Source organism: Echiichthys vipera, assembly GCF_963691815.1.
Source record: "Echiichthys vipera genome assembly, chromosome: 8".
Taxonomy (NCBI): Eukaryota; Metazoa; Chordata; class Actinopteri; order Perciformes; family Trachinidae; genus Echiichthys; species Echiichthys vipera.
This window is the reverse complement of record NC_139833.1, coordinates 1,886,601-2,028,100: the sequence shown is the minus strand read 5'-3', so window position 1 is coordinate 2,028,100 and position 141,500 is coordinate 1,886,601. Positions and strand designations below refer to the sequence as shown.

General features: G+C 43.9%; 10 protein-coding genes across 11 annotated transcripts in view; 6 read left to right on the top strand and 4 right to left on the bottom strand.

Annotated features, from left to right (window-relative positions):
- bcan (brevican) overlaps positions 1–23,505 on the bottom strand; it is a 26,200-nt gene extending 2,695 nt beyond the window's left edge. The window contains exons 1-14 of the mRNA XM_083917697.1: positions 23,354–23,505; positions 15,230–15,321; positions 13,264–13,656; positions 12,347–12,521; positions 11,959–12,086; positions 10,860–11,153; positions 9,466–10,386; positions 8,581–9,372; positions 8,249–8,467; positions 5,901–6,005; positions 5,645–5,803; positions 990–1,072; positions 688–832; positions 415–597 (exon numbers count right to left, since the gene is read on the bottom strand). Coding sequence (XP_083773823.1) covers positions 415–597; positions 688–832; positions 990–1,072; positions 5,645–5,803; positions 5,901–6,005; positions 8,249–8,467; positions 8,581–9,372; positions 9,466–10,386; positions 10,860–11,153; positions 11,959–12,086; positions 12,347–12,521; positions 13,264–13,656; positions 15,230–15,321; positions 23,354–23,358 — 3,694 coding nt within the window. The 5' untranslated portion in view covers positions 23,359–23,505. The remainder of the gene's footprint in view (positions 1–414; positions 598–687; positions 833–989; positions 1,073–5,644; positions 5,804–5,900; positions 6,006–8,248; positions 8,468–8,580; positions 9,373–9,465; positions 10,387–10,859; positions 11,154–11,958; positions 12,087–12,346; positions 12,522–13,263; positions 13,657–15,229; positions 15,322–23,353) is intronic.
- Positions 23,506–29,111: 5,606 nt separating this feature from the next.
- isg20l2 (interferon stimulated exonuclease gene 20-like 2) lies at positions 29,112–37,793 on the bottom strand. Its single transcript, XM_083917918.1, has 4 exons — positions 37,761–37,793; positions 34,631–35,430; positions 33,444–33,644; positions 29,112–32,550 (listed from the first exon to the last, which is right to left on the bottom strand). The coding sequence occupies exons 2-4, from the start codon at positions 35,294–35,296 to the stop codon at positions 32,437–32,439; spliced, it is 981 nt and encodes a 326-aa protein (XP_083774044.1). The 5' UTR covers positions 35,297–35,430; positions 37,761–37,793; the 3' UTR covers positions 29,112–32,436.
- Positions 37,794–38,277: 484 nt separating this feature from the next.
- Positions 38,278–45,907, top strand: mettl25b (methyltransferase like 25B). Its single transcript, XM_083918786.1, has 8 exons — positions 38,278–38,566; positions 40,458–40,576; positions 40,991–41,216; positions 41,303–41,365; positions 41,837–41,974; positions 43,183–43,982; positions 44,320–44,504; positions 45,358–45,907. The coding sequence occupies exons 1-8, from the start codon at positions 38,441–38,443 to the stop codon at positions 45,441–45,443; spliced, it is 1,743 nt and encodes a 580-aa protein (XP_083774912.1). The 5' UTR covers positions 38,278–38,440; the 3' UTR covers positions 45,444–45,907.
- Positions 45,908–47,227: 1,320 nt separating this feature from the next.
- On the top strand, positions 47,228–56,623 carry LOC310950958 (uncharacterized protein). Its single transcript, XM_083919001.1, has 11 exons — positions 47,228–47,648; positions 48,137–48,502; positions 48,910–49,272; positions 50,527–50,880; positions 50,990–51,007; positions 52,145–52,208; positions 53,139–53,182; positions 54,392–54,542; positions 54,734–54,847; positions 55,396–55,463; positions 56,518–56,623. The coding sequence occupies exons 1-11, from the start codon at positions 47,259–47,261 to the stop codon at positions 56,539–56,541; spliced, it is 1,956 nt and encodes a 651-aa protein (XP_083775127.1). The 5' UTR covers positions 47,228–47,258; the 3' UTR covers positions 56,542–56,623.
- Positions 56,624–58,605: 1,982 nt separating this feature from the next.
- Positions 58,606–67,079, bottom strand: LOC310951034 (sorcin-like). Its single transcript, XM_083919105.1, has 8 exons — positions 66,804–67,079; positions 64,360–64,401; positions 64,196–64,265; positions 64,011–64,054; positions 61,142–61,289; positions 60,914–61,027; positions 59,897–59,955; positions 58,606–58,930 (listed from the first exon to the last, which is right to left on the bottom strand). Exons 1-8 carry the CDS (start codon positions 66,843–66,845, stop codon positions 58,904–58,906), a joined length of 546 nt encoding a protein of 181 aa, XP_083775231.1. The 5' UTR covers positions 66,846–67,079; the 3' UTR covers positions 58,606–58,903.
- Positions 67,080–74,034: 6,955 nt separating this feature from the next.
- snrnp48 (small nuclear ribonucleoprotein 48 (U11/U12)) lies at positions 74,035–82,612 on the top strand. The gene is made up of 9 exons (XM_083918828.1): positions 74,035–74,254; positions 75,662–75,775; positions 76,338–76,398; positions 77,416–77,496; positions 79,218–79,397; positions 79,519–79,640; positions 80,596–80,702; positions 80,809–80,931; positions 82,401–82,612. The coding sequence occupies exons 1-9, from the start codon at positions 74,108–74,110 to the stop codon at positions 82,483–82,485; spliced, it is 1,020 nt and encodes a 339-aa protein (XP_083774954.1). The 5' UTR covers positions 74,035–74,107; the 3' UTR covers positions 82,486–82,612.
- Positions 82,613–84,842: 2,230 nt separating this feature from the next.
- Positions 84,843–110,727, top strand: LOC310950823 (uncharacterized protein). 2 transcript variants are annotated; one of them, XM_083918824.1, is made up of 26 exons: positions 84,843–85,003; positions 88,321–88,405; positions 89,610–89,663; positions 89,756–89,937; positions 90,182–90,310; positions 90,758–90,811; positions 90,908–90,961; positions 92,306–92,359; positions 93,244–93,297; positions 93,969–94,022; positions 94,505–94,558; positions 95,247–95,300; positions 95,498–95,551; positions 96,893–96,937; positions 100,672–100,725; positions 100,812–100,865; positions 101,578–101,631; positions 103,211–103,282; positions 103,414–103,449; positions 105,080–105,124; positions 105,254–105,286; positions 106,320–106,466; positions 107,019–107,195; positions 108,044–108,134; positions 109,153–109,230; positions 110,179–110,727. In XM_083918824.1, exons 1-26 carry the CDS (start codon positions 84,983–84,985, stop codon positions 110,382–110,384), a joined length of 1,995 nt encoding a protein of 664 aa, XP_083774950.1. In that variant the 5' UTR covers positions 84,843–84,982; the 3' UTR covers positions 110,385–110,727. The 2 variants fall into 2 exon arrangements, with proteins under 2 accessions (XP_083774950.1, XP_083774951.1); XM_083918825.1 differs by having other exon boundaries at positions 103,211–103,286; positions 103,418–103,449.
- A 3,877-nt stretch (positions 110,728–114,604) lies between these two features.
- LOC310950075 (uncharacterized protein) lies at positions 114,605–121,017 on the bottom strand (the record flags this gene model as incomplete). The annotated part of the gene is made up of 5 exons (XM_083917738.1): positions 120,974–121,017; positions 118,278–118,405; positions 116,526–116,639; positions 116,120–116,213; positions 114,605–114,663 (listed from the first exon to the last, which is right to left on the bottom strand). The coding sequence occupies exons 1-5, from the start codon at positions 121,008–121,010 to the stop codon at positions 114,605–114,607; spliced, it is 432 nt and encodes a 143-aa protein (XP_083773864.1). The 5' UTR covers positions 121,011–121,017.
- Positions 121,018–121,224: 207 nt separating this feature from the next.
- cd83 (CD83 molecule) lies at positions 121,225–127,751 on the top strand. The gene is made up of 5 exons (XM_083917737.1): positions 121,225–121,349; positions 123,370–123,494; positions 124,829–125,078; positions 126,096–126,199; positions 127,390–127,751. Exons 1-5 carry the CDS (start codon positions 121,307–121,309, stop codon positions 127,543–127,545), a joined length of 678 nt encoding a protein of 225 aa, XP_083773863.1. The 5' UTR covers positions 121,225–121,306; the 3' UTR covers positions 127,546–127,751.
- A 6,017-nt stretch (positions 127,752–133,768) lies between these two features.
- cfap418 (cilia and flagella associated protein 418) lies at positions 133,769–140,671 on the top strand (the record flags this gene model as incomplete). Its single annotated transcript, XM_083918831.1, has 6 exons — positions 133,769–133,920; positions 135,344–135,446; positions 136,556–136,608; positions 136,894–136,959; positions 137,162–137,257; positions 139,833–140,671. 6 exons carry the CDS (start codon positions 133,769–133,771, stop codon positions 139,990–139,992), a joined length of 630 nt encoding a protein of 209 aa, XP_083774957.1. The 3' UTR covers positions 139,993–140,671.
- Positions 140,672–141,500: the final 829 nt, after the last annotated feature.

Genomic DNA, 141,500 nt, shown 5'->3' with positions numbered 1-141,500 from the left:
ATTTTGTGTTATTTGTAACATCTGGAATGAAAGTAACGTCCGTTATCAAGGACAGCAGCATGAATTTGACCTCATATAATATTTGAATTGTAAAATAAACAATAATAATAATAATGATTAAATCATCCAGATGATCAAACTGACCCAAAGGAACACCGATGCCACAAGTACATGTACGATAAGAACAATAAAGAATATATATAATCATGATAATTTTAGGTTTCTTATGAGTCGTCCCCATAAAATGAGGAAAAGTCATAAATTTAAAGCAAACAAACAAAAAAAAAACGTCATTATTTAGAGATGTTAAACATTAAATGGGGTCAAATTGACCCTTAGGAGCACAGGAGGGTTAAAAGTACAATATAATATATAATACATAATAAGTAGAGGTCCACCTGTTGGCGCACTTACTCAGGATGCAGGTGATCAGAGGCTCCTCCCATCGGCCGCCGGGCTGACACTTGATGACAGGATTCAGTTTCTGCACGTAACCCTCCTCACAGTAGTACCGCACCTTGGTGTTGGTCTCGTAACGCAAACGCTTCTTCCCAAACACCTTAGCGTTGGGAACCTTTGGGGGCTCGCCGCAGGACGCTGTTAGATTAGAAGACAAACGGAGAGATCGTCACCACCGGATTATACAAAAACAGGTCTTTACCAGAGCCGCGGTCCAGGTGGACTCACAGACGCCCTTCTTGCAGGTGTAGGATAGGTGGTAGTTGCACGGCACGTCGCTCCAGCGGCCGCCGTCGTGCCACACCATCACCGCACAGTCCTCCCCGGACAGGAAGTAGCTGTCCGGCTGACCTTTGTACCAGTTCTCGTAGAGCTGACGGAGAGAAGAGAAGGTGTTTGGTGTTTCCACAACCTGACTCAGACATCAGTCAATCACAGAAAGCAATTCAAAAGCTCTTATTCTCTTCTGTGACTGATGACTGAACTCTGATACGCTCCGAACGTCAAAACGCACAATGGCGTAAACTCACCAAAGGGTTCCCGTCCGACCAGCGGAAGTCTCCCTCGATGGTTCGGTCGTTCAGTCCGATCCACTGGTATTCTCTGTATTTGTCTGGAGATACAAAGGTGTGAGAAAAGAAAGGAGCACACATAGTAGCTGCAGATACAGATAAGTACATTTATATTTATTATATTTAAGTTATATTGGGAAAGCTGGGTCAGGACCCAAAGAACCAGGTCCAGGTCCAAGCGTCTGAAATGTGTTTCCTCTCTGGCTTCACTCTCTACGCCGATGATGCTTTGTTGTGTGTGTAGGGACTCTTCTCATGCTGCTGCAGAGGTTTGCTGTTATTTTCAGCAGCATTAGTGGTTAAAAAAGACCTTTGAATGCCTTCACCGTGCTGCCCCGAGCTAATCACTGTTAGCGTCCGGCTGAATGAAGTCTGAAACTAGAGATGAGATGGTTTTAATATCAGGATTATTGTCATTACTACATCTTACTGAAGGAAAGTACAGATTATTAGTGCTATTACATAAGTGTTATATTTATCATATAATTTGATTTTATGCAAATGTCCTTATTATTACTGATGCATTCTGCAGCATGTTACTGGTGTTGATCTAACTGTAAATATGGAGCTGAATTTTCACAACTTAACCAATATTTAATAGTTTAATCACTAACAATACACTATATTAAATAAACTAACAGTTGTAATTAATTGTACACGACTTGAGTATTTAATTAAACTGAATACAAAGAATCATTGACTTTAATTAGTGTGTAGTTGTTTTATTTCACAGTCAGAACTGTGGGTCAGTGTGGGACTGACTTTAAGCTTTTAATGGTCAGGCGGCCATTTTATCCATATGTGTGTGTGTGTGTGTGTGTGTGTGTGTGTGTGTGTGTGTGTGTGTGTGTGTGTAGGGGGCGGGGCTTCCACTGCAGACTGTGATGCGTCAGAGCCAATTAGAATCTTCCGTCTTCAGACTCTGAATGTTCCGGAGAATCTGAGCCACAAACCCTCGAACCTTTGAGAGCAACACTGTTAAAAAGAGACTTCTGGAAACAACACGTCAACAATCCGATCGATAATGGAGGAAGTTAGAGATCAGCGTGAAAGTCCACAGCTGTGGGAACTGGAGGCGGACGAGATCATGGTGGGTTTCAGAAAGAGACATGAGGAGCTGTTCAGCATGGAGTGCCCCAATCCGGTCAGCCTCGAGCTTCCCAAGCACCAAACGGTGGAGGCAGAGACTCCACAGCAGCCAGAGACGGAGGTGGACCAAGAACTCCCCACCAAGCCGGCGACTGAGCTGAGAGAACTCGTGGAGTGGGAAGGAGCTTGTGAAGAGTTCTCCTTTCTGCTCGAGCCTGAGACTCAAGGACACGAGGAGGTCCAGGAGGAGGTCTACGAGGAGGAGGTCCAGAGCCTCCAGCCTGTGCCAGACGAGGATCAGCGCCTGAAGGAGGCAAACAAACTTCTTTGGGACGAAATACACGAGAGGTACAGCGTAGAGCACGAAGCCGCGATCCAGAGGCACAAGCTCCAAGAAATGCAGAAGGTTCTTGAGAAGGAGAAACGACTGAGACTAAAGCGTCAGGAGGAGGTGCAGAGGCTCAGACAACACATCAGCAGTTTGAGACCGCCCTCCGCAGCCCCTCGAGATGAGGTTCCCACCATCAGGGACTTCAACCACCAGCTCCAGGCAGAGCTCAAGGAAGAACAGCAGGAAGTCAAAGTCAAGACTTTGGAGACCACCTCCAAGAACAAGGAGCTGGTTCAAAGGCTGCAGGAGGAAAATGCGTCCCTGGAGCAGCAGAAGGAGCTCCTTCTGAGACGAGTCTGCAAAAAAAGGGAGATGGCCCGTGTGCTGGAGGACCTGCAGAGGCAGTTGGACGTGATGTCCTTCGTCAACCTGGAGCTGGCCTCCAGACTCAGAGCCCAGGAGGAGGCCCGGCAGAGTCTGGCGAAGCAGATGATGCTCCAGAAGTCCAAGCAGCTGATCCCGAAGGACGTTCCCCCGACGGAGACAGCTGAGGGCGGCCCGAAGACGGTTCCCCAAAGACCCGAGGAGCCGTCCTGCTGGAGGAGATTTAAGAAGCTGGTCACTCCCAAACCCCGGCGCCAACACAAGAGCAGGCAGGAGGAGTGAGACGGGCCGCGTCGGGCCGCAGCGCAGTCAAATAAATCCTTAAGAAGGAAACTTCCTTTCTGTGCAGTCGACTCTCTGTAGAGCCGTTTTCTCAAATGTGGGAGGTCTTTGTATCAGTCACGCATGATTCCTGAAATAAGTACAGGGTGATAACTTTGATAAACAACAGTTTATATTCAATATTTATATTTCTAATGGATCGGTTTGTTCGCTGTGAGGAGGAAGTCACTTTGATACTGAATGGATTTGCGGTTGAAGGTAGAAAGATCCTCAGTGAGGCTCAAACATGTTTCTCACTGTGGGAAACTGAACTGTGTTTCATTCAGACGCAGCTGCTGTTATTGAGACGTCTCACATAAGTCCGGTTTTGACCGTAGGGTTGAAGAGTCTGCCCCAGTGACCTCTGGTCGAGAATCAAACCGTAGTTTTCAGCTTCATAAAACGTCCTTGAAGTCACAAATGTTCGATATGTTTCCACAGATGTTCCAGTTCTTTCTGTGTAACGTCTGCTGTTGCTATTGACGACACGAGAGCGGCTAAAACACATGTCATAAACATCTTTACAGTAAAAGTCATCAGTTATTTTGTGGTTTGAAAACTTAAAAGACGGGCGGCCGGGGGGAACAGCGGTTAGATCAGTCGTCCCGTCTAAAGAGGCTCAAGGTCCTCGAGGCAGCGGCTGTAGGTTTGACTCGGACCTGCACCCCTTTGCTGCATGTCTCCCCCTCTCTCTCTCACCCCATTTCCTGTCTGTCCTAAATAATAAAAGGGTTTTTCTAAGTTACTTTTTTTCCGTAGCTGCAAAAGTCTCCTTTAGTCTTGACGCTGCAGCAGCTTCCCGTCCTGGATTTGACAGGAAGTCAGTGAATAAAGAGTTCAGGATTGGAGTTAAAAGCATGAATAATCATCTCTATCACAGCTTGAGACCAAATAATGTCCCTCACCTTTATTATACTGTGTAAAACAACCTCACTTACACTAAAAATTCTTCTAGTTTGGGTTTGAGGCCAGAACGTATCGACTCTTACTCTGGGAAAAGACGATAAAGTCTCCAGATGTACGACACTTACTCCCCCTAACAATCTGAGTATCAGTCTGTGGTCTCCATGGCAACCGCCCGCAGCGCAAACAGCAAACCCCAGAGGAATGTCTGATCTCAACGCCTCGCCGCCAGACGAAACGCCAACTTCAAAAAAAACGGGACAGCAGATTGAATAAAAGGGAGGAGATGAAAAGGTCAGTGTTGTGTCTCGTCTGCACTCTTCTGAGAGGCCTCGCTGTTAAAACAACACCACGGTCTGCGTTGTTGGAATGTTAGAACGAAAGATTACAGTTTAATATCTGCTGCAAGAAATGTTTCCAGCCAACGCATCGATTGCTGAACGGGCGTCCTGGACTCAGGTCCACGGCGCCGACTCATTAAACGTTGCTGAAAAAGAACAAACCACTTAACGATCTCTGAGAGACGTTAGGTGACTGAACAAAGACACAACAACCACCAAAAACATACACATAACGACTGCAAACAAAGCAAAATTACTACAAAAGAGACAAATGATTAATAAGAGATGCAAAACAACTACAAAGAGGCCACAAGAAAGTGCAAAATGTCTAAAAATAGACAGAAAAATAGACACAACATGACTACAAAGAGACACAGCATGACTACAAAGAGACACAACATGACTACAAAGAGACACAACATGACTACAAAGAGACACAACATGACTACAAAGAGACACAGCATGACTACAAAGAGACACAACATGACTACAATGAGACACAGCATGACTACAAAGAGACACAACATGACTACAATGAGACACAACATGACTACAAAGAGACACAACATGACTACAATGAGACACAACATGACTACAAAGAGACACAACATGACTACAAAGAGATGCAAAACAAGCACAGAGATGCAAAACAACTACGAAGACGAAAAAATAGACACAAAATGACAACAAAGAGATGCAAAACAAGCACAAAGAGACCACAAGAAAGTGCCAAATGTCTAAAAATAGACCAAAAAAAGACACAACATGACTACAAAGAGACACAACATGACTACAAAGAGACACAACATGACTACAAAGAGATGCAAAATTACTACAAAAGAGAAATTATCAATAAGAGATGCAAAACAACTACGAGATCACAATAAAGTGCAATGTCTAAAAATAGACAAGTAAAGGACTTCAAAGAGACACAACATGACTACAAAGAGACACAAAATGACTACAAAGAGACACAACATGACTACAAAGAGACACAACATGACTACAAAGAGATGCAAAATTACCAAATACAGATACAAAATGACTAAAAATGTTTCTTTGTGTCTGTGCTGTGTCAGTTTTGCTGTGTGGAGCACATTGGGCTGCATGTTTGTAGTAAAGCTTCATGCAAAACCTGTTTCTGCTAAGTGAGCAATGGCCGATGTGTGTGTGTCATGTTGTTTACAGACCCAAATCTGCTTGTCACAGGACTCAGATTACTTTGATGGGGGGGGGGGGGTTACCGTTGATGTAGTCCTGCTCCTCAGGGGTCATGACAGAGAGAAGGTGTCCCCCACACATGCGGCAGTGCTGCTCCGCCGCCTCCCAGCTCTGCCTCTTGGCGAAGTGACGGTAACAAAAGCTCTGGAACTTCTCCCAGCCGGGCTCGCACAGCTCCAGGTCTGCAGCACGGGGACAGACAGAGGCATCACTGAGGCGTGCGTCAGCGTATGTGGAACATAACGTGTGCGTATGTTTGTTAGGGAGCTGAAACCCGACCTGTCTGGCACGAGTCTCCTCCGTAACCGGGCAAACAGAAGCACCTCGTGGGTTCACCGTCGACACACGTGCCTCCGTTCAGACAAGGGTTCTCCAGGCAGGACTCTGCACAGGGGAAGGGGGTGTGAACAGGGACGCTCCAGATGTTTACCAGCTCATTCTGTCCGTCACTATCAAGTGCTGCACGTGGTTTGATCCACTGGGGGAAGTCACTGTCATGCATTACCTTTTCTATGTTTGCCACCATAATTATTCATATTCTGTCACCTTAGCTGTGCTTGTTCCTACTATTCTGCTATTTAACTGCCATAACATGTGAGTCATATTCACATTACTATAGATATTATTATAGTTACTGGAAGCGTGTCTGTCTCTGTCTTTGTGTCTGTCTTTGTCTCTCTATGTCCATCTGTCCATCTGTCCGTCTTTCCTCTCTCTCTCTCTCCTTCTCTCCCTCTCTCCGGTGCAGACAGATGTCCGTCCTCCACAGAGCTGGGTCTGTCTGACGTTCCTGTCTGTTATAGTGAAGGTGTTCGTCTCCACCGTACTCTACGGGGGAATTGTTGGGTCTCTGTAAATCATAAATAAGTCATAGAGTGTGGTCTTTACCTACTCTGTAAAGTGTCCTGAGATAACTGTTGTTATGTAATAATCTGATTTTTAACCATTTGTAACTCAGTCCATAGGTGACTTGAATCCCTTTGTGGACCATGAATGGAGCGTGGACTGGTGGCTGGAGGTGTGTGTGTGTGTGTGTGTGTGTGTGTTAAAAGTAATAATTGTTCCCATGAAACCCTATGAAGCACCAGCAGAGGGGGCTGTTACACCAGACATGAGACGCACTGTTCAGCTCTGACACGTCGCAGCATCAATGTCTGGATTCAATCAATATTAATATAATAATAAAAAAAGGACTTCTGCAACCAGAGGGTAAATGGTGACGTTTAAAAAGCCTGAGACAGTTTAAACCTCACAGACGAGTGTTACAGCATTATTCATTTAATACTTATACAGAAAACATTTTACATTAATCAACTTTCAGCACTTTTTGGATACAAGTGAGCGCGTTAACTTTACTGTTATTGACAAAACTATGACTGTTATTTTTCCCTCCTGCTGCTTGTAAACAACAGTTTGTCTGTATTTAGTATTTTGTCACGTTTTTGTGGTGTTTTGTGTCTGTTTTTAGTCGTTTTGTCATGTTTTTGTGGTGTTTTGTGTCTGTTTTTAGTCATTTTGTCATGTTTTTGTGGTGTTTTGTGTCTGTTTTTAGTCGTTTTGTCATGTTTTTGTGGTGTTTTGTGTCTGTTTTTAGTCGTTTTGTCATGTTTTTGTGGTGTTTTCATCTGTTTTTAGTAATTTTTCCACGTTTTTGTGGTGTTTTGCATCAGTTTTTAGTCATTTAGTCATGTTTTTGTGGTGTTTTCATCTGTTTTTAGTAATTTTTCCACGTTTTTGTGGTGTTTTGCATCAGTTTTTAGTCATTTTGTCATGTTTTTGTGGTGTTTTCATCTGTTTTTAGTAATTTTTCCACGTTTTTGTGGTGTTTTGCATCAGTTTTTAGTCATTTTGTCATGTTTTTGTGGTGTTTTGTGTCTGTTTTTAGTCGTTTTGTCATGTTTTTGTGGTGTTTTGTGTCTGTTTTTAGTCGTTTTGTCATGTTTTTGTGGTGTTTTGTGTCTGTTTTTAGTCATTTAGTCATGTTTTTGTGGTGTTTTCATCTGTTTTTAGTAATTTTTCCACGTTTTTGTGGTGTTTTGCATCAGTTTTTAGTCATTTTGTCATGTTTTTGTGGTGTTTTCATCTGTTTTTAGTAATTTTTCCACGTTTTTGTGGTGTTTTGCATCAGTTTTTAGTCATTTTGTCATGTTTTTGTGGTGTTTTGCGTCTGTTTTTAGTCATTTTGTCATGTTTTTGTGGTTTTCTTTACTAAAAAAGATAAAAAAGAAAGATCATCTGCCTCCCACCGCTGCTGAAAGCTCCTGTTCGTTTTTGGGGAGGGCTGGATTCAGTGTGTCTGCAGAGACTGGTAGCATGGATGCTCATGTGTGTGAACAGAAAAGTAGACGTGTATGAGCTTTATACTCGTGGGCCAGCTCTCAGAGAACCTGGATATGATCTTGCGGGCCAAATATAATAACACCGCGGGCCAGATTTGGCCCACGGGCCTGAGTTTGACACCCCTGTTCTACGAGAATGAATCAATTCAGAATGTGAAGCTAATCTCTCTGTTGTGCCGAGTCAGCTGGAGGGGTACATCTCTCTCCTGATTGGGCGTTTTCACAGACAGATGAGCACACAGACACCAGCTGTGGTTTCTCTCCTGTGTTGTTATGGCGCACGTGTACCTGAGGGGCCTGCTCGTCTCGCAGCAGACACTCCGGCAGCAGGCAGGGACGCAGCCATGGCAGAGTAGTGCTGTGGGAACACAGTGGGAGCTGTGACGTCGCTGATGTCGGTTGTGAGAGTCGGGCCGCGGGTTTCCTCCTCATCCGGGCGCCATGTGCACGCTTTAACCGCAGCCTCGTCTGTGCTGGTCTCCCCCTCAGCGCCCTCTGATCCGTGCTCTGTAGACACAGTTTTTATCATATTTCTAATAGTTCATACACGAAAAAAACTGTCTCGATGGCTTATTTGACGTATGTAAGTGCCACAGGGTGATTTTGCGGCAGAATCTCACCGTGGAGGCTGCTGCTGCTGATCTCAGTCACAGCCTCTTGCTCCTTGGAGGCGTCGTCAGATTCGACGGGCGTCTCGGCGCTGTATTCCAGATCGGAGCGAGACTCCTGCGGTGTGGAAGCCGAAGAGGACTGCTCTGGTTCCCAGCCGGGCGTGAGGGTCAGATGAGGGATGAGCGTGATTTTCACCTCCGACAGAGGAGGCGCGTCAGTGTCGTCCTCACCGTCGGCTCCCTCAGAAGCGTGGTCCGTTGAGAGAGTTGGACTTGCCGACAGAAGTTCCACCTCCGGGTTTTCTCCTGACGAGTCGCCTGATGCCTCCGCCGCCTCCGCCGCCTCCGCCGCCTCGTGTCCCCTGTCCTTCGGATCGCTGGCTGGGATACTTTGGGTTGTGCTGAGGAATAGTGCAGTGCTTTCTCCTAATACCTCCCGCTCCTGTTTGTCCTGGATGTTCTCCGGAGGTTCGGCCCCAGATGAAGCATTGCTTTCGGGTGCGAGGGTTAGGATCTCCAGGGAGCTGGCTTCGACCTCCGCATATGTAGGAGACAGTGTTACAGGTGCAGGGGATGTCAACAGAGTGACCGGGTCGCTGTTTAGGACCGAAGCGTTCACACTGGAGCCATCTGTGACCGCGATGACCTGTGCTGTGGGTGTTTGTGTGGGGTTGGTGTGCGTGTGGTCGGTTGGATCAGCTGCTGTCTCCTCTGAGGAGCTACCGGAGTCCTCATCAGCCTGATCGACCGGGCCGGACGCCTCCACAGTAACACCCGAGCTCTCTGGGGTGTGATCGTAACCTGCCGAGAAGAGAGATCATCTGAAATGACGTGTTAAAGATGTCTATCTGAGTGTGGCTGACTTTGCAATAGCATCCTAACTTCTATACTTACCTGGAGCAGACGTGGGGACCAGTTCAGAGGCGACAGCGGTGTCCAGTCCAACCAAACTTTGAGTCACTGAGTTTGGAGTTTCCTCATCTAGAAGAGGGTTTGCGCTCTCCGCTCCTGTCTGCTCTTCTGTCAGACCGTCCTCAGGCGTGCTGTTATCAAAAGACGGCGGCGTGGTGGTGGAGTGAACGTCAGTATTCATCTCCTCGACAGAACTAGCGCTGGTCTCTTCTGGCTGCGCTGAAACGTCACTGGAGGTGCTCGTGTGGACGAGCTCAGCCTCAGAGGGGAGCTCCGGGTGGACATGTGGGGTGCTGTCCTCTGGTAAAACCTCCGGAGAGCTGCCGAGGAGCTCGCCCGCATCACCTCCAGATGTCGCGTTAACAGCTGGTGTTTCCGGACTTTGGGTCTCCGGACGCTCTGAGGGCTCTCTGCACTCTGACGTTGTGGCTGCAGCTGTTGGTGAAGCGGAGTCTTCTTCATGAGCGGTTACCACTCCATCGGCCTTCGGAGGAGGAGTGGTTGGAAGTGCGTGGGACTCTTGGTGATCTGTGACCGGGTTTTCTTCAGGTGCAGGCTGATAGGACTCCGGGTAGGTGGCCCTCTCTATGACCTCCCAGGTGTCCTCCTGTGTGGACAAATGATGCTCAGACGGAGGAGTGACGGAGCGATGAGGGTCTACAGTCGTCGGTGGTTCCTTGCTGTAACTCAGTGTTACGGGCCGAGCCTCCACAGGGACCTGCTTTACAGGATTGGCCGTCTGGGCGTGTTTGACCTCTTCACCCCCCTTTGCCGTCCCCTCGCTCAGGCTAGACTCCTCCCCCTCCTCTGCAGGATTAGTTAGGAAAACAATGTCCTGGCCAATGTCCTCTGGCTCCGTGGCAAGAAAGTCCTGAGGAGATTCTGTGTAAGGGCCGTTATCGCCTGGAAGAAAGAGCAGAGGGACAAACGGTCGTTCAAAAGGATTTGTCGTAAATCGGTTCTTAAATGGGACCCGTTCGACACGTTCTTAGGTCCATGCATGTGATTTGTGCTTTTACTAGAACATGTTATTTAGATAAAACACACTTTAAAAGTCTGGACAACAGGAATCAAAAATGCTCAGGGGACCGGTGTGGATCTCAATGTTCCCCCCCTCCCTGTGGGACAGTGGGTTTAGAAGACGGGCCGACGAAGGTCTTTGTACAATTAATCAAGTTTTCAAAGGAACAGAATTTAAATCATTTTCTCAACTTCAAGAACAATTTGACCTCCCATCAAAGGATCTAAACAGGAACCCCCAGATAAGACATTAAGTTACCAATCATAAGGAGAAAGAAATCAAGTTAGTGAAAACCCAACTGAAGTCGAAGAATACTTCAAAACTCTACTTTCAAAACACAGAGCGCGTCTCTTACTTCTGAAGCAGTAGACGTCGTGTCGAGTGTGGACCTCGGGGAAGCCCGTCTGGTTGCTGTAGCGATACACGGTTCTGACCCCTGGTTCACCTCCTCCGCAGCGTTCCCTGGGGGTGACGATGGGGTAGCGTACGCTCCCGTCCGCCAGCCAGCCCGGACTGCAGAGGTTCAGGCCGTCGTTCCAGGCTGTGTACAGCTGAGCCGTGGTGACCAGCTCGGCGCCGTGACTCAGGCAGTAGGCCTTGGCCTCCCAGAAGGTGAAACGCTGGGGGGCGGAGCCGTGGAACACTTCACCTTTAAACGAGGACACAGGCGTCAAGTTCTGAGGATGTTTTGACTTTTTTAGCTTTTGAGCTGAGCTGAAACACGCGAGCAATCGAAACCATGAAGATGATAATATCGACTAGGGCTTTTTAATCTCTATGTTCTTATTGGAACTCCTTTATTGTTCCTTTTGACTTTAGGCCGTCAAAGTTTGTTCTTTAGAGAGAGGGGGAGAAGTTCAGCATCCGTGAGGAACTCGGAGTAGAGCCGCTGCTCCTTTGCGTTGAAAGGAGCCAGTTGAGGTGGTTCAGGATCATCTGGTAAGGATGAACCCTGGGCGCCTCCCTAGGGAGGTGTTCCAGGCACGTCCAGCTGGGAGGAGGCCTCGGGGAAGACCCAGGACCAGGTGGAGAGATTAGATCTCCACACTGGCCTGGGAACGCCTCAGGATCCCCCAGTTAGAGCTGGTTAATGTGGCCCGGGAAAATACATTTTGAAAGCAATTCTTATTGTCACCTCAAGTTCTCATCCTTGTACTAGAATATAGAACGGTTCATATTTTAACAGTATCTCATGTCGTAATGTTTCATCCTGTTTTAAATCTGCATTGATTGCATGAATTCATGATGCATTTCTGTAGGTTTGGGTCCGAGGGAGACACCAAATTTCTCTTCTGGGTCTCGAGCTGATATTGATACAAAGGGGTCCAAACCATTAACAGGGGGGGGTCCTCGTACTTCTGACCATGCGGTGTACGTTTATAATCTGGGCGCCTCAACACCTGGTGACAAAAATGTCTTCCCAACAAATGAAATACCTTTTTTGCGTGTCTTACCGTCGATGTCCTCCACGTAGCAGTAGGCGTCATACAGCTCGTCGGGCTCTAACAGTCCGTAGTTCCTCACTCCGGGCAAACCGTCCATGTCCCCGAAACAGCCCTCTCTTGGCATCTGGATGGGATATCTGTGGGAGGATAGTGTCGCATTGAAACACCTCTCGTGTGGTGATGGATGGGCAGCACACCAAACATCACAGCTACGGGATGATCTGTGTGTTCTGATGTGCAGATCATGCGTTAGCTGAGTGCTCCACCATCAACGGATCTGTCCGGCAAATTAGTGTTGTTGTTGTTTTGTGGAGCTGCGTGTTGCCAAACGCACACTGCACATCTGGACTCTACCTAACAGGCCACTTGATCGGTGAGTGGTGTGTCCTGTGCTCACCTCACTGAGCGGTCTGAGAGCCAGCCCGCGTCACACTGCTCGTATCCGCTGCGGTAGGCGGCCAGGAGCTGCTCCGGAGTGGCAATTTCAGCCCCGATCTCCTCGCAGGCCTCTCTGGCGCGCTCGAAGGTGAAGGCGTACCGGCTGGATGCATCACGATAATGAAACACCACCCCTGTAAAAAAACAAAAAACACAACAGCTTTATGACTCGTGTCGTGTTTCATGTGGAAAATGGAAGCATTAATGGTGACATGGTGCAAAGTGACATACAGGAGCAGTCAGTCGTGGTTTCCGTTTAAAAGTTTAAAGTGAGTTTCTGACATTTTGGTAAAATAAAACGTTTACATCGGTCTCCTTTCTGTCGACATGATCAAGAGAAAAAAAGATGGCATAACTGTTTTTGTAAATTTTATTTTAACGTGGCACGGAAGAGTCTGCGGATCTTTACAGCAAACCTTCACGTTAACTCAAGAGGGCAGCCTGACAGTAAAAAAACATCATGAGCTCCACAGAAATCGAAGCTGCTAGCTTTAATTTGATTATCAAACTTCCTTCAGGCCCTTCTGTGTGGAGTTTGCATGTTGTCCCCGTGTCTGCGTGGGTTTTCTCCGGGTTCTCCGGTTTCCTCCCACAGTCCAAAGACGTGCAGGTGTTGGGTTCATTGATGACTCTAAATCACCCGTAGGTGTGAATGGTTGTCTGTCTCTGTTCGTCTCTATGTGTCCTGTGATAGACTGGCGTCCTGTCCAGGGTGGACCCCGCCTCACGCCCGATGCCAGCTGGGATCGGCTCCCCCCACCACCACCACCACCCCCACGACCCCGATAGGGACAAGCGGTTGAAGATGGATGAATGACAACTTCTTTCAGTTTTAAAATTTTTAGGAATTCTTGATGTATCTGACATCCGTCTCACCTTTGACCTTGACCTGAGCGACGTCGTCAGCGTCCTCCAGGCCCTGCTGCACCTCGCAGCGGTAGAAGCCGGTGTCGTTCTGCCTCAGGCTCTCCAGCCGCAGCGTGAGGTCGGCGGGGGAGTAGGCGTAATTGAGCAACGACGCTCGGTCTTTGTAGTGCTCGCTGACTCTCACCCGGTCGCCGCGGGCCACCAGGATCTCCGTCTCTCGACCGTGAGTCAGCACGCTCCATTTGACCCGGGGCAGAGACAGCACGGCGTGGCGGCCGTTGGTGGACGGGGATGGCGGCGGGTGGGCCAGAGACACCAGGCAGGGTAACGTGAGAGAGCCGCCAAGCACGGCGACCACAGGCGGGGAGTTGGGGATGGTCACCTGGAGAAGCTTTGAATCATCTGAGGAGAGGCAAGATTTCATAATAAGTGACATTTTGTTTGATATAATATGATATAATATGAAGAATGAGCAGAACACCAGCATCTAGTGTCTCAAGATCGTAGTCGCAACAACAAAAAATAACTCCAGCAGTCGGGTTGCCAGGTTTGTTGGAGTGTGTCAGGGGAGGAGACAGGAGACCAGAGTCTGTTTGAGTCTGTTTGAACCCGTCCCCTCCAGAAAATCACAGCATCAAATCAAGGATTAGAGGAGTTTGACTGACAGTTAGCGTTAGCCGTTAGCGTTAGCCGTTCCAGCTAAGTGCAGATGAAAGTGATGTTAGCATCCAGGAGCAGCGTAGCCATGTGGGCGTGCGTTTGAATGGCGTTCCTCTCCTTTCTCTCAGTCCATGGAGTGAATGCTCGGCCTATAGTGACTCTGGTTGTTGCCCGTCTCCGCTCACTCAGCTGCTGGGACAAAGAAGCAGCTGCAGGATTGGCTAACTCCATTTCACCCAGTGCCAGCCTACAGTAGCTGCACCCAACAACAGACAACCCTGGCATATATAAAATATAGCTTTTAATAAAGATTCTACATATTCGACATTGAACCTGTCCTTGTTTGCTGAATCCATATTTCTGCCTGGTTACATGTGATGGCTCTGCAGGAAGTCCCTGTTGTGTGCAAATAAAAGGATTTCCCAAAATTTTTTTTCAGCCCCTTTTCCAGTGTCTCCCTGTAGCTTTGGCAAAAAAATATATAAACAATGTGTAAAAAACATGTTTTTTTTGCACAGTGGACAGGGGAAAACATTTTATCTTGGAGATCAAGGTGATATTGAAAAAATATTAGGTGTAACTGAAATATGCGTCACATCCTTGGTGTACGGCCCAGAGCCTTTACCTGCATGTGGCTGATCTGGAGTTGGTGACCCACACTGCTGCTGGATAAACCCCCAAAAAACATTAGCAAAGAAAAATCGTGTTTCGTGGACGTATTAATTTGATTTCACATGATGGTGTCTCACCTGTGTGCCTGATATGTGGTGAGAAATTAGCGAACAACCACAGTTTTAGGACAGGAAACCGTTGTGACATCAAATATGTTTTGCGGCTCCAGACAAATTGTATCTGGGGAAAGAGGCAAAATGGCTCTTTTGATAGTAAAGGTCGCAGACCCCTGGTGTAGCGTACGGCCATACAGACGTGTTGTTTGCTGCCTCAAAGCACACAATGACAATAAGGACTTGTTGGCTTGTTTTCAGAGACTTGCAGCACAAGAACACATCTGTTGTCGTGTTGTTGCACTTCCTGTTTCAGGTTACAGCCCATTCACTTCTGAAAACTTTCCATTTCCCCTCCAAACAGTTTTGCTTTCCCTCCGTCAGTATCCTCAACGCGGCACATTCAGCTGCATCAGTCTGATATTTCAGTGGCAGGACGCTCTGACACCCTTGACAACGGCCTCCAGAGAGCGCGTGTCAGCGAAAACACATTGAACGACAGGAAATGATTAAACGGCACCCCGCTGCCCTTAAAAGTCAGAGGTCATGTATGATTTAATGGAGTGGTGGAGGTCAGCGGGGGGGTATACCTGACTCCTGGTGGTGGGTAGAGGACGACGGCAGCAGGACGAGGAGACAGATGGCACACAGCAGCACAGGCAGAGGTGCATCCAGTCTGTGTCTGAGAGACAAGGAGGGAGGAAGGGGACAAGGTTTGAACTTGAACGTGACGAGGGACCGCAACGCAAACACAACACAACTCATGTAGACATGTCGGTGCAGAGCTGACATTTTATTTGGTTAGAGGCAAAATGAAATAAAACAAGGCGATAAAAAAGATGTATAAAGGAATCCTGGGAGGCCTCTGGGGTCAGACGGAGGTAAAACAACACTGGAAACAGACGACGTTTAAGAATCAAATGTGAAGCGAGACTTCAGGATGTGCATCTGGCTTTCAGAATAAAAGTGGGGAATTAAAATTAAACGATGATAAAAAAAAATAATGATATCTTAAAATGTCTCAGGAGAAAAACGAATGCACAGATAATGGATCCCAGTGAAAGTTGAAATACTACATGAGTGAGAAACTCGCAGCATAAGCATTAAAGTGTTAAAGTACTCAAATATGAATTGATAATTAGCATAGCAACGGGCCCATGGGCCCGTAAAGTCAGGGGCCCTCACCCACAAAATGAAATTGAAAAAAAGTGCACAATGAGCACAGAGAGACCCAAAATGAGAACAAAACACTCCGAGGTCTACGGAAAGATCTGGAAACAAAGCCACGCATCGCCATGACGTCATCAATGCGTGTGACGTGTTACGGCGTGATGACGTATAGGCAGCAAGAAGCATTCTCCGAGGCCCAGGTAGTGTGAGTACAAACGGGCCTGGAGGGGGGGACAAGGACCCTAAAGCACGGGGCACGGGACGGAGGCACAGTGGGAGGGCGCCTTTACAGACGTTTTTCAGACTATTCATTTGTTGATTCATCCTCAGAAAGTGAAGAAACCTTTTGGTCATTTCGGATCATTTCTATATGGGCGCACACACACACACACACACACACACACACACACACACACACACACACACACACACACACACACACACACACACACACACACACACACACACACACACACACACACACACACACACACACACACACACACACACACACACACACACACACACACACACACACACACACACACACACACACACACTAAAGATAATAATGATTCAGTGTGTTCCAAACAACAAACTAATTAGGCTTCTTTTGAAAAGACTGCTTCAGGAGCAGAATCACCCACCCCTGTCCTTAACAAACAGTTATGACGTGTTAACTCTCATTTAAAGCATAAAAACAGGATGATTACTCAGACTCAGCGAGAGTGAATCAATGAACAACGTATTTCTTTAATTATATTGCTTCAAACTCATCAACTGGCTTCTGTGTTTAGTCTTTTGAGTGCAACAACAACAGGTCTATCACAGACATACGGATATCAGCGTTTATACTGTCACATATACACAGAGAACACATCATAGAGAACACAATGATCGGGGTGTGTGTGCGGGTGTGTGTGTGTGTGTGTGAGAGAGAGAGACAGAGGGACTGTCTGTGTGTCCTTGGAGCGCTCTGCTGTGAGTCAGACTTCAGGAGCTGCGGAGCGTGAGCTGAATCCAGATTCCCTCAGAACCTCCCGGAGGGTCGGACTGAAGCCCAACCTCCAACTGAACCAGATTTACCGTCAGCCCCGCTCCTTTCATCAGCCTCTATATTCACCCGGACTCTTTTCTTCTTCTCTCCCGTGTTTTCTTTGTTCTTGTTCTGGAGTTAACACCCTTTCAGAACCGCTTCAGAGAAACTTTGATCCGACAAGAAGAAGACTTCATATTACAGAAAAACTGCACGAGGCGCCTGCAAACATCCAAGGGTCCGAGTTTTTTACAACCCTGAGGGTCACTGAAGTGGCCAAAAGATGAAGCCAGCAAGAAAACTCTGAGTCCATACGAGCCCGAACTCTCAACAATTATTTAACTTTGTCTCCTGTACATTTATGTTATATAAGGGTTTAAAAGAAGAAAACTACTAAAAATAGATGCAAAATCATCAAAAAAAGATGCAAAATTACTCAAAATTATCACAAAAAGATGCAAAATGACTAAAAATTAGATGCAAAACCGCCACAAAAAGATGCAAAATGACTAAAAATAGATGCAAAACCCCCACAAAAAGATGCAAAATGACTAAAAATAGATGCAAAACCACCACAAAAAGATGCAAAATGACTAAAAATAGATGCAAAACCACCACAAAAAGATGCAAAATGACTAAAAATAGATGCAAAACCAGCACAAAAAGATGCAAAATGACTAAAATAGATGCAAAACCAGCACAAAAAGATACAAAATGACTAAAAATAGATGCAAAACCACCACAAAAAGATGCAAAATGACTAAAAATAGATGCAAACCACCACAAAAAGATGCAAAATGACTAAAAATAGATGCAAAACCACCACAAAAAGATGCAAAATGACTAAAAATAGATGCAAAACCACCACAAAAAGATACAAAATGACTAAAATAGATGCAAAACCAGCACAAAAAGACGCAAAATGACTAAAAATAGATGCAAAACCAGCACAAAAAGATGCAAAATGACTAAAAACAGATGCAAAACCAGCACAAAAAGATGCAAAATGACTCAAGAATTGATCCCAACTCGATCCTTGTGTGTCGTGTTAGCAGACCTCCTGGAGGCTTCAGTGGCACAGATGGAGGTTTTATGAACTCCCATAAATAAATTCAAAGATCTCCTCCACTCAAAATGTGTGTGTCTTGTGTTTATGTCCCAGAAATGTCTGACCTTCACTTGTGTCTCTGGGGAGTTGTTTTCACGTCAGCAGTCCTGAGTGAAACTGCTGTTTGCAGCCTGCGACTGAGTTTTCCTCAGATTATTTCAGAGCAGGCGGTGAAACGTGGCGCTCTGCTCGGATTCTGGAGAATTTAAGACTTTTAAAGTAAAAAACTGGATTTTTGGTTGTTTTGAATCTATTTTTAGTCATTTTGTGTCTTTTTGTGGTGGTTTTGAATCTATTTCTGTCGGGGTCTCGGGGGGCTGGAGCCGATCCCAGCTGACATCGGGCGTGAGGCGGGGTCCACCCTGGACAGGACGCCAGTCTATCACAGGACACATAGAGACGAACAGAGACAGACAACCATTCACACCTACGGGTGATTTAGAGTCATCAATGAACCGAACACCTGCACGTCTTTGGGCTGTGGGAGGAAACCGGAGAACCCGGAGAAAACCCACGCAGACACGGGGACAACATGCAAACTCCACACAGAAGGGCCCCAGCCGGGATTCAAACCAGGAACCCTCTCGCTGTGAGGCGACAGTGCTAACCACCATAGCACCGTGTCGCCCGTTATGTTTTTAAAAAAGGTTTTGTTTTTGTGTCTTCAGGTAAAGCACGTTGCGTTGCCTTGGTATGAAATGTGCTGTATAAATAAAGATGGCCGACAAGGAGCCGGAGGAGAGCAGAGAGGAAGAGTCTCAGCTGAGGCAGACATTACCACCACTGCACGTCCCAGAGCGGTTCCCTTTGGAAGGAGCGCTGCACTCTGTCACAGTTAGTTATTTGTTTGATTTATGTTTTTATGCTTATTGTCACTCTGATCCTTTCATCTTTGCATTGAAACTGCGGCACCATAATTTCCCTCGGGGTAGAACAAAGCTTCTTGAATCTTGGATCTATACTCGAGGTGACGAAGGGAAGGAAACGTTTGTTTGGTGGAACTCGCTGTGACACATTTCTAATCAAAACAGGATTAATGAATAATCACCAGCAGCACTTTTAATGCCTGAGTTTGGCTCCGTCGCTCCAAACTCAACGCTTTGAAGACAGAAATGCCATTTGGGTTAAAGCCGCTCGGTCCGAGTGTTTCACTGAACAGAGCTGCAGACAACAGGGAACATGACCGTTCAAGGTCAACGGCACATATGACAGATACAAAATGGCTGCCACCATGTCTTTAAGAACGAATAGCTTACTACATTAAGGTTATGAGTGACTATTTCTTCATTTTAGGAGAAGGTTAAGTTTAGACGACAAAAGATTCCGTTAAGATTCCGACCCTCCTACTTTAGGTGACCTTGCTCAGACCACCCCCATCTTTGAACTCTGTCTTCATTTTGATTTTACCTACTCACCTGTAGCATGCTGTGACTCTACCTTGCACGCTGTGGACCGTATCGAGGTGACAAAGTCCGTCTCAAAACCAACAGACGGGTATAAACCTCAGAACCTCCTCTATGGTAGTTCCCACTACAGTAGGTGGTCACTCCACATTTTGCCCTGATGACACACACACACACACACAGACTCACAAGATGAAAACAAAACTAGCAACGCTGTCACGGCTGGTAAGAATAAAAAATGACAGGACCAATGCACCTTCATTTTAGCACGTTTCACGGCTAAAGTCTGGTTCCTTTGACCAGTGTGAGTGCAACCGTACCACGTCTAGGAGCGGCACGCTTGCCGTCCACGGCCCGTTTGGGAGAGGTGGGCTTTAGTAAAGCACATTTGCACATGTACGAGCACGAGCGTGCGCACGTGTACGAGCACGAGGCCTACGGCGGTTCTGAGGTCATTTCCTGTGCGCCTGTTGGGACGTAGAAAAAAGAAGGAGGGACCATGCGCGGACATTTCAAACAATGGCGGTGAAAGGTTCACGTTGGTGTGATGCGGAGGTGGAGTGTTTACTGCAGATTTGGTCGATGAAAAGATTCAAAAACAGTCGACAAGACGCACAAAAACTCCGAGGTCTACGGAAAGATCTGGAAACAAAGCCACGCATCGCCATGACGTCATCAATGCGTGTGACGTGTTACGGCGTGATGACGTATAGGCAGCAAGAAGCATTCTCCGAGGCCCAGGTAGTGTGAGTACAAATGCACCTTCATTTTAAAGTGGTTAAAAGACGTAACTTTGGCAAATATCCACCTCCATAAAAGCCTGATAAGTCGTCAGCTTCCTGTCACACTGGTCTCTCTTTCTCTCCACACACTTCTTCACCAATGTCTGACAACTCAAATCTAACAATCCCCTCATTTCAAACGTATCAGCTGTCTGTGTGACACTGTAAGCTGGCTGTACGGCCTCAGCGAGCAGGAACGAGTGACACACAGAGAGGAGGTTTCCCTGTAGGGAGACACGTCCCAGGCAACATCACGAGTGCAAAGACGGGCATCACGAGGGGCTGAATGGTCGATGACTTCACCTTGAGGGAAAAAGACGGCGGGGACCGAGAGAGAGAGAGAGAGAGAGAGAGAGGATGTTTGACCGCTCCGTTTTCCAGGAAAGGTCATTTGAGGCTGAGAGGGGTGAGGGAGGGAGGGAGGGAGGGAGTGAGGAGGAGGGGGGAGGGAGTGAGTGAACTGCATTCTTAAAGGACGGCACCGGCTCCGTGAGAGTCCGGCCCGTCTGTCACTGTGTGTGCGATGAGAATGCTGCTGCTCCGGGAGATAGTTCAGATATATCGAAGCATACAGAGCGACAGAATAGACCATTTCAAAAAAGATTGAATATTCAAAATCAATCAAAGCGAGGGAGCGCGGACTCTTTCAGTCTTTCACGCGCAGCACAAAGCCCAACACGGCCCCTCTCTGCTTCCCTCTTTCAGGTTGGAGAATGGGATGATGAGCCGCCCTTGGATCAACCCGGCGACTCTGTTCCCCTGCGCTGGACCCCTCTGCTTTCTCACAGCAAGGACCACCGCCGTCCTCCATCACGCCGCCCCACATCACGCCACCTCGAATGACTCGGCCTCCCCATCTCCAGGGGCAACCTGAACCCCCACCCCCTTGACAGACACAATGTGACAGGAAGCAAGGAGCAGCCGGGGAGGGCTGGAAGCAGAGAAAAGAGTGTCGAGAGAGGGAGAAAGAGCCTCCGTGCAGCACGACTGAGAGCTGAGAGAGACGTTAAGTTCAGGGGGGTGATTTGGAAACGATTCACCAGCCGGGCCGCGAGCAGCAGCAGCAGCAGCAGCAGCAGCAGCAGCAGCAGCAGCAGCAGCAGCAGCAGCAGACATGTCTTATTAGACTGTGCACGCTGCAGGGTAAAACTTTTACAGAGGTGACAAGAGCCGTGAGCTACAAGACGCTGGTTTGTGTGCGAGCAACAAGCGGATTAAGCTGAATTGCTGCAAGCTTTGAGAGCTTAAACCTCAGACGTGGTGACAGAAAACACAACAGCAGACCCAGCAACCGCTCTGCACTCAATATTTAGTTAGGGCGCACTCCCACTGTCCTTCTGCACCGTGCCCCGTGCTTTAGGGTCCTTGTCCCCCCCTCCAGGCCCGTTTGTACTCACACTACCTGGGCCTCGGAGAATGCTTCTTGCTGCCTATACGTCATCACGCCGTAACACGTCACACGCATTGATGACGTCATGGCGATGCGTGGCTTTGTTTCCAGATCTTTCCGTAGACCTCTGAGTTTTTGTCTCCCTTAGAGAGAGGGGGAGAAGTTCAGCATCCGTGAGGAACTCGGAGTAGAGCCGCTGCTCCTTTGCGTTGAAAGGAGCCAGTTGAGGTGGTTCAGGATCATCTGGTAAGGATGAACCCTGGGCGTCTCCCTAGGGAGGTGTTCCAGGCACGTCCAGCTGGGAGGAGGCCTCGGGGAAGACCCAGGACCAGGTGGAGAGATTAGATCTCCACACTGGCCTGGGAACGCCTCAGGATCCCCCAGTTAGAGCTGGTTAATGTGGCCCGGGAAAGGGAAGTTTGGGGTCCCCTGCTGGAGCTGCTGCCCCCGAGACCCGGCCCCGGATAAGAGGCTGAAGATGAGATGAGATGCGGGTCAATTCTGTCTTCGTCATGGGAAATGACGTCATTTTCGGGGGAATGGTAATGTTACTTTCTAAATGTGTTTGCGATGAGAACTAAAGCTGCGGGGCTGATTGACTGAACACGGACAGGTGTGCTAACTGCTGGCTGGAGACACTGAGTCCAGAGACAGAGCGCGCCTGCAGGACCACTCCCCTTCTGTGTGAGCGCTACGTGACATCATAGATGAGTACAGCGGATCTCCTTCTTTGCTGATGATGCACAATAATACATATGTGGATTACATTCACATTACAGTGCATTGCTTTTGGTTTATGAACGCACGGAAATAGAAAACAGGAGAGAAAATGTGAAGGTGAAGATTTAATAATTCACGGCTCCCCAGCAGATCCAGTTTCTAAAGTCGTTGCATTAATAATAATAAATAAAATAAAACAATAATATAATAAACGTTATTCTGAAATGGGCCTTTGGTTGCATGAAGAGTGCAGCTCAGTCCATAGGTGACTTGGCTGGGTCCCTGTGTGGACTGGTGGCTGGAGAGGTGACAGTTCATCTCCTGGGCACTGCTGAGGTGCTGTTGAGCAAGGCACCATTGAGCCATTGGCAGCCCCCTCGCTCTGACATCTCTCCATTAACTGCACGTATATAGGTCCTGTCTGTGTATTTAAGGCCTGTGTGTGTGCGTGTAACATGTATAGTGAAAAAATTAAAGTAATTCTTCTTCTTCTTCTTTTACTTTTTGTACTTTAACTTTATTTTGATGCTTTTACTTGAGAAAACATTTGAATGCATATTGTAACAGAGTATTTCTGCAGCTACTTTCACAGATGTGAGTCCTTCTTCCCCCACTGCACTAAACCAGCCACAGCATTAAAATGCTCTCATATTCATGCATTCATAATGATAATAATACTCTGTTTACATCATTGTATCCCACTAACATGACACAGCATAAGGGATGTTGCACAGTGAGCACTTTTAATACTTTAAGCACAATTTCCAGATGTTCTTTAACTTTAAATTCCAGATTTTTATGTTAGTTTTGGATTATTTTTACATTCTTCCATCACTTCTCTGACCTGGATTATTATTGGATGCCCGTGGCTGTGAAAACGCTCAGTGATGCTGCAGCAGGGGACGCTGCCGGCGTGACTTTACATCGGGATGCGCAGCCCATCACGCACATATCACGCACGTATCACGCATTTCTTTAAAGTTAAACGATCCAAAAACGCGCAGGAAGGGTCGATCGATGCGGTGCATGAACGCAAATCAAAGCACGTGCTCAATAAAGGCTATAACTGTCAGGTTTTTTAGTTATAATTATTAAAAGCACTTACTTCATTTTCAGAAATGGTCGAGTCTCGGTGCAGAGCAGCGGAAGTTGTCGGTGTCCTCGCGGAGCCTCCGCACAGGTGCACCGGAGCAGCGACACGCACACACACACACACACGGACCGACACACACACGGACCGACGGAGCTGGAGGCTTCGACTTGGGTCCGTGCGTCCTGACCACCGAGAGGAGAGGAGGTGAAGAGAGGAGGGAGAGGGTGAGGGCAGTGTTAAAGACCAACACCCCCCCTCCTCCCCCTCCTCCTCCTCCGTAAACCATAATCCTGCTGAGGTAGAAGAAAGAATGAAGGATGCTTGCTCTTTTCTTTTTGTTCACATTTTGTGGTTGGACTAAATGTGTAAAATCATGCAGAAGTCTGCAGACTATAGAAGGTGATATAAGGAGCTGTGCATGGACCCTGAACATTAGGGAGGTGACATGCACATAAACATGGACTCACAAAAGTACATGAATAAGAAGACATGGTCAAATCAAACATGTATCTCACGCAGTGGCTGCACTGACGTTTTGAAGGGCAGGGGCGAAAAGGTAAAAAAAAAAGGGGACATAGCGCGTCCTTGCCGCTGAAGAGGACACTTTAATACACGTTTTGGCTCCTAGAGGGCACTTTAGCACGCGTTTGGCTCCTTGAGGACACTTTAGCACACTTTTTTCTCCTAGAGGACACTTTAACACACGTTTGGCTCCTAGAGGACACTTTAGCACAAGTTTGGCTCCTAGAGGACACTTTAGCACAAGTTTGGCTCCTATAGGACACTATAGCACATGTTTGTCTCCTAGAGGGCACATCAGCACATGTTTGTCTCCTAGAGGGCACATCAGCACATGTTTGTCTCCTAGAGGACACTTTAGCACAAGTTTGGCTCCTATAGGACACTATAGCACAAGTTTGGCTCCTAGAGGGCAGTTTAGCACAAGTTTGGCTCCTAGAGGACACTTTAGCACAAGTTTGGCTCCTATAGGACACTATAGCACATGTTTGTCTCCTAGAGGGCACATCAGCACATGTTTGTCTCCTAGAGGGCACATAAGCACATGTTTGTCTCCTAGAGGACACTTTAGCACAAGTTTGGCTCCTATAGGACACTATAGCACAAGTTTGGCTCCTAGAGGGCAGTTTAGCACACATTTAGCACATGTTTGGCTCCTAGAGGACACTTGATGCTACATCAAAGAGAACAAGGCCAAGACTGTTGCCATGGTGACTCATAAAAAAATGAACGTTGTCTTAAAAAATGTCTGGTAAAAATGTGATTTTCTGCATTTCAGCGTGTTACAAACAGGAGCTGTGAACTCATACAGCTTTTTATCGGAATAAGTCAACTTCTAAAGACACAACATGAAGTTTGTCAAATTAATGGTCATAAATATGGATTTAAGAGTCCTTTTACTCTGAGAGGGGCTGAAATTGACAAATGTTTTTGTTCACGTCCTTTTGGGGGCTTGAGTGCCGACTGGACATGACAAAGAAACATATTTTACATCAGTGAACCTATCCTGGATGATAACTGGTGAGACTTCTATTCCCCCTCTGCAGCTTTCACACATGCAAGACCTCGATCCTGCTTCCAACCGGCTGTGCACGCGACGATCTAACGTCAACATGATACTAAAATGTCTATCCTACATATTTTCCTATATCATTTCTATCGCAATGTCAAAAAAACAGCAGCCAAACTGCGTTACGGCAACATTTACGGTGCTTTACGCTCTGATGTTGTGTTGATTTTGCAATAAAGTTCTTAATAAAATGAGAAAGTAGTCAGTACTTTGTCACCCATGACTATTCAGTTATTTTATAAAGACTAATTATTTATTTAAATGACATAAAACATGCTGATATATACACTGAGACTGTCCACTGTGTGTGTACTGTGTGTGTGTGTGTGTGTGTGTGTGTGTATGTGTGTGTGTGTGGTTAACTACCAATGTGCAAAACGGACAAATTCCTGACGGCTCTGCAGTGGGTAATAAAAGCCGAATTATGCACATGTTGCTGCTGCTGGGCCACCAATATTATGATGTGTGTATGGAAAGGGTAATCTGCAGAGTCAAGCTCCCAATAACTTGACCCGTGGGGGGGGGGGGGGGGGGGGGGGTACAATCCATAATTTATTGACTAATGAGACCAACGGCGCTCTTTCATGTAGTCTTAACACAGCAGGTGAACACTTAATCCTCTTTTATTTCAAATGTCCAGAACAGTATTTAAGTCAACTTCATATGTGGACGTGCATTTAACTTAATCACAGAAAGGGTCAGCCAGACCGGGGGTTGGGGGGGTGGGGGTCGTTATAAGGCCTCAATCCAAAAGAGCAAATCTTGTTTTGAACATATTAACACATCCACATGAAAAAAAAAAAACTCTTGTGGTTATAAAGCTCTGGCTTTGACTTATGGAGCTAATAACGGGGCATAAAATGGAATGACTCACATTATTGCCCATGCAACAAGGAGATTTAGGAGGGATAAGCAGCGCGGGATAATCTAGACTTAAATCACATGAGGCGCTGCAATATTTTCTTGCTCAGCCTCGTCTGTGACCCCACAGTCGAAGAGGTCCAAGGTCACATCGTGAGTGAAGGACGGACACTTCACAATCAAGCCTCCGAAGATTCATCTTCACAAAACTGCACTGACAATTATCTCTCAAGGGAAATGTTTTTAGTCCCAGATTACGTTTGTTCTGTACGACACGGTGTAGGGAAGTCAGGTCAGATGGATGTGCTTTCACCCAGGAGACCGGTTTGAATCCTGAGCGTAACCAAATGTCATCATTGACTTGTTTACGTAACGTATCCTCATCCCATCAGGTTTTTTCGTGTATGAACTATTAACAGAGAAATCCAGGAGAGTCGCTAACAGCCGGACGTGGCTAACAGTGATTAGCTCGGGGCAGCACGGTGAAGGCATTCGAAGGTCTTTTTTAACCACTAATGTTGCTGAAAATAACAGCAAACCTCTGCAGCAGCATGAGAAGAGTCCCTACACACAAAACAAAGCAGCAACAGCGTCGTTAGTGAAGCCAGAGTTTATTAAAGAGTGTTTTAAAGACTTACCTACTGGCCCCTGTACCAGCTCCTCTCATAGTAAAGTCCATTACAGTGGAAGGAGCCCATTGGTGCTTTGTTGTGTGTGTAGGGACTCTTCTCATGCTGCTGCAGAGGTTTGCTGTTATTTTCAGCAGCATTAGTGGTTAAAAAAGACCTTTGAATGCCTTCACCGTGCTGCCCCGAGCTAATCAGTGTTAGCCACGTCCAGCTGTTAGCATCTCTCCTGTATTTCTCCGTTAATAGTTCAGACACAGAAAAAATGTGTGTATGTGCCGAAAAAGACCATGGGATGATTTTGCGGCAGAATTACACTTGAACGTCCGTACGGAACTTAAACAAAAATACATTTTTCAACACAAACCTTCATCTTTTACTTTGCCTATCCAGGTAGTTTCCTGTCAATTCACGTTTGCGCAAAAAGAAGACAGTTTTTTCTGTGTATGAACTATTAACGGAGAAATCCTGGAGAGTCGCTAACAGGCGTGCGTGGCTAACACTGATGCGCTCGGGGCAGGACCCAAGAGCTGGATACCGGAGTCAAAGATGGCGCCCAGTCAGTTCAATTAAAAAGTGCTCATGGGCAAAATAAGCATAGGTTTTCTTACACCTGGGGTTTGTTACTGTGTTGATCAGCCCACTGTTTAAGCTCCCATAGACTTTACACTGGGAGACGGACACAGGGAAAGTTTTACTCACATAAAAAATGCTTGTTTTGAACATTCATTACACAGTACAAAGATTAATAATGGACCGTGTTGGCAGTTAAAGGTGACGTCAGCTTCTTTTATAATGGTGATCTCTGGGGGAAATGAGAAAATGGAGTTAAAAGTTACTTTAAACACTGTGAAGAAACTGCAAACCCTTATAAACGTGGTCTTTCGATGTTCACAAAAGACCCTTAATGATCTTAAGCCGACTCTTGTCTTGGACCGTGGCTCCAGATTTCTGCTGTGTGGCTCATCCCTGTCCTCTCTTGACTACCCCAAGACCCTGTCGAGTTCACAGCTGAAGCATTTCTAGTGCAGGAGATGCCACTGCCTCCTTCTGCCAGCTATTTAGGACTGTGACCATCGGAGGCTTTGGCTTCCTCTGTGGTGACACTGAGGGGGTTCAGCTGCTGCTTTGTTTGGACAGCGGACAAAGAGCTTGTCTTCACCTCAGGACACCTCTCACTCGCTCCGTGCTTCAAACTCTGGCAGGATTTTGTCGAATTCATATATTTCTTTAACAAAAACCTGCGCAGGTGTTCACACAAACTAACACTTTCTGTAAAGTCCTTGAGACCTCCAGTCCGTCCTGATTTAAAGTGCCAGTGTAGGAGCAGAGTGCTGGTTGTGAGGTTTTGTGCGTTCCTGCCTCTTTAATGAGCTCCAGTCGAGTCTGGTGTGTTGTTTTCAGGAAGGGTGGCATGCTGTATAATTAATGAGCAGGTGTTGAATTCACAGCAGGGAAACAGTGCTGATCGCTCACCTTTAAGGACAAATGCTTCGCCAGAGGTTAAAGAAAGTGGAGCAGCAGAGCGGCGGGTTTACACCAGCGTGCACGGCGGCCCACAGCTGCCAGGTCTGAGGAGAGCAGACTCGATGATGGAGCTGTGGATGAGCCCCGAGGAGAGAGAGGGGGGACCTGGACACAACAGGGAACTAACACATGGATGGATTACTGAACGGACCTGCCAAGCACTGGCCCAGAGGCCCAGAGGGTCAGAGGGTCAGGGGTCGACTCTCAAGTGTTACTGAAAAAAAACACAAATCACAGAGACAGAAATGACCACAAACGACACAAAATGAGATCAAAAACGACCGCAAAGAGACGCTCAAATACTGAAAATAGACACAAAATCACCAAAAATATAGACATAACATCTACAGGTGATGTAAAACTATGACAAAGAAACACACAACTACCACAGGAGAAATGCAAAAGATACAAAACAACTAAAAAATAGATGCAAAACAATAAAAATAACCACAAAATGACCACTAGGAGGTGCAAAACCACTAAAGATAAACATGAAAAAACATCACTAAATGAATACAGTGACACTAAATAGGCACATAGAAAAGTAAAATGACTAAAAACAGATGCATAACAATCAGAGATGCAAAGTTTAATAAACGCCTCAGAACGATAAAGCTGCACCTCAGTGTGTCGTCCGCTGACAGGAAGACGGCGTGCAGCAGAAACAGAAGTGAATAAAAGTGAAATACTCACCGTTTCCTGCGCTTTAGCCTCGGAGCAGATCATCGTTCAGTTCAGACGTTCAGGCTGAACTTATTACAATAACGACCATGACACCTCAGAATGACTGTGGTAATGATTTATTGAAGTTAAGCACCGAGCTGAATCTACAGCAGACTGAACGCGTCTTGAGGTTGCATAGGAAACTGTACTGAACTCTGTAGATTCCAAAAACAGCACAACTGCATTAACTGACGGGGACGAGGGGTCGACGAGAGGACAACTGGATGCTGGTCGTGTGTCGTCTTATAAAGATGTGAAGGACATCCAGCGAGGACACACACAGAGGTCATGATGAAACAATAACATGAATTATTGTGGAAATCAGGTGTTAAAATGGAGAATTATGAGGGAATTCATCAACATTTATTTTAAAATGCAGTCTTCTTGCTCCAAAGTACTTTAATGTAATATATATATATATATATATATATATATATATATATATATATACACAGTACAGACCGAAAGTTTGGACACACCTTCTCATTCAATGAGACTCTTGACGTTGTCGATTCACACTGAAGGCATCAAAACTGAATTAACACATGTAGAAATATGAACTTAAATTATATTCTTATTCCTTATATTCTAGTTTCTTCACCTTTGGCTCTGATCACTGCTTTGCACACTGCATTCTCTTGATGAGCTTCAAAAGGTGGTCACCTGAAATGGTTTCCACTCCACAGCTGTGCCCTGTCAGCTTCAATAAGGGGGGTTTCCTGCCTTATAAATGGGGGTGGGAGCATCAGAAGTCAGGTGGATCCACAGCTGATGGTCCCACTGAACACACTGTTAGAATTTGTGTTATGGCAGAAGAAAGCAGCTAAGTAAAGAAAAACGAGTGGTCGTCATCACTTTAAGAAATGAAGGTCAGTCAGTCGGAAACACTGGGAAAACTTTGAAAGTGTCCCCGAGTGCATCTACGATTTTCACAGTCCTGAAAATAAAGAAAACTCTTTGAATGAGCAGGTGTGTCCAAACTTTGCTCTGTACTGTATCTGTTCTGTTCTCATTCACTGTCCGTACGTGTACAGACAAAAGGTAATGTATGAAATCCACATATATTTATTACCGTAGGAATTACGTCGGGAGCAAAGAAGTAAATCTGGTGACGTCGTGTAAAGGAGGGTTCAGACCGGATGCGATGTACGCGGCAAGATTACGTACAAAGACAACGTACAGAAGCGATCCCACGCGTTTCAGGCCGGGCGACGCCAGTTGCATCTTTCACTTTCACACAGATTCGCGATTCCAACGCCTCAACGCGCAAATGGAAAGTAGGGCTGAAACATTGGAATAATCAGTAGAATACTCGATTACAAAAGATTGAATAGCTGCAGTAAATAAGCGTTACGCTGTGTCGCAAAAGCCACTGCACATATACTTTGTAAGGTTGATTCTCCAGATGGCAAACTGTCATGAGGATGAGCGGAGGATGCACGGAGGATGCACGGAGGATGCACGGAGGGTGCACGGTGGATGCACGGAGGATGCACGGAGGATGCACGGTGGATGAGCGGACGATGAACGTGGATGCACGGTGGATGCACGGTGGATGCACGTGGGAGCACGAAGGATCATCGCGGCGGTCTGCGAGCACCCGAGCTCCAGAGGATGATCAACCCAGACACAACGGCGTATTTCGGATTTCACCAACAGCAGATGATGAGAGAAAGAAATTAGCGGGACAAAATGTTACAAAGACGGGTTCACATCTTCGCCTGATCCAAATATAATCCGGCAATGCGACCCTGGTGTTTCTTGCGTTAACATCGCGGCCATCGCATCCGGTCTGAACGCACCTTAAAGTGTAGTACCGGTGCAAAATCATACCATGGTCTTTCTCTTCTGACGATCTTCTCATGCTGCTGCAGAGGTTTGCTGCTATTTTCAGCAGCATTAGTGGTTAAAAAAGACCTTTGAATGCCTTCACCGTGCTGCCCCGAGCTAATCACTGTTAGCCACGTCCGGCTGTTAGCGACTCTACCAGATTTCTCCTTTAACAGTTGTTACAGAAAAAAACTGTCTCGATGGCTTATGTGATGTACGTAAGTGCAGAAACAGACCATGGGATGATTCTGCAGCGGCTTTACACTTTAAGAGCGATAACATTTCACAGCGTTAAAGAGAATTTGTAATATTTTGTACGGTTCGAGACCTGTTGGTGAGAATAATCATGTTTGTTTTGGGTTTTTTTGACCGACTACTTTTGTTCAACAGTGCTTTCTTTCTACACAGCTTTTCTAACACATATCTTTTTTTCCCAAACATTTAAATTTAAAAAAGACAAACATTAAGTCACATTTAAAAACGTGTCTGGAGACGGTGTAACAAGTGGAACCACAGGGATGGGAATCGAGAACCGGCTTCAGCTGAGAACCGTAACTAACTGGACTCAGAACTGGAACAGTTTCAGAGCGTCGGTAACGTTAACGCCATGAGGTGTCTCAGACTGATCCAGTAAAGCTCCGCTGTGGCTGCAGGTTCTCATCCCAACCAAGCAAAAACACACCTGATCCAACAAATCCACCTGTGTGAAGGCGACTCAGCTGGTTGAATAAGTCGAGTTAGGTGTGTTCCTGCACCTACATCTTCCTTAAGACGTTTGTAAAGGAGCACGCAGACGTCAGGTCAGTCAGTCTAGTCAGGTGTGTTTTTGCTTGGTTGGAATGAAAACCTGCAGCACGTCCATCTGGGAGGAGGCCTCGGGGAAGACCCAGGACCAGGTGGAGAGATTAGATCTCCACACTGGCCTGGGAACGCCTCAGGATCCCCCAGTTAGAGCTGGTTAATGTGGCCCGGGAAAGGGAAGTTTGGGGTCCCCTGCTGGAGCTGCTGCCCCCGAGACCTGACCCCGGATCAGAGGCTGAAGATGAGATGATTAGGTGAGCCACGGTGGCTCTTTACTGGATCAGTCTGAGACCCCTGACCTGAATGAAAACAAATGCTGCACAAACGTTCTTGTTTGCTCTTCGCTGTGTTCAGACTCTGAGATAATAAAATAGTTAAAGACGCTGAAAACATGTTTAAAATTGGGAATAATCGAGAATCAGACCGATGAAGGCACTGGTATCAAATCTTAAAATCAATTCCCATCCCTAACAAAGGCCGAAGCATTTCCTATCTACTGAGCTCAGTATCTCTAAAACCTCCCTGAAGAACATCATTGGTTCATCGAAGCAGCATTTTGTCTCAACTCTTCACTAAAGGATCATTCAAACTGTAAAAATCTAAACATACACGTGAGCTCTTTTAGTGGCAGTTTGGTGAAACCTGAACTCGTCTCCGCCGTCTGCTCTCAGAGGAAGAACAAACAGTGATGAAGCACGACTCTGGGTTCACAGTTAAGCTGCAGATCAGATAAAAAACACCGACCTGTGGAAACTTAAAACCTCTTTTTGTCTGTTTTTGGTGCGTGGGACCACTGAGAGTGTTTCAGTGAAGTTACATCTGTGGTTGGAATGAATACGCCACTGCCCTCTGGTGGCAGGAGAAGCACCTGAACACGATGCAAACCCTGAGAAAGAACTGCTGAAACTGAAGGTCAGAGCAAAGTGTCTCCTCCGATCATGATCCATTAATGACAGTTTGTTTAAAATCAGCTGGTAAAAAGTCCCTCCGCTTCACTGAATGAGCCGTTTCCCAGGCATCCAGTAGGAGGAGCGGATCCTGTAACCGAGCAGTCCACACCACAAACCCCGCCACACACACAGAAAAAGGTACATTTAAAAACTCTGGTTTATTTCCACGTCGTCTCTTCAAACCTGGCACTAGCTGGCCTGGGACTTGGAGAGCAGCTTCCTCTCCCACTCCTCCTCCACCACTTTGTAAAGGTCCATGGTGGCTTTGGCGTCCTCCACGGAAGAGTGGCCCTTCTTCCCGGTCTGCGGACACGAGAGACGGTGAGCGTGAGACATTTAGAAACACAACACAACACAAGCTGACTGCTGACTCCTGCATGACTAAAGCAGATTTCAGACGCTTGTTTGAGTGCTTTTTTCTTACCATTAGTTGTAGTTAATAAGCACGTTTTGCAGATTTTCACACCAACTAAGGTCGCAACCGTACCGCGTCTAGGAGCGGCACGCTTGCCGTCCACGGCCCGTTTGGGAGAGGTGGGCTTTAGTAAAGCACGTTTGCACGTGTACGAGCACGAGCGTGTGCACGTGTACGAGCACGAGGCCTACGGCGGTTCTGAGGTCATTTCCTGTGCGCCTGTTGGGACGTAGAAAAAAGAAGGAGGGACCATGCGCGGACATTTCAAACAATGGCGGCGAAAGGTTCACGTCGGTGTGATGCGGAGGTGGAGTGTTTACTGCAGATTTGGTCGATGAAAAGATTCAAAAACAGTCGACAAGACGCACAAAAACTTTGAGGTCTACGGAAAGATCTGGAAACAAAGCCACGCATCGCCATGACGTCATCAATGCGTGTGACGTGTTACGGCGTGATGACGTATAGGCAGCAAGAAGCATTCTCCGAGGCCCAGGTAGTGTGAGTACAAACCAAGGACCCTTAAGCACGGGGCACGGGACAGACACACGGGACGGACGCACAGTGGGAGGGCGCCCTAAAACTCATGTTCTTTGTGCATAAGAGATAATAATTGAGGAACTGTTATAATGATTGAAACAGAAAGTGGATTTAATCTTTCCCTCCATCTTTAACCTTGCGCTGCTGCTCTGGCGTTTACGTAAAAGCGTTCATTCAAACATGAGAGCAACATGATAAACGGATAAAGCTGCGTGTGTGAGAGGTGCCGAAGACTCAAGAGTACCTGGATGTCTCGGTTGAAGATGGCCTTGGTGAGCCTCTTCAGAGAGGCGCACTCGTGCGCTCCGAAGCCGGCCTTCAGGTTGAGCAGAGGGATGCGAGACGTGTCTCTGGTCAAGACGCCGGGGTGAGCGTAACCGAGGACCTTGAAGTCGTTGTGGACGGCGTGGCCGATCACCACCTTCCCCATGAGCAGCTTCAGGATCTGCACACAGAGAACACGCTCACTCACTGAACCCAGCAGATTTATGCAGGAGATCAACTTACACATACTATCGGCTCTGACAGCTTTAACTTTAACTTCTCACACTGGATTTGGGCAAATGAACAAACATCTTTGATCTTTTTTTTCATAATTAATATCGTGTTGCTGCAGAGACGTCCCGCCCAGTGAATCTACAGACGACAGGAAACACCTTTGTTTCGATCCGTACAAGAGGAAACATCTTATTTTGTCCCTGGGTTTTTGCAAAGTCAATGTTGAACCATGTTCTTTTTCGCATTGTCATCATTTTCACACCAGGACATTTTGGATATCTGCCATTAAAACGACAAAGGCAGTGGGACACATTCAACTGTAAGAAGCAGCATTCATTTGTTATTGATTTTCAAAAATATTCTTTTTTTTAAATATATTCCAGCACAGTTTCTCTCTGTTTTATCCCCTTTTCTTCCAAACACTGAGCTGTATTCTGGTCCAGCTTCAGGTTTGTCTGAACCTCCTCCTCTCCCCTGATCCTGGTGACTTTCTAAAGTTTGTCCTCGTTGATTCAGATCGAGCAGTAAAATCGATGCTGCCGTTCGCTGTAGTCGCCCTTGTTGTGATGTGACAGCAAATGTCAATTACCTGCTATTTTTTAAAAACTGGTTCAGCGTTTAAGCAGTTTGTAAAACAAAAACTGTGAAATATTTGTTCCAGGATAAAAAAAATCTGTATTTTTTTGTATTGAAATGGACAAAAACAATCTGAGGACATCACCGTGGGCTTTCGGGGAAATGTGATTCACTATTTTCTGCAGCTAATTAAATAATTCATCTGAAAAATAACTGAAGAAATCAAAAGCTGAGGACACACACACACACACACACACACACACACAGGTACATGTAACATTACACTATAATATGTTTCTGCGGCTCAGAGGCGACAAGAAACAACAACAACGAGCCGGTGCAAGTGCTTCCCCTCACCTCCTTCCTGGCCTCCGGGTAAGGCGTGGCGTTGATGAGGTCGAAGCGCCGGATGCCGCTCCATCGCGTGCGGTAGTCAGTGACGGGCGCGGGGGGGTTGATGAACTTATCGTAGACCACGTCTCCTTCGTAGGACACTATGCTGCAGCGCGCGAGCTGGCTGATGCTCCCCTTCGGCCCCGTGCCCACCATCTCGCAGTCGATGGCGAGGTACTTTGTGGGGATTCCTGCTGATGTCTGAGAGGCAGCGGGTCTGTTGCTGCATGACGGGGACGAGCGGGGGGCGGCGCCCGCTGGTGGTTTTGAGTTCAAGGGTTCCTTTGGCTTTTCGTGGCTGCCAGGGCGGTTCGCAGAGACAGTCGAGGAAGGCGGGCAGCACGTGGCTGTCGAAGGCTGGGTGCTGTAGTGTGAAGCGTTGGCTGTGCCGCTGGGCCGAGGTAAACCTTTGTTGTGTGGGGGGGTGGGAGACGCCGGGAACGCTCCGTTCTGGCGTGGAGGCGGCTCGTATCTGTTCTGTCCCGTTCTGTGGTTGAAGCCACTCTGCTCTGAATTCTGGACCTTTTTCTTATGACGCCAACTGTTTCTCCTCCTCTGGTTGTTTGTCGGCGGTTCCCTCGGTGCAGCAGGGTCCTCGGGATGGTACACGTTGATCAGAATGTCCGACATTATGGTCGCAGACTCACGGTCCAGCAGAGGTCGAAAGTAACGTTTTCTCAGAGCACTTGTGTAGATTTGCTCAACAGGTCTTCACCCCTCGTGGTCTAGTTTGAGTCCGCTGAGACCGGTTTAGATGTATCATCCTGCAACACACACACAACGTTATCAAACCCTGACTGGATTGGCACGACTTTGTGTAACTTCTTTCCTGCGTGCACCGACCGACCTGAACGCTAACACAAGAACATAGACCGAGGGCTCGTGGCCGAGCGCCCGGTGGCCGGGTTTGCCATGGAGCGCGGCCGCGCACTGCCCCCCTCTCCATCCTACACTATCATAGATGTCACAATAGATGACATGTCAACTCATATTTACATATTAACGGACACATTTCTACATGAATCCAGGTTTGCATGTGATAACATCTATTATTTTTTATGTGAAATTAAAACACACTCCGGCTTAGCTCTCTTTTCGTCACAACGGTGCGGTAGCGATCTACTGGCCAATCTCTGTTCCTACCCTCATCTATGATCATGAAAGCTGGGTCATGACCGAAAGAACCAGGTCGCGGGTACAAGCGTCTGAAATGTGTTTCCTCAGGAGGGGGTCTGGAGTCTCCCTTAGAGAGAGGGGGAGAAGTTCAGCATCCGTGAGGAACTCGGAGTAGAGCCGCTGCTCCTTTGTGTTGAAAGCAGCCAGTTGAGGCGGTTCAGGATCATCTGGTAAGGATGAACCCTGGGCGCCTCCCTAGGGAGGTGTTCCAGGCACGTCCAGCTGGGAGGAGGCCTCGGGGAAGACCCAGGACCAGGTGGAGAGATTAGATCTCCACACTGGCCTGGGAACGCCACAGGATCCCCCAGTTAGAGCTGGTTAATGTGGCCCGGGAAAGGGAAGTTTGGGGTCCCCTGCTAAAGCTGCTGCCCCCGAGACCAGACCCCAGATAAGAGGCTGAAGATGAGATGAGATAAAACACACTCTTGCGTTCTACATATTTGCAAGTCATTACTTATTTTTGTGGATAAAACTTTACAAAACAAAAATACACACGTGCAGATGGTTGCACCTCACATTTATGAGGTTAATTCAGATATGCGTTGATTAAAGTTTGGACAAAATGATGCAAATAAATAAAAAAGAAGCAGAAGAAGAAGGGAAAAGGATCCGTAAAAGCGTAAATATTACCTTATTATCAAAGTTAGTTATATTTGGGAGTGAACAAAAACATATGTGCAGAGAGTCAAATGTGAGTGAATCGTTACTCTGTGGATTTACAACGTTGCTTTGCTTTTACAGAAAACAATAAAAGCTTCCACACACGGTTAGAGAAGTTTGGGTTTTTCACAGAAGGGATCGAGTCATTGTTATTACTTGTAATTGTTATTATTAGTTATTGTTATTAGTAAATGTTATTCCTGATGATGCTGAGGATGCTTCCTAATGCTTGGAGGGAGAGAACCCCCCTCCCTTTATTTACTTTTAAGTTTTATACTCTATTTTGTCTCATGTAGCTTAATTATGTACTTGTTTTAGATGCTGTTTAATTCCCTAATTATTTACTGTGAGTGCGTCTGACATGGGTTAGAATAGAACAGACGTACTTTATTGTTCCCAAGCTGAGGACTTGCAGTGTAACAGCAGCTTTACACACAGACACATAATGTAGAAATAAGCGGTTTGATTGTGGTGCAAATGTTGGGAGGGACAGTGGGACTCATGTTTAGTTTAGATTTAGTTTATTTAGTGAAAAAAACTAAATTATCATACATTAACAGGCAATTATAGAGAAAACAGAGAGAAAAATAAATGTACAATAACTGTTTACATATCCGAAAAGGAGTGGGAAGAAGTATAAACTTATTTTATTCCACTACTGTTGGGTTTTTATATATTTATTTTACATTTTTAAGCCTATTGTTGGGTTTTTTATTTTACACTTTTAAGCCTCTTGTTGGGTTTTTATATTTATTTTACACTTTTAAGCCTCTTGTTGGGGATTTTATTTTTATTTTCCACTTTGAAGCAGATACAGCAGCAACTGTTGTACTTTTATTTGCCTGTCTGCAAAAATCAAATAAAGAAATTTGTTTTTTTTATTATTATTGTTTCTAATTTACACCACCAAGGCACAAAGGGAAATATGATAATTTAGGGGGTAACGGGCAGTTTTCTAAAGTGGGCTGTATTTACTTAAATGTGTAAAAACACATTAACCACACATTTAATGTCATTTTTAGCTCGTTATTTAAAAAACAATGCAAACCAGACGCTCGCTGTTGACATTTAGCCAACACGGATATTGTCGTTAGCTCGCTCATGCTAACCGTTGCTATAGTAACCCCGCGGTGGCTAAATATGGTTGTCTCTTTACGTCACATTTCGGCTAACCGTGTTTTAGTTTGATACCGATGGATTTTTTATTATGAAAAACCCCTGAAAATAACTTTTATTTAACAAAAAAGGCAAGCCAGACCTGCTGCACTCTCTGGACCAACCGCTACTTCCGGCTCATAAACTGTCAATATCCGGGTTATGCTGCCTTCAGGGACAGCCGGAAAGATTAGTATTCAGTCAGTTTGATATTCAACATTCATTTGATATTCAGAATAAAAAACTGCTATGCAATCAAACCATTTCATTCAATTATGTCAAACTACTTCTCCAACATAAAGACCAATATTCCTCATGTACCACAGGGCTTTTTCTTTAATAATATATATATATTTTTTTATGATTTTACTTTGCAAAATCAAATAAATGTTGAATATCAAACTGACTTAACACTGGTCCACAGAGTGTGGTAAACCAGTATTAGACCATCTCTAATAGATCTTTATTTGGTAAAATTGATTGAGTAATACCAACTGTAACTAATAGTTACCTGACGTCAACATAGAAACGAGCGCAACCCTGATTTACGGGAGGCACCTGAACGCATCCCACATGTGAACGGAAGCAGTTATCGCGATGCTAACGGCTAATCACAACAACTAGCGTTTCCGTGTCACGAAAAGCAGGAGAAATGCGTTTTAAACACAGATTTTAAGTACTTAAAGTTAGCGAGTGTGTTTTAGATACTCTTGGTCTTAACTGGAAACATAAGGTGGCATTAAGAAGCTAGTTCCGGTTAGCATTAGCTCGCCTCGTAGCCCCATGCTAGCAGCTGGAGATGTGGAGATGTTTACATGCAGCCTCTCAGCACAGCAGCAGAGAGACCTGGCAGAGAGACTCACCGCCTTCCTGTCCCAGTACAGCGAAGTGTCCGACTCCTTTATAATTGTGCGTAAAGGTGACAGCCCGTGTTACAGCCCGTGTTACAGCCCGTGTTACAGCCCGCAGCCTTTCCCGGTTCAGCCTGGCTTTGTTGGAACTGTGAAGTCTTGTTTTGGTTTATAAATTAAGTGGTTTTTAAAAAAGAAAAGAGAAGCTGCCTTGGCAACTTGGTTTCCATGACAACAGGTCGTTATTATGCACATTTAAAGTCAGATCATGTGTCCACCACTCATGTGCATCTGTGAGATGAGTGTTTCCATGTTATGCAGCTTTAAACTTCTACTTTAAGGATCTTTATTTTAATTAATGTCTGTTAATTCACTTATACACGATACTGATGAGCCTCTGGTCCACTGGTGAAAGTGTAATACTTATATATTTGCAGTATTACACAGAATATTTAATTTCTAACATTTAATCTGCATTTGTGACATTTCCTGGATGCTGTGTTTCAGTTTTTCTCCAGTGTAAACACACAAAAATGTAAATTATGCACAATTCTGAAAAACTGAATTAACAAGACTCTGAACTGCTAAACTCTGTAACTCTGATGTTTTCACCCAAATAGAAACTTTTAATCAACCAAAATGAAATTAAAGAAGCTTCTTGGGTCGGCTAACTGGTCTCAAACAGCGTTCGTACCGGGGCTTGAAATCCTTAAAAAAGGCTTGAATTTTGAATAAAGTGCTTGAAATTGTATCTGCATTTCTTATAAATAGCTAAAGAATAGAAATATACTGTATTTTTCATTTGTTATCCTTCTGGTATTACGAAACATTTGTGGTGTTTATAGTGTAATAACATCTCTTTTAACGGGATTTGAATGGAACAAATGAAAGGTGCAATATTCATTTTCAATATCTATTTGTAATTGTAGCAATCTGAAATTTACCATAAGTGTATAGTGCTGGAAAAGCTTGAAAATGGCCCTTGAAAGTGCTTGAATTTGACCTTGAAAAGCTGTTTTTTTCATGTTTTTAAGGCTGAAAACCTAAAAAAAAAATAAAATATGATGCACTGCTGCAGATTAAACTGCCTGACATTATATAAAATGCAGCAGGAATATCCACCCATACACATGTTTAATAATAAAACACTGACAGGGAAAGTTTTACTGCACTACACATGCTGTTACTTTAATAACTTTGAGTAAACGTTGCTGATAACACTCGTACACTTGGTTTGTTTCACTTGCAGCGGAGTATTTCCACAGTGTGGTTTTAACACCTGAAGGATCCAAACACTTCTTCCACCTCTGCCCTTTCTCTTTAATCTCCAGTAAATCACATCAATCAGCTGCAGCACTGATGCACAGCAGTCAAACATGCACTCACCTGCTGCATGCAGGAGGAAAAGAGCATAAAAATACTTTTTGACTGAAGAAATCATCCAATTTTGTATTTACTGGATTATTAATTTGGCCTTTTTCACACTGAACGACTTATTTCCAGGACACTTATGAGCTCATCTCTGGTAAACACATTTGAAGACCTACCTGTATGGAAAGGCGGTGTGTGGTGGTCAGCACTGTCGCCTCACAACAAGAGGATTCCAGGTTTGAATCCCGGCTGGGGCCCTTCTGTGCGGCGTTTGCATGTTGTCCCCGTGTCTGCGTGGGTTTTCTCCGGGTTCTCCGGTTTCCTCCCACAGTCCAAAGACGTGCAGGTGTTCGGTTCATTGATGACTCTAAATCACCCGTAGGTGTGAATGGTTGTCTGTCTCTGTTCGTCTCTGTGTGTCCTGTGATAGACTGGCGTCCTGTCCAGGGTGGACCCCGCCTCACGCCCGATGTCAGCTGGGATCAGCTCCAGCCCCCCGAGACCCCGACAGGGACAAGAGGCTGAAGATCCTTTTTGAGGTTTCTCTAAGATCTGTCTCTTTGCTGTTTCCCCTTCAGGAGTTCTTCACTGAGGATCTCTGGAACACGTTACCCAGCAGCTGGCAGCCCGCGCTGCAGGACCTGTCGTATCCACAGATCGCAGACCTGTTACTGGATGATGCACACAGAGACAGGAGGTACGGCTAGACTGCAAGTTAAAAAAATTAGGAACAAGACACACAAAATCCAGAGTCCACACACATTTTACATCCATTTTAGTCTTTATGTGGTGGTTTTGCATCTGTGTTTAGACATTTTGCATCTTTTTGTGGTGGTTTTGCATCTTTTTGTGGTGGTTTTGCATCTATTTTCAGTCATTTTGCATCTCTTTGTGGTTGTTTTGTGTTTTTTTCAACAACATTTTAAGAGTTAGGCCCGTGCAGTATCTCCTTGGATGAGGGAACTACAGGAATAGTTAGTCTCAAATAAGGAATATGTTTTTAGTGCAGACTTATCACAGGCAGCAGATCAGTTCATAGTCCAAAACAGCTGATGAAATGACTAATGTGGATCTTCTCTGACAGTCTGATTCTTTGACTTTGTCGTCACAGATATCCTTCAGCGTGGCCTCTGTCGCTCCTGGCGTTTCGTGCTACAGCTCACGCTCTGGCGTTTCCCAGAGAGAGCGGGCGGGAGCGGCAGCGGGCCGGGTCAGCAGCCGACGCGGTGAAGCCAGAGGAGTTTCTGGAGAACCAAAGTCAGAGCTCGCTGCTGGGACACATATTCAGGAAACACGTCAAACCCAAGAAACAGCACGAGATCCGCAAGCTGGGCGCGGTACGGGCTTGTTTACTTCACTGCTGTTTAGTTAGTGACTTGTTTCTCTGTTTACTCTGTTTAATCTGTTTGTTTTTTTATCCCAGCTGGTGAAACAGCTCTGTGCCCAGACCGACTGCAACAGTGTGGTGGATGTGGGTTCTGGACAGGTATTATTCTATTCCCTTATTACCCATATCTTTTCCTTAAATGTGCAAAAAAACAGCTATGTGAGATTGTGTTTGTGCAAATAAACTATGATTAAGGTTAATTTAAGCAACTAAAACTTGATTAAGTAAGGCTGATACTATGATACTGTATATCTTTTTAATTATCAACACATTACAAGACAGAAAACTTTTAAAAAAATATCATTTTTTAAAGTCATTTCGTTGTAGTTTGTATTGAACAAACAGCAGGAAACAGTGAATTTGTTAGGGACTATTTTTAGCGGCGGATGAATCCACTTTTGGTGCTCTAGTGAGTATTTGTAGCAGCAAGACTGTGTGTGTGTGTGTGTGTGTGTGTGTGTGTGTGTGTGTGTGTGTGTGTGTGTGTGTGTGTGTGTGTGTGTGTGTGTGTGTGTGTGTGTGTGTGTGTGTGTGTTCACGGTGAGTTTTACCCCACTCTGTTCTCAACAGGGTCACCTGACTCGTTTCCTGTCCTTCGGGCTCGGACTGTCCGTTACCGCCATTGAGGCCGATCGCACCCTGGTTGCTATGGCGTCCAAGTTTGACGCAGAGTTGTTGTGGGCCCTGGAGAAGGAGAAGCAGAGAAAGGTTGGTGCTTTTCAAAGAGCGTTCAAACTGTCAAAGTTACTTTCAACGCATCGAAAAAAGCCAAACATCAGAGCTTTTTTTTGGTATTTGTTGGTTTGTCACTTTGAGGGACACCTTTCACATCCATTAGTCATTTCATAAAGGTTATATATGTAATTTAGTACTCGCATTATTCCAGATGTTTGCGACAATGTTCAAACCAGAGAAATTTGTCATTTTACTCAGGGTAACACGTTACATTTGAACACCTGTCAGCAGTGTCACATGTTCCAAGCGTCGAAAATTGTCTTTTTATCCAGTTTTTAAGACACATTTTCACCAAACACTCGTTAGATACTGTTGCTTTTTAACTCTATGTTTGAAGCGGATGGAGGGTTTTAGTCATTAGACGTCTGGATCTGAAGTTATCAGAGAAACAACAACGTTAGTGGCGGCTCAGCCCGACGAGCCTAACAGCGCTAAAGAAATGTTTTTTTAACACAAAGCTGTTTTATTCAGTGTTTAACTGTAAAAACTCCTGAACGATGAACACTGAAGGAAGTAAGTTGACAGAATCTATCCGTCTTTTGTCACCGTTTTGAGTTAGGGCGCACTCACACTGTCCCTCCTTACCGTGCCCAAACTGGTTTTACGGCTATAGTCTAGTTCCTTTGACCAGTGTCAGTGCAACCGTACCGTAAGCACATTTGCACGTGTACGAGCACGAGCGTGAGCACGTGCAGGTGTACGAGTACGAGGCCTACGGCGGTTCTGAGGTCATTTCCTGTGCGCCTGTTGGGACGTAGAAAAAAGAAGGAGGGACCATGCGCGGACATTTCAAACAATGGCGGTGAAAGGTTCACGTTGGTGTGATGCGGAGGTGGAGTGTTTACTGCAGATTTGGTTGACGAAAAGATTCAAAAACAGTCGACAAGACGCACAAAAACTCCGAGGTCTACGGAAAGATTTGTAAACAAAGCCACGCATCGCCATGACGTCATCAATGCGTGTGACGTGTTACGGCGTGATGACGTATAGGCAGCAAGAAGCATTCTCCGAGGCCCAGGTAGTGTGAGTACAAACGGGCCTGGAGGGGGGGACAAGGACCCTAAAGCACGGGGCGCCCTTAGAGACTCCTCGCTGCAGATGTATTTTACCTTTAAAGTGCTTTATCTTATGCGTTATCAAACCATCAACACATAAGCTAATAAACATTCGCTTCCTCCTAGAACGGCTCCTCTCTGGTCCCGGTATCGCAGTCGTCTCCCCGCCATGTGGCAGGCTGGGTAAACCCCAAGGAATCATGGGAGGCCTTCATCAAGCAGCTGAGTGTCGCAGATTGTGTCACCAAAGGTCCCCGGACTCCATCTGGACCCAGCAAAAAGAGGCCGCGGGGCTGTGAGCGTCAGGGTCCTCCTCACTCGGTCCAGACTCCATCACGTCGTGGCTCCACAGACTCACAGGACTCTGCGTCGACGTCACAACGCCACTTAAACGAGTCAGACGACGAGCAACGTGCTGGGAGCTGCTGCCCCCCGTGTGCGTGCCAGGAGGGCGCACGTCCTGAGGAACACAGACAGAGACATCCAGACTTTGTCCTCACAGGGCTCCACGCCTGCGGCGACCTCAGCGCCACCCTGCTCCGCCACTTCGTCAACTGTCCACATGTACGCGGCATCACCTCCGTGGCGTGCTGCTACATGAAAATCACGACCAAAGAAAACCCCACCCCCCCAGGGCTGGTCGAAGCGCCACACACACCGGGTCTGGACGCACAGCCCTCAGAGTTTGGCTACCCGATGAGCTCCTGGGTGCGGGCGCTGCCGGGACACCAGCTGTCCTATAAGGCGCGGGAGGGGGCGTGTCATGCTATCGAGGACTACGTACGGAGGCTTCGGGAGGAAAGCGAGCTGCTGAGGACGCACTGTTACCGGGCAACGCTGGAGACCTTCGTCAGGGAGGCGAGGCCGGATCTGCGCAGGGCAGGAATCCAGACCATAAAGAAAGCTCACTTACTACCATTTACAGAGTGAGTCGCCAGTTTTACCGTCTGACACGTCTGAGGTTTAAATATTATTGGTTTGTCGAGGAAGTTTCGTAAAGTTGTCCAAAAAAAATCACAGTTATTGTGTTTGTTTTTTTCACAGTTTGAACTTAAAGTCTGAAGTTGTTGATCGTCAACTTATATAACGGCTAATTTAAATCATTCATCAAGCAAAAATGTATGGGGAAAAGTGATTTTATTCTCCTTATAAATCAGAATAAATAAGTAATAAACTCTTATTTAAGTCTGTTTCCAAGCTGAGGTAAATACAGACCACCATCTGATTATCAATGATAACGTCCCCTCTCTGTCTACATTTCAGGTACGCCCGTCTGGGTCTGGCTCGGGTCGGCCTGCCTCCTGGTTTGCCTCTGGACCCGGAGCGGGTGGAGGCCATGCTGAAGCAGCAGGGCAGGGTGGTGGTCTACTTCAGCCTGGCCCTGCTGCTGGCTCCTGTGGTGGAGACGCTGGTGCTCCTGGACAGGATGATCTACCTGCAGGAGAACGGTGAGTGAGCCGCCGTATAACCGTGGCAGCACTAAAAACCGCTGGTTAAAGCTGGTTATCATGCTACTGCAGAGGTTTGGTGTCAGTTTGAGCAGCGCCCCGCCCCGAGCTGATCAGTGTGAGCCCTTTGGGGCTGTGAGCGTCTTTCCGGGCATTCTCTATTCATGATTGATCAACGGAAAAAACTGTCTCCTTGGTTTATTAGATGGATTTTCATGCCGAAAAAAGATCATAGGGTCCATTTTTGCCGGACTTATACCTTAAGCCCAGTTCAGACCAAAAATTTGCGACGAGACAAACCGTTTTAGAACGTTGTGGGCAAAAAGTTGCAGCGGTGTGAACTGATGTTGTCTCCTGCGACTCAGCTCCTCAAGTTTCTGGCTGGTTGTGAAACGTAAAACACGTCACCCGTTTCTGCTGCTCAAGTCAGTCATGAACTGTCAGCTGGTCAAAATGTAAGTTTTGGACGGAGGCTTAACGAGAGAGAGAAAGACAAAGAGACGGAGAGAGAGATAGAATAAGAGCTAGAGAGTAAACGAAGAGAGGGAGTGCTGTTTTTCAAGAACAAAGTGGTTAATCAGGGAAATGAAACGATATTTTCTTTATATTTTGATTATATTTCCGTCCTCATTTATACTTTATAATGCTATAAAATAGTAACAAAAGTCAGAACGGAAGTACACAAAGGCACTGCTGTGGAGATGATACACCGTCTCACCGGTGTGAACTGGCAGGTTTCAGAACGCTGCAGACCTCAACACTGCGAGCAGCTGCAAGTTTAAACTCGTCTCATCGTGAATCTTTGGTCTGAAGTCGCCTTAAACTCTTTAACTGAAGCCTTTTCTCTCTGCAGGTGCCGACAGTCAGCTGGTTCCTCTCTTTGACGCAAACTTTTCTCCGAGAAACTTTGTGCTGGTGGCTCTGAAGGCGCGTGGATGAGGAGGAGGAAGTCCAAACTGTCACACTTCCTTTTTGAGAAAGAACTCAATATTACGAAAGTCTAGTTCTCTTTTAAACAACACAAGGAACCCTGTCTTGAGATCAGCCTTTGTTTTTAGAGATATTGAATTATGAACATTAAGGGAACATTTGTTTTTATTGATTTTTTTTTTTGCTGGACAACCTCGGATATATTTTTCTTTGCCTGAAGGAGTTCATGTTTTCCTGCACTGGAACGCTTCATGATGGGAAACATGTCTCAGATCTGCTTCCATAAACTTTGAGGATTATCAGGACTCACCTAAAGATCATGTTTGTCATGAAATGCTGTATGTACCAAATTAATTGAACCTTATTTTATGTAGCTGTGTATTTGCAAGATCATAATACATTGGTTACCATTAATACATTGCGGTCTATTGCGATGCTGTTAAACAAGGTGATAAATTGTCTTTTAAATAAATACAAATTTTGGGGAAAGTGTCATAGTACAAATAACACACCATCATATGCATACATTGATACATTTTGATGTGAAAGAGTCAATGGCTGGAGTTACATTACAACACATTTAAACAGTCAAAAATTAACCCTAACCCTCTGGAAATTGCCACGTCACTTCTTCCCCCGCTCAACCTAGAGCAGGGGTGGACAATTCTGCTCCTGGAGAGCCACTGTCCTGCATGTTTTAAGTTTCTCCCTACCCTAACACATCTGAGTCTAACAATAATCAAACTGTGACAAGCTTCAGCTGCTTGATAACGAGCAACTCATGAGTGAGAATCATGAGTGTTGGAGCAGAGAGAAACCTAAAACATGCAGGACCAGTGGTGCTCCGGGGACAGGAATTGCCCAGCCCTAATAGAGCGTTATTTTCGCGAACTTCCCAACAAGATAGCACATGATTGGATTCCTTATGTGGTCTTGTTAGATTTGATACCGATATCTTCTCTCTAGCTTTAAAAAAGGAGCCCACTACAGCCTCTGAAAGACAGTAATGTCCGCCAAGATCGCCAGCGCCCCTCGGGTCTCAATCGGGTTAATTAAAACAGTGTTTTTGATCGACCAAAAGAACCCGATACCAAACTTCTCCAGTCAAAAGATATCTACGTTTGATCCTTTTCGTACCCAGAACTTTAAAAACAAGATTTGTATTGTTTTACTCGCAGCCAATCTCCGCAACAATCGATTTGATGTAACCCGACGTGTGATCGACCGAGATGGCAGTTGAGCGTGCCGAGATGCCACCAAAACATTTGGAGTGAAATGAAGTACTCTCTCTTCTCTCTCACTGCTGTCTTTATAGAGAGAATCCACTAATCCTGTTTACCGTGTAAACAACCATCATGCCACATGGTGATTCAGGACATCAAGTCTTTATTTCAAATCTCCAGAGACCCGGGGGGGGGCGGGTTTTAAAATCGCATGTTGACACTTGTTTTCTGGATATTGGTGTTGAAATACTTTCCATCCAGAGATCAGCTCTATGGAGCCAGCCTTTGTGCAACTAATTCTTGCCCCCAGGTTCTTCAGAAAGCTCTCAATCACAACCAGATGTGGCGCTTCTCACAAAGCTCTGGAGTCTCAGAATAGGGCTGCTGCTCTGGGACCAGTTTGGCTCTCGTGTTGTGGTGAGCATCCTGTTGATGCGAGACCTTACCAGTGGTCCTAAATCAGTGCCTTGTTTGTAGAGACTCCATTCGTGGACTCCTACTCCACCTCCTGCGCAGAGCAGCAGAGACACACTGGTATCAAACCCTCCACAAGCTTTTTCAAACAGCACAGGACAGTGTGAGAGATTTACTGAGAGCCACGATGAAGCCTTTGGTCTTGGTTGTTTTGGGTTTGCTGCTGTCTCATCAGCGCTCGGCTGAGGCACAAAGCAAGCCGAGCTGCAAGACTGTAACATCCAGCTTTTGTCAAGGTGTGGGATACACAACCAGCTCCTATCCGACTGGAGCGGCCGGCTATAGCCTGCGGGATGCCGGTCAGATTGTGGAGACTGCTTGTTCACAGAACGTCGGCATACTCATGTGTCGCGTCGTTGTGCCCGAGTGCGGTTCGGAGGATGACACCCGGAAGAAGCCATGCAGAGCGCTCTGTGAGAAGGTCAAGACAGACTGCGAGTCTACCCTCAAGACGAAGAGGTTGGTCTGGCCGACGAGGCTCCGGTGTGACACTTTACCACAGTCCAACTGTGTGCAGGTAGGTATCATGAACTTCTCACTTTGTTGACCGTGCTTAACGCAAAGAGCATGTTTTAGAAGTATCAGCTACTGTAGGTGGAGTTTGGTTTCACCCTCTTTCCACTCTTTATGCTAAGCTAATCACCTTCTGGCGGTAGCTACATATTTAACCCATAACAGAGTGGTGCTGTATCAATCTACTCATCCAACTCGAGGAGGAGTATTTTTCTATAACGTCACCTCGAGAGGACGATCAAGCTTGACCATCTACGTAGAGTAAGGTAGAGTTTACGAGGTGAACCTGCGGAAGGATCATTTCCGTAGAGGTGCAAATTAAAATATGTGCACCACCAGCAAAGTATGGAAAACCAGAAGGCCAGTGTCCCATTAGGGGGCAGACAAATCCTGGTTGAAGTTTTTTGGCACCGTGCAAACGAAAAAAAAATGTGTGCAGGTGTGTTTGGTGAAAACTACAGAAGTAACAGTGGTATGTTTCTGTTCTTCCAGGGTCCAGTCGCCAGTGTAATCCCAACCCCCCCTGCAACATGTCAGACGATCACTGTCCCCACCTGCACAGATATGCCTTACTCCGAGACTGTCCTGCCCAACAATCTGGGCCACACAACTCAGGAGGACGCAGGCTTGGCAATACAGACGTTTGCACCACTTATAAAAGTGGGATGCTCCCCTGATCTGAAGCCTTTCTTGTGCTCCATCTACACTCCTAAGTGTGTGTCAGGAAAACCTCAACCTCCCTGCAGAACGCTCTGCGAGAAGGCGAGAGCCGGCTGTGGATCATTGATGTCAAGGTTTGGCGTCCCGTGGCCAGAATCCCTAAAGTGTGAAGCTTTTACCACAGAGTCCTGTGAACTCGTAAGTCTGCTGACATGAGATGTTCACAAGGTTGTTTATGTCTTAGAAGCCACTCTTAATGATAAACTACATACATTTGTAGAGCTCATTTCATAGAATTAGATACAAGGTATCTCACGCTAAACAGTTCCAATGCTAAGCTAAAAGTAAATGATAAACAGTTGCAGTTTGTCCTCAAAGCAATTTCAGTCAAACGCAACTGGACTTGGTTATTTGTCTAGGAGTTGTAGTTTGCTGTAGTGGACATTATGCAAAGCAGAATAACTTGTCTCCCGCAGACAGTTCTAGGACAGACAGACTAATTGTTGCATAACGTCAAGTTTTTACTACCAAAAGCAAAAGGGGCAGGGACTGTACATGTGTCTGAATGAGTCAAATTGCACTGACTTATGTTTCTGTTCTTCCAGAGTCACGACAGTTTTACTCAGACATCCTCTGGAACATGTGAAGCAATCACTGTTCCTCTCTGCGTAGACCTGCCCTACACCGAGACCGTCCTGCCCAACTCCCTGGGCCACAAAGCTCAGGAGGACATAGGCGTGGAAATAAATCAGTTTTATCCCCTTGTAAAAGTGCAGTGCTCCCCTTATCTGAAGACTTTTTTGTGCTCCGTCTACACTCCTGAGTGCGTGTCAGGAACGCCTCGACCTCCCTGCAGAACGCTCTGCGAGCATGCGCGGTCTGGCTGTGAACCACTGATGAATAAGTTTGGTTTAGATTGGCCAGAATCCCTAAAGTGTGAAGCTTTTACCACAGAGTCCTGCGAACATGTAAGTATGCTTCTTTTTGAAAATGCATGTTTGACTAATGTTGTGGTGGCCACTTTGTGCGTTTCGCCATAAAACAGAAAATAAGTGTTACTCTAATGTACATTGTGCACATACATGTTTACATCATGCTTGATAAGAGTCCCAGCCTGAAGACATGTATTCCAATATAGTCTCAAAGCCACAGCGCCGCCTACTGGCAACAGGAAATCAGCCTTTTATGCAGCATTACTTTTTACAACGATGTCTAGAAGGTCGGGAAGAACCTGTGCAATCCTCTGCTGCTCCAACAGCAGTGGGAAACTTCAACTCACTGATTAACTCAGATACTTGACGTTTTCATTGTGGTCATTAGGTCGCCTTAGTTAGAGAAACTTACGATATATGTAACACCACATTGAGTCCATTTACTCTGTGTCAGTTTACTGTGTGTGGCCACGGGGGCTTTGATAGAGGCGTCTAAGCAGTGTTAGCTTAGCTGCAGCCTCATGCTCCTCACTGTGAGTTTGACCAGTGTGAACCAGAACTGAGCGTCTGTTGCTGCTGGGAACAAAGACTCCTCTGTTAATGTTCTTGATCCACTTCTGGAGAAAATCTGCACGCCCAGGGAATCCATGTAGACCATACAGCCTCAGACAGGGGCACTCTTCATGAGGAAAAGGTTTGAATCCCTGTAGACCGTACGGCCTCAGACGGGGGCGCTCTTCATGAGGAAAAGGTTTGAATCCCTGTAGACCGTACGGCCTCAGACGGGGCGCTCTTCATGAGGTAAAGATTTGCGTGGTTCACATTCAGTTTGTTTCCAAAGTTGAAGTTTCCCACTGCTGTTGCAGCAGCAGAGATTTGCGCAGGTTCTTCCCGACTCCCTCGACATCGTTGTCAAATGTGATGCAGCATAAAAAGTACAGGTAAAAGTAGAAAAGGTAAACTTATGACAGCATGACCCATTCAATCGCGCGCATACTGGAGGAAGACGCCACCGCAGTAATGGCAGTTATATAGCGAACACACGAACTGCACGCCAGATTTGTCTATAAAAGTTCCAATACATCATCTGTAGCCCCACACGCTTCGCCACAGTCTCCGGTGGTCACAGGAACGCATCTACCGGTGTCCCGCGAGCATGCCAGGTTTTTTATTGTTCATCGCCAGCTGCTATGAAAGTCCAGAGTCCAGATGTTTTTAAAAAAGGCAGCACAGGCCTGTCCAAAGGAAATTAGCCTCGGCGTGACCCTGTGCACTTGGTTCTTGTTCCAGTACGGAGTGGGCAGCAGCGGGGGCGTCTGTGAGCCCATCACCATCCCGATGTGCCAGGGCCTCTCCTACAACCAGACCATCACTCCAAACCTTCTGGGACACACAAGTCAAAGAGAAGCGGTCGCAAAGATGTCCTTTTTCAACTCCATGGTGGAAACTATGTGCTCACTGGACATCCGCATGTTCGTGTGTATGGTGTACGCCCCCCAGTGTGTGGCAGGGGAAGTGCAGCGGCCCTGCCGGTCTTTCTGTGAGAGGGCCAGACGGGGCTGTGAGGGGTTGATGAACAGTATTGGTGTTTCCTGGCCAAGGGAGCTGGAGTGTTACTCATTCCCTGAGGAAAAGTGTGTATCAGTAAGTGATGGACACCTTCTTGATGGGAAAAAGTTTTATTTTGATAGTGGAAATGATTTTTCTCTGCGTATCTGTCTTTACATATCATCTTTTTTCTTTTCTTTCACAGGAAGACAGCAGGCCTGATGTAAGTGTTCTAAGTGTTCTGTAAGTGTAAACAAATCTTTACTTTAATTGTATTGCTACAATACTTGTAGTAAGTAAAGGGCTCGTCGTCGGGGTGAACATGCGGGCTAAAAGTGGGAAGCCGGTGAGGGATCATGTCCTCTAACTGCACCAGTGACTCCCTGGGTGGTGAGGGCCTCTGTGAAGCTTCTGATGGACATTTAACCGGTTCAAAAACACAGTAAGAGGAACCGGATGGTCCAAATTGGAGAATAAGGTCGCACTCCCACTGTGCGTCCATCCCGTGCCCCGTGCTTTAGGGTCCTTGTCCCCCCCTCCAGGCCCGTTTGTACTCACACTACCTGGGCCTCGGAGAATGCTTCTTGCTGCCTATACGTCATCACGCCGTAACACGTCACACGCATTGATGACGTCATGGCGATGCGTGGCTTTGTTTCCAGATCTTTCCGTAGACCTCTGAGTTTTTGTGCGTCTTGTCGACTGTTTTTGAATCTTTTCATCGACCAAATCTGCAGTAAACACTCCACCTCCGCATCACACCAACGTGAACCTGTTTGAAATGTCGGCGCATTGTCCCTCCTTTTTTCTACGTCCCAACAGGCGCACAGGAAATGACCTCAGAGCCGACGTAGGCCTCGTGCTTGTACACGTGCGCACGCTCGTGCATGTGCAAATGTGCTTTACTAAAGCCCACCTCTCCCAAACGGGCCGTGGACGGCAAGCATGCCGCTCCTAGGCACGGTACGGTTGCACTCACACTGGTAAAACGAACTAGACTTTAGACTTTGAAAGGTGCTGGGGCACGGTACGGATGGACAGTGCGAGTGCGCCCTAAGTGGAAGAAATACGTTTAATACATAAAAAAAAATTAAAAAAACCCAGAGGGTTTTATTTTTGGGTCATTTGGTCGAGTTGAGCGTCAGGAAACCTGCTGTAGATTAGTGTACGGCCTCGTTTACCTGAAAGATGCAATCTGCAATTGACACTGAAAACTCTACCAGCAGCTTGATTATTAGTTTTGGAGCCCAGAAAGAAAGGACAGAAGTCCCTGCCAGTATGTTTAGAGTTATCATGTCACTACGTGTTGTGTGAAGCAGATCACCATTCCTGTAACTGTACCTGTCCTTGTTTCCAACAGATGCTGAACGCTGAAAGTCTTCTTGTGAAGCTGAACGCCGGCGGATACTCATTTCGTGGCAAATGTCAGTTTATTTTCCACTAACGTTAAAGATGACATGGTTTTCTGTCCTCAGCCCGTCCTTTCATACAGTCAGCTGTACGAGTGCTAGTCGTTTATTTCAACCGTCCACATCATCATGTGATTCAAGGCTCTAAGTAGCTACAGACACTTAACATGAGGCTAACATGCTTCCTTGGAACAGCGATTGTCATTTAGTGTGAAGTGAAAGTAAGTCGACACTTACATTCATCAAATAATCCATCGAGACAACAACTATTAACTGAGAAATCCAGGAGAGTCACTAACAGCTGGACGTGGCTAACAGTGATTAGCTCGGGGCAGCACGGTGAAGGCATTCAAAGGTCTTCTTTAAGCACTAATGCTGCTGAAAATAACAGCAAACCTCTGCAGCAGCATGAGAAGAGTCCCTACACACACAACAAAGCAGCAACAGCGTAGTTAGTGAAGCCAGAGTTTATTAAAGAGTGTTTTAAAGACTTACCTACTGGCCCCTGTACCAGCTCCTCTCATAGTAAAGTCCATTACAGTGGATTAGCAAAGTCAATCCCAAAGGAAGGAGCCCATTGGTGCTTTGTTTTGTGTGTAGGGACTCTTCTCATGCTGCTGCAGAGGTTTGCTGTTATTTTCAGCAGCATTAGTGGTTAAAAAAGACCTTTGAATGCCTTCACCGTGCTGCCCCGAGCTAATCACTGTTAGCCACGTCCGGCTGTTAGCATCTCTCCTGGATTTCTCTGTTAACAGTTCATGTCTCCATGGCTTATTTGATGTATGCAAGTGTCGAAAAAGACCACAGGATGATTTAACGACGTAATTTCACTTTAAATGAAATTGTGCTGAATGGAGAAAAACTTCATAGCCCAGCTTTCACAACAGCAACGTCTGAGAGAGACATATTTACACTCATGATTGTATTTTTTTTCCCTACGTTTAGCCCTGAGTCTCAGGACAGCCCGCCTCCTGCTGACTCTCATGGATGTATCCTTTGCAAACCCCTCAGGCTGAATCCAAATGTCCCGACTTCATCGCAGAATCACGAAATTTGCAAGTGCTCACAGTTCATCAAGACTTCCAGAGCAAGCGTCCCCTCCTGGTTTAAACTTCACTGATTTAATAACACACAATTCATCACGATATGGACGTCATGATGTTTTTCCAACTGCACAATTGAAAAAAATAAAAGCCTATCTTGTATTTAAACATTACTTGAATCGTGAAGGTCAGACATGATATTAAGCCACACCATGGTACAGAAATACGTAAAAGAATGAGCTAGACAGACAGACAGATATCCCAAGTGTGAAACGTCCGGGATGAGGATCAGCACCTCTAAATCTGAGGCCGTGGCTCTTAGCAGGAAACCGGTGGGTTGTTATTCCAGGTAGGGAATGAGTCCTGACCCCAAGTGAAGGAGTTCAAGTACCTCGGGATCTTGTTCACGAGTGAGGGGACGATGGAGCGTGAGTTTGGCCGGAGAATCGGAGCAGCGGGGGCGGAGCTGCAGTCGCTCTACCGCACCGTTGTGATGAAAAGAGAGCTGAGGAAGACAAAGCTCTGGATCTACCGCTCAGTCCTGGTTCCTACCCTCACCTGTGGTCATGAAAGCTGGGTCAGGACCCAAAGAACCAGGTCCAGGTCAGGACCCAAAGAACCAGGTCCAGGTCCAAGCGTCTGAAATGTGCTTCCTCAGGAGGGGGTCTGGAGTCTCCCTTAGAGAGAGGGGGAGAAGTTCAGCATCCGTGAGGAACTCGGAGTAGAGCCGCTGCTGCTTTGCGTTGAAAGGAGCCAGTTGAGGTGGTTCAGGATCATCTGGTAAGGATGAACCCTGGGCGCCTCCCTAGGGAGGTGTTCCAGGCACGTCCAGCTGGGAGGAGGCCTCGGGGAAGACCCAGGACCAGGTGGAGAGATTAGATCTCCACACTGGCCTGGGAACGCCTCAGGATCCCCCAGTTAGAGCTGGTTAATGTGGCCCGGGAAAGGGAAGTTTGGGGTCCCCTGCTAAAGCTGCTGCCCCGAGACCCGACCCCGGATAAGAGGCTGAAGGAGAGATAGATAGAAAAAAGAGCTTTAAACAACAAGAAAGTTCTGCAGCGATCACGATGTGTCCATTTGGCTTTAACAGGAGCCGTTATGCGTTCAGGTGTCGTGAAGAGCTCGAGGTTTTCATTCTTTAACCAGCACTTTCAGGCGGACAAGACCGGAGACCTGGATGCGGTGGAGGTCTTCAAACTGGAGCACTACGTGGCTGCCACCAGGAGGGAGTACTTGGAGAGCTACGAGAGGAGGAACCCCCCCTCCGTCACTCAAACCCAGATGAGAAAGGCTCTGTCTGGCCGTGGTAAGACATCACATCTTTGAATCAACTCTGTGTCACGTCAGAGTGTGCAGGTGAGCAGCGTTTGGCATCCAGCGGACACAGAGGGAAGCCAAAGCCCAGTCATCTGCACACGTAGTCATGAGAGAACGCTGGATTTAGAAATAAGCTAGAAAAAGGTCATTCATTTGCTTTTCATGGGTGTTTGTCTTCAGAGTTCCACTTAGACGACGAATCCTTCAGAGTCCTGTGGCAGGAGCATCACTCCAAAGATGGGATCGACTACGACGAGTTCGTGACCGTCCTGACGAAACTTCAGATCCTCAGAGGTACGGAGACCGACGTTCACACGACGTTCACACGACGTTCACACGACGTTCACACGACGTTCACACGACGTTCACACGACGTTCACACGACATACAGGGGTGGGGGGTAACAAAGTCCATTTACCCCAGTACTGCACTTAAAGGAACACTTCACCCTAAAATCAGAGGGGGTTTGTTACACTCACTTTCACTTTCTGTGGGCGAGGTTCTCCGTTTGGTACAATTTGAGGTAAGAACCTTTCTTTAATAACGTTACGTATTATAAACACAGAGCTGCGAGAGCACCCCCCTACTCTTTCTACGTAGGAACAACACACCCAGTCCACTCTTTGGTGTTTTGTGGACATTTTATTTCTATTTGTGGTCATTTTTAGGCCCATTTTGAGTTGTTTTGTTTGTCTTTGTTATTGTTTTGCATCTATTTTTAGTCAATTTGCATCTTTTTGTGACCGTTTACTGTATACTTCATATACAGTAATATAATGAGACTCATTCTGGGTTAAGTCGACTGAGTTCAGGGTGTGAATGTTTGCTTCCTGTGTCATCAGAGCGTTTTCAGGCTCATCTGCTGAGTTTGCCGTGTGACTGCCATGTGGCCAGCTTCTCTCTCCAGCAGGTGAGTTGAGTTGTTCTCGTTAATCCTGCACTTCACGCAGCAACACGTTCTTAAATGTCTCTTGTATTTTCACTTAATTTTATGTTTCACGTAAAGAGAAAACAGAAGAGAAATCAGCCGAAACATTTTTATGTGCATTTTTCATCGGAACAATAAAGAGAGGAAACGTGTTTGTGTATCGCTTCCTTCATGAGCTCTTTCCCACACATTTTCCAGCCTTCCACTAACAGTTGCTAAAACATTTACGGAGAGAAAGGTTCGGCATTTACATTTAGCTGCACGCGACAGCAACACGCAGCTCCTTAAAACTCCAAATCAACTCTTCAACTGCAGAAACAGAGCAGATAAAGTTCAGCTCACCTACTCGTTTACTCTACAGCAGGGGCGTCCAATCCTGCTCCTGGAGGGCCACTGTCCTGCATTCATTCATTCATTCATTCATTCATTCATCTTCAACTGCTTGTCCCTGTTGGGGTCGTGGAGCCGATCCCAGCTGACATCAGGCGTGAGGCGGGGTCCACCCTGGACAGGACGCCAGTCTATCACAGGACACATAGAGACGAACAGAGACAGACAACCATTCACACCTACGGGTGATTTAGACTCATCAATGAACCGAACACCTGCACGTCTTTGGACTGTGGGAGGAAACCGGAGAACCCGGAGAAAACCCACGCAGACACGGGGAGAGCCACTAACCACTACGCCACCGTGTAGCCACTGTCCTGCATGTTTTAGGTCTCTCCCTGCTCTAACACACCTGAGTCTAACGATTTTCAAACCTGTGACGAGCTTCAGCTGCTTGATAACGAGCACATGATTAGAACCAGGTGTGTTGGAGGACAGTGGCCCTCCAGGAGCAGGATTGGACGCCCCTGCTCTGCAGCCTGATTGGTTCACTGATCAACACTGACCAAGGCCAGGGCACGTTGTTATCCAGGAGCCTTTATCCACACTACAACTAAACCCTTTAATTGACCTATTTATTTCCAGTTGTGTGTAACAGTTCACTTTGTTATTGCACTCTTAATAATGCATTTGTCTCTCTTTTCAGTTTATGAAGTCAGCCATACTCTGAGGAATCGAACCGGAGCAGAGGAGGAATGTATCTCTGAGCCTCCAGTCATAAAGTACAGAAAACATTAAACACTGAAAATAAACTGTTGTGCGTCTGAGCTTTTTCTTTTTTAAGTTTACATTTGTGTCAGTTTGTTTCAGTTCACATATACGAATTCTCTCAAAGGGTGACATGATGGTGTGGTGGTTAGCACTGTCACCTCACAGCAAGAGGGTTCCTTGTCCCCCCCTCCAGGCCCGTTTGTACTCACACTACCTGGGCCTCGGAGAATGCTTCTTGCTGCCTATACGTCATCACGCCGTAACACGTCACACGCATTGATGACGTCATGGCGATGCGTGGCTTTGTTTCCAGATCTTTCCGTAGACCTCTGAGTTTTTGTGCGTCTTGTCGACTGTTTTTGAATCTTTTCATCGACCAAATCTGCAGTAAACACTCCACCTCCGCATCACACCAACGTGAACCTTTCACCGCCATTGTTTGAAATGTCCGCGCATGGTCCCTCCTTCTTTTTTCTACGTCCCAACAGGCGCACAGGAAATGACCTCAGAACCGCCGTAGGCCTCGTGCTCGTACACGTGCGCACGCTCGTGCTCGTACACGTGCAAACGTGCTTTACAAAAGCCCACCTCTCCCAAACGGGCCGTGGTCGGCAAGCGCGCCACAACTAGGCACGGTACCGTTGCACTCACACTGGTCAAAGGAACCAGACTTTAGCTGTGAAACGTGCTGGGGCATGGTACGGGTGAGGAGTCAAAGTCTACAAGATGGAGACTCCCGTAGGCAAGGACGATTGGATCAAGTCGAGAGAGCGGACTTGACGAAGACGCTACGTCCATTTTTTTTTACAGTCTATGGTTGAATACCAACGTGTCTGAACTGCTACAATCCGCCCTTTTCGGCGCTCCACAGGCGCAGTTTTAAACATGTTGTGAACTCAAACAAAGATTACTAACGTTTCTTAGGTTTAGGCATCAAAACAACTTTGTTCTGGACGGCGGGCGGCACAGCGGTTAGAGCAGTCGCCCCATGTAAAGAGGCTGAAGGTCCTCGAGGCAGCGGCTGTGCGTTCGACTCCGACCTGGGCCCTTTGCTGCATGTCTCCCCCTCTCTCTCTCTCACCCCATTTCCTGTCTGTCCTTCATAATAAAAGGCTCAACTTTGTTAGGATGAGGAAAAGATTGTGGTCTGGGTTAAAATAAGTCTGTCGGGTCGAGACACAACACATCTACTCAACGATCAGCCCGACGCAGGACAGAAAACATTAAAGCTGTGGAAACGTACGTCTGTGTGGAGTTTGCATGTTGTCCCCGTGTCTGCGTGGGTTTTCTCCGGGTTCTCCGGTTTCCTCCCACAGTCCAAAGACGTGCAGGTGTTGGGTTCATTGATGACTCTAAATCACCCGTAGGTGTGAATGGTTGTCTGTCTCTGTTCGTCTCTATGTGTCCTGTGATAGACTGGCGTCCTGTCCAGGGTGGACCCCGCCTCACGCCCGATGTCAGCTGGGATCGGCTCCAACTCCCCCACGACCCCGACAGGGACAAGAGGTTGAAGATGGATGAATGTAACATCACGCTTACATTAAAAAAAGTTAAAAATACTCGGCTGAAACAGTCATTAACGTTATTTTTTGGGGTGAAACCTCTGATTGTTCCATGCAAACATAATGATTTTTTATTGTTTGAGTCTTTATTAAGTTGCATTAATGAAGTTAAATGCAATACAGAGTAAAGAATGGTTTCAATTAAGATTCAATTAAACATTCAGTGTGATTTCAGTTACATAGTGTATCCTCCGTTTACTGGTTAGATCTTTTTATATGTCGACACTGGACTTTCCACCTGCTCGTGTCGTGACATCAGAAACCAAACTAGTCACTGAGAGGGGGACACGGGGTTCTGTCCGACGAGCTTTATCCTAACAGGACACGTGAAGCCGTCACTGCAGATGGTACGTGTTTATTTACCTTGTCGATGAAAAGTAGTTTTGTACGTACAGGACGCGTCTTCACGCTCTTTTATGAGCTGACAGAGGAACAAAGGGGTTTGTTACACAGCCTGAGGTTATTACGGTTTATTACTTTGTTACAATACACGTTATGTTGTTCATGGAATGTAAAAGTGACACTTTAAACTGTTTGTATAACAATGATTAAAAACATAAAAATACACAGTGAGAGAACATGCTGTTAATGTGAGATATAAGGGTCAAAGGTCGGCGTGTCCCCTCTTCTGTCTCTTCAGAGGCTCATGGTGACCTGGATGAACCTCTTCTGTCTCTTCAGAGGCTCATGGTGACCTGGATGAACCTCTTCTGTCTCTTCAGAGGCTCATGGTGACCTGGATGAACCTCTTCTGTCTCTTCAGAGGCTCATGGTGACCTGGATGAACTGGAGACAGGCAGAGAAATAGATCCAGGGTTACTGAACAATGTTTGCACTGTTAGTTTCCGTTTAGATTTAACCGTCAAGATACACTTTAGTGAAACTCAGGGCGCCCTCCCACTGTGCCTCCGTCCCGTGCCCCGTGCTTTAGGGTCCTTGTCCCCCCCTCCAGGCCCGTTTGTACTCACACTACCTGGGCCTCGGAGAATGCTTCTTGCTGCCTATACGTCATCACACCGTAACACGTCACACGCATTGATGACGTCATGGCGATGCGTGGCTTTGTTTCCAGATCTTTCCGTAGACCTCGGAGTTTTTGTGCGTCTTGTCGACTGTTTTTGAATCTTTTCATCGACCAAATCTGCAGTAAACACTCCACCTCCGCATCACACCAACGTGAACCTTTCACCGCCATTGTTTGAAATGTCCGCGCATGGTCCCTCCTTCTTTTTTCTACGTCCCAACAGGCGCACAGGAAATGACCTCAGAACCGCCGTAGGCCTCGTGCTCGTACACGTGCGCACGCTCGTGCTCGTACACGTGCAAACGTGCTTTACAAAAGCCCACCTCTCCCAAACGGGCCGTGGTCGGCAAGCGTGCCACAACTGGGCGCGGTACGGTTGCACTCACACTGGTCAAAGGAACTAGACTTTAGCTGTGAAACGTGCTGGAGCACGGTACGGATGAGGAGTCAAAGTCTAACAAGATGGAGACTCATGTGAAGAGGCTGAAGGTCCTCGAGGCAGCGGCTGTGCGTTCGACTCCGACCTGTGGCCCTTTGCTGCATGTCTCCCCCTCTCTCTCTCTCACCCCATTTCCTGTCTGTCCTTCATAATAAAAGGCTCAACTTTGTTAGGATGAGGAAAAGATTGTGGTTTGGGTTAAAATAAGTCTGTCGGGTCGGGACACAACACATCTATTCAACGATCAGCCCGACGCAGGACAGAAAACATTAAAGCTGTGGAAACGTACGTCGTCATATTGAAACGCGGCTGTTCCAGTTCTGGTTGTGTCTCTTCTTTGGAACTGATCTGAAAACACAAGAACAACAGACAACGCCATTCACTTTTTAAACACTTGTAACAGATTTAATGGTGAAGTTTTGTGTTGTATTTAAACAGGAACAGATTCAGGGTTCCCACGCCTTCTTAAATATCACATTCAAGCACTTTTCAAGCCTTTCCAGGTCCAATCCCCCTGAAGTTAAAGATTTATAAATGCATCCACTGTCACTGACCCATGTCTCTTTATGTACATTTTCAGAAAGTTCAAGGGCCTTGAATTTTCTGTTGGATGCATGGGTCCAATTCAAAAACTCTTCAAGGACTCTACAGGTCCAATTGCTTCAACTCACAAGGATTTCAAGGACACGTGGGTTTAGGATTCCTGCACCTTTTAAGTCAAATTCAAGAGCTTTTCCAGGGCTTTCCAGGTCCAATTCCCTCAAATCACATTTCTATTTTCACAAACTTCCACGGACTTGAACCTTGAAAGCCTTTTTAAGCCACGACAAAGTTCCCAAAACATTTTAAACATCAAATTGAAAACCTTTTCAAGGACATTACAGTTTTCAAGGGATTTAAGGACATGCAGGAACAGGATTCCTGCACCTTTTATTCAAATTCAAGAACTTTTCAAGGACTTTTCAAGGCTTTCCAGGTCCAATGTAGTCAATTTCAATGATATATAAATTCAGCCACTTTCAAAGACCTATGTCTCTTTATCTCAAGCTTTTCCAGCACCTCACAGCTGTGCTGAATGATGTGTTTGTGTACAGTACATAAAGTTTATACAGTACACTTATTATTGCACCTCTTCTTCACATCAGATCAGATGTTATTCATGAGGAAATGAAAGGAAAACAGTAAAGTTTCATGTTTCAAAATGTCACTTTGCCGTCCCGTATAACCGAGATGTGAAGCAGTTTCCAGCACTTCATTAAAAAGTGTTGAAGGATTTCCAGCACCCGTAAGAACCCTGCACACTCACCGGTCAGCGCGCGGAGCTTTACGCAGCAGCTCACGAAGTCATCGAAGCCGATTCTGGCGTGCGTGCTGTAGCGCTTCATGATGACGTTCAAGGCGTTTGGGCTCAGATTATAACCTGCAGAGGAACCCAGAACAAATGGCATCAACGTGTTAGATTTCACAGATTATTAGGACAAATGAAAAATGAAGATATAAAACCACAGGTAAGGTTTTGTTAGTTTGCTCGTACCCATGGAGGTGAGGGCCTGCTGCAGCTCGTGGCCCTCCACTGTCCCGCTGCGGTCACGGTCGTAGGACTGGAAGGACGCCTTCCAGCCGTTCAGCGCCTGCGTCAGTTCCTTGAACTCATTAAAGCCCATGCTGTTGGAATGGTCCCTCTGAGGCGCCGCAGTCAAGGACCATAGCATACTTTTACAGGTGTAGTATCAATAAAGAATTGCAAAACGACCACAAAGAGATACAGAATGAAACTACCAGTGACCTCAAATAATGACAAAGAAACACAAAAACCATCTCAGGCTGGATGCACAATAACTAAAAACAGATGCATAACAATCAGAGATGGAAAATAACCACAAAGAGACACAAAAAATAGATGCAAGGTGCAACGTTACAAAACAAATGAAAGATGACCACAAACAGATGCTACATCCCAAACTGTCACAGTTTGCCCGGCTCCTCGATAAACGACGTGCTCAGAGACATGCTCAATCGATATGTCTTTGTTTCTCGATGACATCCTCATCTTCTCCCGGTCCAAGGAGCAACGCATTCATCATGTCCAGTCCTTCCTTCAGCGCCTCCTGAAGAATTCCCTGTATGTGAAAGCAGAGTTCCATGTTTCTTCAGTGTCTTTCCTGGGGAATGATGTGGCACAAGGCAATATCCAGATGGACCAGCGAAAGTCTCTGCGGTCACTTCCTGGCCTGTTCCTGGGGTTTGCAAACTATTACAGTTGCTTCATCCGCAACTACAGCTCCGTGGCAGCCCCTCTAATCCTCCAAAGTGCCCTTTCAGTGGTCACCTCCAGCTCCAGCAGCCTTCAAGATCCTAACCCATCCCCCATCCTCCTGAGGCCTGACTCTGAACGGCAGTTTGTGGTCGAAGTGGACGCCTCAGATGTTGGCGTGGGGGCCGTCCTGTCTCAGCACTCTAGCACTGACCATAAGCTCCATCCCTGTGCCTTCTTCTCTCGCCGTCTTTCCCCTGCTGAGAGAAATGATGACATTGGCAACAGGAAACCGTTGGCAGTGAAGATGGCCCTAGAAGAGTGGCGCCATTGGTTGGAGGGCGCCATGGATCCTGTTCTTTTATGGACAGATCACAAGAATTTGGAGTATATACGCTCCGCTAAAAAACTAAAGTCTTGCCAGGCCAGCTGGTCCCTGTTTATTGCCCATTTCATCTTCACCATCTTTTACCGTCCAGGGTCCCGCAATGTTAAGCCTGGTGCCCTTTCCCGCCAGTTCCAGAGGACAGAGGATAATGTTGAGAAACCTGAGGCCATCCTATCTACGTCTTGCCTTGTTGCCACATTGACCTGGGACATAGAGGAGAGAGTGAGAGCAGTCACAGAAGGACAGCCGGGTCCCAGCTCCTGCCCATCTAACTGCCTTTTTGTTCCTCCAGCCTTGAGGTGAGATGTGCTACTATTGGCCCACTCCTCCAAACTCTTCCGACACCCACGGGTACAACGGACATGACAGGCCCTTCTCCAACGTTTCTGGTGGCCCACCTTGTAGGAGAACATCCAGGAATTTGTCAAAGCCTGTCTCACTTGCATTCAAAACAGATCCTTCCGCCGGACACCTGCTGGGCTGCTTCAACCTCTTCCTGTTCCTCATCGCCCATGGTCCCACATATCTTTGGATTGTGTTTCTGGTCTTCCTACCTCCGATGGGCACATTGTCATCCTGACCATCGTGGACCGCTTCAGCAAGATGGTCCCCTTTGTACCTCTCTCCAAGCTTCCCATTGCTAAAGAGACGGCTCAGTTGGTCCTGCTCTATGTATTCCACCTGCACGGCCTTCCCGTGGATGTGGTGTCGGATCGTGGTCCCGTTTTCGTCTGTTTTGGAGGGAGTTCTGCAGTCTGCTGGGGGCCACTGCCAGTCTGTCCTCTGGATTTCACCCCCAGAGCAATGGACAGACTGAGCGCATGAACCAAGAACTGGAAACTGCCCTACGGTGCACAGCCTCCCAGAACCCCTGGTCCTGGTCATCACAACTACTGTCGGTTGAATATGCCCACAACTCCCTTCTCTACTCTGCCACCGGCCTTTCTCCATTTCAGTGTGTATACGGCTATCAACCACCACTGTTCCCAGCCCAAGACCAGGAGATTTCCTGCCCTTCTGTCCAAGCTTTCATTCGCCACTGCTGCAGAACATGGCTCCAAGCTCGCTCCACCCTCCTTCCTTCCGTGGGTGCTACACTGCCACTGCCAACCGACGCCGTACACCTGCACCTACCTACCAAGCAGGACAGCAAGTGTGGCTCTCCACCCAAGACTTACCTCTTCGAATGGATTCCAGAAAGGTGGCACCCAAGTTCATTGGGCCTTTCACGATACAGAGAGTCCTCAGTCAGTTGAAGCTCCCGTGTTCCATGAGAGTTCACCCAACCTTCCATGTATCCAGGGTTAAGCCAGTTCACAACAGTCCCTTGGTCCCTCAGGCACCACCACCTCCCCCTCCACGTATCGTCGATGGTGGTCCGGTGTACGCAGTGCGGCACCTAATTCGCTTTCCTTAGCGGGGTAGACGTCTCCAGTACCTTGTGGACTGGGAGGGTTACAGTCCAGAGGAAAGGTCCTGGGTTCCTGCTCGCCATATTGTAGACCCCACCCTCATGACCAGTTTTCATCTGCAACACCCCGACCAGCCAGCCAATGAGTCTAATTCTATGTCAAAGACACATGCAACTATCACGTCACGCAACAGCTAAATTAGCATTGTGGCTATTTTTTTTTTGGTCCAGTCTACGCACACGCTGGTATTCTTCGTTGAATGCATGACACAGGGAAGTCATCTGTAGTTTCATTATTTAAACTTGTGCTTTTCCTGACGAGAGGCTTGTGTCTGACGGGTGAAGGATACATCCAACATGCTGATCATCAGTCTGCAGGTTTCCAGGCTGAAGGCTGTAGAAGGGAAAACACACGACTGTGAGCACACAAAGATCGGGCAGCTGAACTAATATATCGGCTATCACGATCTTTTGGAGCGATGGTTATCATTGTCCCTGCTTTAATGTCGGGCTTCTAAAGAAATGGCATTCTCACGTTTGTATGACCCAGCGATGCCGGACTGTGTGAGGCAGCGCTGCAGCTCGTCTGCTGAGATCTGTCCATCCTGTGGAAGGGACGGGCACAAAGATCAGAGAAACATCAGCTTCATTATTACTATGATTACAGGAATATTGACGGGGATTGTGCGGGTGCGTTACCTGTCCAGCTACAGCTGAAAAGTATCCGTACAGAGGATCCTGCTGCAGAGGGAGAAGAGCAGAGAAACAAGAAAGTCTGCGAGACAGTTGGGTAGAGTGTTAGTGATCTGTTAATGGATCATCTGGGGTTTCTTATCGGCTCTAAAGATGAGACACATAAACCCGGATTTGCTCTCTCATTTGTTTGTTCTGAACGAGATATGAAATCCACCGTGACTCCAGAGGGAGTTTAATTATCTCATCTCATCTTCAGCCTCGGGTCTCAGGGGCACCAGCTTTAGCAGGGGACCCCAAACTTCCCTTTCCCGGGCCACATTAACCAGCTCTAACTGGGGGATCCTGAGGCGTTCCCAGGCCAATGTGGAGATCTAATCTCTCCACCTGGTCCTGGGTCTTCCCCAAGGCCTCCTCCCAGCTGGACGTGCCTGGAACACCTCCCTAGGGAGGCGCCCAGGGTTCATCCTTACCAGATGATCCTGAACCACCTCAACTGGCTCCTTTCAACATAAAGGAGCAGCGGCTCTACTCCGAGTTCCTCACGGATGCTGAACTTCTCCCCCCCTCACATTTCGGCCGTTTGTACCCGCGACCTGGTTCTTTGGGTCCTGACAAGAGTTTAATGATGCTGCAAAATACTTATGTGCATTAAACCCCTCGGGCTGTTTGCGAGACATCGCAAACACGACCAGCAACGGATCACGTGAGGAGTTAAATATACAAAGGTGGAATTTAACTGAGCACATTTACTCAAATACACATTTGACGTACTTGTTCTTGAGCGTTTAAAGCCACTTCATACTTCTCAGAGGTAAATATGAGCGTTCTTTGAACTGCACCGCACTGATCCGACAGCTTTAGGGCGCGCTCACACTATCCTCCCGGACCGAGACCCGGACTTTAGGGTACTTGTCCCCCCTCCCTCTCCCCCCCGCGCCCCAGCCCCGTTTGTACTCACACTACCTGGGCCTCGGCCAATACTTCTTGCTGTCCATACGCCTTCAAGCCGTAACACGTCACACGCATTGATCGCGTGTGTGTGGCTTTGTTTACAAATCTTTCCATAGACCTCGGAGTTTTTGTGCGTCTTGTCGACTGTTTTTGAATATTTTCATCCGACCAAATCTGCAGTAAACACTCCACCTCCGCATCACACCAACGTGAACCTTTCACCGCCATTGTTGTTGTTGTTAAATGTCCGCGCATGGTCCGTCCTTCTATTTACATGTCCGAACAGGCGGACATAACGCTACTGCCGTAGGGCTCGTGCTCGTGCGCGTACACGTGCGCACGCTCGTGCTCGTACATGTGCAAGCGGCTCCGCTAAAGCCCACCTATTTCAAGCGGGCCGTGGCGGCCCAGCTGGCCGCAGTTGAGCGCGGAGCGGGTGCGCTCACACTACTTAAAGGTACTAGACTTTAGCTGAAAAACCGGTTTTGGCCGCGGCCAAAAGGATAGTGTGATCACGCCCTTAGGTGCTTTACAGGTTGAACTCGATGAAACCTGTTTCTCAAAACAGGGCAAACTCGTTTCAGAGATGAGATCCAAAGTATAAGGGAGCACAGGGAAAACTTAACCGTCTGACTAACGTTTCCACCCCAAAGTGCGTCTTCATCAGAGTAAAACAGGACATACACAATTCACATTTTCTCTAATAACTCTGGATAAAAGTCTTTTTGATCTCTTGCCGGTGCTTTCATATTGACCTATAGTGCGCGCGCAGTGCAAACATCCACTTAATAGTTTATTATAGTTTACTAATCAAGCATTCACTGGGACTTCTTCTAACTCCAGTTCTTTTTAATCACACTAATAGCGTGAAAATCTCTGTCTTGATCAAAAGAGGCTGAAGGTCCTCGAGGCAGCAGCCGCGGTTTAGATTCCGACCTGCGGCCCTTTGCTGCGTGTCTCCCCCCCTCTCTCTCACCCCATTTCCTGTCTGTCCTTTATAATAAAAGGCTTGAAAAAAATAGTAAATGATGAAAACAGTTGTTAGTTGCAGCCCTAATGTATCCCTCTAGTCTTGATATTGTATTATTATTATTATGTATTAGTAGTAATAGTTCCGGGCTGTGTCAGACCTCAGGTGTAACGTGCATGACCTTTGAAAAGTGGCTCAGTTCCCCTTTAACGGGTCCGAACACTTGCTCCACCCCGGTGAAATCTTACAAACATGAACAAAGTGTGCACGGAAGCAGTTAGAGAACCCTTCTGCTTCTGTGTTTGCATGTTCACCTCATTCATCACACATTTAACTTGGAGATCACACGTGATACAGATGAAACACCTGCAGCTTTGCGCGTGTTTACGAACAAAAACACCTTTTTTTTTTTTTTCTCAGCTAACTCAACGACTTCCGCACAGTCCGGACAGGATGTGTGTCCCGGGACGGGGCGCTGTAAAGAGCTTTAACCCGACATTTCATCACATTTTTACCGCTTTCTTACCGCGACTCCAGCGGGGCCGGCGCCGTATCCTGGATAAGCCATTATTATTATTCTTAATATTATCACGACTCAATAAAGCCAGAGTAGATTTACACCACAGTTACTCTTCTTTAACTCCAGAGGGCGTGTCCGCAGACGAACACAAACACCAAATATATATTAAAATAAGATTATAAAGTGCTGAAATGAGCCTGGAGCACCGAGGCGGCTCTGAATGTTGGTTTATCCCGGATTAAGCGGACAGACCCGGGGGGAAATGTCAAAAACCTCCTGGTGTTTGTTAAATATCCTGTTTCCTCGCTGCTGCGCTCTGATTGGCCGAGAGTGACCACATGACCTCTAATCGACCAATCAGAGCGAAGCTTTTGGCTACAATGAAAAACAATGTAATAAAACCTGAGCAGACACGCGCTACTTAAAGATAATAAAGATACTTTAGAGGGGACATACAACACTCTGTCACAACTGGTTAAAGTTTAAAATGTTACTACTGTAAAACTACGTTAGGAGTTTAACATATTTAGTGTTTTAATAAAGTCTTTCACGTGTAATTGTGCAGGGGAGACCGGGGCTGGTTGGCACAGGTTCCTCTCTCTGCTGTTTCTCAGACATTACAAAAATGTTTCACTGCACTGACAAAAACAGGTGGTTTCATTTACAACTAACATTTATAGTTTCAATATGTAGAATCTTTATTAAAAGTTATATATATATATATATATATATTAAATAATCCACCCACGGGGCGTTTTGAGGGGTACAGGATAAAAGTTTTGCTTTTCCATGAAAGAATATATTTAGTCTGAATAAATAATTTAAATGTTTTTGACGGGTTTGACGATGACTTTCTGTCCCCTTGTGTTTCCATGGTAGCAGCCAATAGCGTTGGCCGTTGCTGGTTGCCAGGGTTGTCTGTTGTTGGGTGCAGCTACTGTAAGCTGGCACTGGGGGAAATGGAGTTAGCCAATCGTGCAGCTGCTTGGGAGCCTCAGTGAAGGGGGCGTTCTTTGTCCCAGCAGCTGAGTGAGCGGAGACGGGCAACAACCAGAGTCACTATAGGCCGAGCATTCACTCCATGGACTGAGAGAAAGGAGAGGAACGCCATTCAAACGCACACCCACATGGCTACGCTGCTCCTTGATGCTAACATCACTTTCATCTGCACTTAGCTGGAACAGCTAACGCTAACGGCTAACGCTAACTGTCAGTCAAACTCCTCCAATCCTTGTTTTTATGCTGTGATTTGCCGGAGGGGACGGGTTCAAACAGGCTCAAACAGACTCTGGTCTCCTGGAGCTCCTGGGCCTCAAATAAAGGGCCGCAGGTCAGAGTCTAAACCGCGTCGGCTGCCTCGAGGACCTTCAGCCTCTTTTGATCAAGACGGAGATTTTTACGCTATTAGTGTGATTAAAAAGAACTGGAGTTAGAAGAAGTCCCAGTGAATGCTCGATAAGTAAACTATAATAAACTATTAAGTGGATGTTTGCACTGCGCACGCACTATAGGTCAATATGAAAGTACCGGCAAGGGATCAAAAGGACTTTTATCCCGAGTTATTAGAGAAAAGGTGAATTGTGTGTGTCCTGTTTTACTCTGATGAAGACGCACTTTGGGGTGGAAACGTTAGTCAGACGGTTAAGTTTTCCCTGTGCTCCCTTATACTTTGGATCTCATCTCTGAAACCAGTTTGCCCTGTTTTGAGAAACAGGTTTCATCTAATTCAACCTGTAAAGCACCTAAAGCTGTCAGATCAGTGCGGTGCAGTTCAAAGAACGCTCATATTTACCTCTGAGAAGTATGAAGTGGCTTTAAACGCTCAAGAACAAGTACGTCAAATGTGTTCTTGAGTAAATGTACTCAGTTAAATTCCACCTTTGTATATTTAACTCCTGACGTGATCTGTTGCTGGTCGTGTTTGCGATGTTTCGCCCCTCCCCGTCCCTCTGGCTGACGTTTACCTCCGAGGAGAAGTGAGGGCCAGAGGCTAGCTGTCACTCAAGAGGCCACGCCCCTAATTATTCATAAACTTTAACCTCCAATAAAATAAAAGCTAGCCCCTCCCCCTCAGTGTTGTCATGGAGATATGAGCTAAACACACAGACTAGAATGTTCTTTTGTCCTTAAACAGGTTTAATGATGCTGTGTAAACGGCCTGTTTAACATGGGGCTCAATGAGAAACTGCTCTGTTATGAAACCTGCCCCTAGTGGACACTCAGAGAACTGCAGTTTTAAGAGGAAATGAGGCGGAGTCAAAGTCTGACAAGATGGCGGCGTCTGTGGTAAAAACACACAAACTTTTACTTAACGATAATCTCATGTAAACATCGACACGTCTTTCTAAAGTCATAAAGTCAAAACAGGAAGTGAATGGCAATGCATTGTGGGTAATGCAGTTACTGTTAACTCATGAACTCACTTTCTGTATTATAATGTAATTATGCACATCAGCTACATCTAATGCAAATTCCCTTTAGGTAAACTGAATTAATATGCAAATAATGCAAGGTGCCACATGTTAAACTTCCAGTACAACAACGTGGTTAACTTTAAACTAAAACTATCAACGTTACTCAGGTTTAGGCATCAAAACTACACGGTAAGGGTCAGGAAAAGATCGCGGTTTTCTGGTCTGTTATGTCATTCAGGGCGCTCTCCCACTGTGCCTCCGTCCCGTGCCCCAGCACGTTTCACAGCTAAAGTCTGGTCCCCTTGACCAGTGTTAGTGCAACCGTACCACGTCCAGGAGCGGCACGCTTGCAGACCACGGCCCATTTGGGAGAGGTGGGCTTTAGTAAAGCACGTTTGCACATGTACGAGCACGAGTGTGCGCACGAGCACGAGGCCTACGGCGGTTCTGAGGTCATCAAGTAAAAACCTTAGTTTGTATAGAAATAGAAAATGATTTTGGCTTAACCTTTGTATGACGGCGTATTAGCGCCAAATATGAACAAAAGAAATACGGACCGGGGGAGGGGGGGTAAGATTTAGAGAATAAAGTCGCAGGTTTACGAGATTAAAAGTAGCAAATCTACGAGAAAATAAATTTGCAGATTTATGAGATTAAAAGTAGAAAATCTACGAGAAATTAAAGTTGCAGATTTATTAGATTAAAAGTAGCACATGTACGAGAAAATAAAGTCGTAGAGGTACGAGATTAAAAGTAGCAAATCTACGAGAAATTAAAGTCGCATATTATTGAGATCAAAAGTAGCAAATGTACGAGAAAAAAAAGTCAAATGCAAATGTATATTATACATTATTCATATTTTTCTTGTTTATTGTTTCTTATTTGTGCTTATGATCCACTTTATGAGATGAAGCAGTTGGGGTTCGGTGCCTTGCTCAACAGCACCTCGGAAGTGCTGGCACCTCTCCAGCCACCAGTCCACGTCCACACAGGAACTCGAACCAGCAACTCTCCGGTTCCCAGCCAAGCCCCCCAAGGACTGAGTTACTGTCGCCCCAATTTAAATCAATGTCATCTTAGTGGTTTTTACATGGATGTAAAACTCAGGCACTTCAGTGGAAGTCATTACATCATTAAGCGAGACGGTCCGCCCAATCAGCTCGTTCTCTACAGTGACTCACAGCCTCTCCTGCGGCGCCCGGAGAAACCCGTCCGTGCCGAGCTGAGAGGAAGAGGAGGGGAGGAAGACTTCGGTGACTTCACCTCAAACACTCGTGGAGGAAGCTGAAGATCGAGCTCCAGGGTGAGATGAAGAGACTGGATCCTGACTCTGGACGGTTGTGGTCGCCCAGACCTCCTCTGTGTCTCCTGCAGCATCCAGGGAACGCCACTTCAGTCATGCTGAGCCACCGAGAGGAGGAGGAGGAGGAGGAGCAGGAGGAGGAGGAGGAGGAGGAGGGAGGAGAGCATCCTGCCGCCTGCTGCTACATAACAGGTAGATGAGATAAGAACATTTTTCTTTAATTACGTGTGGAAATTAAGCTGTTGTAGCAGAAAAAAACTGAATAATAAGCATTATTATAAGAAACAATGAGGCAATAACTAATATTTTAAAAACAATAAAGAGAAATAAGTCAAATATAACATAATTTCAGGCCATTGTTGGTGTGTTTTAAAGCGTAAAATGACATAAAATCAAACTTTATTCATCCTGAAGGAATATTTTGTGCTGAAGATGCGTGATTATAGACATAATGATAATGAGAGATGGATAAATTAAGTGGAAATATGCAAATGAGGCATTATTTTATGATCGTTTTGGTGAATTTATGAGAAATCTACAAACACAAACAGACAAAGTGAAGTGAAATAAAGGTTTTCTTTCCACGCTCAAAGAAAACGTTTCCAAAAATCTCTTGTGCAATGTGTTTGTGTGTGTGTGCGTGTGTGTGTGCGAGCATGTGTGTAACGTGTGTGTGTGTGTGTATGTAAGTGTGTGCGTGTATGTGTGAGTGTGCGTGTGTGTGTGCGAGCATGTGTGTATGTGTGTGTGTGTATGTGTGTGTGCGTGTGTATATGTAAGTGTGTGCGTATGTGTGTGTGTGCGTGTGTGTGTGCGTGTGTGCGTATGTGTGTGTGTGTGTGTGAGACTTCCTTCCCTGTCCAAACCCAGCAGGTCTCATCAGCAGGGACAGGAAACAGGAGGATCAACATATGATTCAAACAGTCACTGGAGCAGTTTCAGCAGCTGCTCCTGTCCGTGTGCCACAGTGTCCTCGGACAGACGCACACATTACACACACACATTACACACACATTACACACTGAGCCCCACGTTACATTTCTCCTTCTGTAGCACGTCATTCGTTACATTATCGGTAACTGAACAGATAAATCTTTTTCCTCCCCCCGTTAATCCGATAACTTCGTTGACCTTCGTCTGTGTCTGCAGGTCGTGCTGACGTCATCGGTCCGGCTGCTGATGCCCACTGGTCGGCCTCGGAGCCCCTCGTCCTCTCAGGGATCCTCGGCTGCAGCTCGGGCCTGACCGGGCGACCTCCTGGTGCTCCTCCGCCCTCACAGCAGCCAACACGTGTGAGGGGAGGTGATGGGGCGGACGCCTTGCTGCGTTGCCCTGGTGATTGTTGCAGGGAGAGGCGTCCTGCGATGGAGACCCAGGGGTGTGTCTGTGTTTATGGGCAGAGAGAACCAGGAGGTTTGGGTTCCTGCTGGCCCGGATCTCCTTATGTCTACGGAGGTGAGGCACCTGACGTTTAAACTGAACTTTGTATTATTATTATTATTATTATTATTATTACAAATCGCAGGGTTGTATTGGCATGACACAATTTAGCATCTTTGGCCTCATCATGGATGGATTTCCGAACAGGCCTCCCGGGCACAGGCCCAGGGGCCCAAAGTGTCAAACTAACATAAAACAATGACAGCGATGCTAAATGACCACAAACATACACAAAATGACTACAAAGAGACACAAAATTACTGAAGGCTGCAAAACGACTAAAAATAATCCAAAACCACCACAAATAGATGCAAAATGACTAAAAGAAGATGCTAAATGACTGAAATCAGACGCAAACCACCACAAAAAGATGCAGAACCACTAAAAATAGATACAAAACGACTAAAATCCGACACAAAACCACCACAAAAAGATGCAAAATGACTAAAAATAGATGCAAAACCACCACAAAAAGATGCAAAATGACTAAAAATAGATGCAAAACCAGCACAAAAAGATGCAAAATGACTAAAAATAGATGCAAAACCACCACAAAAAGATGCAAAATGACTAAAAATAGATGCAAAACCAGCACAAAAAGATGCAAAATGACTAAAAATAGATGCAAAACCACCACAAAAAGATGCAAAATGACTAAAAAAAGATGCAAAACCACCACAAAAAGATGCAAAATGACTAAAAATAGATGCAAAACCACCACAAAAAGATGCAAAATGACTATAAACTGACAGACTGCCAAAAGTATACTGTGCCTCATCAGCTCTAAACCTCCACAGTCTTCCTGCGGTTCTAATCTACTAAACTGAATCTTAACTCCCGTGTGTGTCATCTGTGACGGTGTGGGCCTAGATTGTCGTTATTACAGAGAAAGATGTTGTGTTGATGCTCCGTGCAGTGAGGAGGGGCCTGGTGGTCGGAGTGGAGGTGGTGGAGGAGGTCGCTGTTGAAGACACTCTGGAAGTCATGTAAGTGTTGTTGTTTACGTGGTATAAACTTCAGCGTGGGTCACAGCGACACAGTCACACACGCATGTTTGGTTGGACACGATGGCAGTCGTCTGTTCTCTTCTCAGGACAGAGGACGTTTACACGGAGGAGGGGATGGATCCTGAGCTGCTGCAGCACGCCACGCTGTACCCCACGCTGTACCCCACGCTGTACCCCACATGAGCCCCGAGGGTCCGGCTTTACAATAAACACTGTAAACAAAGCTTCCATTCATACATGTTTGTTTTATATATTAGACATCACTGCTGTTGTGTATTGTTATTATTGTTATCTTTTATTTTATTTAAGGCAACTGTGATTAATAGGATTTATAACAGAAAACAAAGCAATAATAAAAAATGTTGACTGATTGACTGACTTTTATTTTGATCATGAACTTTATTATTGGAGTCATGTTTTTGTCGCTTAGGATTCTGAGGATCCCGTCTTCTTTTACGGCTCATTCGCTTTATTTAGTTTGTATTATTATTCTTTTTTAACATGCTCAATAAAGACTAAAAAAAGATGATTTCATATAATGATAGTGGACAAGCATATTGTTTTTTTAAATATATAATATCAAACAACATAAAATAATACAATATTAGTGGACTTTAACTACCAGCATTTTATTTAAAAATAATGTATTTAAACGACCGTCATATTATTTTTGTAATATATAATACATTAAAATAATATAATAATAATGTATTTTAACTACCAGAATATTATTTTTTTTTAAAGACAATATAAAATAATATAAAATATTATAATAATATTGACCTTCAAATACCAGCACATTATTTTTGTTTAAATATACAATATAAAACAATATAAAATAATACAATTATAGTGGATTTCACCTACCAGCATATTCTTATTCTAATATATAATGTAAAATAATATAAAAATATAATAATAATAGTGGACTTCAAATACAAGAACATTATTTATTTAAATATATAATATAAAATATTATAATAATAGTGGACTTCATCTCCCAGCATGCCTCACTTCGGTTCTCCCGCCAACGCCCCGCCAAACGTCATAAGCTCGCGCGGAACATGGCTGCCTTACGTGCAGCGACAACAGAACACTGATGATTTGAAGACAGTTTATCGTGTGTTTTTGAGTAAAAAACTGAAAATGTCGGAGTTATCAGAGACACGGACCCTTCAGGACCGACTGGACCGTCTGCGGGAGCTGACGGAGTTCACACAAGACTGTGAAAAACAGTTAAACCACTTATTTGAGACGCTCGGATGGTCTCCGGACAGCAAGGACGCCGACCAGGTAAAAGAACCGTTGGACGGCTAACGTCGGTTAAGCTAGCATTAGGCTTTGGTCTTTACTCATAAACTTATAGAACTGTGTCTTGGTTTTATCGGAGCCAAACAACATTATCGTGTTTGTTAGTACGTAAATGGAAACCTCTGCTTATCGTTAGCAGTTGTTGCTAGGACACCGAGCTGTAACGTCAACAGTTAGCATTAATACCTAGCTAACGTTAACCCTAGCGTAACCGTTGACGTTAACCTTAGCGTAACCGTTGACGTTAACCCTAGTGTAACCGTCGACGTTAACCCTAGCGTAACCGTCGACGTTAACCCTAGCGTAACCGTTGACGTTAACTCTAGCGTAACCGTTGACGTTAACCTTAGCGTAACCGTTGACGTTAACCCTAGCGTAACCGTTGACGTTAACTCTAGCGTAACCGTTGACGTTAACCCTAGCGTAACCGTTGACGTTAACTCTAGCGTAACCGTTGACGTTAACCCTAGCGTAACCGTTGACGTTAACCTTAGCGTAACCGTTGACGTTAACCCTAGCGTAACCGTTGACGTTAACCCTAGCGTAACCGTTGACGTTCACCCTAGTGTAACCGTCGACTTTAACCCTAGCGTAACCGTCGACAGGATTTTTAAAGGAAATGTAACAATATAGCCTTTCTATGTATTTATTTTTGCTTAGTTTATTGTTTTATTGTTTTGCTTTTACTCATACTTATGTTATGTCATTATAATTTAAGATTGTAATGTTCACTGAAGGGAGAATTTACTTTTCTTTGTCAAGTATACGCCAAATTGTTCTACAATGCCTGTATTATATTTGTGAAAATATGCAAATAATGTTTTAAAAAAAAATGTGTTACCGACTAAAGATTATCCCAAATAAATCTATTAAATCATGAGTGGAAGAAGGAGCGTTATTTAGAACATGTATGTGTGTTTAACTGCAGTATAGATTACTAATGCCACCCTAAAAATAACTCCACTGACTTTAAAAGAAATGGTGCTGCCGTCAAAACCTTAAGTGAAAGATGTAACATTTGCTAACTACTATACTTATAGTCTGATATTGTCCCTGTCAGTGTTTGACTTTTAAAGTGAAATATGATGTTTTTTGATGACTATTCGTGCTGCATTAATGAGTATGTTAGCATCTTAAATACTGTTGTGTAGTTTAGCTGTGTTGTGGCTGTCCTGTGGGAACCATGTAATGTACACATACAGTATATATATTGGTATTTGCATCGGCCCTAAAAAATCTGTATCGGTTGATAGATTTTGGTGTGAAATCAGGACATTAATCTTATATTTGTGTGTGCTGCAGACTGACACAAAGCGTGTGTACGTGTGTGTCATCTAAATGTAAATGTTTAAATAATTTGGCTTTATTTTTTTTAAATGTTTTTCTTAGGAAGCAATGGAGCAGTGTCCCTTTGACCCCAACCACAGAGTCCCAGTCAGGAGCATGGAGAAACACAAAGCCTCCTGCAGCCTCCGAAAGATGGGCTACTCAGCTGAGGAGGAGGTAACAAAGACACGGTCGACTCTAATGGAAACTAAAGTAGCGATGTTATGAGTAAAGCACGTCAGACGTTAACGGTATAATTCACTGTCCTGGTGGCAGGTTTAAAACCTCCATACATGTCAGTAAAACCATTGAGGAAACACGACAACAGACGTCCTACGCAGCCTTTACAGACTTCATTTTCAGAATAGAAAAGTATGCAGTTTGATTTTAGTCATTTCATAGTCTGGATAAATATGGAGAAAAGAAAATAGAGTATGATACATGTTTGTGTTTCCAGACTATTGCTCTGACTCTGTTTTCTAAAATATAGAATTCAGAATTTCTACCAATCAGTCGATCGATGATACTGCCGCAGTGTTTTTCATGGCGTTGGAGCAGGCATCCAAAATGTTTACCGCTGTGTGAGCGTGAGTGCAGGTTAGAGCGTCTTGAGTCTGGAAAATAATGGAAAAAGTTTAGGATCCTTTCTTAAAACACAATAAACTCCAGTGTTAACATGCTGCCGCTGTAACGACCTGATCATTAAGAGAGAGATAAACGTTTTCTCATTCTTCTGCAGGCGGAGATGTTCGACCCTTCTGTGTGTTACGAGAACAGCAGTGTCAGAAGCTTCACAATGGGTGAGTCATTAATATAACTTTATTTATATAGCACATTTAAAAACATACATTTGCAAAGAGCTTTGACGGTCAGAGCAAAGTCTGAAGCACATAGAGTCCAAACATACATATATACTTTATATATATATATATACACACACACACACACACACACACACACACACACACACACACACACACACACACACACACACACACACACACACACACACACACACACACACACACACACACACACACACACACACACACACACACACACACACACACACACACACACACACACACACACACACACACACACACACACAACAGGGCGAGATAAACGATGGGACGCTTTTACGAACCGAAAACACGACAAAGGAACAACAAGAAAAATTAAATAAATAAATGACAAGGTAAGAAGACAGCAAAAAGACCATGAAATAAATGAAAAGATAGTTCAGCTTATCAAGGTAAAACGTCAATAAAAATGTCTGATGATGCTTTGTGTTCCTCGGGATGTTGACATAGAAGATGTTACCATGGTAATGAAATATTGAGACTCAATATTAGGAGCTTTCAGAGGTCAGCTAATCAAAGTTAATATGTTCTTTAAAAATCCCCCTTTTTATATTTTAATTATAATTACTGATGATCGTGTTTTTAAAGAGGAACATAAGAAAACCGTAAAACTATTTTTCCTTTCCTTGTTGAATGTTTTTGAGATTACGTTTTCCTAAAAATACTTTAAAAGAACAGCGAAGAAAAGTCTTAAAGAACGGCAAGACGGTATCAAATAGTTTTGTAATTTGAAAAATATATATATTTCTTTTGATTTTATTTAAAAAAAAACAGCCACTACCTCAACTGTGCACCTGCGTCCTGTCAGCCGGCGCTCTTTAGTAAAGTTTTAGGTTTTTATTAAAAGAAAAGGAAAAGGAAGTGATGTGAAGTGATGTGTATTTAAAAAGAGAAAATCCAATATGTTTATTACGTGATCCATTCTTCAGTTGTCATGTCATTTCCTTCATGCAGACAAATCCACACAGCACCAGGTGATCCTGCAGGCGAGATCTGCTGCACCACTGATGAGGATGGAAGGAGTCTTCTGGCAAGGTGGGTGTAGTCTCCTCTGACGTGCTGTGTCCCATCCTGACCAGAGACCAGACAGATTTATAGTTAGATTTCACCACCCGATAATATTTAGCCTTACTCTCCAGGTGCAACAACAAACCACTAGATGTCACTAGAGCACTAACTAATGGCTCAGCTGTGTGGTCCCTGTCGACCTACATCCGCCAGGGGTGTCCAATCCTGCTCCTGGAGGGCCACTGTCCTGCATGTTTTAGGTTTCTCTCTGCTCCAACACACGCAGGTCTAACGATTTTCAAACCTGTGATAAGCTTCAGCTGCTTGATAACGAGCACATGATTAGAATCAGGTGTGTTAGTGCAGAGAGAAACCTAAAACATGCAGGACAGTGGCCCTCTAGGAGCAGGATTGGACACCCCCGGCTTAACCCCAGTAAATAAGATTAATTTTCTTTATTTAGGATTTTTGACTTTTTATTCAATGTGACGTTTCAGCTGATGTGTCTAATCTGTGTGTTGTGTGTTCTGTTTGCAGTGACAGGGGTGAGTATTAGAGAGGAGCTGGGCTCTATAAAGTTCTGCTGCACTGGTTTCAGGCTTACCTGATTACGTGTAGTATCCTTTAACATCATATCCTTTCAAACCACAGGGCTGGGCGGGGACACACTCTCACACACACGCACACACGGTAGACATGCTAAAACACTCTTTTCCCTTTACGTGCTGGGGAAAGTCTTCATATACGAGACTTCATGTACAAATTATTAGTCTCCTTTTTCTAATAATTCTAGTGAAAAGCCATGATCACTTCCTGATTTCACTCATTAGATCCATATTGGTGACAAAGGAGGACAAATACCTTAGAGAGTTAGAAATGGAGGTTGGAAAATGTCTTGTACATTTAACAGCAGCTGTAAGAAACTGAGCGGGAACATGTTGAATTACAAACACATCACTGAAGTGACAGAACTGTTCGGAGACGAGGAACTTGTTGAGCAGAGACTCAAGAAATAGCATTGAAAATAGGATTTATTAGGAAATTATAAGAACTAGACTCTTTGTTCACTCCCTTAAAGTGTCAGATATATATTTTTAGCTCATCCTTTGCACACAACAAAACATGATTAAATGATGCATAATTGTGCCGGTCAAGTTGTGTTTTTTTTTACTTTCCTCTTCTGTGCTAACTGTGCTATTTTTGTTTTCCTTTGTGTGCTGAGTCAGTCACATCTCCGCTCCAGGTTAGATTGTGTCAAACTCGGATGTTAATAGGCCTGAGAATGTTCTCATGTGTCCAGGTCGTCGTTCTCCTCAAAGCAATTTCAGTCAAAAGCAACTGGACTCGGTTCTTTGTCAGGAAGACGTTTCACCTCTCATCCAAGAGGCTTCATCAGTTCATGTACGCATCTGACCAGGCTGGGACTGGACCAGGACCAGGCTGGGACTGGACCAGGACCAGGACCAGGCTGGTACTGGACCAACCACCACAAATAACCAAGTCCACTTGCTTTTGACTGAAATTGCTTTGAGGATCAGATGGTAAAACCACTGTAGTAGAGGCATTTCACTTTCCCCAGATCAACGTACAGAACTTTAAACTTTTTCAAAATACTCAAGAATCTAATTTTGCCTGAATTTGAGAGCTGCTTTGCCTCGAAGCTGAGTTCTGTTGACCAAGAAGAGTGTCTCTGACTGAACCGTGTGTCCGGGTGATTTGTGTGTAAATCCTCTCTGATCCTCCATCAGGTCAGTACACCGGCCATCCCGTCGACGTGCCCCAGACCCATAAACGCGCTTTGTGTGACCTCACTGTGGCCGACCGATTGGCTCTGTACGATCATGTGGTCGGCGTCCACAGTCAACAGAAGGACGCTGCCGCCAACAACGAGGATCTCTACGTAGATCTGGTGTCCAAACTCCAGAAGAGTAAGATTCAAACATTATGGCGAAGACCATAGACTGTATATGAGACTTGTTTTTGTGACTAAAGAAAGAAGTTTGGTTTCTTTCTTCTGGTAAAAATGAAAGCGTGTGTGTTTGTGTGTAGATGAAGAACAGAATGAACCAAAGACTCACCTGGAGCTGATGGCAGAGATGAGGGACTACAAGAGGCGGCGTCAGTCTTACCGAGCCAAAAACGTTCACATCACCAAGAAGTCCTACACTGAGGTACGAGCAAGACCTAAAATCCCCTCCATATGCTTTATGTGCGGTTCTTTTTTTGTCCTCAGAGTTCAAATTGCTTTGTGTTAGGGGGGAGAGGTGGGACAAGCAAACGACAAATGCATCAAATAAATGCTCTACAAACAAACGCAGCACGCAACAAAGTTTAGCTGCTCCTCAAGTTTCCTCAACTTTGACCAGAAGTTTCAACAGCTTCAGAATCATTAATCATTCAATGTAGGGAACAGCACTATGGATGCTCTGTCCATTTGGCAAAATCCAGCTTTAGACACATACGTACCAGACGCACACACAGTTCTATTCACACCTTATTTAGTGTCCGCCTCGGACTGGCGTTCCACACGTGCAATTCCCGATCCACAGTCCGCACAGTCGCAGAAGCATCCGTTTGGATACCTGTGTACAAACGGCCAACTGGAGCATATGCAGTAGTCATGCTCGCCTTGTGTACTGTCGGCGCGCTCGTTTTTCTGGGTTGTGTGCGGATGGTTCGCCCAGACCCTTGCAAACCTGGGCAGATGATGGCTTTTACATCTTACAGTCCGCATCGGTATGTGTGACGTAAGAAGCTGAAGCACAGATTAGAGCTGCAAAGATTAAAGTCACAATTCTCTAATTTCAGCTTCTTAAATGTGAATATTTTCTAGTTTCTTTCCTCCTCTGTCACATTAAATTTAATATCTCTAAATAAGACATTTGCGGACTTCATCCTGGGCTTGGGGCAAGTAATTTTTCCGATTGGTAATACACGTGAAGTTTTGAAAGGAAGAAGTAACACATACAAAAACTCTGTAACTGTTTTCCAAATAAACTGTTCAGGAAATGTGTGTTTTAGTGTGAAGGTGAAAATCTGAAGCTGACGCCAGATCATGTCTTCTCAGTTTTGCTGTTTAAATAAAGGTTAATAAGCGAATTGATTGTCACTGTGATCGCCCTGTAGGTGATCAGAGAGGTGATCAACGTCCACTCAGAGGAGCTCACCAGACAGTGGAAAGAGGAGGAGGTGGAGGAGGAGGAGCCGACGAGATCTGAACCCTCCTCACACAGGTACGGCCAAACTGTGACCGTCTGATGCTTTTTATTAAGGACATTTGAATGTATTTTGAAGTGAAAGAACCGTTAAAGGTCTAACAGCTGATCTATTATCTGTCAGACATCGGCTGGATGAAAGACGTTCAGCGTCGTCAGAGTCTCGCCACTCCCACAGCAGACGCCGTCGCAGCCAGGAACAAAGCCAAGACAGAGAGAGCAAGAAGAAGAAGAAGAAGAGGGAGAGGTGAGAGAGGACAAGTGTAATGATATAGAGTTCTTTTTGATTCATTACTGGTGCTCGACATAAGTACGAAGCCCCACTTCGACACCATCAAAATTCCAACAATTTATTCAGGATTTAACATTAAAATTAACATCAACATCAATACGACCTTTGACTGTCCTCCTGAGAGCAGGTTGGGATTAAAACAGGCTGTAGAACGGGATTACAGCTCTGTTTGTTTGGTTTGTTGTTTGTTTCCCGCTTCCGTCGCACATCTCGACTATCCGGCGCATAACTGATGCAAGGATTTGTTAAAATATGTCTGTAAAAATGTGTCTGAAATCTCGTCGTTCCTACCGTATAGTATTATAAACTCTTTGGCGTCCTATTTAAGAAACACTACATAGGGAAGAGTGAGTGAGTGAATGAGGGAATGATTTTGAACACAGCTAACAATATTTACGAGTAGCCTTTCAATTCAATTTTATTTACAGTGCCAAATCATAACCAAAGTGATCTCAGGACACTTTACAGAGCAGGTAAAGACGACACTCTATGACTTATTTATGATTTACAGAGACCAAACAATTCCCCCGTAGAGTACGGTGGAGACGAAAACCTTCACTATAACAGACAGGAACGTCAGACAGACCCAGCTCTGTGGAGGACGCACATCTGTCTGCACCGGAGAGAGGAAGAGAAGGAGAGAGGGAGAAAAGACGGACATATGGACAGAGAGAGACAAAGACAGACACAAAGACAGAGACGGACACACTTCCAGTAACTATAATAATATCTATAGTAATGTGAATATGACCTATACGTTATGGCGGTTAATACAGCAGAATAGTAGAAACAAGCACATCTAAGGTGACAGATTATAACAGCAGCAGGAAGCGTCATGCAGGACCACGGCAGCAGGCACCACCACCACCATCAGCAGAGACCTGCACACAGGACCAGGGCAGCAGGCACCACCACCATCAGCAGAGACCTGAACACAGGACCAGGGCAGCAGGCACCACCACCACCATCAGCAGAGACCTGCACACAGGACCAGGGCAGCAGGCACCACCACCATCAGCAGAGACCTGAGAGACGACAAAGCACAAACAACTCCGGGGAAGAAGTTGAATTAGTAACATGCACTGATGAGACATGAATGATACAGACAGAGAGGACAGAAGCTCAGAGGATCAGGAACAGGATTATCCCCGGGTCGATGCTATGTTGTTTAGCATTGTCAATTGACGGCTTTCGTAAGTTGCATTTATTGTTGTTGTCACGTCAAACGCACCTTTCATTAACGCGCGGCATGGTCCCAATGTTGAAAAGAGGTAGCTGTGCCCTCAGTTAAGTACAAAGTTTGTTTTTGTTTTCTTGACTGACACCTCGGGGCTCCGTACACAAGTGATCCACCTAATCTGAAAACAACGTTTGTTTGTGAAGGTGCGAAAATGTATTCTCATTTTTATATTGGCTCATCTCAGGGATTCCCGCTCCCCCGACGACCAACGCCACCACCACGAGCGAAAGAAGAAGAAAAAGAGGAAGAAGGAGGAGAAGGAGAAGTGACGGTGCAGGATCAGCAACAACAGAAGTCACGTCAGATGAGGTCAAAGGTCACTGTGACCTCTACGGGTTAAAATATGTCGGGTGTCACATTTTAAGGGGATTTTGGAAATAAAGTTTTGGGAACCAACATCAATATTTTGAGCTTTTTGTGCTTCAGACACTTTTTAATATTTTATTATTGCTTCTCTTGCATTTCAGTTTTACAGTGTAATCATGAACAAGCCCCGCCCACCTCTTCCTGATTGGCTGGGAGTGGAATGTTGGACAGGAGTGTCAGAGCTGGCATGCTTTTATAACGGGGTCAAAGGTCACTCGGGTCTTCTGGGCTTGATTTTGCTGAGTCTTCAAGTGTTTATACAGTTTCTGCAGCTTCCCCTGGGAAGTCCTTTAATCTGCAGCTTTTAGAGAAATGCCACAATGGTTCATTCTGAAGTCTATTAAAGAAATGTGCATATTTCAAACTGCACACGATCACACTAAATGTAACCGAGTCGTCACTAGACTTGTAGACGATGTCAAAGGTTTGTTCTCGGTATATTTACTCAGTTCAGTTTGTTCAGTTTAACGTCTGATTAAACTTCTCAGAGCGCCACACACTCGGAGTGTTTTAAGTCAACTGTTCATTAATAGAACTGAAACGCTCTGATTCTTCAAAACACAATGCGGATTGAATTGGATTTACGAGTTATTTATTGAGTTTTTGGTCATTATTAATAAACTATACACAATGAACAAACAATAATCATAAAATCCCTCCCTTTCTTAACCAACAATCCTCTCTGAGGAAAATAAACAAGTGAGTAAATAAGATGTATGTATGTATGATGAAACATTAAGTCCATAAGGGATTAAACAACAAAGGGATAATAATAATAAACAATAGCATAACACGCTCCGTACAGGTGCTTGAAATCCTTGAAAATGCTTTAAATTAAATGTGTTTTCAAGGTTTGGAAACTGCTTTAATTTTAGATAAAGTGCTTTAAAATGCTTGAAACTGTATCTGCATTTCTTTCACAACAAATACAACAAATAGCTTTAGAGAAGGAATAAAAAAGGAGAGCCTGAAAAAAAAACGTGAAATGATCATTTTCAGTAAGAATGTATTTGTAAAAATATATTAATTGACCACAGCTGTAAGTGCTGGAAAAGCTTGAAAATGGGCCTTGAAAGTGCTGAAAAGTGCTTGAATTTGACCTCTGATAAAGTGTATGAACCCTGATAACAATAAAAATGCTAATTATGATGATGATGATAATATTAACAATGACAATAAAAATAGTGGATTTCTCTTAGGAGCATTGCTCAAGGTTAATCTGCAACTCTTCATAATTGATTAATCATCTTCTTGATTTATTGTTTGGTCAAAAACAAACATCTCAAGACGGAAATTGGAGCCAAAGACTCTAAAAATTCAAAGATATTCTGTTAACAGAAATATTTAGACAACTTCAAGCTGCAGATTCTCACATTTGAGAAGCAGGAAACATGAAATGTCATAACTTCTGCTTTAAAAGACGACTGGATTATTAAAAACCTGCAGATTCATTTTGTAATGAAGGAATCGTTGTAGCTCCAGTTCACATCAGTGTGTCGTTCCGCCTAAAGCTGTTTTCACAGGGCTGCGCGGTAACTTATGACTAAGGCGGCAGGGTATGAAGCGGCTGCCGCCCACGTGAACACCACAGATTTTGCTTTGCCGCCCAGAGTTCAACACTGAAAGCGGTCACGCTTTGCTTCTTTGGGGAAATCTCTTGAACGTAGACGGTTGATGGGGCGGCGGCTGCGGTGTGAAAACAGTTTGATTTCTTTCATCAGAATAAAAACACCTTTGTTTTATATTTCCCACATCAAGTTATTCAATGCGCCAAGTTTCAAACGTTTATGATCTTGATATTGTCACAGTTTTGTTCTAATGATACGGTGAAATTTATTTTTCTATGTAGAAATTTAGCCGAGCCGAGAATCTGCAGCCGAAGTAGAGCATGTTAACGTATTGCATGCTGAGGTTTCGGCGCAGAGCTTCTGTTTTATGTTTTGTTGGTAGTATTATAATCATATATAATGTTTTCTAGTCAATTTTCCAATTGTAAACAGCACATGATATAAAGTGTAAGTAGGACTTTGTTGCTGTGACATTTCTGCACAAACCCATCATTGTCTCTTTCTCTCTGTCTTCTCTTCTCTGCTGAAGTTGAACTCCGGCTCAGGTATTTCTCACCCTGCTGAGACGCAGAGATAGAGGACGAGAGTTACAAAAAAAGAGAAAGAAAAGAGTGAGAGGACCCCTGTCGGTGCCTGAGAACCTGTGGGATCCTGGAGAGACAGAGAGGAGACAGAGAGAGGACAGAGAGAGGACAGGGGGAACCCTCGGGGGATAATGCTGTGAGGAGAGCTGCTCAGGGAAAGCTAAATCAGGTGGTTTTTGTGTGTCCTCGTCTGTATCTTGAAAGCGTCCGGTGCAGGATCTTCTGGTCTGAGGGGACTCTGCAGCACCATGGGAGCCTCCAGTGATAAGGTAAGAGGACACGCTCTGGGTTCGGCCGGTGGTCCTGCAGGTTTGGGGTCTGTTTTGGCCCCCTGATGGGACCACAGGTGAAATATAAACTGATTTGAATCAACTGGGATTAAATTAATCTGGTTTTTGTGTAATGGATGGAAATAAAACTACAAAAATCAGCTGTGGACTGTGGACTACTTACAGAGCGGATGATATGTGGGTTAGACATCAGCGTGGCACCTTACAGATTAAAGAAACGTCAGGTTTAGTGTACAGTTTTAAAATGGGACACAGACGAACTGGACTTTAAACTGTGAAGAACGAGACATTCAGTGTCTTTGTTTCAGAGTTGATTGTGCTGAGAGAGCGTTTTCCATTGTGGTTAATGGCTGCCTGACACGTCATACCAGATCTCTCACAGGAAATTTGTATTCATTTGACTTGAATGAAGGATTTATTTCCCGTGATGTGCAAACCACAGTCAGAGCGCGTGGACTCTCTGTTCAATAACGCCCTCAAATATCAAAAGATGCGGCGTTTCATAAAAGCCACGATGCATCACACAAAACTGAGCCGTCAGGGTTTTTACAAAGTCTTGAAAAAGCTCAATTTTACCTGTAATGTTTTTGAGGTTAAGAGTATGCTTGAATTTGAATATACAAAAGCTTCATTTACAGCATAATCTGGTGTTTCATTCACACACACACACACACACACACACACACACATACACACACACACACACACACACACACACACACACACACAGAAAAACGTTTAAGCATTTTAAATGAAGCATCCATATTTGTTTGTTGTCTCTCACCGGACGCAGAACAAAACAAAACCCTTAATTAGAAAGTAAGGCCAGGCGAGTTTATTTGTGTAGCACAATTCAACACCAAGGCAATTCAAAGTGCTTCACATAAAACATTAAAAGCACTGGGAGAAATAACATAAAACATATAAATATGAAACACATAAAAGGTCGTTTAAAACATATAAAAGATGGTTAAAGATACAGAAGTTACGGTGAAGTTCACTGAAAAGCAGCGGGAAACAGAAAAGTCTTCAGTCTTGATTTAAAAGAACTGAACGTTGCAGCAGATTCTGCAGTTTGTTCCAGATTTGTGGAGCATAAACTCAACTGTCATGAGCACTAAACCCATTTTTATAAATGATTTAAAGGCTTTGACACCGTTTAAGAGTCAGAACAGGACCGTTAGTTACTCACAGCTTGATTAAGTCCTCCTGAAATAAGAAATCAGAAAAAGAATCCTGATCAAAACACAACCACAGTTAATGTGAACAGCTGATGAAGTAAATAAAGTGTCACGAGACGTTGATTACTGTTTGTATAATGTATCATTGAGCTGTGATGATAAAGACGCTGAGAGTCTGTAAATGTTTAGTTTAAGGAACCCTGAAAGAGCTTAAATTTTACCTGAAATATCTGTGAGAGCACGTTTAAATGTGAAAGGAGCGTCTCCCCTCAATGTCCCGGAGGTCCTGCAGGTCACGATTAGGTCTTCAGACTCACTGCAGCGTGCTCCTGTTACACGTGAGGTTTGGATTTATGTCCAAACGAACCAAACAAACAACAAACAAACTAAATTCTCTGATCCCAGCTTCTAAAATGTGAATATTTTCTGGTTTCTTTCCTCCTCTGTGACAATAAACTCAGTGTATTTTTAATTCTGGACAAAACAAGACATTTGAGGACGTCATCTGAGGAAACACTAAATGTTTTTTTACCGTTTTATAAACCAAACAACTAATCCGTTAAACGATAAAGGCAAAAATTGGCATTCATAGAAGAATTGAACAACATTAAAGTGTAGATCCAGCAGAGGCAGAACAGCTAAACTTATTTTAGGGATCTTACGAGTTATACTTTATAAAAATCCTGCAAAGATGTGCATGTTGAATTACAGGATAATGAAAACTGTTCTTAATCTCAGGGTCAAAACTGCACAAATAAACATTTTTGTATTTTTCACACCGTTTAGTTTTCTCTCTGGCGTAACAAAATCATACATCAGCCTCTTGTCCCTGTCGGGGTCGCGGGGGGCTGGAGCCGATCCCAGCTGACATCGGGCGTGAGGCGGGGTCCACCCTGGACAGGACGCCAGTCTATCACAGGACACATAGAGACGAACAGAGACAGACAACCATTCACACCTACGGGTGATTTAGAGTCATCAATGAACCGAACACCTGCACGTCTTTGGACTGTGGGAGGAAACCGGAGAACCCGGAGAAAACCCACGCAGACACGGGGACAACATGCAAACTCCACACAGAAGGGCCCCAGCCGGGATTCAAACCAGGAACCCTCTCGCTGTATGACTGTATACGACAGAAATGAGCAGTCAGATTAAATGATTGCACTTAAGAGGTGGATGAAGTTATTGCACAAAGAAAGAAGAAGATAAGTGTCCAAGTGTGTAAGAGTAGATTATTAATTGCACAGTGAGTCGAGAGCCAAGACAGGAAGTCCTGAATGGTTTCAGCTTTCAGAATCTCCCACGTGGAGATTGTGGTGATGTTAAATTCCTTAGGACTAAAAGTCTTTAGTTCAATTTCTTCAAACCTGTTCCCAAAGCCTCTGAGACCAACTTCTCCTAAAGAGTGGGACGGACCCCTAAGATAAGACCAGAGGGCGGGGTGGACCTCATTGCTATGGATGACATCATGGTCATCCCTTCTATGCCCACAGTGATCGGCTGAGAGGGAATGAGTCCCTAAGAGTGAATTTATGACAGAAACACTTTAGTGTGGAGGAGAATGAACTGCAGCACTCTGTGGGGTCTGCATAGGACATTTATCGTGTTCTGTACCAACTTTAATCTGCGGTGATATTGGGAGGTTTTTATTGGTTGGTGATGTGATGGCGTCCCTGACCAACTCTACCATCATCTCTCAAGCTGTCATTTCCCAGCTTGGGATCAATAAAGTATATCTTTCTATCTACCTATCTATCTAATGCCATCTTCATTACCTTTTTAAAAGCTCACTATCGTTTAATTTGTCCAAAATGTTGCCTGCAGCAGCCGTGGTAGGTCTTTCCTGATGTACTCTGAGTGACGTTTTTATAGATTTAGGAGCGACTTTAAGCTCTGAAATGCTTTGTGAATTACACGTATCTTAAAAAGTTAGGAGTCGTAAAATATTTAAATCAACAAGTTAGGACCTACTCTTAGCCTTAAGATGTTTTGTGAACACGGCTCCAGTTTTTCCTCTGTTAAGTGTTCAGGTTTTTCCTTTAAGTGTTCAGGTTTTTTCCCGGTTGGACTTGATACTGAACTGTTTGTTTTCTTGTTTTTCCTCCCCGGCAGGCGTCTCTCCTCTCAGGGCTGCTCGTGTTCATGCTGTGTGTCGTCTCGTGTCTCTGCCAGGATGAATATTCTGGATACCACTCAGGTCAGAGCTGCCACACGCTGCTGCTGTGATCGAACAATTAAGTATAACAGCTAATAAAGTGACCGCTTGTTCCAACTTCACAGAACTACAGAAGGAAAACAAAGTAGAATAGACTAGATCACCCACGGGTTTCAGTCTCCCTTGCATAGACCGCTAACCTGACTCATGATTGTTAGGTTCTTTCAAAACATACCTTGCAGGTGATTGGATGAACAGTCTGTCAATCAAACTCTCACTGAAGTCGATCAGGAGAGAAAACAGAAAAGCTCTTTAGGAGCCGCCTGACCCACCCCCCCCCCCCCCCCCTCAACTGCCGGTAGCTCCTCACAAGATGCTGATTGGCTGGATGATTCCAACACATTACTTGGAGCCGGACAAGATGGATTTTCATTTTGCCGTGAACATGATTTTTTGCGTGTTATTGTGAGAAATCAGGTGGTGTGTGAGGTGAAGGTTAAACCTGTAAAGTTTCATATGTGCATTTCTGTTTGGGGTCCCCTGCTGGAGCTGCTGCGCCAAGAGTTTCGTGTCTGCATTTCTGGCACGATGTGATGCTTGTTAATTATGAATTTACCTGGCCTCAAAACTAGCCTAGCCCAACCTGATCTCTGGGTTTCATTGTGTTTTACTCTCAGATCAGTCTGGGAACTTGCGACAGAGAAAATTTGGAGAAGTTTGAACCAATCAGCGTTTTTTTGAGGCGGATTTAAGTGATGAAACGAGAAGAGACTGTTGAGTGTAAACAACATAGATGCTGCCACGTTGACCTGACCCGTATGTTGGTTATCCAATCAGCAAGCAGTACTTTTGCCCATCCCCAACCGAGAGTTCCCAAATGGATCTGCTGACAACCCATCCATTTGGGCAAGGTCAGAATTTAGGTACTAAATGTCGGAAACAGTCAAGAGCTGCTGGGTTGCCCCCGGTGATACACCAAGATCTTGGGAAAGCCAATCACAACCTTTTGTCTCATGTGGGGTGGGTTTAAGGCTAGCTGATGTACAACATGTGCTGATCAGATATACTGTGTTGTGTTGGAGGGGACATCTTAACTTAATAAATGATTTAGGGCTCATCCGGGATTTGAACCCGGGACCTCTCGCACCCGAAGCGAGAATCATACCCCTAGACCAACGAGCCACATATATGTTTTTGCCCCATAGTCTGAGTTGTGACCTTTTGTGTCTGACCTGTGTCTGCCCAGGTGAGGAACACACCTACGAAGGCTCCCTGGACCACTTTGCCTCTCCGCAGCCAGGTGAGCACAAACACCAAGTCAAGATTGTTTGCCAGTTACAGGTGTTAATGACTTAGGAAGTCCTAACCTCTGCTTTTGTTTATGTATTTCAGAGTATCCACCTGAGCCGACTCACAGCTACGACGAGGACCAGAGGCCTGAGGAGGGCGACTATGACCCCTACGACCCCTACGGCCCCGAACCCACCCAGGTCACCATGATCACCGAGGACGCCTTCCCCTACGCCACCACCGCCGAGTCCCACTACGCCAAGGAGGACACAGAGACCATGCAGGTCTTTACGGATGTTTTTTTTGTCGCGTGACATCATTGTGGTTGTTTATATCACAATAATAACATCTGATTGAATGTGATGAAGAGGTACAATGATCAATATACTGTTTAAACCGTATGTGCTGTATCCATATAAATATGGACCTGGAAAAGCTTGAAAATGCACCTTGAAGTGCTTGAAAAGTGCTTGAAATGGACTTTGCTGAAGCTGTAGGAAGCCCCTTTGTAACGTTGTTGTGTTTCAGGTCGAGTATCCTCCGGCAGGACCAGACATCGACTCCTCGGAGGAGGAGTCTGCGCTCGGGGAGGAGGGGCCGACGGAGTGCGACTGTGAACCCGGACAGCCGGGATTCGCTGGATTCGCGGGACCGAAGGTAACCGACTCATTTCATCCCAGGGTCTTTTTCAGCACTTACACTCATCAAATAATCCATCCAGACTGTTTTTTTTTTCGTGTAACAACTATTAACGGAGAAATCCAGCAGAGAGGCTAACAGCCGTACATGGCTAACAGTGATTAGCTTGGGGCAGCACGGTGAAGGCATTCAAAGGTCTTTTTTAACCACTAATGCTGCTGAAAATAACAGCAAACCTCTGCAGCAGCATGAGAAGAGTCCCTACACACACAACAAATGTGTTGTATGAACTACAATGATAATGAAGGCTGTTCTATTCTACTTTAAATTAGAATTAAAAGTGTGCTTGTAATAACTATTGTATACTTAACTGACTCTTCTAACACACTGATGTTATAATGCACACTGGGAAACAATCAATAAGTGCATATGTTTGTTTTATATATAACTGGTTCTTCCTGACAGGGATCCAGAGGTCTGCAGGGTAAAGACGGAGAGCCGGGAACTCAAGGCAGAGAGGTGAGAGACATGTTTATGTAACGATGAGAAACCTGAATAACATCAGATCAACAGACGACACAGGGAGATTTATTTGTGGTTTGTTTTTATCTTCAGGGTTATAAAGGAACAAAAGGGGTTCGGGGGAGAGGAGGAGACACCGGACCAGTGGTGAGTGAATCAAGTTACAGCAACACTACAGCACAATTTTTTTTCTATTTATTTATTTTATATAAATGGTAAAAAACACTTTCTCCTCAAACTGTGACAACATGGTTTAAATAAAAACAAACTGAAAGTGAAAGTAAAACTGATTCAACACATCGAAGGAAAGTGGAAATGAAACTAAAGCTGCAGAGACGTTAAAGCCGAATAACAGAGTAAAAGTAAAAGCAGCAGATAAAGAAATTACTCTTTTTAAACTCCGTGACATGTAACATAAATAATTAAAACATACTTATCAAGTACCGTATTCTCCCCACCATAAGGCGCACCTTCAATGAAAGTCTTATTTTGAAACTTTTCTCATATATAAGGCGCACCGCACTATAAGGTGCATAGAGCAGACGCTACAGTGGAGGCTGGGGTTACGTTAAGGACCGCCTCTAAGTTCATTGATGCTAAGTTGGCGTGCTAGCGCTGTTGCCTTCAGTGGAACAGTGATCGTACGGACTCTTCTACTTGCTGCTCTCTGTTCAACAACCCACTGTTGGAGTTTGTCCTCCAGCTGCAGCCGTCTCGCTCTGTTCCCTCTAAACTCTGTTTAGTCTTCTTTACTTGGCGCAGGTCTTGTTGCTTCCTCCACTTCGGCACCATTGATTGGTTCATGTTCAACTCTCTGGCTGCTGCTCTATTCCCGTGTTCTACTGCGTGACTAATGGCCTTGAGTGTAAACTCTGCGTCGTAAGCGTGTCTCTTAACAGGAGCCATTTTGGGCTCTTCACACAAACACACACATGGAAATGAAACGGCACGCTTCACGCAGTCGTATATCTCAACATGCACCGCGCGTTACTTCTTCTACCGGGGAAAATAGAGTCGGCGGCTGCTCACCGTAGTTGGAGACCTGTTGTGGCTCAATATTGGTCCTCATATAAGGAGCACCGGATTATAAGGCGCACTGTCGGCTTTTGAGACATTTGAAGGTTTTTAGGTGCAACTTATAGTGCGGAGCATAGGGTCAAAAAACTTGTGACCACTTGTGAAATTTAAAAAAGGGAAAAAATTTTGTTAGTCGTGAATATTCTCCAGATACAGTTTTTGTTTTTATACAGATTTTTACTTAATGTTTGGAACAATTTGAAGATGTGTTTGTGATATATTGGAAATATATTGATAAGTATAGAATTCTTGACTTAACTGTTTAAAAAAACCTCTAATCTTTTGTGTGTTATTTGCTGCGTCTCTGAGTGACAAAGTGTTTTTATAAAATAACAGAATAATGGATATTTCCTGTGACCTTTGACCTGTGACCTTTGTCCTGTGACCTTTAACCTGTGACCCCTCCTCTCTCAGGGCGACGCCGGACCTGAAGGAGATGACGGAGCTTCCGGTTTCTCTGGAGCCATGGTGAGTTTAAAACCCGTCCAACAGTTGGGTTCAAACGTATTTTTCTTTATTTTATTTCTTTTATTATTATTATTCAAATATTTTTTATTGATTTTCTCATCAAAGACTCACAATTAAACTCAATAAATGAAATATATAAATAACAATAATGCAGTAAATGTTAATAGTAATAATAATAATAGAAAATAAATAGAAAATCAGGAAAATAAAACACGTGTTAGTCTTCCCGGACAAGAGGGAAGACAAAGAATAAATAAATAAATTATATAAATAACAATAATGCAGTAAATATGCATGTGAAAAACACACGTGATACTCAGTATCCACAGAGTATATACACATATAACTGCATAAACAGAGTAATATATAGAAACATATAATATATAATATATAAGATTCAGCTTTATCATCATTTAACAGCAGTGAGTTCAGGGTCACAGACTGTACATAAAGATGGAAGACGCGGCTTAAACACTGAACAAACAGCAGCGTGAGAAAAACGACGACAGTTGTGACGACTTATTAACGTTCAAATGTTGGTTTATGGACGGGAGTATTTTAAAGTTTGAATGTTTCGTGGTGAAAACGCTGTGAACACAAAGTCACGTCACACGGTCGCAGCACATGCACGTTTGTTGACACGGCAACAAGTGACTGAATATCCTGTCAGTCACTTCCAGCCGGTAGCTGTGGTTGGTTTTTATAACTTTCTTATTCTAAACACATAAGATGAGTTAACAGATACGTTTTAACCACAGATTGTCCTGAAAATGTATTTAACAAAAGAGAAGAAACCCTGAAATACAAGATGATGAATAATTAATAATAAACACGTTCTAAGAGAATGAGTTTCAAACTTACAAGTGTTTTTTTGTCATCAACAGGGAGAACCTGGACTTATAGGAGACCCGGGCGATCTCGGAGAGCTGGGTCTGAAGGTGAACACACACACACACACACACACACACACACACACACACACACACACACACACACACACACAACACACACACAGATAACAGAACTGTGTCAACAGTCAGACAGTTTTTGGTCAAATTCTATTAAACTTGCTGTTTAACCTACGAATAAAAATGATGATGTAATGTTTAAAGTTAATTTAATGGTGTTAAACTAAAGTCTAGCTTCTTATCCATGTAACCACGTATCGTTTTAACAGACTCATTTAGCTTCGTGTTTAAAAGAGTGGTCAAAAGGATGCTAACACCGGTGAATTAGCCGTGTGCTCCTCTCTCTGGGCCTTAGTCGGACACCCCGACCTCCTCGCCGTAGACACCGGGAGCTGCTGCTCGTCCACTTTAATGCTGTCAAACAATTCAGTCATTCAGGCTGAGGTTTAACACGAGCTTTGGATGTAAGATGAAGAAAATCATCCGTGAAAAGAGTAAAAAACAAAAAAGTCCTTTGACAAAAGCTCCATTATTTTCATTCATTATGAAGCTGAATTCATTCTTATTTGTTGTATTTTATTATTTTAATATAATCTCCTTTTCCAAGACTTCAGGGAGACTCCGTCACAGAAGTGGAGTCTTCTGAAGGTAAAAATGCATCACCATGTTTTATTAAAAGTGACTTCTCTTCCTGTCGACAGGGCGATGCTGGTATGGAGGGACCCCGCGGAGGAGTCGGAGGTCCTGGTGAGACTGTAAGGAAACAACTCTTCTACCCCTCTGTGGTGGAAACATTTTATCAGAGCTGAACTTTGTTTGTAAACTGCAAAAGAGACAAATAAAAGTGTAATTTCTAACAGTTTTCTTTAAGTGAAAGTGCAAAATATAAACTCAAAATATTTCACTTCAGAAACTCAGGAAGGAAAACTGGAATAAGAACATCTGTGTGTGTGTGTGTGTGTGTGTGTGTGTGTGTGTGTGTGTGTGTGTGTGTGTGTGTGTGTGTGTGTGTGTGTGTGTGTGTGTGTGTGTGTGTGTGTGTGTGTGTGTGTGTGTGTGTGTGTGTGTGTGTGTGTGTGTGTTGGTGAAACACTGCACTGTCTTGTGATTTACATACATTAGTGTTTTAAGCTGATTACAGCTGTTTGGATTGGGACAATAAAATCTGTCTTATCTTACATTTTAACGTCAGCTCTACACACGTATTTTTCATTATGGTTTGTTTGTTTTATTTCAGGGCTCTCGCGGTGACGCAGGGACTCCAGGATCGAAGGGAGGACGAGGTATCAAGGTAAAAACAACACACACTCATATTGACACTTATAACGTATAAGTAACTATAACTATAAACGTATGTACAGAAGTAATTAACATGTGTGATCAGTCAGGACATGATTGTTCTGGTGTGAAAGACTTTTTGTTTTCTCAACATTTAAAAGTCGATATTCAAACAAATATTTTAAATTTACAGCTTTTTCAAACACTGAAAAATGTATTCATTACTGACACCTGAGGAGGAGAGAGGAGGAGTGGAGGAGGAGGGGAGAGAGGGGGAGAGAGGAGAGGAGGAGGAGGAGGAGGGGAAGATAGGAGAGGTGGAGGAGGAGGAGAGGAGGAGGGGGAGAGAGGAGGAGGAGAGGAGAAGGAGGAGAGGAGAAGAGAGGAGGAGGGAGGAAGAGGAGGAGGAGGAGAGAGGAGGAGAAGGAGGAGGAGGAGGAAAGGAGAGCGGAGGAGGAGGAGGAGGAGGAGAGGAGTATGTGTGTGTATTTCAGGCCGGTGTGTGTGTGTGTAGTTCAGGCCTGTGTGTGTATGTGTGTGTGTGTGTGTGTGTGTGTGTGTGTGTGTGTGTGTGTGTGTGTGTGTGTGTGTGTGTGTGTGTGTGTGTGTGTGTGTAACCTGAATAATAACAGAGTGAAAAAAGTGAATTTCCGTTGCGGGAGAAATAAAAGTTCTTCTTCTTTTCTGTGGTTTCTGTTCAGGGGTCGGGCGGTGACGCAGGCAAACAGGGTCCCGAGGGACGAGACGGGCTGAAGGTTCGGAATCACAACTTAGACGAGGATCTGAAGAACTCACACATGCAAACACTGTTTCTGCAGGAATATTGGTTTTTACCTCTCCACTGGATGTTTCCTGCTCTGAATAGTGACTGTGTTGTGTGTTGTTGTTGCACTTCCGTCCGCTCGCCACCAGAGGTCGTTAGAGGTCCTAACTGTCCCGTCTCCTCTCTCAGGGTCAGATCGGAGCTCCCGGGTTCCCAGGGGACGTCGGCGACAGAGGATACACTGTAAGTTCATCTGTGTTCTGGTCTTTTTCCATTTAAAGCAAAAAGACCTGAAACAAAGTGGATTATTATCGTGGCTGGAGGATTAAACGCTGCAGATTAGCAAATTTATCACTTATTTAGTTTGTACTTATTTTTTTTAACATGCTGTTAAACTGCACGCTGCGTATTGTTGTATGTTGTATAAACCTGCGTTTAACCACAATGTCTGTTGCACTCTGTCACGTTTAGTTGTTGTTTGATTTATGTTTTTATGCTTATTGTTACTCTGATCCTTTCCCATCTTTGTGTTGAAACTGTTGCACAATCATTTCCCTCGGGATAAAAAAAGCTTCTTGAATCTTGAATCTTAAAATATCATTGAGACAAGCGTAGGTAGAATTTATGGCAGAGAATTTACGGCATGAATTGAACAGGTAAACTGAGGGCGCCCTCCCACTGTTCCTCCGCCCCGTGCCCCGTGCTTTAGGGTCCTTGTCCCCCCCTCCAGGCCCGTTTGTACTCACACTACCTGGGCCTCGGAGAATGCTTCTTGCTGCCTATACGTCATCACGCCGTAACACGTCACACGCATTGATGACGTCATGGCGATGCGTGGCTTTGTTTCCAGATCTTTCCGTAGACCTCAGAGTTTTTGTGCGTCTTGTCGACTGTTTTTGAATCTTTTCATCGACCAAATCTGCAGTAAACACTCCACCTCCGCATCACACCAACGTGAACCTTTCACCGCCATTGTTTGAAATGTCCGCGCATGGTCCCTCCTTCTATTTTCTATGTCCCAACAGGCGCACAGGAAATGACCTCAGAACCGCCGTAGGCCTCGTGCTCGTACATGTGCGCACGCTCGTGCTCGTACACGTGCAAACGGGCTGTGGATGGCCAGCTGGCCGCAGCTAGACGTGGAGCGGTTGCACTCACACTGGTCAAACGCACTAGGCTTGACCCGAAAAACCTGTTTTGGCCCGGTGCGGAAGGACAGTGTGAGTGCGCACTAAGTAATTTAAATAAAGCTGCCCCCTTTTTACATAATATAATACATAATACATTTACATAAAGAACTTCTCCTTTTCTGAGTTTCCATGGGGACAGACGTTGAAGTGAGTCTTCATGAGCACGCGACTGTTGTTTCTGTTGCGGTTTTGTTCTGTGTAAAAAACGATTACATCACTCAAACCGAGGACTCTTAAATTAGGAACTCGTTCAGCCAATGACTTAAATAACTAGTCATTTAATCCCTTTTTTAACGGGCTGCTTCTCTGTTTTTTTCCTCCTTTACATCATCTTTGAATCCACTTATTTATTATGTATTTGTGATGTAAAGTATTTGCTGTTTGTCGTCCTCAGGGTTATCCAGGACAGACGGGATCCTTCGGACCCAGCGGACCAAAGGTACAAACACCCGGTTCTATCCTTACCTGTCACCGACATTATCAGTGACAGGTAAGCGTCTGTGTACATACCTCCCTGTGTGGGTGTATGAAAGATCTTAGTTCAGTTTTACTTTCCCAGTGACAACCTTTAGTTCTGTAACATCTGAACTCCAGGGAAGAAAAACTGAAAGTTCATTGAAGTGCGTCCAACGTGTCTCAAACAGCCAAGTTCCTATTAAATGTGCTGTGAACATTCAGAGTCCCCAGAGGATAAATCTCAGGTCGCGTCTCAGGGGCAGCAGCTCCAGCAGGGGACCCCAAACTTCCCTTTCCCGGGCCACATTAACCAGCTCTAACTGGGGGATCCTGAGGCGTTCCCAGGCCAGTGTGGAGATCTAATCTCTCCACCTGGTCCTGGGTCTTCCCCGAGGCCTCCTCCCAGCTGGACGTGCCTGGAACACCTCCCTAGGGAGGCGCCCAGGGTTCATCCAGACCAGATGATCCTGAACCACCTCAACTGGCTCCTTTCAACGCAAAGGAGCAGCGGCTCTACTCCGAGTTCCTCACGGATGCTGAACTTCTCCCCCTCTCTCTAAGGGAGACTCCAGCCCCCCTCCTGAGGAAACACATTTCAGACGCTTGGACCTGGACCTGGTTCTTTGGGTCCTGACCTGGACCTGGTTCTTTGGGTCCTGACCTGGACCTGGTTCTTTGGGTCCTGACCCAGCTTTCATGACCACAGGTGAGGGTAGGAACCAGGACTGAGCGGTAGATCCAGAGCTTTGCCTTCCTCAGCTCTCTTTTGGTCACAACGGTGCGGTAGAGCGACTGCAGCTCCGCCCCCGCTGCTCCGATTCTCCGGCCAAACTCAGGCTCCATCGTCCCCTCACTCGTGAACAAGATCCTGAGGTCCTTGAACTCCTTCACTTGGGGTCAGGACTCATTCCCTACCTGGAGTAGCAATCCACCGGTTTCCTGCTGAGAGCCACGGCCTCAGATTTAGAGGTGCCGATCCTCATCCCGGCCGTTTCACACTCGGCTGTGAATCGATCCAGTGAGTGCTGAAGGTCACTGACCGACGACGCCATCAGGACCACGTCGTCTTCAAAAAGCAGAGACCAGATCCTCAGCCCACTGAACTGCAACCCCTCCCCACCACGACTACGCCTCGACATCCTGTCCATGAAAACCACAAACAGGATTGGTGACAAAGCGCACCCCTGGCGAGTCCGACCCCCACCGGGAACGACTCCGACTTACTGCCGAGGATCCGGACACAGCTCTCGCGTTGGGCGTACAGAGATTGAGACTGATCGTACAGAGATCACTTCACTATCAAAAGCAATTCGTTACGCTCCTTTTTTAAGTTAAAAGGTGATGTTCAGCCTCCAGAGCAGCTCCTTTTAGGACTGAAACGTCTCTCTCTGCTTTTTAACTCGTGTTTCTTTCATGTTCCCTCATAAGAGCAGAAAAAAGTGTTTATGGTTTACAGAAAATAAAACAAGCTCTCTAAATAAACGACTGTTGTTTAGTCCCTAAAATGTCAGAAAACTCAAAATGACAGGACTCAATTTACTGGAGACGTATTCAAATTGTTGCTTTTATAAAAAAAAAACAATCGGAAAAGCATAAATACATTAAATTTACTGGAAAATAATAGTTTCTTGTTGTGTCAGATGATGAAGTAACTCTTAAAATCATCTTAACTCCTGATTTTCTGTGTCATTGGACTCTGAATGTGATTTTCTTTCTGGTTTATTAGTGTCAGATTGAAAGATAGTGAAAAGTAAGAGGAAGAATGTAGAATTTCTGTTCTGTCATTTCTGGATCTTATGAATTTTTTAAAATGAGTTTTCCAGACGCCCCCAAAATTTTCACTTCACATTTAAAAAATACCCAAATTGCTGTAAAGATCTTTAGAGTTTTGCTTTTCCCTTCAGCAGAAACTGAAAGTTTAGTGATAATCATCATAAAGTTCATGAGGACAGCACCAGTGACACACTAATGGATGAATCCAGCGTTTGATTTGGTTTCTTAAATTCCCCCCAAAGTTTTCTCTGTTGCTTTGAGCTTTGTGGGAAACAAGAAAACTAAATATCTATTATTATCTGAGTCTTTCAGCTCGTTGCAGCTTATTGCATCATGAACACCAGAGTGAAACCAAAACAGTGCGCTGAAGATTACTCACAGATAAATAATTCAAAAGTAAACAAAATGACACTGTAAGCAAAAGTAAAAGTAAACGCAACAGTTGTTGACTTGTTTTGTTTTCTCTTAACTGTCGTGATAACCAGGTCACGCTGTGGTCACCTGTTTAACTGGAACAGATCTATAATAAAACCTTCTGTTGTTGTTGTTTGTTCATATTAGTGAGATCATTTGGTGCAAACACTGAAGCTTCCCAGGGGAAAGTTATCGGCTGACATCACCACCTGATCCCAAAATACTACTCTGACTTTGCCTGATATCAGACAGACACAAAACGAACAAAGATGACCACAAAGAGACAAAAAAGTACAAAAGAGACACACAAAATGATTAAAAATAGTTGTAAAATGACCACAGAGAGAATAAAATGACTAAAAACAGATGCAAAACCAGCACAAAAAGATGCAAAATGACTAAAAACAGATGCAAAACCACCACAAAAAGATGCAAAATGACTAAAAATAGATGCAAAACCAGCACAAAAAGATGCAAAATGACTAAAAACAGATGCAAAACCACCACAAAAAGATGCAAAATGACTAAAAATAGATGTAAAACCACCACAAAAAGATGCAAAATGACTAAAAATAGATGCAGAACCACCACAAAAAGATGCAAAATGACTAAAAATAGATGCAGAACCACCACAAAAAGATGCAAAATGACTAAAAATAGATGCAGAACCACCACAAAAAGATGCAAAATGACTAAAAATAGATGCAGAACCACCACAAAAAGATGCAAAATGACTAAAAATAGATGCAGAACCACCACAAAAAGATGCAAAATGACTAAAAATAGATGCAAAACCACCACAAAAAGATGCAAAATGACTAAAAAATAGATGCAAAACATTCACATTGATTTACCTGCTTTTGCCTTTTTATGTCCATGTTTTGAAAATCTCTTTCATAATATTTTTAAATAACTTTATTTATAATATCAGATGCACACAGTGGTGATAATTATCATTTGATTTGTCAGCGCTTTAAAAGGAAACAATAAAAAAGTATGATGGAAAAAAATTATGTTATAAAGTCAAGAGATCTTTATTGTTCCCGGGGGGCAATTTTCAGAACGGTCAGCAGCAAAAACAACAGTAAAATGCACAATAATGACGATGACAAAGAGCTAATTAAAAGAGATGGAGTACACAATGACATGAGGAGGAGGAGGAGGAGGAGGAGAGAGGGGAGGAAAGGAGAGAGGGGAGGAGGAGGAGAGGAGAGGAGGAGGAAGAGAGGAAAGGAGGAGGAGGAGGGGAAAGGAGAGGAGGAGGAGAAGGAGAGAGGAGGAGGAGGAGAAGAGGAGGAGGAGAGGAGAGGAGGACAACAATCAACAATCATCAATCAACAAAGTGCAACAGTGCCTCAGTGGATAACAGAGTAACCATATTTATATATTTATATAACTCATAAATAAGTCATAGAGTTTGGTCTTTACCTACTCCGTAAAGTGTCCTGAGATCACTTCTGTTATTATTTTTGCACTATAAATCAAATTGAAATGAATTTCTGCTCAAACTCTATTTCTTTCCTTGGTCAGGGCACGGAGGGTTCCAGCGGCGTGCCAGGCAGCGACGGTGACCCCGGAGAAGACGTGAGTTGATCCTCTACAAACTGTCGGCCATCTTTTCTTCCCTTTCTGCTACAAACCTGTGTTCATCGCTGCTGTGTGTTCCTCAGGGCGCCACGGGAGTCACAGGAGTGATGGGAGAGCCGGGGCTGTTCGGAGCCAAGGTAACGACACCGCAAATTAGACGAAGACTTATCATTAATGTTTAGTTTGGTTTTGCCCTTTAAAAACAAAATCACCGGCTGCTACAGATGCTCTCTCTTTTCCACCAAGGTCTCATCCACAATGAAAGTTCATCTTTAATACTGAAAGTTTTTACGCTCAAAGCTCATATTAAGGTTTTTAAATGAAGCTTTGAATGTCTGTCGTCCTATTATATGATATACGTTAATGTCTTTATTATATTATAATTATTATTATTATTATTATTATGTGTTAGTAAGACTATACAAGTAATAATAATGACATCATAAGCATGTTTACCGTTAGATTAAGTATCTTTATATAGTAAAAACATGTGTTAAAAAGTGCATAATTCAGGATTTATTAACCTTAACAAGGCATTGTTCTCGCTTCAGATCTGGTGGCTGCAAAAGTCATAATCAACTGTTCATAAATGCGTAATAATGTGCTTATTAATGTCTTTAAAATTCAACAATAAACATGCATATGATGGATGTACACACAAGTACAACGAAACTTAGTTTGGAGCAAACCTGAGATGCATATTAAAAAGATAAAAGCACACAAAAATATATACAGGAAATATTAAAAATACAAGAAGTATAAAAAGTGCGCGTTGTGGAAAAAACATGTGTTGAATAAAACAAACCGCTGAAATTCTCTGTGTTTTAACGTCTGTCTCTGTTGCTGCAGGGCAGTAAAGGGGACGGAGGCGTGAAAGGACCTCGTGGCAGAGTGGGCGCCGTGGTGAGTCAACTCCGAGAGCAAAACACTGATTCAAACACAGCTCAGGAATCCTGCGTGACGTCTTTTAATCCCGTCCAGGCTGAAAACACGCTCAACACAGACATGAGCAATCGAAACCTGATGCTCCGACACAGATCAGACAATCGTGGAAGTAAAAATATAAAACAACACGGGGTTTTCATTCATTCATCTTCAACCGCTTATCCCGGGGTCAGGGTCGCGGGGGGCTGGAGCCGATCCCAGCTGACATCGAGCGTGAGGCGGGGTCCACCCTGGACAGGACGCCAGTCTATCACAGGACACATAGAGACGAACAGAGACAGACAACCATTCACACCTACGGGTGATTTAGAGTCATCAATGAACCGAACACCTGCACGTCTTTGGACTGTGGGAGGAAACCGGAGAACCCGGAGAAAACCCACGCAGACACGGGGACAACATGCAAACTCCACACAGAAGGGCCCCAGCCGGGATTCAAACCAGGAACCCTCTTGCTGTGAGGCGACAGTGCTAACCACCATAGCACCGTGTCACCCTTCCATGTCTGAATTTATTCGTCCAGCACAAAAAAAGGCGTTTACAGAGAAGAATAAATGTAATTAAACACAAGAGATCTTAATCCAAGCTGGAAGAAGTCGAGATCAAATTAAAACACCTACAGTAGTTTTTACTCACATGGGTTTAATATGATGTTATTTTTGAAAACAGAGACGACCAAACATGCGTTTATGGAAACAGTTTGGCACCTGTAAACGTAGCCTGAGCGGAAGTGGAAGCACTGTGCTGCTGCATGTGTCTTCGTTTAATTAAGTCCATTTTTTATAAGGATTCTGTCACTTTACAGCAGCGGTGTCAAACTCCAGCTCACAGTGGGCCAAATTTAAAAACTGGGACAACGTTTCGGGCCAAACTCAATATTTACTAAAGGAAAAAAAAGACAGCAATGTGCATGTGTTCCTTCTCTCCAGATGTGTAACGTTGAACCTTTCCAGTGCAGCTCCTTGTTCTTGTCGTGGTGTTTCTTCTGTTTGATTCTTTGGTTACAGCCACGGTGACAAACGGCTCTTTACCTTCACACACAGATCATCTGCTGAAAGCTCCCGTCCTCCATCTTTCTTTGGGTCGTTTTTGGGGGGGGGAGGGGTGGATTCAGTGTGTCTGCAGAGACTGGTAGCATGGATGCTCATGTTTGTGACGTGTATGTGCTTTATACTCGTGGGCCAGCTCTCACAGAACCTTGATATGATCTTAGGGCCAATTATAATTACACCGCGGGCCAGATTTGGTGCTCCTCAGCTTTTAAAATATAAATCTGAATCCCAAAACTGAAAACCGAATACCAACTACATAACGAATAGTTATATAGAAAGGCAGAAGATTCAGACCGTGTGAAAGCGTGAGACTGAGACTTCAGAGCGGAAACCTTTTTAACACCCTGATCGTTTTGAGTCAAACTGTTAAAACTGAAATGATTCATCATGTATGACTTTTCCCGGTCCTATAATGACGCACATTATAAACGTAACGTATTTGACACGTTTTCATCACATTAATTGAGTTTTATTCTGTTCAACAGGGAGCTGGAGGAGAGCAAGGAGACGCCGGAGTACCCGGGAAACTAGGACCAAAGGGTCTGCAGGGCCAGACTGTGGGTGCAACACAAACAACCTGCAGAACATTTGCTAACACATAGAACGGGACACTCATGTTTGATAAAGTATAAGAAAAATAATGAATGTGAAATGAACACAAGCTAAAGTTCATCCTGATGTCTTCCAGGGAGCCAAAGGTGAGACAGGAGCTGATGGGGAGACGGTGAGTGAAGTCAAAGTACCGTATTTACCACATTATAAGGCACATAGAACAGACGCTACAGTCGAGGCTGGGGTTACGTTCTGCATCCATTAGATGGAGCTGCGCTAAAGGGAACGTCAACAAAACAGTCAGGGGAGGTCGTCTTGTTGCTTCCTCCACTTCGGCACCATTGATTGGTTCATGTTAAACTCTCTGGCTGCTGCTCTATTCCCGTGTTCTGCTGCGTGACTAATGGCCTTGAGTTTAAACTCTGCGTCGTAAGCGTGTCTCTTAACAGGAGCCATTTTGGGCTCTTTACACAAACGCACACATGGAAATGAAACGGCACGCTTCACGCAGTCGTATATCTCAACATGCACCGCGCGTTACTTCTTCTACGGGGGAAAATAGAGTCTGCGGCTGCTCACCGTAGTTGGAGACCTGTTGTGGCTCAATATTGGTCCATATATAAGGAGCACCGGGTTATAAGGCGCACTGTCGGCTTTAGAGACATTTGAAGGTTCTTAGGTGCAACTTAGAGTGCGGAAAATACCACTCTGAACACGTTACTAAAGTAAAATGTAAAAGTATTAAAGGTATAAACGTCCCCTGGGACTGTTATATTACTGTCACTAGATCATTATTACTCATGCATTCATGTAAAAGCAGGTTTTCACTGTCGATGGCTGTTCGCTGGAGCTCGTTTTGAATTATTAACTAATTATTATTTTCATAATGGATTCAGTGCAGCATTAGGAAGCATCAAGATTCAGGTTTTCATACTTACCACCGTCGCTGGTAGTCTCAGGGCGCACTCACACTGTGCCGCCGTGCCCCAGCACGTTTCACGGCTAAAGTCTACAAGTAGAAAAAGTGTTGAACTGACGTCACAGAGGTCACAGGGGAAAGTAATCGAACCCCGAATGATGCGCCGAAGCCGAGGATGGCTGACAACAGTGCACCCACTGACACCGCCGGTAACTCAGGGGAAGCATCGGCACAGCTAAAGTCAATAACACATCCAACCTTTATTTATTTTTATTTAGTTATTGAACCAATCATGGACACATCTCTTTGACAGCTGTCTTACTCCATACTTGGGGCGCCGATCCATTTGGCGGCCCCCTCGCTCTGACACCTCTCCGTTAATTGCATGTACATAGGTCCTGTGTGTGTGTGTAACCTGAATACTATAACAACAGAGTGAAACATTTGTATTTCCCCTTGCGGGATTAATAAAAATACCTAAACCCCTAAATATACACGACACATTTGACCTTTGACCCCCACCCTCCAAAACGCCGCCCCTTGCCCAGCCGGAAAGTGTGATTTCTTCTAAGACAGAAAGCTGCTGGGATGGTTTGACAGAGGAGTAGTAAAGCTTTAACATGTCACGCTATCACCACATAAAAGGTCTATTTAATGTTTTTACAGAAACTAGACTCCTGACTGAACACGTCCAGACTGACGAGAGTTCCCCTTCTTCTTCTTTTGAACCTCCCTCGTCCGTCCTGTTTTAATCTGCCTGCACAAACCAGCTTGTTACTCGACCGCGAACTGTAACTGGAGGAATCAGCTGTTGTTGTTTTGATGAGAAACTGATCCCAGCTTCCTCCTTCCTCACCTGTTGTGTTTGGGTTTTCACCTGCAGGGCGCAGCAGGGAGGAAGGGCATTAAAGGTGGAAAAGCACAAAAGGTAATTTCACCCGTTTACAGTCCGATGATGATGAAACTGTCGTTCCACGCGTTGTGTTCTCTGGTTCACTTCCTGGTTCCACTCCCACTCTGTTGTTTACTAACTGTTTCTGCTTCTCACACCTTTCAGGGAAGCGCGGGCGACCGTGGAGACAAAGGACAGGTGGTTACTACTTTTACTTTTATTACCACGACGTCACAGAAACACACACACACACACGCACTTCCTGTCTAGACGAGGAGTTTCCGTAAACAGGCTCTGGTTTTTCCAAAATAATCTATAATGAAGAAAAGATCAGACAAATGCTACAAACAGGTTTTATACTTCTTTACTAACATCTTTGTAGTTTAGTACGGAGGGAGGAAAAGATACCAAAATAACATAAACATAGATTAATGACTCCGTAAATGAATTAATTTGCCATTAAATGTAAGAAAATCATATTAAAAATAGAGGCATAGGCATTAATTATTGTATAAAATTCATTGATATTTCTGTTTTGTTTCCTACTTTATTTATTTTTTCACCTGTTTATTTACTTTGCTTTTTAATTTTGGCTTTTAAAAAATAATTATGCATTTTTTAATCATTTTAACTATAATTATTTAGTTTTTTTAAGTTATGATTTTATTTATTTAAATAGCTTTTATATTTTGAAAAAGCTTTGGGAGAAAAGGATTCAATTAATTATAATAATAAAATAAAAATAACAAAAACACTGTACAAAAATACACGTCATGGCCTAATATGTGCTATTAAAGGAATGCCTCATAATCCTCCTAATTTAAGCCTGTTGTGTTTTTATTAAACATAAAACATTATGAGAAATAAATATAACTTTCTTTTAATCTCGTTTCATAAAACGTCAAACATATAAAATTAAAAACTTAAGTAACTCATCTTCTAATTCAAATTTGCTTGTAATGATTATATGTGAACAGTAACACAACACGATCATATCATCATGTATATATATATATATATACATATATATATCTATATATATATATATATATAGATATATATACGGTATATATGTATATATATATACCGTATATATATCTATATATATATATATATATATATATATATAAATATATATATACGGTAATTACAAGGAGCTGTGATATGAACAGGATCTAACAAACATAATATCTCTTAATCTTCTTTCCTTTCACTTCTCCTTTTCCGACAGCGCGGAACAAAAGGCGCAATCGGTCGTGGCGGCGTCCCCGGTCCCGTGGGGCCGCCTGGCATCCCGGGTACCAGAGGAGAGCGCGGTGCGATCGGTGACCTCGGTGTCAAAGGCCAAGCGGGACCCAAAGGAGCTCCAGGTCCCTCTGTGAGTAACAGTTAGTTTCATTTAAATTGGGTTTCTTTTTTTAGAAACTTGTAATCCCACTTTTTTTTTTGGTAGTGTGATCGTATTTTATTTGTGTCTTGTGTGTTTGCTGTAACCATTCTGCTGTTGTGCTGCCGTCTTGGCCCGGTCACACTTAAAAAAAGAGGATTTGATCTCAATGAGTGTTTTACCTGGTTAAATAAAGGATACTGATTGATTGATTAGTTAGTTCATGGGTCTCAAAGTGATCCAGTAAAGCTCCGCTGTGGCTGCAGGTTTTCAGTCCAACCAAGCAAGAACACACGTGACTCGACTTACTCCATCACCTGAACTGTCTTCACACAGTTGATTTGGTGGACCAGGTGTGTTTTTGATTGGTTGGAATGAAAACCTGCAGCCACAGCGACCCCTAACAAGATCAGTTTGACCCCCTTGAGTTAGTTGATTGGTTGAAAAGCGTAGATTATATGAAATGAGAACCATTAGCTTGCAAATCAAATTGGTAAAGTCGGTGTTTTGCAGCAGTGATGTCGAGCATTTTCTGCCCTGCAGGGTCCGGGTCTGACCGATGAGCAGGTCCTGCAGCTGTGCAGAGGCGTGGTCAGCGCCCAGATCTCCCAGTACGCCGCCTCCATCCAGGGGAAGTGCTCCCAAGGCTGCCCCATCAACAACCGCACACTCATCGGACCGCCTGGATCCCGGGGGTCGACGGGATCACCGGGCAAATCTGTGAGTCCCTCTCCCGCCTCTCAGCTATGATGGTGGAGAATCACTCCTCAAGTTATTTTTGTGTGATTTTCAATACTTCCCTTAAGTGGGACGGTTAAATATTTTCGTTTTATTAGAAGAGGATTCATTTTCACTGGTTTTAACTGGATTTGAAACCTCCAAGCATCTAAAATATGGTTGTTTCTTTGTGCAAAAAGATGCTGTTCACCACAGTTTATGGTACAAAAGGTCCTCAAAGCTCAGTAACGCTTCTTATCAGTGGTTCCCAACATTTCAGTCTCCGTCACATGAACTCACAAAGTTTGTTACAAATGTTTATTATTCATTATATAAAAGTGGATATTGTTTATTTTGTTTGTTTTTATTTTAGCGTAATTTAACCAAGCGAACTACTTTAACTCATGACCGAAAGAACCAGGTCGCGTCCTTATAAATGGCACGCTTCACGCAGTCGTATATCTCAATATGCACCGCGCGTTACTTCTTCTACGGGGGAAAATAGAGTCGGCGGCTGCTCACCGCAGTTGAGACCTGTTGTGGCTCAATATTGGTCCATATATAAGGAGCACCGGGTTATAAGGAGCACTGTCGGCTTTTGAGACATTTAAAGGTTTTTAGGTGCAACTTATAGTGCGGAGAATACGGTACATTAAAAAAACACTCTTTGTCCCACAGTTGTCTATAAAACTAAGATTCCTCTTCAGTGGCATCATCATCATCTTGCAGTACAACACAGAGAGAAGAGTCATATCATCGTGATATCATTGTTAACAGATCATACGTTACTGTGTGATTCCCGGCTCCACCTGAATTTATTGGATTAATTAATTTCTGCTTTAACCAATCAGGGCAAAGCTGGAAAAGCCGGAGCAAAAGGAGGCAGAGGTGCTCAAGGCGACAGAGGACTGGAGGGGCAGGAAGGAGCGCAGGGCGACAGAGGTAACGTCACATCTTTAAAACGCTTTTCATTTTCGTATATCCAGAAAGTAAATGCAACACCTGACTCTTGATGTCTCTTAATCTGGTTTCATGTTACTCCCTTTACCACTGTACCAATTTCAGGACATAACGTTATTGGGGGCTCGTCCACTATAACAAAAATACTTTTCCCTGTACCACATTAAAAACGTCTGGAGTTAAGTTACTTGGAAGTTTTCATTTTCATATATCCAGAAAGACTCACAAATCATGAGATAACATTTGTTTCTTGCAAATATAATTGAAGGTTTACATAAATTATTCCTTCATATTAGTTTATGTTCGTTATACTTACAGAATTATGTGTTTTGTTTGTAATTAAGGACGTTTTTTTGCTTGTTTTGTTGGCCTTGGTTCTACCTGTTACTCCCTTTACCACTAGACCAATTTCAGGACATAACGTAATTGGGGGCTCGTGCATTACAACAAGTAACAAGTTTCCCAGTACCACATTAAAAACTTCTGGAGTTTAAGTTACTTGGAGGTTTCATAAGTAACGTAATTGGGGGCTCGTCCATGAAAACAAGTAACAAGTTTCCCAGTACCACATTAAATATTTCTGAAAACTTGAACAATTCACGCCCTTGAAATTCTAAATCATGTCGTTCTTTTCAATTAACATGGTTTAATTTGTCTTTCTGACGTTCTCACTGTTGATTGCTCAGATTGATTACGGTTTAATTTTCATTGTAGACTCAAATACTGGCGTTATTTCCAGCCGTTGAACACAACGTTGTGTTATCTTTGATGTCTCGTAGTAGCTGCCCTCAACAGCACACCAGAGACAAGTGGTTGTGTTATTTCAGGGCTCAAATTATTATCAATTAAAGCTAAAAAATTAAATAATTCAAGAGTAAAAATGGAAAAAAATGTTCATCTTCAACCTCGACTCAACAGAAAAACCTTATTCTGAATGTGTAGTTGTTGGGTTTTGTGTCCTCCTGTTTTCCCAGAAGCTCTTTTGTGTTTTTCTCAACAGGTCAAAAGGGATCTAAAGGCCTCGCCGGTGATCCGGGTAAAGGTCTGGCGGGACCTGACGGACCACAAGGCGTCAGAGGTGCGACACTGTTCATCTACACGCAATCATTCATAACTTAACGTAATCATGACCCCGTAGAAGCAGCTGGAGACGAGATCTAACGTCACGTCATCGTTCCTTAGAAATCTGAACTGGGAGGTAGAAATATCAAATTTAGCACTTTTTTTTGTATTTTTAGGGCGCACTCACACTGTCCATCCGTCCCGTGCCCAAACAGGTTTCACAGCTAAAGCCTGGTTCCTTTGACCAGTGTGAGTGCAACCGTACCGCGTCTAGGAGCGGCACACTTGCCGTCCACGGCCCGTTTGGGAGAGGTGGGCTTTTGTAAAGCACGTTTGCACGTGTACGAGCACGAGCGTGCGCACGTGTACAAGCACGAGGCCTACGGCGGTTCTGAGGTCATTTCCTGTGCGCCTGTTGGGAAGTAGAAAAAAGAAGGAGGGACCATGCGCGGACATTTCAAACAATGGCGGTGAAAGGTTCACGTTGGTGTGATGCGGAGGTGGAGTGTTTACTGCAGATTTGGTCGATGAAAAGATTCAAAAACAGTCGACAAGACGCACAAAAACTTGCGATGACGTCAATGCGTGTGACGTGTTACGCCGTGATGACATATGGACAGCAAGAAGCGTTTGCGCGAGGCCCAGGTAGTGTGAGTACAAACGGGCCTGGGCCGCGGGGGGAGAGGGAGGGGGGGCAAGTACCCTAAAGCACGGGGCATGGGACGGAGGCACATTGGGAGTGCGCCCTTATTTTTTAGTTTAGTTTGTACCAAATCACTCTTTAGATTTTGCCCTTTTTAGAAAAGCACATGATAACATTTTGATAACCTCGTTTGTCATAAGCTTTATTTGCTTCCTAATTGTAAATTGTAGATTGTAAAGTTGTTTTTATGTTTCCATGTCAATAACGGACCAGACTTTGTAGTTCTAAAGGTTTAAACATTTCGTGATTTCCTCTCCGCAGGTTTGCCAGGTCACCCGGCAGAACCCAAGAACGGCATGGAGGGCGCCCGAGGCCCCCGTGGCTTCCCTGGTCCAGTCGGCCAGACCGGCATGCTCGGAGTCGCAGGCGTGCCAGGGTTTTGCGAGGTGCGGGACTGCAGCATTCATGCGCCGGTGACGCGCAAGGAGCAGGGTCTGGTGAAGGGGCCGGTCAGTTCAAAGATGTGATCCCGAACACGAGCGACGAGCACCGCTGTGAGATTATAGAAGGTGTGAGATTTACCTGGTGGCAACTTCAAGGTTCGTCTCATTGGAGTGTTAGATTTCAGATCGCTTTGCTGCAAATGATTCTATCTTTCATTGAAAATGTCAGAGGACCAAGTGTAGTACCCTGGGGTTCTCCGCCAGAGAGAAATGAGAACCAGAAAAGACTTTTTTCCATCTGAGCCGGACAAAGATTTGTTTTAAACTCCCTAAATATCCAAACACTGTTACGGCTTTAAGGACGAACAATGGCGTCTGATGTGTTTTTAATTTGATAAAAAAAAACTAAATCCTCTCCTGAATCCTTCCCTCGGTTTAGTTTTTTGTTTTTTTCTGGTTCAAAGTCGCTTTGAAAAATCAAACAAAAAGAAAAATGTAAATATTTTGTAAAGTATCTGAAATACATGAACTGTGCTCTGAGAATATGTTTCAGATAAACTGATGTTTTTTAACCTTGAGACTCTTCAGTTTTGTCAGTCTGTTTAAGTTTTGTGCTTTTAATTCTGACAAATATCAGAGAAATATCTTCATCCTTTAGATCGCATGCTGTGCTTTTAATTTAATGGCAAATTTAACGCGATTGTTGCAGCTTCCTTGACAAAAAACCCTTTGGCCGCTGAGAGTACGAGGTTGGGTCTTCAGGTTCGCGGATTTGTGACGCGCTAGGAGGCTACGATTACATACACGCTGAAATCCAAATATGCTTTATGAAAGAACAGCATACAGCGCGATAAAGATGGATGAATGGAATAAGGAAAACCAGCGGATTAAACAGACAAAAGAGTGATAAATGAATGAGTGGATAGCGGTCAACAAAAATTACGGCTACTACCCAACCCTGTCCCTCTCATCATCTGTGTCACAGGTAAGTGTGCACCTTTACAAACACACTTCCACACGTGCACACGCCCACTCCCACGTGAACCACCGCCTCTGCAACACACACTCTCAAGCACACCGTGCTCCTCATCTTCAACCTGTATGTCTCCTACAACGATTATTTATTAAATTATGAACCAGAATGTTAAGAATAAACTTTATTAAGAAAAAGATTCAGAGCAGCAACAAAACAGGAAGAATGGCACATAAGTTTTGGTCCTTACGGTTTCATTCATAAAATCATCTAAAATTGGACAAATTAAGGAAATGCAGAACATAAATACGGAGAATTTCACATTTTTTATTCACAAGGTCACATTCAATATTTAAATAGCATGAAGTTAAAGCTTGTTTTAAAACATGTGTCCCTTTAGTGGTTCAGTCAGCGTATCCTTTAATACTTTTATTGATTTTTATAATTATTAACGCCTAAAAAACACCTGATAAAGGTCACAGGACGCTTAACGCCCGATTTTAGTGATTATTAAAAGGTCAAAAAGTCGCAGAGCAGGAAAGAATATCATTATTGTTCGATTAAGAGCCAAAATATAGGATCCAAAGTCATTGATTTGAACGACAGATTTAATAAAAGGCACTAAAATCTAAATAAACTCATGAAAAATGACGGATATTTGCGACAGGAGTGCATTTAAGTAATAAAACCGAGTCGTAATGTCGGTGATTTGATAAATGCGTCACACTCTGCAGCTCTGTCTCAACTTTAACACGTGTAAAAAGTAACTGTTGTTTATTTACGTCACTTGTTTGTGAGACGCAACGTCAAATTAATCAGAATATCGATTTCCTTCCACGTACCAAACGATTGATGGAGATGGAGTAACAATGGAGTAGCTAGCAGAGAAGAGGGGGTTGTTTTAGCTTAAAGTGCATAAACATTTGGAGATCTTGTCCAGTTTAAAAATGTAGTTGGAAAATAGTTGCAAGGGAATTTTGAGTGCGGCAGACACTTTAAATCATGGGTGTCAAAGTCAAGGCCCGGGGGCCAGATCCGGCCCGCGAATGAATGATCTTGGCCCCCAGGGATGATATTTGATTAGTATAAGAACCGGCCCGCACGCCACAGCCGCCTGCTGGTGTTTTTCACGCACCAAAACTACATTACCCACAATGCTCGGCTTCATTATTCATCAGCATTCAGGGCAGATGTCAACTTTCAGCCCAATCACTGACGGAGCCGTACAAAAATATTGGATTATTTATTTAATTATTATATAAAATACGGTGTAAGGTCTTGGTTCAACAGGTTAAATGCATCATTTTAATATGTTTGAATAAACATTGAACCAGTCCGACCCTCGGCTTGTAGCAAATTTGTTTTTTGGCCCTCTGATGTGTTTGACTTTGACATCCCTGCTTTAAATGGAAGGCCCGGAAACAGCTTTCTTCCTTGTCGGCCATTTTTCTCTTTGTTTTCAACCCTCCGTGCGTCTCTGAAGCTGAATCCATGGTTCTAAACATTTGTGACGGTGCTTGTGCACGTAAGTTCAACTCTAACCAACAATTCAGCGAGCCAGGGTCTCCAGACTCTTTTTATCCTCGTTCCTCTTCAGGGAGCGCGTGTGTGCGTGTGTGTGTGAGAGAGAGCTGATATGTTTGTGTGTGCTGGACACAATAATAAGTTTTTATCGCATCCTTTTGCCACATTTTCATCTTCAAAGTCCCAAACGATCGATGCTCACAGATGGAGATGCAGTAATAATGAAGTAGTTAGCGGAGAAGAGGGTGTTGTTTTAGCTTCACGCATAAAAGGGAAATAGTTTAAAGTGCATAAACAGTTTCCTCCCACACGTCACACGCATTGATGACGTCCTTCTGTGTGGAGTTTGCATGTTGTCCCCGTGTCTGCGTGGGTTTTCTCCGGGTTCTCCGGTTTCCTCCCACAGTCCAAAGACGTGCAGGTGTTCGCTTCATTGATGACTCTAAATCACCCGTAGGTGTGAATGGTTGTCTGTCTCTGTTCGTCTCTATGTGTCCTATGATAGACTGGCGTCCTGTCCAGGGTGGACCCCGCCTCACGCCCAAGCGGTTGAATATGAATGAATGATGAATGTCTTGGCAGCTTGAGTCAGTTTGTTATCAATAGATATTAGATTGATATCGTAACTTGTATTTTCTTGGTTTACAGCTTAGAAAAACATGCATGGAAGCAAACTCCCCCAGCAGTGTTTGTAGTTTTTTTGTTTTTTGTCTCTGTTACAGTTTCTCCAATCAGATTCATGAAAACACAATCAACCCCTGGTTAAATTGAGCTTTTACTGGCACTCGTTTGTCTGACAACTCCCAATTTGATGCTCTTTCCTGCTCCGACGCTCTCCGACCTTCCTTCAAGTACGTTTGTAGATTTTTCCACCGCGTGTGTAAGCGACTCAGTCCAGAAGCTCCCCGCTCAGAGGTCTCTACGTTTTTTACTTTACAAAACATCATAAAAGTTGTTCTGTGTTATCTGGTTGCATTCTGGTGCTGGTGTTGAGGTAGAGCTAAAGAAAAGTACCAGCTGTTGATAACAGAAAAACTAAAAGAGCTGAGCTGAGCTGAGCTGAGCTGAGCCGTACGGTGCGGTGCGGTGGAAATAGCGCTCCCTTTTAGTGAATTGTGACCAAGACACGTAGAGAGCGGGACATTTCAGTGCAAAAACTTCTTTTTTTTTTTTTTTTTTTGTGATGAAATAACGGGACCCCCCAACATGGCGGCCACGTCGGAGCTGTAAACTGACCGCAGGTCGCCCGTCTCTACAGAGAAGACTGTGCGGACATTTTGAAGCGTTTAGTGACTGGAACAGCGAGCTAACCGTTACACCTGGTTACCGAACATCAGCTGAATCTAAACACTAATGGTCCTTTTAAAAATATCCTTTTTGCTCTCTTTGTTAACGTCTGTCCTATGACACTAAAATCACTTCCTGAGTTTGATTAAAAATAGGCAAAAATGTGGCTGCAAACCGAGTTTACAGGATTTGATCTAAAGAAATCCAAGTTAAAAACTAAAGAGACTAAAACTGACGTGCATGAGTTGAGCCTTTAGCAGAGAAAACAGCAGATTAATATATTCTTATAAAAGTACAAATAAACACTTTCTTTTCATTAACACTGTCTGCATGGCGAGGCAGTGGATGAAGTTTTTGAATCACTTTATAATACCTTATAATTATTACTACTCTACTGTATAAAAACATCTACCTACATAAAAGTGCAAAAGCACAGAGATGAATTCTGCGAAAGTAAAGAAACCTGTACCAATGTACAGCAGCATTACATAAAGTCATCAGCTGGTCATCTTTGGCAGATTCACACCTTCACAATCAACCCGTGGATCATCACCGCCAGCAGCCGCAATCCAACGGAGCCTGCAGTCAAAACAAGGTAGTTAACTCCGCCATTACCCATAGAGCTAACAGCGTACGGAGGTTGGTGTCTGCTGCAGTTCTGACGCAACAGAAAGCACGTCATGCAGATTACGACACTTAAACACTAACATCTTTGTTTCTTCTCCATAAAAGTGCCTCAAATCTGTAACACTTAGAAAAGGTACCTTTCATTTGTAATAGCGCACAATACAGCAAAAGATTCCTCCCAGGTCGGCAAACCTGGACCCTTTATATCCATGTTTCGTGTCTAAGTGAGTTTTTAAAATTGGTCCAGTATCGAACAATGTCCGTCCAGGTAGGGCTCCCTCCCACTGTGCCTCCGTCCCGTGCCCCGTGCTTTAGGGTCCTTGTCCCCCCCTCCAAGCCTGTTTGTACTCACACTACCTGGGCCTCGGAGAATGCTTCTTGCTGCCTATACGTCATCACGCCGCAACACGTCACACGCATTGATGACGTCATGGCGATGCGTGGCTTTGTTTCCAGATCTTTCCGTAGACCTCAGAGTTTTTGTGCGTCTTGTCGACTGTTTTTGAATCTTTTCATCGACCAAATCTGCAGTAAACACTCCACCTCCGCTACTTTCCTTATGTAATCGTACACGTGCAAACGTGCTTTACTAAAGCCCACCTCTCCCAAACGGGCCGTGGACGGCAAGCGTGCCGCTCCTAGACGCGGTACGGTTGCACTCACACTGGTCAAAGGAACCAGACTTTAGCCGTGAAACCTGTTTGGGCACGGTACGGATCGACAGTGTGAGTGCGCCCTAAAAAGACTAGGGGTCGATCCATTTTGAAATATCTCAAATCAAACTTTGACATGTCCTCAGGCGGCGTGCGGCGTCCAAACACACGTCCATGGTTACCACTAGCTCTTGGCCGTCTCTGGGCCTTTTAAGAGCGCGGCATTAAAATGTAACAGAAATCCACCTGGTGTTGAAACTCAAAAATATTCCATTCTCATATATTTCTGATAAAAGTCGGATAAAATTATTTGCGGAGCCTCCTGCCTTTCATCGTCGCTCCGTTTCACTTGCGCTGCTCATGCTGCGTTTAAGTGCCATGGGAAGTCCGAAGTTTCGGACCTCCAACAAAGCAAAGTGCGCTTGAATGCCTGTCAAAGTGGAACCTCCTACAAGAGAATCCTGGTTAGATCGATCTACCTCAAATTCCCTGGTTGGAGGTTCCACTTTGACAGGCTTTACAAAGCACTTTGCCTATTTGGAGGTCCGAAACTTCGGACGTCCCACGGCACTGGAAGACAACATTTCTCACTCAGCGCACGTGTCAGGGGAGGAGGGAGTGTCAGAGGTAGAGCCACTGCGTCCAGTCTGAACGCAGCTTTAGACTTTTAACAGTGAGTTTGCAGAAAATCTCAGAGTATTTCAGGTTTAAAAGTTAATTTAAAGAAATCAGCCTGTTGGTAAATTCAGACTCACCCTGATTTCCAGGTGCAGAGTTGTTTGAAGGAAACACGGAGGGGCAGGTTTGGGCCAAGTAGAGAATCCTCTTCTCCGAGGTCACATTCATCTCCTGAAAATACACGATGAACCAGAAATTTACTTTACGGGTTTTTGTTTTTGATCTTCCTGACTCGGTAAATCGTCTAACCATCCAACAAGTAAAGAAGATTTTAAATGTAAACAATAAAAACAAACCCATATTTCATGTTAAGTGAGTTTTGACCCCACTCATGCTAACGTTAGCTCAGTTAGCTCGCTACTAGCTAACAGCATGTGAAATAAGAATTTAGCCGTTCTCTGTCTGAAATGAAAGACTCGTTGATATTGAACTACTACAAACGCAGTCAAAGTTCATTTAAATATGGAAAGCAGTGCGACTTACGTCGGTGGACACCACGGTAGCGTTAACATCGACACATTCGTCCAGCGTCATCCGGCCACCTTCGATCGCCGTGCACGGACGGACGCACCCGTTGGACTTGGAGTGGGCGATGGGCTGCAAACACAAACAAAACCCACAAATGATTTAGTGAGAAATCACCTGAGACACTTTAAAGGATTCTTTTTGGATGCATTGATCCAAATCGCAGCGGATTTAAAGGTTATTTTAAAGTAATTTTTACCGCTAACACGTGCGAGTGAATCTGAGTCATCGGACTGTGGAATTAAAAACAACTATTGAATTTCTAACATTGATTATTAATGTATTAAAAAATATGCATCTGAAGGTTTTGACTCTGAATTGAACTCTTTATTTTTCAAAGTTCATAAATTCAAGGCTAAAAAAATTCAAAGTAAAAAATGTCAATATGCTAAATTCAGAAGCAACATTCATTCATTCATTCATCTTCAACCTCTTGTCCCTGTCGGGGTCGCGGGGGACTGGAGCTGATCCCAGCTGACATCGGGCGTGAGGCGGGGTCCACCCTGGACAGGACGCCAGTCTATCACAGGACACATAGAGACGCACAGAGACAGACAACCATTCACACCTACGGGTGATTTAGAGTCATCAATGAACCCAACACCTGCACGTCTTTGGACTGTGGGAGGAAACCGGAGAACCCGGAGAAAACCCACGCAGACACGGGGACAACATGCAAACTCCACACAGAAGGGCCCCAGCCGGGATTCAAACCAGGAACCCTCTTGCTGTGAGGCAACAGTGCTAACCACCAGACCACCGTGTCGCCCTCAGAAGCAACATACAATATAAATTTTGCTTCTGAATTTGGCGTATGGATATTTTTCACTTTGAATTTTTTAACATTAAATCTTTTAAAGTTTCATTTTTTTAACGTTGAATTTATGAAAAAAAAAGAGTTAAATTCAGAGTCAAAACCTTCAGGAACATATTTTTAACGCATAAATATTCAGTGCTAGGAATTTAATGGCGTTTTATTTCAAAATCCGAAGACTCAGATTTGCTTCTGTACTCGCAGCGTTGTGCAGCTGGCCTTTCTATCAGTGGTCCATGTTTTGTCTATTTCACCGGTTCAGGGAGGGAATGAGTCCTGACCCCAAGTGAAGGAGTTCAAGTACCTCGGGATCTGGTTCACGAGTGAGGGGACGATGGAGCGTGAGTTTGGCCGGAGAATCGGAGCAGCGGGGGCGGAGCTGCAGTCGCTCTACCACACCGTTGTGATGAAAAGAGAGCTGAGGAAGGCAAAGCTCTGGATCTACCGCTCAGTCCTGGTTCCTACCCTCACCTGTGGTCATGAAAGCTGGGTCAGGACCCTGAATTGCCCCCCGGGGACAAATAAAGTTTTTTGAATACAACATACAACTATTCTTATTATCATTATTATTGTTGCTGCTTTTTACAAATACCTGCAGAGTCATTTCAACAAGCCGTGGTAACGAACATTTCTGCTTTAGCTCTTTCCGTATCACGATCGATCAGAACTGTTTTGCATTTACATCATTTTTTAAATATAAAGAAACCACAAAAGCTGAACTTTAAAACATCTGATCAGTTATTAAGTGTGAAATATCAGATTTAGATGAGGTGGATGAGCTGCAAAATGTGTTTATTCAGTAACCGCGGTTTCACTGGTTGTACGTTGCTGCGTAACCATGGGTGTTTTTCCACTGCAATGCATTGTGGGTCGATCTCATCAAGTTCAGTTTCTACCTTTCCCTGGATGTTGAAAGTGGCTTCACAGTTTCCGTCGAACTTAATTGTCGGCGTATCACAGCAGGAGTACGTAGAGCGACTCTGCATCACGGCTGAGTTTCCCGTCACACACACGACGACAGACGCTGTCGAAACAAAGAAGGAGGCGTTAGTGGGAATGTTGAGGTTCATTTAGTGTCATTTTCTACCTGAAGACCAAGGGCATGTTTCCCAAAGCTGCAGCACGCCGGCCGTCCACTCCCCGTTTGGGAGAGGTGGGCTTTAGTAAAGCACGTTTGCACGTGTGCGAGCACGAGCGCGTACACGTGTACGAGCACGAGGCCTACGGCGGTTCTGAGGTCATTTCCTGTGCGCCTGTTGGGACGTAGAGAAAAGAAGGAGGGACCATGCGCGGACATTTCAAACAATGGCGGTGAAAGGTTCACGTTGGTGTGATGCGGAGGTGGAGTGTTTACTGCAGATTTGGTCGAAGAAAAGATTTAAAAACAGTCGACAAGACGCACAAAAACTCCGAGGTCTACGGAAAGATCTGGAAACAAAGCCACGCATCGCCATGACGTCATCAATGCGTGTGACGTGTTACGGCGTGATGACGTATAGGCAGCAAGAAGCATTCTCCGAGGCCCAGGTAGTGTGAGTACAAACGGGCCTGGAGGGGGGGACAAGGACCCTAAAGCACGGGGCACGGGACAGAGGCACAGTGGGAGGGCGCCCAAAGATACAGCTGCAGTCACAGGTTCCCATGTGACCTGGAAAACCCGGAAAACATTTGACCAACTTTCCACTCGTGGAAAACACATGGAAAAACGAAAATCATATTATTGTTTAAATGTAAACTTTTACAGAGGATTTTAAACCGTCTTTGTAGTTTAAGAGCGACAACGATGAATTGATTAACAGGAAAACTCAAGTTTTATCGAACTGAAACTACTTTAAAGTTGTAATCCGTACGAATTTCGTTGTGATGAACAGAGAGCTGAGGAAGGCAAAGCTCTGGATCTACCGCTCAGTCCTGGTTCCTACCCTCACCTGTGGTCATGAAAGCTGGGTCAGGACCCAAAGAACCAGGTCCAGGTCAGGACCCAAAGAACCAGGTCCAGGTCAGGACCCAAAGAACCAGGTCCAGGTCAGGACCCAAAGAACCAGGTCCAGGTCAGGACCCAAAGAACCAGGTCCAGGTCAGGACCCAAAGAACCAGGTCGCGGGTCCAAGCGTGTGAAATGTGTTTCCTCAGGAGGGGGTCTTGAGTCTCCCTTAGAGAGAGGGGGAGAAGTTCAGCATCCGTGAGGAACTCGGAGTAGAGCCGCTGCTCCTTTGTGTTGAAAGGAGCCAGTTGAGGTGGTTCAGGATCATCTGGTAAGGATGAACCCTGGGCGCCTCCCTAGGGAGGTGTTCCAGGCACGTCCAGCTGGGAGGAGGCCTCGGGGAAGACCCAGGACCAGGTGGAGAGATTAGATCTCCACACTGGCCTGGGAACGCCTCAGGATCCCCCAGTTAGAGCTGGTTAATGTGGCCCGGGAAAGGGAAGTTTGGGGTCCCCTGCTGGAGCTGCTGCCCCCACGACCCGACCCCGGACACTGATCACATTTAAAGTGTTTCTATTATTATTATTTAGACTGGAATGGATTAAACCATAGAGCGTGGTCTTAATTTACTCTTTATCTAAAGAGTCTTGAGAGAACTTCTGTTATAATTTGGCACTGTGAATAAGAAAGAACTGGATTTATGTTAGAGAACAGAAAGAGAGAGCACACAGCTGAGGTGAGGCATTTTTTGGGTTTATTGCAGCATTAAATTTCCTACTTCCTGTTTCTGTTACACACCACTGGTGTCGCTCACAGCTGGAATTCCCCAGCCTCACCTGAAGTATCTGTGTGTGTGTGGAAAGTTGGGGGAATCCCACATTCTGCTTTCACTTTCAATGCATTTAATAATCATGTAAACACGACACCATTACAGCCGAATACCGTGTTATCTCATGGGTGAAGAGTCAGCATTAGCTCGATGCGTCACGAACACACAGATGTTTCCGCAGCTGTAACTTTTAAAACGAACACCATGTCGCTGCAGCGTCTGCGGGGGTGCGACGCCATGATGCAGCATTTGTTTTTATTCTGACATCAGCGAAATTAAACGATAGCAACAAACTTAAACATGCATAAGTTAATAAAAAACAAATCATAGCATGCAGCACTTTTATTTTTCTAATAATCATTTAAAAAAAAACGCAAAACCGCTCAATTCCACAAAGCGACGCGAAACTCCATTAAAAAATCCGTCAATTTTATTTATTCTGCGTTGCAGACCATGTTTAAAAGCTGGTAAATCATTATTTTAACATGTTTTCTAAATCTACATGATCCAGTCTTTAATTCGGCTCATGTCAAACTTCTTAGAAAACAGCTAAATAAAGTGTAAGTAGTGCAGGGATGCCCATTAGCTGCATGTAGAAGGTTAAACCACCACTAAACGCCAGCAGTTAATCAAATCCACCACTCTTTGCTGTTTGAAATGCATGAGATTAAAAGCAGGGGGCGTTAAAATGCTACTTTTTTAATGCAGTTTGGCGTCTTCAGCACTTATAATCCAGTTAATTTACACCGAAAAGCACAAAAATAACCATAATAATAATAATAATAAGCCCCTTAATGTATATAACGTGCATTAAGCTGGAGGTTGCTTTGCTTACCCACCTAAAGTGAAGCAGCAGGGGAACAGGTGCGGACTCATCCTTGGGTTTCAGTGTCTTTAAAGCAAATGAACCAAGGGTAGAAACGTGCTCAGGGGCTGAGGGGTGAAGTCACGCCCGTGGGGCCGTGACAGCGCGTGCAGGGTTTGCCCCGCGTCACTTCTGTGAAACAGTTTCACTTCCTTAAACCGAGTCAGCCCGAGATATAAAAGCCGACCCGGCTGCTGCATCCTGTCCAGACTGGTCCACACTGGCTCTCTGTGTCCCTCAGAGCTCCTCTTCACCTGCGCCTCTGCACATCCTCCTCATCCTCCTCATCATCCTCCTCATCTTCATCATGTCTGCGGTTATTTTCAACCTTGCCCTGCTGACGTCACTGTGTGAGTACTTATTCAAACATTCATATTTTGCACTTTTCTCCAGATGATTGCATTTTTATTTTCTTTACACCTCAATAACTGTGCACGTTTGTATTCATGTGCAGGTGAAATCTGTGCAGAGTCACTAAGTACATCCACTCAAGTTGCTTTTGTGCTTTTTATACTTTTTACTGGAACTTATTTGACACTTTTTGTTCTTTTTTAAATAAAAAACTCGTGCTGTTTGTTTGTTACGGCTGCAACTAAAGAGAAACCAGGAAATAATCTCATTTCAGGAGCTGAAATCAGTAAATTTGGACTTTTTTTTTCATTAAAAATGACTCTAAACCTTAAAACAGTGATGTTATTTGTGTGTAATGAAAATACAAATGTGAGTTTTTAGTGATAAAAGAGAATTTTACTTTTATTTATCTGGTAAAACATTTGAATTTACTCCAGTAACATTTGAATTCAGGGCTTTAACCTGTAAAGAAGTAAATGATTTTCCTCCACAGCTGATTTATTATTGAACACTGCAACAAACGTTCTATACTAGTGATTAATTTAGACAATTTACTAAATCTGCTTTTTATTTATTGTTAAATTACTTTAGTCAATGTACTAAATCTGCTTTTTATTTATTTATTTTTTATTACTTTAGTCAATGTACTAAATCTGCTTTTTATTTATTTATTTTTTATTACTTTAGTCAATGTACTAAATCTGCTTTTTATTTATTTATTTTTTATTACTTTAGTCAATGTACTAAATCTGCTTTTTATTTATTTATTTTTTATTACTTTAGTCAATGTACTAAATCTGCTTTTTATTTATTTATTTTTAATTACTTTAGTCAATGTACTAAATCTGCTTTTTATTTATTTATATCTAAATTACTTTAGTCAATGTACTAAATCTGCTTTTTATTTATTTTTAATTACTTTAGTCAATTTACTAAATCTGCTTTTTATTTATTTATTTTTAATTACTTTAGTCAATGTACTAAATCAGCTTTTTATTTATTTATTTTTAATTACTTTAGTCAATGTACTAAATCTGCTTTTTATTTATTTATTTTTAATTACTTTAGTCAATGTACTAAATCTGCTTTTTATTTATTTTTGATTACTTTAGTCAATGTACTAAATCTGCTTTTTATTTATTTTTAATTACTTTAGTCAATTTATTAAATCTGCTTTTTATTTATTTTTAATTACTTTAGTCAATGTACTAAATCTGCTTTTTATTTATTTTTAATTACTTTAGTCAATGTACCAAATCTGCTTTTTATTTATTTTTAATTACTTTAGTCAATGTACTAAATCTGCTTTTAATTTATTTTTAAATTACTTTAGTCAATGTACTAAATCTGCTTTTTATTTACTTACTTTTAAATGATTATAGTATAAGTTATGAGTTATAAGTTATTTTTTATCCTTTTATTAAGAAAAAACTGAATATTTTGTAACATTTAAAGTAAAAACTTCAGTTTAAAACAGGAGAAAATCATTGATTTTATTGTGAAACTCGTTCTTTCTGCATTTAGAGACGTCACGTTTGATTCGTACTGAACTAAATGTTAAAGAATAATAAACACATTTAACGTAAAAGTGTCTTTTTATGTAAAGTTTAAACGACGGGAAACACAAATTCACTTTAAAGTCAAATAAATGTGAAAAATCTCGTTTGGTTTTATGTAAATTAATGAAACGACATCATTAAACATTAAATCATGTTAATTCAGTTAAAAGTGAATAAACATAATATATTAGTTTGGTTAAATAACTAAAATGTTAAGAAAATAATAAGGAATTAAGAGTAAAGTGCAGTTTTATTGTTTACGTCGACGTAAAATCACCAGATCATAAAAAGTCACTTTGGATTCTGTGAAGTTAAATGTTTAAGAAGTGAAATCTGGACGTCATGTCTCTGTAGTTTGAGCAGGACCATGATTTTCCAGTGTTTAAATACGTTAGAAATGCAAATAAATGCAAATAAATGCAAATAAATGCTAAATAAAGTGTGTTTATCTGATCCCCAGGTGTCAGCGCGGCCTCCACAGACGCCGTGCTGGAGGTCAAATCTGTCCTGGGTGCAGACTGCAGGCTCCAGTGCACCGCCGTTTACACGCCAGGCGTCCAGTACAGAGCCGTGAGGTGGTACAAGGTAAAAGCTGCACTTCTTCTTCTTCTTATGCAAACTACCGGTAACAGTCCCACAAGGACGCACAGAGAACACTGCAGGTCCACTTCTTATTGGCTGGATTCGACTTTGAATGACCCTTTGACTTTCTGTTTCGCTATCACACGAGAAGTGAAGCGTGAGTTGTGTCATAAATACACTTTTACTTTTGTTCTCAGCTGTTAAAGCAAAATAATTCACTTTTTTTTAAAAACAGGAGCTTGAAATCCTTGAAAATGCTCAAATATTAATTTTTAAGGTGTAAAAAGTGCTTGAATTTTAGGTTAAGTGCTTAAAAATGCTCAAATATTAATTTTTAGGGTTTAAAAAGTGCTTGAATTTTAGGTTAAGTGCTTAAAAATGCTTCAATATTAATTATTAAGGGTTTAAAAAGTGCTTGAATTTTAGGTTAAGTGCTTAAAAATGCTTCAATATTAATTTTTAGGGTTTAAAAAGTGCTTGAATTTTAGGTTAAGTGCTTAAAAATGCTTCAATATTAATTTTTAAGGGTTTAAAAAGTGCTTGAATTTTAGGTTAAGTGCTTAAAAATGCTTCAATATTAATTTTTAAGGGTTTAAAAAGTGCTTGAATTTTAGGTTAAGTGCTTAAAAATGCTTCAATATTAATTTTTAAGGGTTTAAAAAGTGCTTGAATTTTAGGTTAAGTGCTTAAAAAAGCTTGAAAATGCTTGAATTTGACACAAAAAATGGCTGTAAACTTAGAATAATATCGTCTCTTTTAACGTAATTTAAAAAAGTGAATTCATAATTTTCAATTATTATGTATTTGTAGTAATATTTCAATTCATTAAAAGCTTAAAAATGCTTGAATTTGACCTTGGAAAAGGTGAAAGGGTGAATTCAATTAAACCCAAAGGAACACCGATGCTACAAGTTTGTGTTCACGACAATAAAAAATAATCACGTCCATTTTAGGTTTTCCCAGTTTTCCCCGTTAAATTAGGAAAAGTCATCAAATATAAAACAAAAACAAATTATGTAAAGCATTTAGTTAGAGATGTTCAACATTGAATGGGGTCTAATTGACCCTAAGGAGAACAGGAGGGTTAAGTGTGAAGAGTAAACATGAGGCAGAACGGCTCCTTTCAAAGTGTTTTATTATGATAAAATATGATTTTATAATATATATTTGTTAATTTTGTAATCTTTATATAAGTAAAAGTATTTAGAGTTAATAAAATGGAGACGTAGTGAAGTATAAAGTTAAAAGAAAATACTGAAATACCTTCAGTCCTTAGTTATGAACACACATTGTATTTGTACATGAATGTGTTTGACGCAGTTCTGATGACGTCACAGGTCGGAGCGCTGTCCGCGTCGTCCGCGTCGTCCGCGTCGCCTCCTCTCTACGGCCTTTTGGCCAGAGAGCTCCCCAACGGCACGACGCGGTGGTACACCGGCGTGGAGCGAGAGGTGGAGCTGCTGGGCGAGTCCCGGGACATCTTCCTGCCCAACGTGACGTGCGGCGACAGCGGCGTGTACCAGTGCCACCTGGCGGCGCCGGTCGGGGAGCAGAACCGGGAGGGGCAGGTGCGCCTCGCGCTCCCAGGTAAAAGAAGTGACCGCGGTTTGTTTGTTTGTGTGTTTGTTTGTTTGTGTGTTTGTTTGTTTGTTTGTTTGTTTGTGTGTTTGTTTGTTTGTTAGTTTGTTTGTTTGTTTGTTTGTGTGTTTGTTTGTGTGTTTGTTTGTTTGTTTGTGTGTTTGTTTGTTTGTTAGTTTGTTTGTTTGTTTGTTTGTGTGTTTGTTTGTTTGTTTGTTTGTTTGTTTGTTTGTTTGTTTGTGTGTTTGTTTGTTTGTTTGTTTGTTTGTGTGTTTGTTTGTTTGTTAGTTTGTTTGTTTGTTTGTTCAGATTCAACAAGAAGATGATCGCAGGTTCATAACCCGCAGATGAGTCGCAAGATTGAGACAAAAAAGTCGGAATATTTTGAGAGAAAAAGTCGCGATTTTTTAAGAAAAAAGTCGCGATTTTTTAAGAAAAAAGTTGTTCGATTTTGAGAAAAAAAGTCGGAATATTTTGAGAAGAGTCGTAAATTTTTAAGAAAAAAGTCGGAATATTTTGAGAAAAGTCGTAATTTTTTAAGAAAAAAAAGTCGATAGATTGTAACAAAAAAGTCGCAATATTTTGAGAAAAAAAGTAGAAAAAATTGAGACAAAAAAGTCGGAATATGTTGCGAAGAAAAGTCAGAAGATTCAGACAAAAAAGTCGTACATTTTTAAGAAAAAAAGTCGTAAAATTTTGAGAAAAAAGTTTGAGACTAAAAAGTCGTTCAGCGTAAGTGCAGAAACACTTGAGTAAAAATAGAAACACCAGGGCGTAAAAATAAAGTAAAAGTCAAAATGTTACGATAATAAGTGTTAAACATGAAACTGAAATATGAAAGTAAACGTAAACCTGAGGCACGTCGGCTCCTTTCAAAGTGTTTTATTGTTATAAAATACGACGTTATTCAGTTTTTTATCTTTATTAAAGTAAAAGTAGAAACACCGACACCTTAGATCGTGTGACGCTTCTTCACGCACGTTCAAACTTGAGTAACTTTTCATTTCTGTGTTTTTATTTTTTCAGAATGTCCCGACGAGCAAACGGAAGCAACGATGACGGACGCGTACTTGGTGATTTTAGCCACAGCCGTGCTGATCCTCGCGCTCTGCACGTTCCTCATAAGCTACGTAAGTCTGCTGACGACCACGCCGTTTACGCCGAGGCACACTTCTGTTTTCTGTTTTCTCTTTTTACGAACGATCTCCTTCTTGTGCCTCGAAAATCCAGTTTACTGTCGCATGCTGATGACATCACGTTATATTATTCTGCATCTACAACAAGAACTCGCTGCTTAAACATCTTAAAAAGTCTTTGGTCCGTGACAAAGTCTCGCAAAAATACTGTCCAGGGTGAACTTTGTGTTTGTGGGGATAAGAAAACCTTAGTTTTACACGGTCAGTTGTTTCCATGGAGACGTGTGGACCAGCTGACTGAGGCAGTTCAGTTTCAGAAATACCCGTGTTCATGTGGGCGCACTCTCACTGTGCCTCCGTCCCGTGCCCCAGCACGTTTCACGGCTAAAGTCTGGTTCCTTTGACCAGTGTGAGTGCAACCGTACCACGTCTAGGAGCGGCACGCTTGTTGTCCACGGCCCGTTTGGGAGAGGTGGGCTTTAGTAAAGCACTTTTGCACATGTACGAGCACGAGCGTGCGCACGTGTACGAGCACGAGGCCTACGGCGGTTCTGAGGTCATTTCCTGTGCGCCTGTTGGGACGTAGAAAAAAGAAGGAGGGACCATGCGCGGACATTTCAAACAATGGCGGTGAAAGGTTCACGTTGGTGTGATGCGGAGGTGGAGTGTTTACTGCAGATTTGGTCGATGAAAAGATTCAAAAACAGTCGACAAGACGCACAAAAACTCCGAGGTCTACGGAAAGATCTGGAAACAAAGCCACGCATCGCCATGACGTCATCAATGCGTGTGACGTGTTACGGCGTGATGACGTATAGGCAGCAAGAAGCATTCTCCGAGGCCCAGGTAGTGTGAGTACAAACGGGCCTGGAGGGGGGGACAAGGACCCTAAAGCACGGGGCACGGGACGGAGGAACAGTGGGAGGGCACCCTGAGTCTTTTACGTTACCGTTTGGAGAACTTTCTTTTTCTTTCCCTTTTCCGTCCTTTACTTTGTAACTGGATCTGTGTGTTGTTTATTGTTTATTGTTTATTGTTTATTGCATACTCAATAAACAATAAACAATAAACATGAGGTTGAAAAATCCCTAAATTCCTCTCTGACTCTTGAGCCTCGACACAAAACGACACTTTTTTAAAGCACCGTTTGATCTGAACGCGTCTCCCTCGTGTCTCCCCCACAGGGCAGTTTGAAGAACATCCTCCGAGATCGAACCAGGACCACGAAGAAAGAAACGTTACTGCACGCGGCGTTCAAACCGCTCGAGGAGAAGGACCTGAAATCCATCTACACTTTGGGTCCTAAAGCGTCGAGAACGCCGAAGCATGTCTGGGTTTAGAGACGACGACGACGACGACGGTGCTGGAAGGAAAGACTGACGAAGACCCCGCCCCCTCTCCTCTCGCCACGACCACAAAAACAGCTTCTACATCAACACGTTAGAAACCTTCGCACCACCCGCGGCCTCGTCCCTCAGGCGTGAGACGAGAATCCCTCCAGAGACAGGAACGTTATATCACACGCTTCGATCCGCGGACTTTTACAACGGACTTGAGGGAAAGAAGAAGAATTACTTTATTTATCCCGCAACAGGGAAGTTGAATTTTCTCACTCTTATTATAGATGACACACACACACACACACACACACACACACACACACACACACACACACACACACACACACACACACACAAGGAGAGATGTCAGAGCGAGGGGGCTGCCAGTGACCGGCGTCCCGAGCAGTTAGGGGTTCAGTGCCTTGCTCAACTGCACCTCAACAGCAGTGCCCAGGAGATGAACTGGCACCTCTCCAGCCACCAGTCCACGCTCCATTCATGGTCCACACAGGGACTTGAACCAGCAACCCTACAGTTCCTAGCCAAGTCACTTATGGACTGAGCTGCTGCCGTCCAAACAGACGTGGGACACAGAGCAGGATTCAAGATTCAAGATTCAAGATTCAAGAAGCTTTATTTATTATTATTGTGCAGTTTCAACACAAAGATGAAAGGGTCAGAGTGACAATGAGCATAAAAACATAAATCAAAGTAAAGCTAACGTAAAATAAATCAGACAATAACTAAATGTGACAGAGTGCAACAGACATGGTGGTTAAACGCAGGTTTATACAATATACAACAATACGCAGCGTGCAGTTTAACAGCATACTGAATAAAATAAGTACAAACTAAAGAAGTGATAACAGCGTTAAAGTGTAGCAGCGTTTCTGAGTGAACTAAGTTACAGTTCAACTCAATACAGTGATGCAGTGATGATATAAAGTACAGTGAAGTGTAGCAGCAGTAAGTTACAGTAGAGCACATCTTCCTCGCAGAGAAGAAGAGAGAGAAGAAGAGAGAGAAGAAGAGAGAGAAGAGGTGAAACTGGACGGGGAGGTGGGATCAGGGGGGTCTGCAGGGCGGCCGTGGTTCAGGAGGCAGACCGGGGGGCGCCGGTTTCGATCCCCGGCTCCTCCCGTCCACGTGTGAGGCGCTGAAAACCCAAATGACTGCCGATGGTCGGCGAGTACTGTGCATGGTAACGTTAAGTGTGTGTGTGTGTGTGTGTGTGTGTGTGTGTGTGTGTGTGTGTGTGTGTGTGTGTGTGTGTGTGTGTGTGTGTGTGTGTGTGTGTGTGTGTGTGTGTGTGTGTGTGTGTGTGTGTGTGTGTGTGTGTGTGTGTGTGTGTGTGTGTGTGTGTGTGTGTGTGTGTGTGTGTGTGTGTGTGTGTGTGTGTGTGATGATTCCCCAGACAATCATTTGTTTTGTATTGCAAGTCTTAAATATGCAAATGCAGCGTTATATTTTTATCAAATGCAGATTTTCGTGCATTTCCAGGATAGATGTTTTATTGTTGACGCATTAGAGCCAAAGCTTTTTACACACGTCTCTTTTTTTAATCTCTCTTTAAACCTTTAAATATGAACAGACGTCACTTGGAAGCTTCTCTGCACCGTTACTGGACATTAAGACAAATGTGTTTTGTGTTAAAGTTCATAATCTACAGACACAGACGCAGTCTTTGAATGCAGCACAGCGCTGAACAGGTTGTTCTATTGTTTTCCAGTATTTAAACTTTTTTAACGTGAATTTAAAGTCACAAAGAGACTCAGAGACGCTTTTATGTTTATGTTTATTACGTTCCTGCTGTTGTTGTTGTTGTTGTTGCATTATATGGTGATACTTTTGTTTAACTGCTGGGGAAACAATTTATAATCCTACTCTATTCACTCACTCACTCACTCACTCACTCACTCACTCACTCACTCACTCACTCACTCACTCACACACTCACTCACTCACTCACACACTCACTCACACGCTCGCACACACGCTCACTCACTCACTCACTCACTCACTCACTCACTCACTCACTCACACGCTCACTCACTCACACACACACTCACTCACTCACTCACTCACTCACTCACTCACTCACTCACTCACTGACTGACTCATTAATTCACTCACTCACTCACTCACTCACTCACTGACTGACTCATTAATTCACTCACTCACTCACTCACTGACTGACTCATTAATTCACTCACTCACTCACTCACTCACTCACACACTGACTGACTGACTGACTCACTCACTCACTCACTGACTGACTCATTAATTCACTCACTCACTCACTCACTCACACACTGACTGACTGACTGACTCACTCACTCACTGACTGACTCATTAATTCACTCACTCACTCACTCACTCACACACTGACTGACTGACTCACTCACTGACTGACTGACTCATTAATTCACTCACTCACTCACTCACTCACTCACTCACTCACTCACTCACTCACTCTAACACTCACTCACTCACTCGGCCTCCGTCTAAGAGATTGGCGGTTCGATCCCCACCTCCCCCGGTCCACATGTCAAAGCGGGTAAGACACTGAACCCTGAATTGCTCCCTGTGCTGCACATGGGTGTGTGAATGTGTGTGAATGGTTAGATTAGATGGTCTGTAGATGTCCACTGCCATCAGTGTGAATGTCTGTGTGAACGGGTGAATGTGACAAACTCTGTGAAAGCGCCTTGAGTAGTCAGAAGACTAGAAAGGTGCTTTATAAGTACAAGTCCATTAAAGAAAATGTTTATTATAGTTCTTGAGGATTTAGACACAAAGTCATTTTTAATGAGCATTTTTCTGTGTTTACATGATAAAAAAGACTTGAATCTGTAATTTAAGACGTGTGTTTTTTAAAAAAGAGAATATGTGGAAGTAATAAACAGAAAATGACGCAGACATCTTTGGTATCTGTTCATCATGTGGTCGTGGAAAACTCCACATCGTGACAGTTTCAATGCGACCTTTTTAAAAGAGGAACGGAAACAACCTCCTCACCTCTGACTTTTATTCTGACGCAGGGGAAAACCCACGAGACAGACGGGTGTTTGTTTTTAATAATGTTATATAGAACAGCTCTTTGACTACTGGAATATATATATATATATATATATATATAAATGGCATATGTGACACATTTGTTTTTCGTATCTCAAAGAAGACAATCAGATAAAGGAGACTGGTTTATGTGTTTATTACTTTATTGTTTTATGTTCAACGTCTTTCCGTTTTTATTTTTAATAAAATAATATGTAACTGTAAATAATGTGCGTTTCATGTCAGATGTGCAGTTTGTAATGTGTTGGTTTAGTGTTTTTTATTGACAGTTTGTTGTAAAATGTCACCGATTAAACTAAAGCTCTTTATTTATTATGTGGCGCAAATCTCTCGTTTTCAGTGTTTAATCAGAATTCAATTAATTCACTTATATGTTATATTTTAGTAGGTAAACTAACAAAAACGTGCAGCTCAACATTTATATTTCCCTGATCAAGTCAAAAAAAGAAGCTTCTCTAATGGATTTTAGTGAGTTTGATGCGTCTGATGCTGTTTTTTAATAATATAAATGAACGTTTTTAGTGTTTTTAGTTTGTTGACGTGTTTGAAACAGTGCAACATTTAAACACTGACAAGTAAAAATGCCTTTTGTCTGTTTAAAGCAATGCTTCTGTTGGTGTTTTCTTTATTAACATCATCATTTTAAAGATTTCCCCACTTTAATAAGCAGATCTACAGCTGCTCACTTTACGGTTCTTGTGAAATGAAACCAGCATGTGGTAGAAATTGTGGTTTATGGGATTTTTATGAGGTTTCTAATTTGCAAAACTGAAATTCTCAACAGTATCTGTATCACACACACACACACACACACACACACACACACACACACACACACACACACACACACACACACACACACACACACACACACACACACACACACACACACACACACACACACACACACACACAGAGAGTAAACACTGTTATTCAAAATAACACTTCCTGTTAAACAGAGAGAAGAAGAGATATTGCTTATATACCCATAGAGAAGTGTTGTTCAGTGCTTATGTTTTAACAGTTAATTTAATAGCAACACAAACTCTTTTATTCTGCACATTAAACAAATCAATCATGTCGGAGCCGGGGTTCGAACCGTCGATCTCCTGGACGTGTCAGTAAAAAACAATATTAACATGGTAAATAAAGACTGTAAATGCTCCTCTTTCTCTCATACTACACTTTATTTTTAACTGCTTATTAAGTATTTTTTTTTCAAGATAATCAGGATATTAACGGCACTTTAATAATTCATCTTCATAATTTATATTATTCTGCTTAATTCTTTATTCACAAGCTACTGAAGATGGTTAAGTGGTTAATGCACGTGTTAACTCTTGTTACACATCACATAACTTCCTTCATTTTTAAGGATGGTCACTCTGAATCTTTGCATAAATAAAAAGCACAACTTGACATTATGCATTCATTGCCCACAGGAGGGCACCCCAGGATCATTTAAGGATGTTTTGAATAACAGCTGAGACTATTTTTATTTAACAGAATGGATTTAATTCTCAGTTGTGGGATTTTCAGTTGTGGGATACTTTATAAATACAACCTGCTAACTAATCTGTGATCTGTATTATAAATATATATACGCAACAACGACAACTATGCACCTTTATACATAGTGACATTTAAAAACCCCCACGGTACGGATATGACGTTATAAGGTTGTCGTGGCCGAGTGGTTAAGGCGATGGACTAGAAATCCATTGGGGTCTCCCCGCGCAGGTTCGAATCCTGCCGACAACGAACATTTATCTTTTCTGTTCCTTCATGTTTTCTTATTTTTAATGAACAAACTTTACTTTACCTTCACCTTTATGAAACTAGTGCGTGCTAACATCTGTCGTGCTCAATGGCATTAACAAATAACAGCACTTCCTCTCCCGTTTTCAAAATAAAATACGACGATTTGTTTTTGTATGTTTTCTACTACAAGATAAGATAAGATGTTCCTTTATTAGTCCCATAAAGGGGAAATTATTACAGCAGCAAACAGAGAAGAAACATCAATTGGAAGCAATAAATTGTATAAAATATATTTTATAATAATTTAAAACAAACCGTATCTTTACTTAACACATTTCTTACAAAATGCAATTTATTTCTCATATATATTCCAAATAAATGTTATAATTTCTTGCATTTTTTTATTTAACGCAATTATTAATTAGAAACGTATTAGTATCCAAAATTCATTCTGGATTTTAAAATGTAAAAAAACAGAAAATAAGCCAAAAAAAATCATGAAAAAATATAAATTAAGAAAGAATAAAAAAACAATTTAAATAGACAAATAAATGATAAACAAACAAAGTTGAAAATAATAATATAGCCATTTCAAAACTGTTGCCAAATTCGTTGGAGCCAGCGGCATAATTTTTCCCTATTTGTTTCACCTTTACTTAACACGTTTCTCACTAAATGTAATTTATGTCTCATATATTCCCATGAAATATATATATTATAATTTCTATTTTGTATGTGGCGCAAATCTCTAATTATCAGTGATTAATCAGCACTCAATCAATTCTGTCACTTTATTAGTTTTAAATCTTACAGGCATGCGTGAAATCCATATGTTATATTTTAGCAAGTAAACAAACAAAACTGTGCAGCTCAACATTTCTATTTCCCTAATCATGTCAAAAAAGAAGCTCCTCTTATTTAATTTAGTGGGTTTGTTGTGTCTGATGCTGTTTTTTAATAATATAAATGCACGTTTTTTGTGTGTTATGTTGTTTTTAGGTTGTTGTTATTATTATTAATATTATTATTATTATATAGTTATAATTTCTTGCATATTCATTTAATTCCAATCAAAAATATAAACTTGTTAGTATCCAAAGTATAAATGAATTCTGGGTTTAAAAATAAGTAACCCCAAAAATAGAATGAAAAAGATAAATTAAAGAAGAAAGAAAGAATAAATAAATAATCTAAATAAATAAATGAAGAACAAACAAAGTTTAAATCATCAAATTCGTCGGAGCTGCATTTTTTTGTTTGCGACACTTATTTTGAAGGCGACGTCGCTCCATTTCCGCTCTGTTCCCGTCGTCACCTAGCAACAGCGAACGCTCCGGTGCTAGCTGGTGTTAGCTGGTGCTAGCTCAGGTTAGCCTCCGTAAACATGGATGATGAAGAAGGAGGAAACCTGGACGAGCTTCTGGATGAAGTGGAGAAAAAGTTTTGTAGAAACGTTTTTTTCGCGTCATCAGCTCGCGCGGACCCCAGCGAGGCGGGAAAACTCGGGAAAGATGACGAAGCAACCAGGAAACACAGGTAAACGATGCTAACGATGCTAGCGTGGCTAACGGACGTCGGCTAGCGTTTAACACACAGACTGGGCTGTTCCGTGTCTGTCACCTGTCTAATGAGCTGTTTGCTCTATGAGGTAATTATGCTATAAGCTAATAAAATATAAATAATGTTCATTTAATTATTTTGTATTCAGAATAACTAATAAAGCAGAGACCTTTCGTTTTTATTGTGTTTATTTTTGATTTATTAAAAGCTCCAGTAGCTGTAAGGGAGGTTTCTACTCACTGACTGTTTTATAAATGCCTGTATTCTGTCAGAAGTGTTATATTTACATTAATTTACATCATGGATGATTACTTAACCCATGAAGTCATAAAATAAAACATAAAATGTAGCTGAAAATGATCATAAAGAGTTGCTAAATGACCACAAGTAAACAGAAAATGACCACAAAGACACAGGAAATAACTATAGGGATGCAAAATGACCATTAAGAGTTACTAAATGACTGATAATAGACACAAAACGACCACATGGAGACATTAACTGATATCAAAGACACGCAAAATGATTCAAAATAGATGTAACATGACAACAAAGTGATATAAAATAACTATAGGGTTGCAAAATGACCATGAAGAGTTGCTAAATGACTGAAATTAGACACAAAATGACCACATGGAGACACAAAATGACCACATAGAGACACAAAATGACCACAAAGAGATGTAAAATGACTGAACTTACATAGGAAATGATAAAAAAAAATACCACAAAGGGACACTAAATAACTACACTGACGGAAAATTGACACAAAACGACCACAGGGAGACAAAAAATGATGTCAAAGACATGCAAAATGACCCAGTGAGAAACAAAACAAAGACATAGTAACATACAATGGCTAAAAGTAGATGCAAAACCACCACAAAAAAGATTCAAAATGACTCAAAAATGATGCAAAACAATAACAAAGACATACAAAACAACTAAAACATGATGTAAAATGATAATAAGTTAATTGTTGGAGCAATTTTTCAGACAAAAATGGCAGAAAATGCTGATTTTTGTCCTCTCGAATATAGAGATTTCCTGTTTTTCCTCTGTATTATATCATATTAAATTGAATATCTTATATGCATATATATGTACACTGACAAAACAAGACATTTAAAGACATTATTTTAGACTTTGAGAAACTGGAATGGACGTTTCTTTTACTATTTTGGGACATTTTATAGCTCACACAGTCATTCAGTAAATAACCAGAGGACTAATCAGTACTTACAGCCCTATTAACGTATATTGAACATGCATTATTATACACTATGTGTGTGTGAGGCACTTGTATGTGTCAGGTTTAAAAAGATGACTCTAGGTTTACTGTCACGGGTGTTACTTGATGTTTGATTCTAACTTGTAATTCAGTTTCCTCTTGATTCAGTGCCACAAAACCCGAGCAGCCGATGAACAGCGTGGCCGATGACAGCGACGCCCTTCTGGAAGAATTACTGGAGGACGACGACGGCGATTCCCTCACACCCAAGGTGAAAACACGCGCTCTGCATGAAACAGAAACCACGAAGGTGAAACGGGCCTCCGTGAAACAGAAGGACACCAAAATAAAGGGATGATAAATAGAGAGACGACGTAACTGAGATTTGATTCAAATATTACACGTGAAACGGCCGGGATGAGGATCAGCACCTCTAAACCTGAGGCCGTGGCTCTCAGCAGGAAACCGCTGGATTGTTACTCCAGGTAGGGAACGAGTCCTGACCCCAAGTGAAGGAGTTCAAGGACCTCGGGATCTTGTTCCCGAGTGAGGGGACGATGGAGCGTGAGTTTGGCCGGAGAATCGGAGCAGCAGGGGCGGAGCTGCAGTCGCTCTACCGCACCGTTGTGATGAAAACAGAGCTGAGGAAGACAAAGCTCTGGATCTACCCTCAGTCCTGGTTCCTACCCTCACCTGTGGTCATGAAAGCTGGGTCAGGACCCAAAGAACCAGGTCCAGGTCAGGACCCAAAGAACCAGGTCCAGGTCAGGACCCAAAGAACCAGGTCCAGGTACAAGCGTGTGAAATGTGTTTCCTCAGGAGGGGGGCTGGAGTCTCCCTTAGAGAGAGGGGGAGAAGTTCAGCATCCGTGAGGAACTCGGAGTAGAGCCGCTGCTCCTTTGCGTTGAAAGGAGCCAGTTGAGGTGGTTCAGGATCATCTGGTAAGGATGAACCCTGGGCGCCTCCCTAGGGAGGTGTTCCAGGCACGTCCAGCTGGGAGGAGGCCTCGGGGAAGACCCAGGACCAGGTGGAGAGATTAGATCTCCACACTGGCCTGGGAACGCCTCAGGATCCCCCAGTTAGAGCTGGTTAATGTCTTCTCAATGTCATACAAAGTCAAATCAGGCTTCCCGACCAGATATTATTATTATTATTATCATCGGGCAGCTGTCTCATCAAGTCTGTAGCCGAACCACAGACGGACACCTGGATGTGCAGATGTGACTAATTAATGTTTTATTATTCACGGGTGAAAGACAGATGCTGGTGCATCTCATCATGTTTAAATTAATGGACGTTTAAATCATTTTCTACTACGAGAACGTTGATTATTTTTAACCTCACGGTGACGGTTTGAACTCTGTGACCGTTTCATTTCAGACTGAAGGAGCACGAGTGGAGAGGAAGCCGTCGACTCAGTCCGGAGGGAGAAAGTAGGTGGATGGTTTTATTCTGAATGATGAAACACTCAGGCTGAAATGAGTAATTATAGGTTAGGAGCAGAGGGAGAAAATGAGAGGCATTTGAGTTAAACACCACAATTACAGTCAGTATCTGTTCTTTTTATCTTTCAAACGTGTGAAAGTGGGAACGAGGTTTTATACTTCTGATGTTTTTCACGTTATGCAGTTTTGTTTTGTTTTGTTCGCTCTTTTTAAAAAGATGCTGATTTTACTTGTGCTTTGAAGACGACCTGCGCTTCTGTGTTACACCTCCAGGTGCTGTCCTGTGTTCGTAGGCGGGAGCTCGATCACACACGGCGTGGGAACAGCCACGTCCAAGAGGTGTGAATAACTCACTTCATCATGCCGGCGTCTGTCACGTCTCGCCTGTTTTTAATGGTTTAAGACGATTCAGGACACGGTGCTGATTATTATCTCTGATCCTCCTCAGCTGAGCTTTTATTCGTGTCGATCAGCGACACAAAAGTAGCACGTTTGATGCACGAACGACTGATTATTTGTATAATAAATCCTGCATCCACAGGTCGTGTGACCGGCTGCGCTGCACCTCCTGTGACTTCCGTGTGCTGATGTTCGATGAGTGTGAGTGGGACCCGTCCTGTGATTACCTGTTCCTCCGGTGAGTCTGCAGACGCTCTCAAAACACAGAACATGGGGACGGGATCGACCGATATTCACCTTAAAATGTATTATCAGTTAACACCATGATTTAATAAACAATAATTAAATAGGCTGCTGCTTTAAATGGGATTAATGCCCGACGGCGTGAGGATTACGTACGCAGCGTGACCTGATGCGTCTTAAGGAGGATGTTTCTTATTGGTTTTGTTTAAAAGCAGTTGTCATAAACACATATTGCATGTTTTACACAATGTAAGTTTAAGTGTTTCTTTTATTTTGAACACTAAATTAATATTTCATCATTTAAAAAGTGTTGTTATTCCAGTTCCATGGTCTTTTTCTGTTTGATTACAAACAAATAAGCCGTCGAGACAGTTTTTGTTTCTGGATCCTGGAGAGATGCTAACAGCCGGACGTGGCTAACAGTGGTTAGCTCGGGGCAGCACGGTGAAGGCATTCAAAGGTCTTTTTTAACCACTAATGCTGCTGAAAATAACAGCAAACCTCTGCAGCAGCATGAGAAGAGTCCCTACACACACAACAAAGCAGCTGAAGAAAATCACTCAACCTTTTCGAGGAAATTCGCTATTTGAAACTAAAACAGGTGACCTAGAAGAAGAAGAAGAATTCCTTTATTCATCCCTCAGTGGGAAAATTTAATTTTCACTCTATTTTTTCATGTTACACACACACACAGGCCCGAAATACACACACATGCACAGACAGGACCTATATACATGCAATTAATGGAGAGATGGTAGAGCGAGGGGGCTGCCAGTGACCGGCAGTTGGGGATTTGGTGCCTTGCTCAACAGCACCTTAGCAGTGCCCAGGAGATGAACTGGCACCTCTCCAGGCACCAGTCCACGCTCCATTCATGGTCCACACAGGGACTCGAACCAGCAACCCTCTGGTTCCCAGCCAAGTCACCTATGGACTTGAAACCCTAGGTGAATTGTGTAGATCCGATGACCATTGCGTGCAAATATGCAGGAATTGCAACCTTAACCTTTTTATTGTATGTCTTCATTTGCCGGTGTGCCAACGTGATAAGAGTAAAATATGCATAATATGTTAATTCAACCACACAAGAGACTTTAAATCAAAAAGATTAAACATCGGGGATCGGCCCAATTATCTGCAACAAATCCAATATGGTGGATCTCAACAGACCATGTTTACTGAAGGTTTGCACATAGAAGGAGTCTGACTCTGTGGTTTGGTGCATAACAAAGAAATTATATAAAATATGAATAAAAACATTAACAATAATATGAAACATGTTCAAATATAACTGTGTTTACTGGCTCTGATGTTTGTTATTGTCGAGTGGAAGTGAAAGTAAACAGTAGAAAGTATAAAAGCATTTCTGTGAACATATTTTTGTGTTTATAAAAAGTCCCACAGCAACAAAAACACATCAAGGCCACGGGGATTTGAGCAGCACGCAGGACGCTGTGCCTTTAACTTTATTTGTTTGGGTTCGAGCACTCAGGAACAAGACGAGTTCGTCCTTCATGTCCTGCCGCCGCAGCAGAGCTTCCACCGCTGCAGCTCTGTTGATGACGTCAACGGGATCAAATGTTTTAAAGAAATCCATTCAAACACTTTTCATCTGAAGGTTAAGTGTTTGGGGCCTCGGCCTGAAATCTCAGTTTAACTTTAACATTTAGGAGTCTTTGTGTACAGACACACGTTTCCTGCCTCCTCTGAGGGCAGAACTGAGATATTACAGAAGTGCCTGACGATAGGAGCCCACAAACCTTATATTCAATACAGGTGCAGCCAAGAATAAAGTGTTTTCTGAACATTAAAGGTAAATATGTAGAATATTTATTAAAAGCTATATTTAAAAATACATAATCATACTTCCACGGGGCGTTTTGAGGGGAACAGAATGAAAGTTTTGCTTTTTCATACATTTTTGACGGGTTTGACAATGACTCTCTGTGCCGTTGTGTTTCCATGGTAGCAGCCAATAGCGTTGGGCGTTGCCAGCGTTGTCTGTTGTTGGGTGCAGCTACTGTAGGCTGGCACTGGGTGAAATGGAGTTAGCCAATCGTGCAGCTGCTTCTTTGTCCCAGCAGCTGAGTGAGCGGAGACGGGCAACAACCAGAGTCACTATAGGCCGAGCATTCACTCCATGGACTGAGAGAAAGGAGAGGAACGCCATTCAAACGCACGCCCACATGGCTACGCTGCTCCTGGATGCTAACATCACTTTCATCTGCACTTAGCTGGAACGGCTAACGCTAACGGCTAACGCTAACTGTCAGTCAAACTCCTCTAATCCTTGTTTTGATGCTGTGATTTTCTGGAGGGGACGGGTTCAAACAGGCTCAAACAGACTCTGGTCTCCTGGAGCTACTGGGCCGGGTCTGACCAACCTGGCAACCCCACTGCTGGAGTTATTTTTTGTTGTTGCGACGACAATCTTGAGACTCTAGATGGAGCTGTTCTGCTCATTCTCCATGAAAAAGCATGATCAATATGTTCTGGTAGAAACACAAAAACACAAGAAAGAACCTGAAAATGAGCATCTCATGTCTTTAAACTATTTTGTGTGTGTGCAGGAACAACATGCCGGACCGTCAGAAGCTCCGGGCGAAGCTGAAGAAGAGGAGAGGTGCGCGGGCGTACGCCTGCCAGTGCAGCTGGTTCTCCACGTCGGAGCCAACGGACCTCAGAGACCGACCTCGGCTCCGATGGGTCTGTGGCAAACACCAGGAGTGATCTTTAAAACTTCAAACGTTACGGACAGAGAAAGTTCCTCTCCAGCTGCACGTCAGAGACAAAATCCACCATCAGACGGAAACATCGGCGCTGAAACGGATCTCCACGTTTGAGACTTTGGCGAAAACCAACAATATTAATGAGAAACAGTTGACGGCTTCATTACGGCGGTACGTGCTTTGACCAATACACCGTTGTTGTCAGGTTCAAACACCTAGAACTTCCAACACAACAAGAGAGAGAAAGACAAGAGTCATATGTTTTACCTGCAAGGAGAACGGACAGAATTGCGTTCAGGTACCGCTCTGAAACACCCTCTGCCGAGCCCTTTCTCTTTATTTCCTTTCGTTCGACCCTAGTTACAATATGAGTTACAGCTGTAAGGGAGAGGGGACACACAACTGCTACTTCTCACATCTACACAATTTATAATCTTCATGAGTTACAGCTCTGAGGGAGAGGGGCACATGTTGGATGAGCAGCTTCTGTTTATGCACAGTCTCACTTTGGTGACTCATCAGCAGTCACGCTTATCTGATTTCTTCTACCTGCAAAACAACTCTGCACAAATCAGCTACACACACACACACACACACACACACACACACACACCAGGTAAGGTTAGTGTATATGTAAAGGCAATTGGCGTAAATATGAGATTACTTTATGTACAATTATTCTAAGATGAATTATGCTCTGTTATTATAATAATAACATCAGTGCATCACTCCTGTTCATGTCATCTGCTTCATTTGCGTCTTTCACCCTTTATAAGATATTATTATAATATTTTCTTTATCACATTTTTCTTTAACACACACACACACATCACACATTACTTTTAATTATTAACAGTCCTGCTGATGAGTCACGTCGACTCGTCCTGGAACTGATGATTTGAATTAAAGTCACAGAAAGATTTTTGATTTTGAACTATTTTTAATTATCGAACATTTTTTAAAAGAAAAAACTAAAAACTCCCTGATTTCGGTGTCTTGAACGTGAAAAAGCCTCCGTCCAGCAGGGGCGGTGTGAACGTTATGAGTCAATGAATGAACCTCCAATAAACCCGCGAAGAAGAGAATTTTATTTTACAACTTTTTTAATTCTGTAAATTTACATTTTAAACATAATTCTTCATCCAGATTTGGATTAATACAAGATATATTTCTACTTATTTTATTATATTATATTTTAATTATTTCATTTTATTTCACTTTTAAGTTTTGGTGTAATACACGATCTATTTTTACGCATTTTATTCTATTTTATTTTACAACTTAAAAAACATTTAGAACAACTTTTATCGAATTTTCTATAGAGTTGCATAAAAATAAATATTTTTATAAATACCCTCTACAATATAGGTTTGTTTGTTGAAATTCGATTGTTAAATTATTATTATTATTATTATTTAAACTTTTTTTATTAACATTTTTTAAAAAGCCACAGCTTCCGTCCAGCAGGGGGTGGAGTGACGTCATGAGTCAATGAATGAACCTCCAATA

What these genes read in the sequence shown, in the direction of transcription:
- isg20l2 (XM_083917918.1), bottom strand. Translation starts at nt 35,296, where the DNA reads ATGTCGGACATTCTGATCAACGTGTACCATCCCGAGGACCCTGCTGCA. An exon ending in ACCCGGAGGCCAGGAAGGAG is followed by an intron (nt 33,645 to 34,630) that starts GTGAGGGGAAGC and finishes CTCTGTGTGCAG; the next exon opens with ATCCTGAAGCTGCTCATGGG. An exon ending in TCTTCAACCGAGACATCCAG is followed by an intron (nt 32,551 to 33,443) that starts GTACTCTTGAGT and finishes TCGTGTCCGCAG; the next exon opens with ACCGGGAAGAAGGGCCACTC.
- LOC310951034 (XM_083919105.1), bottom strand. Translation starts at nt 66,845, where the DNA reads ATGGCTTATCCAGGATACGGCGCCGGCCCCGCTGGAGTCGCG. An exon ending in CATCGCTGGGTCATACAAAC is followed by an intron (nt 64,055 to 64,195) that starts GTGAGAATGCCA and finishes TCCCTTCTACAG; the next exon opens with CCTTCAGCCTGGAAACCTGC. An exon ending in GCAGGCCCTCACCTCCATGG is followed by an intron (nt 61,028 to 61,141) that starts GTACGAGCAAAC and finishes GTTCCTCTGCAG; the next exon opens with GTTATAATCTGAGCCCAAAC.
- mettl25b (XM_083918786.1), top strand. Translation starts at nt 38,441, where the DNA reads ATGCTAGCAGCTGGAGATGTGGAGATGTTTACATGCAGCCTCTCAGCA. An exon ending in GATGCACACAGAGACAGGAG is followed by an intron (nt 40,577 to 40,990) that starts GTACGGCTAGAC and finishes TTGTCGTCACAG; the next exon opens with ATATCCTTCAGCGTGGCCTC. An exon ending in AGATCCGCAAGCTGGGCGCG is followed by an intron (nt 41,217 to 41,302) that starts GTACGGGCTTGT and finishes TTTTTATCCCAG; the next exon opens with CTGGTGAAACAGCTCTGTGC.
- snrnp48 (XM_083918828.1), top strand. Translation starts at nt 74,108, where the DNA reads ATGTCGGAGTTATCAGAGACACGGACCCTTCAGGACCGACTGGACCGT. An exon ending in GCTACTCAGCTGAGGAGGAG is followed by an intron (nt 75,776 to 76,337) that starts GTAACAAAGACA and finishes ATTCTTCTGCAG; the next exon opens with GCGGAGATGTTCGACCCTTC. An exon ending in GGAAGGAGTCTTCTGGCAAG is followed by an intron (nt 77,497 to 79,217) that starts GTGGGTGTAGTC and finishes ATCCTCCATCAG; the next exon opens with GTCAGTACACCGGCCATCCC.
- cd83 (XM_083917737.1), top strand. Translation starts at nt 121,307, where the DNA reads ATGTCTGCGGTTATTTTCAACCTTGCCCTGCTGACGTCACTGT. An exon ending in TGCCCTGCTGACGTCACTGT is followed by an intron (nt 121,350 to 123,369) that starts GTGAGTACTTAT and finishes TCTGATCCCCAG; the next exon opens with GTGTCAGCGCGGCCTCCACA. An exon ending in GCACGTTCCTCATAAGCTAC is followed by an intron (nt 126,200 to 127,389) that starts GTAAGTCTGCTG and finishes TCTCCCCCACAG; the next exon opens with GGCAGTTTGAAGAACATCCT.
- LOC310950958 (XM_083919001.1), top strand. Translation starts at nt 47,259, where the DNA reads ATGAAGCCTTTGGTCTTGGTTGTTTTGGGTTTGCTGCTGTCTCATCAG. An exon ending in ATACTCATTTCGTGGCAAAT is followed by an intron (nt 52,209 to 53,138) that starts GTCAGTTTATTT and finishes CCCTACGTTTAG; the next exon opens with CCCTGAGTCTCAGGACAGCC. An exon ending in GAAACTTCAGATCCTCAGAG is followed by an intron (nt 54,848 to 55,395) that starts GTACGGAGACCG and finishes CTGTGTCATCAG; the next exon opens with AGCGTTTTCAGGCTCATCTG.
- LOC310950823 (XM_083918824.1), top strand. Translation starts at nt 84,983, where the DNA reads ATGGGAGCCTCCAGTGATAAG. An exon ending in CGGGGCTGTTCGGAGCCAAG is followed by an intron (nt 100,866 to 101,577) that starts GTAACGACACCG and finishes CTGTTGCTGCAG; the next exon opens with GGCAGTAAAGGGGACGGAGG. An exon ending in AAGGTGGAAAAGCACAAAAG is followed by an intron (nt 105,125 to 105,253) that starts GTAATTTCACCC and finishes CACACCTTTCAG; the next exon opens with GGAAGCGCGGGCGACCGTGG.